At 42.3% G+C, this 120,893-nt stretch overlaps 7 protein-coding genes across 14 annotated transcripts; 2 read left to right on the top strand and 5 right to left on the bottom strand.

Annotated features, from left to right (window-relative positions):
• The first annotated feature begins 2,355 nt into the window (after window positions 1-2,355).
• On the top strand, window positions 2,356-3,258 carry LOC137784068 (claudin-23-like). Its single transcript, XM_068574498.1, has one exon. It carries the CDS (start codon window positions 2,409-2,411, stop codon window positions 3,237-3,239), a length of 831 nt encoding a protein of 276 aa, XP_068430599.1. The 5' UTR covers window positions 2,356-2,408; the 3' UTR covers window positions 3,240-3,258.
• Window positions 3,259-13,298: 10,040 nt separating this feature from the next.
• Window positions 13,299-24,754, bottom strand: LOC137783846 (low-density lipoprotein receptor-like). The gene is made up of 22 exons (XM_068574185.1): window positions 24,741-24,754; window positions 24,427-24,549; window positions 23,797-23,964; window positions 23,458-23,673; window positions 23,149-23,378; window positions 22,830-22,959; window positions 22,126-22,319; window positions 21,713-21,904; window positions 21,069-21,276; window positions 20,763-20,946; window positions 20,464-20,665; window positions 20,198-20,362; window positions 19,123-19,377; window positions 18,728-18,955; window positions 18,138-18,275; window positions 17,642-17,843; window positions 17,395-17,520; window positions 16,882-16,989; window positions 14,506-14,742; window positions 14,015-14,336; window positions 13,628-13,721; window positions 13,299-13,364 (listed from the first exon to the last, which is right to left on the bottom strand). The coding sequence occupies exons 2-22, from the start codon at window positions 24,521-24,523 to the stop codon at window positions 13,299-13,301; spliced, it is 3,762 nt and encodes a 1,253-aa protein (XP_068430286.1). The 5' UTR covers window positions 24,524-24,549; window positions 24,741-24,754.
• A 51-nt stretch (window positions 24,755-24,805) lies between these two features.
• Window positions 24,806-30,553, bottom strand: LOC137783844 (low-density lipoprotein receptor-related protein 1B-like). The gene is made up of 13 exons (XM_068574181.1): window positions 30,544-30,553; window positions 29,756-29,992; window positions 29,000-29,236; window positions 28,513-28,830; window positions 28,143-28,313; window positions 27,759-27,995; window positions 27,391-27,588; window positions 26,703-26,900; window positions 26,358-26,594; window positions 25,978-26,169; window positions 25,623-25,889; window positions 25,180-25,395; window positions 24,806-24,813 (listed from the first exon to the last, which is right to left on the bottom strand). The coding sequence occupies exons 1-13, from the start codon at window positions 30,551-30,553 to the stop codon at window positions 24,806-24,808; spliced, it is 2,526 nt and encodes an 841-aa protein (XP_068430282.1).
• Window positions 30,554-33,871: 3,318 nt separating this feature from the next.
• Window positions 33,872-40,342, bottom strand: LOC137783842 (low-density lipoprotein receptor-like). Its single transcript, XM_068574180.1, has 9 exons — window positions 40,312-40,342; window positions 37,883-38,005; window positions 37,302-37,541; window positions 36,689-36,802; window positions 36,422-36,541; window positions 36,098-36,223; window positions 35,260-35,463; window positions 34,501-34,669; window positions 33,872-33,973 (listed from the first exon to the last, which is right to left on the bottom strand). Exons 1-8 carry the CDS (start codon window positions 40,340-40,342, stop codon window positions 34,665-34,667), a joined length of 963 nt encoding a protein of 320 aa, XP_068430281.1. The 3' UTR covers window positions 33,872-33,973; window positions 34,501-34,664.
• Window positions 40,343-40,512: 170 nt separating this feature from the next.
• Window positions 40,513-42,110, top strand: LOC137784185 (nodal homolog). The gene is made up of 3 exons (XM_068574675.1): window positions 40,513-40,834; window positions 41,106-41,836; window positions 41,958-42,110. The coding sequence occupies exons 1-3, from the start codon at window positions 40,513-40,515 to the stop codon at window positions 42,108-42,110; spliced, it is 1,206 nt and encodes a 401-aa protein (XP_068430776.1).
• Window positions 42,111-42,779: 669 nt separating this feature from the next.
• On the bottom strand, window positions 42,780-45,763 carry LOC137783963 (eukaryotic translation initiation factor 4E-binding protein 1-like). The gene is made up of 3 exons (XM_068574326.1): window positions 45,504-45,763; window positions 43,717-43,908; window positions 42,780-43,593 (listed from the first exon to the last, which is right to left on the bottom strand). The coding sequence occupies exons 1-3, from the start codon at window positions 45,637-45,639 to the stop codon at window positions 43,568-43,570; spliced, it is 354 nt and encodes a 117-aa protein (XP_068430427.1). The 5' UTR covers window positions 45,640-45,763; the 3' UTR covers window positions 42,780-43,567.
• A 578-nt stretch (window positions 45,764-46,341) lies between these two features.
• ank1b (ankyrin 1, erythrocytic b) lies at window positions 46,342-112,185 on the bottom strand. 8 transcript variants are annotated; one of them, XM_068573778.1, is made up of 44 exons: window positions 111,364-112,185; window positions 81,395-81,496; window positions 78,365-78,463; window positions 77,781-77,879; window positions 77,370-77,468; window positions 76,994-77,179; window positions 76,313-76,411; window positions 76,098-76,196; window positions 75,825-75,923; window positions 75,200-75,397; window positions 74,707-74,805; window positions 74,470-74,568; window positions 74,172-74,270; window positions 73,820-74,017; window positions 73,416-73,514; window positions 73,105-73,203; window positions 72,614-72,811; window positions 72,401-72,499; window positions 71,735-71,833; window positions 71,340-71,438; window positions 70,508-70,600; window positions 70,194-70,266; window positions 69,997-70,017; window positions 68,466-68,589; window positions 68,147-68,210; window positions 67,590-67,702; window positions 66,263-66,487; window positions 65,538-65,692; window positions 65,060-65,271; window positions 63,361-63,565; window positions 63,168-63,264; window positions 62,836-63,064; window positions 61,942-62,070; window positions 60,245-60,364; window positions 59,709-59,793; window positions 58,552-58,626; window positions 58,329-58,460; window positions 57,934-58,092; window positions 57,083-57,154; window positions 52,166-52,838; window positions 51,887-52,022; window positions 51,340-51,411; window positions 50,789-50,883; window positions 46,342-50,544 (listed from the first exon to the last, which is right to left on the bottom strand). In XM_068573778.1, exons 1-43 carry the CDS (start codon window positions 111,487-111,489, stop codon window positions 50,815-50,817), a joined length of 5,727 nt encoding a protein of 1,908 aa, XP_068429879.1. In that variant the 5' UTR covers window positions 111,490-112,185; the 3' UTR covers window positions 46,342-50,544; window positions 50,789-50,814. The 8 variants fall into 8 exon arrangements, with proteins under 8 accessions (XP_068429879.1, XP_068429886.1, XP_068429880.1 ...); XM_068573785.1 differs by having other exon boundaries at window positions 52,166-52,238; XM_068573779.1 differs by lacking the exon at window positions 50,789-50,883.
• Window positions 112,186-120,893: the final 8,708 nt, after the last annotated feature.

Here is a 120,893-nt window from a genome sequence, read left to right as displayed (position 1 = left end):
AGCCTTGTGAAGTTAAGTTTAAAAATGTATCATAAACTTGATTAAACCCTTAAAGATAGAAGCGTAAATGTCTCTGAACAAAACAAAGTAAACTGTTCTGTCCTACTTTTTGATTGGAAAAAAGTCATTTGACCTATCGTTTCCTTGTGAAGTATTAATTGTGACGTAATATGCAGTACATGTAGCATCTTTAGTTTCATTGTGCAATCACACAATAAAACTAAACATGCTGCATCATGGTGACATAACTCAGCCGTGATTTCTAATGTATAACTCCTGTTCTTTATATACACACACAAAAACAATGTCCTTTATTTATCCAGAGAAAACATGTTCCAAAAGAGTAGTTTTCCAAAACGGTCGAAAGTGAAAGGAAAACAATTAATATAAAACAAAATGCTATCTTAAAAGAAGGTTTATGAGAAGAATAAAAACATTTTTCTTCCAAGCTTCTTAGCAAAACCTGAAAAACTGGTCACAAGAAAGCGTTTCAAGCATTGGAGGGTGTGTGAAAAGCCACCGGAAGTCATCGTCTGTCATTTTCTGCACCTTAAATACATCTAAGCCATATACTGACGGTAGTGGAGGCGATATCGGCACCAAACAGCCAGTTAGATATGGAAATATACAATGTTTCACACCAGATCCTCTGTAGTTTTATGTTAATGTGGTCTGCTGCAAGTATGAGTGATGTGACAGCATAGTCACATGCCGTGAGAACTGCTCCAACTATGTTTCCACTCGTACAAGTCCTAGAACACTGTTACGTCAGAGGAGGAGTATGCGAGGTTCTGTCTGGTCGGTTGGATGACATACCTCTCATACTTCATTCTGCTGCTCTCTGTGTGTCAAAGTGCCAACCTTGTACCTGAAAGACAATTCTTTGAACCAAAACAAAACAACCCCAACGCCCTCAAGAGCATGTGACTTGAGAGTTTGAATTTGTGCACGCAGTGTATGCACGTAGACATGGACATTTAGAGGTAAAGATAAACTCAGCTTGTACTGAGGTCAGTGTTCTCAACTTCCAACTGGAAAAAAAAGTTCTTCATATGGTCAATCTTTTGAAATAAACGTTATAAGAGGGCCTGCTTTGGTGACTCCAAGTTGCGAAGTGGTCCATTTGTAGTTTCTGGGCGTATCATCAGCTGTTCTCAGGTGGTTCCCTTCATTAGCAACTCAATAACTTGCATGATTATGCTTGATAACAGGGACGGTTGTGTGAGAGTCACACTCTCGCCGCAAGCTTTGCACAATGACGTTGTCATGTTCGGGCTCTGGAGCATCATTTACATGGACTCATTGTACCCTGAAGAGACTGAAACAGTGTTTGTGAATAATCCACTTTCATGGTGATAACAGAATGACTTTAGAGGAAACCTCTAAAAGAGCATGGGTCGTCAGAAAGAGAGGAAAAAATGATATAAAGAAAGAGATGCATAGGAACAGACAGATAGAAAGATGGGAGGAGAGAGGACATACGCAAAGAGGCGGGAGTGGTATTTATGCCATTGTCAGATTTCCTGCAGAACTACATTCCAGTTTATCGTGGAGTCTGACGTGTTCTTCCAAAGCAGATTACCTCCTGGGAAAGCCAGTAAATTGTATGAAGAGATCCATAAGAATAATAATAGTTCAATTTGCAAAAAATAGCAGCCTCAAGTCTCAAGTGTGTGTCTTTGATTCAAAATGTTAAGTATCATCCTTGTTGCATTGTATTAATTGCATCGCATTGTGTTAAATGGGCTGTTATGACACCAGTTGGAGAAAACTCGGACAAAAAAAACCCATGTTTATCTTTAAGTCGACAAAGATGAAAAGTCCAAATATGTTGTGGTTCATCAATAGAAATGTGTGGCAAAGGTCCTATTGTTAAGTGTGTGATTGTTCATATGGTGGCCTATATAGTATACACATAAGTGTGGGACACTACTATGACAAAAAAAATCCCCTTGGGGATTAATAAAGTACATATCTATCTATTTATACACACTTTGTACAAAAAAACTAGTTCATAGACCTGATACAATTTCTCTGAAACTTTGACCAGGCTGCTGATACAGGCACGACACAAAAAAAAAATCTACATTGCATTATTCGTCAGCACTTATCACATATTTGCATGACAACATCCTCGCCGAAACTCCCGCCTTCTCCGTTGCAGGTGAGGATGAAGCTGCTCGCGCCACACCTGTCCTATTAGCGGACGGCTGGAGCCCCGCCCACTGGCAGGTTTCAGTCGGACTTGTCATTTAAGAGCAGCTGTCGGGGCTGTCAAAACTCAGTCGCTCTTGTCTAAAAGTACCACGCGGAGTTTGTGATAAAGGACCGCGCGCGCGCACACACACACACACACACACATACACACACACACACATCAGCAACCGAATCAAAAAGCAACAGCAACCATGCCGAGGCGATCAACGCAGGAATGGATCCGGTTGTCTTTGCGCACCCCGGGCATCCTCATCTTCGGGATGGTGTTTGCGCCGTGCGGCTGGATCCTGAACCTGACGTCCACCGTGGCCCCGAACTGGAGGGTCCTCAACGAAATCCCCAACATCCCGGCAAACGAGTTCATCCAGCAAGGCATCTGGGAGATCTGCAGGGGCAGCACAACCAACACGAGAATAGATTGCAACCTGCAGGACACCACGTATTTCGGCAACCAGATCATCGAGGTCGCCCAGGGTTTGATGGTGGCCTCCCTCATCGTGACCCTGATCGGGCTGGCCGTGGCCATCCCGGGGGTCCGCTGCTGGAGAGACAGGCCGAACTGGGTCGTGGCCGGCCTGGGCGGACTGCTGATCTTCCTCTCGGGAGTCATGACCATCATCCCCATCGCCTGGTACACCCACTTCCTCAACGACATCGCAACAGTATCCCCTACCGTTAACGTGGATGTCGGCTATTGCATCATCCTGGGCTACATCGGCGGGATATTTGAAATCGTGGGTGGCTTCGTCATGTTCATCGGGATCTGCCGTTGCTGCGGTGGGAAGAACCGAGGGGAGATACGCATCGAGGAAGTCACGGGGGCCCGCTTCGGCAATCGGAAGCAGCCGCCGAGACGCGTTGAAGTGCCAAGCCTGGACCGGCCCAGGAGCCTCGCCAGCAGCAGCGTCCCGTACTCGAAGGACTCCATGGATGAAGATGTGTCCTTCCCCCGGGCCAAGAGCCCAGCAGTCCGGACAGACAAAAGCTCCTACAGCGGCAGACCCTATGATGCAGACCTATGAGAAGCACGTGTCATACACACACACACACACACACACACACATCTGAGTGACACGACAATTTGCAAAATGGACTGAGTGGGAAAGAATCAATGGTTGTAGTTATCCAATGACTTTCTACCATTACACATCTAACCAACTTAAGTAAAGCCGTGTATAATATTCTGGAGTATTGTAGTAATAACATAACATAAGGTTTGTGACCGTATGAATTATTGTAGGAAAAGGCTATTTATGTGGTACCAAGAGATCAAACACTGTAAATATATTGAATTTGCTGTCAGCTCACTACTAAGTGAAGCAGAATCTCTTTAAACTTCTCTCGGAGTGTTAAATCCGTGCTAAATGATGCTCGGGCTGCAGTTCAATGCGGCTACAGATGAGGTTCATTATGGGCTAAAAGGAAGCCTAATTCTACCATAATTGTGATACATGATAGGTGGATGATTCGAGCCGAGCAGCAATGGTAACGATGGGATGCATATTATATTGAAATATGCCATCCCTTCATTGTCTTTTACAGTCTGCAAAGAAAGCTGAATTCCATTTGTAAATAGCCCTCATCTGTAAGGAAACTTATGCATTTTAATCCTTTTTTTTATTTCGATGTAAATTCTGTATTTTTTTTTGCACTTTACAATTATGCCAAACTTTGTAGGACAACAGGCCACCTGTTGAAAAATAAGAAATCCTAAAGTGATCAATCTTCTGTAATTGTTGTTTAATAAATATGCACCGTTTCCTACTTACAAATGACTCAGTCCAATTCATCGACTCAATGCAAATATTCAAAAACCTATACTTCATAGGTGCATGAATACATTTTTAAGGTATCTGATGTGGTCACGACGACAATGCAGTAAAGTTACATGTTTGGGTTAGGATTATGTATTAATATAAAAGTGCCTGTGGAGCAAGAATCCAAAAAAGTTCACATTTTGGAGAAGCATTGTATGATATCATCTGTGACCAGAAGTTATTCTGGACGCTATAAACATAAATACAGGCAGGCTGCACCTCTCTTTCTTTGCTTCCCTGTCTGCTAAGTACACAGACAACGTTGCCCGACCGGTCTGAGAGGATAGTTTCTTTCGTCATCTTGTCCAACAACATTACCTCCTCTGTTGAAACTGGTCTAACATCTCAAACAAGGCAACACTGTAGTGAACAACTGTCCCTCTATAGCTCCCCGAGAGTCTTTTGTTGTTGCTTCGGCCCCCAAGAAATCATGTTATTCAACAGGTGCTGCCATGTGGAGTAAGGCAAAGTAAAGAAAGGCAGTTTTTACACCGACACTAACTGCCATAATTAATTAGAAGAAGAAATATAGTTACTTGTGTTGAAACAACTTAAAAAATAGCACATTCAACAACCACTCTGACCTGAGTATTTATGTTGGCTTGAAACACCAATAAAAGATGGAGAAATAATGTCAGTAAGCCAGTTATAGGATAGACATTAGCCTTACTTATTTCTCAACTTTATTGGTATAAAAGATACCAACAAATAAATAATTGGATTCACCCACATTTGTATCATTTTAGCAGACATCTAGAAAAAGGATCAAAGTTGAGTTGAGCTTCTGTCCAAGAAACTGCCGCATAGAACGCTGTGACTCACAACATGACAGTCCAAGATAGATGTTGACAAAAGACGTCAGTTATTTATAGCCTCGCCCTCCTTCGCTGCTAAGAAACATTCTTCTGTCCACTCACAAAAAGTTAGTGTTTAAAAAAAGTTTTATTCCACTTCCATAAAGCTGGTAGACTCTTAAGAGACAACATAAAGCAAAGCAATACATCAGATCCAGATTAAAGTTTAAGACGGAGTCTGCATTTCCCATAATGCCCCTCTACATCACAAATAAATATTTTAAATATTTTAAAAGCCCACATTTGTATCAGTTTTAAAGACTTAATGCCAACAATAACATCACCAGAGATGCTCCCGCACACAGACGACATGGTCCAACTCTTTCTACGGTCAGGTAGCACTCCCCATGGCAATAACATTACGTACGTGCATTTCCCCTTTAATAATCCAGCAAACGCCATCACATGGAGTCGTAAAGTGCTGCAGTTTATTTTGAAAAACAAACATGTAAAGCGTGCTCATTAGTGGGAAAGCAGGAGTAAGTTACTAATGAGCAGGCTTTATGGGTAGTACTAACAGTTAGCATGACCCTTTTGGCAGATCCTTCCCGTTCCTTGTTCTAACAGATGCATATTCATAGCCAGCCAGTTTGCTTAATTGTGGATCAGTCATGCCAAGTCTGTGTTCCGGTGGAGTTGAGTAAACACTGAATCTGATGCTATTGTGTAACAGGATCCCAGAAAGATGCTACACAGGCAGCGGCGCATGTTTTGGTGCATCCACAACACACACACACACACACACACACACACACACACACACACACACACACACACACACACACACACACACACACACACACACACACACACACACACACACACACACACACACACACACACACACACACACACACACACACACACACACACACACGACCCGTAGCAGGAGACGAGGTCAACCACTTTTATTTATTTAAAAAGTGACATGTCTTTGTAATATATACAATATTTGGCGAATATAAAACTAATATATAATAGTATCAGCCTATTAAAAAAGCTGCAAACTATTGAATGTGTGATTGAGACTTACAATTGAACAAGGTAACTGACTCTGTGAGACAAAAGTGTAGAAATGAGGAGCGACATGTGTTCTTACCTGATCTTCCACGTAAAGTCCTGCGCACCTGCAAACCATTCATGTCAATAAGAAAAGACGCATCTTTACTTTTCTAAGAATAATGTGCAAAACATTACCCGCAGTATCGACCAAAAGAGGACACACATTTATACCTAGCAGTGGCATTTATACAGGGGCTATGTATAAACCGTTTTGTGGATGTGCAGTATATTAACTTTCATCTGAACTGTAACACAGTCGCTTGTGTCAAACAGTGCACTGACTGACTGATTCAGGTGACCTTTGTAGTGACATGGACACACAGATCCACCTTTGGAAAGTTACGTCTGCGGAGAGCCAACATGACAACATCCAAATCTAAATAAAAGGAAACGGATGCTCGTAAATATCCAGCACCTACTGGCAGTTGTCGTCATGATCAAGACAGACATGGGTGGATACTTTTCATCAGTGACCCACATGTTATGCAAGGAATACAAAAGCCAAAGAAAGCAGGCCACCAGCAGTCATTTACTATATCTAATTAATTGAAGACAGAACAATTAAACATAGCTGGCTATAAATGTTGTGTCAAACTTCATGACAAGATAGGAATTTTAAAATGAAGCAAAACAGGATCCGGAAAGGTGTGCACACACATTTTAGTTTCGGGTTATTGACCTACTTTAAGTTCCTTTTTTTTTTTTCTCTTTCTCTTTGTACGCACACCTTTTCTGTTGGTCATCTGTATCTTCACGTGACAGAGAAGCCTCAAGCTGGAATGTGCTGTGGGAGAAAAACAACCGTAAAGTCATAGTTTTGGTAGTGTACCGAGGGCTCAGTGAGCAAAAATGGATCTCTTTTGTCGTTGTTTTTAATAAAATGAGGCGTAGTGTGTAATTTTTTTGTCAACCTGACAAATCATATCACGCAAAGAATGACAAACAAACGTTTTGTTCACTTGCAATCCGTTTATGTACAAACATGAACATGCTACGTACGACCAACTCGTCCTCATCATGCTTTCACATGAGTAAACGAAACAGGCAGATTTTATTAATATCTCCCACAGTCTCTTCATCAAAAAGTTGCACGCCGCTCATCTCGTCAATTATTGCGTAAACTCCAGCAAAACAGAAACAGTGAAAAACAAGAAAAACAAGATCACATACAAGCTGGGTGTCTTGGCGATGCTTGCGTTTACCAATGGAGTTAGAAAAAGGCGTATCAAACAGTCATTCAGTCAGAAGTGTACATTAAACTCAGATAATGCAGCACCAAAAAACACTTAACACTGGAAACAAGCTTCAGCCGACATCAAGGAAGTCGATTCTGATTAGACAGATTCTGACATTTCTCATTGAGCATTGATCATTTAGGCCATGAACATCTCTTCATTTCGTGCAATGACAAGTGTTTAATTGCCGTTTGTTAGCACTAGATAGCCACAACGACTCCTAATAATAATTCATATAAAAATGATTAACATGAACAAAGATTTTTTTTTTTTTAAAAAGAAGCTTTTTAAAGTTGAACGTTATATTTTTCCGTCTTCAGATTACAAATGAAAAATTAAATCCCCGCAGTGAAGTCGTGCCACTTTTTAAAGCTCAGTTCAGGGTGTTGAGTTGGATGCTGCAGCTTAAGTTGAAGAGGAAAAGCACTTAGCAAGAATGCTATTTCTTTTCTTTTTTTTCAAAATTCAACAAACTTTGCAGTAAACGTGCCGAGAGGGATGCTGGAGGAAGTTTAATTATGCCACTATGTCATGGTTGACCTGGATTAGAACGTTATCGTCATCATTATTTCATTTTTTTTTTTCTACATTCAAACAGACTTGAGGTGTCAGCAATAGTCAGCAAGAGTAAAAAGGCACCCTGTGGAGTTTTGAACCAGCAGCACTATAGAGCAAGCTTTTTTTGTTTCAAATTGTTAAATAATGAAAATATTGAAATCAAAGGATGATCATTTTACGTTCTATACTTCATTCAGATATCTACACTGAAATGTAATTTCCAGGTGGTAACACTAGTAAAGCATTTTGGAGATTCATATTTCCAGCTGTATTTCAACCATATATATATATCAAATGATGATCCTTTTACATTTTGTACTTCAGTCAGATATCTACAATCAAATGTAATTCCCAGGATGTAACACACATTGTGAATCATTTTGGATAGTCGTATTCCAGCTGTACGTCGACCTCAGGTGTGATGGAGATGTATCAACATTACACAACAATGTTGTAGCCCTGTTTCGCTGCCAGATGTTTCCTGTTGACAAACAAAAACACTCAATTTGTGAATACTTTATATCATGTTAATGTATTTAGTGTTTTGCAAATGGCTACTTCCAGAATGCATTTTTTTTTTAAATTACTCTTCAAAAGACGTTCCAAGAATTCACTTCAGGCAGTTTTGAACAGCGACTTTCATTTTCAGTTACCCGATAAAACCCTTATAGTTCAATAAAAACCAAATCCTGCTTTCTGTTGCGTCTACACAGCGGGACAAAAGCTGCCAATCAAACACTGGGTCAGATTCTTTGGATTCTGTGTTGGTTCAGCCAATGTGACCATCAGTGCTCATGCTTACTATCTACTTCTTCTCCTCTACATCACCGGCAAACCAGGTTCCTGTTTGAAGGAGAACATGAGTATTAGGGATTGTTCAACATTCTGGGAGCAGTTCATCTTTCTCTCTTCTTTTCAAGCGTGAAATGAGGATCAGAATCAATTTCATAAATACGGTACTGGAGTCAGGATCGACCGAGCTTGGCTTAGTGCCAACACGACTAGATGGGATTTGTGGGGATGTGTACCACTGCCATGCCGGTGACGTCCATCTCTGCGATTTAATTCATGAGCACTGCTACAGACTCCACCCTGACCAACTATCTCACTGAAAGGAAATCATGGATGTAAGCCAACATACACAAAATTTACTGCGATGACTCAGCGAGGATCGTCATCGGCTCCAAACCCCTCAGCGAAAAACACTCACAACCTTTTACCTCAACATGTAGAACTCCTCTGCGTCTCCCCCAACAACAAATCAAAGTCAGTCCCTCCCCTCACTCACTAAGCCCTCGATAACCGGGTCCCCTTCTACCTCACCGATCGGCTCCACTATCACCGTCTCCAACACTGAGGGGCCGGCACCGGACCTGAGGCGCTTTCTCCAAAGCTGCCTCTGGAATCCACGACCCAAACACATCCGGGAAAGCACCAACTCACTCATTCAACCCAAACTCATCTTTTTACAACCGTTTTAAAGTGTTATATGTATATATATATATATTTATACTTATCTCTGTCCAATATTGTTAGATATACATATTTCTTACCAAAATTAATTTGAGCTTCAGTTCAACTTTGAAGGAACAGGACATAACTTGTGAGAGAGCTTTAAAGGTTGAGGCCTTGTTAGTAACCACACCCTGGCTCCAGGTGTGATTTTAAAGCACGGACAAGATCAACGTCATCCCTGATTGCAAATGTTCAAACTATTCTCTTAACACTTCGTACAGAAGCTTTCAAAAGAATGCTGCACTCATTTCCATTACCTGTTCCTCTTCTTTTGCTTCTGCCTGATCTTGGCCAGGATGAACGCCACGATCAGCAGCCCGATGATGACAGCGAGCACACTCAGGGTCAGCGGCAGACTCAAGGCCCCGTTGACCGTGTCTTCGCAGGATTCGCCCTGGTAGCCCAGATCACAGTTGCACACGAAACTGGCGCCGCCGCCCAGAGGCGCCACGCAGGTGCCATGGTCGCTGCACTTTGTCTCTCCACAGGTCGGCAGGCTGTAGTCGATGCCTCTCGCTTGGACAGCGGGGAAAGGGGTGGACATCTTTGAGGAGGAAGTGGAAGGGAAGGGATGAAACACTGGACTGTTAAGGGAGGGAGTGACAAGTGGAAGGAGAATTGGAGAAGAGAGAGATGAGTGGGTGGAAGCCACACTCGAAAACACAATGGGGTCACAAAACCAAGAGAAGAGACTGTAGAGCTCAACTGTCCCGAGATCAAACGTGTCTGCAAGTTGAACTGTCCCCTCCCTAAAAGGAATTTAACTCTGGCTTAGTGGGCAATAACGTAAGTTATATTTAAAACCAGCATTCTGATTGTGATTATTCATGTGATTAGTTCTGCACTATGACATGCAGTGTCCCTTTTCTTTTGTAAAGAACATTTGATAGAAATAAAAGGCGAGCAGATGTTTTACCGCCAGCCAGCGAGTCTTCCTGCAGCCCTCTTCTCCCCTTGTAAACTGGAACTTGTTTGGTGGCTTCAGAGTCTTTGTTAGCGCCAAGTGAACATTTTAAGACTGTGCTGCCTTCAGGTGCCAGGTAGAAATGGACGCTTTGAATGCAATGGAGAGCACAGTGTACGTATGACAGGGACAGTCCGATCCCCTGTTGAGAGGATGTTCTAGTCACTGATCTAGTGATTTTAAATTATAACGGATCCCAGGCACATCATGTGTGAAATCCAGGCATTACGAGTAATTCCCATCCTCCATTCTTACTTCCACAGAAAGGTATTAGTCATGAATCACCCTTTGTTTGTATACTCCATGTATATCAGTACCACTTTAGAGGGCACAAGCCTGTTTTCTTTCACTTAAACTGGCTAAAGTACCAGCACATTCACTTAGCATGTACTTTCCTTACTTATACTGTATCTACAGTTGTGTTGGTGGATATGTACACCTACAATTAATACCATAAACTGTTGTTTATAAAGTTCTATGCATGTAAAACAGCAAAAGTGATAACGATAGAGTACTTAAAAAAGTCCAATGTGCACACACTGCACCCTGCTTGTTGTGTGGTATCTCACGCTCAGGAGAATGTGATCATTTGAATGAGGTCATTTAAAAGTAAAATGCCTCCTAGAGTCTAGCTGCAGGTAGAGCAGTGAATATGAAAGATTGTATATCTTGCCTGATAACAGACTTCGATTACATTTTTTAGCAATTATTCTTTCCACGTGAGAAACAAGTTGTTTTCTGTATCATCCGCAGCATTCTAGCAGAGACTGCACCCAAAAGGAAGGCTGACGCAGCCTGAGCTGTTTGCCATCAGGTCATAACTCCTATTAAACAAACATCAACCTTGTTCTCATGATAAAATAAATGTATGATAAAGGACACTGGACGTTTCAGCTGCCGTACACTTTCACCAACCTACTGGATTCATAGAAAATAGGTTTACTGAAGTTTACAGGTTACAGCATCTGTCTTTTTTTAGATTCTCAACACAAGAGCACAACGTAGCTCAATCTGGAGTCACAGTTAACTGCGAAACAAAGTGTTACAAATACTTGAGTCGGGTTATTTTGACTTCTCAAGCATCTCGTCATTCAGGTTTCCCACCAGCACAGAACGTCTGTACTCAAACAGCTTAGGGTCTGCATGACTTTCACTGTCGTGAAATAGCAACGCAGCATCTCAAAATACGACTAAATGGAACGAAGCGAGGAAACATACTCACGGAGGCAAAAACAATGCAGACGTGGCGGCTTTAATTAGAGAGATGGGGAGAGTTGTGCGTTGTTGTCCAGGTGTTTGTGTGCGCTCAGGTCCTGGGTTTTGAAAAAGATCATTAAGTTCCTCTTTCAGTGACGGAATCTGTAACAAAAGGGAAGGAGGGAAGAGGAAAGCCGAGACCTGTAAATACCTGCCTCTTTTTTGCCCACACACACACACACACACACACACACACACACACACACACACTCTCTGCCTTATCTTTAAACGGCTTGAGTGATTTACACACACTGGCTCCCACCATACCAGACATGTATGTTGCAACTTTAGAAGAGTGCAAACTAATGTTATGTTTTCATTCACTCACAACATCACTCACAACATCCAAAGCTCTGGCACCTTTCAGAGACAAGTGGGACACCAAATAGCAAAGACATAGAAGTTGACGGAGAGAAATATAGATTTAAAAAAAATGTAAATGTGTTATGGATTTTACCGTATTTAACACATCAGAAGTGAATGCTCAACATTATAAAACACACGTTCCCACACACACACACACACCCTACCTTGAGGACTATTACAGCGTATTACAGTAGGTGTGTTTGCCAGACGAGCGGGGGATGGAAAGAGGAAGAGACAAGCGAGAACAAAACAAGCTGGCAAGACTTGACACGCCTGTAACATTCAGCGCTTCGCTAGAAAACTTCTGTGGTGGATTTCTGAGGCCTCCGGGGGGAGAACCAAACCAGCTGTGAAGTTGCAGTTTTGATCTAGGAAGGAAAGATGATAAAGACAAGATACTGTATGAGACTGAGGATACAAGCAAGAAGTACCCACACCTCCATTCATATTACAGTTCACATCATTGTCCATCTTTCACTTGAGCATTTGAGTCATCAGGGGAGTTCCCTGCAGGTGGAGATTGTGCAATATGTAGTTATTTAACAATACTCTATAGCAAGAAGTGTAGCATTGCTTTCCCTACACTCTGGCATGAGGCAGAGTCAAGAAGACTTTTCATGGCTTTTGTTAAACTACCTGCCACAAACACAAATTGTAGATACAGAAGAAAAGGAAAGTAATCGCTAAGGGAATAGTACTGCTACTTTCAAAACGGGAAGCAAAACGTTACACGGATTAAAACTGGTATCAGATTACAAAATGGCTAAACGAATATGGAAATCAGCCACAACATTTTGGCAGCACACATTCAGTGCCCTTAGGATCATCTGTGACAGCAAGCCCATAGGCATTAGCAGACAAGCAGCGTAGAAAGATATGAAAATATAATAGACACAAATGAAGGTGTTGAAGAAGCTGTAGGAACAAGGACTCACTAAGAGATCAAACATGGTGGCAAATCAGTTTGAGTCTTACTCAAGGCACATGAAATATAGTAAGTGAAAATAGAATTGTACACATTGATTAAGGGGTTGAAAGTTAAAACCCACCCTCATATGCCCTGTCAAAAATGTACCTGCAACTAAAAAATGTCAGCTTTCAGTCACTTTTCTGAAAGTGTGCGTTCTGCTATGAGCAACACTGAAGCATTGTTAAACAAGTTTGACCCAGTCTGTCTTGCACCCAATTAAAACCCTTCAGGTCATGTATAACAATTACCCCACCCGTCCTTCCTGTGAGTGTGTTATGAGGCCAAACTAACACAGGACAAACCCTTTAGGAAACTAAGACTGATCGGAATTGCTGACGAGAACCTTTAGAAGTTGATTTCCTTGTAGGAAGGAATTAAACAAAGCAGTCAGATGTTTTAGTTCATTTCATATAACTTTTAATGCACTAAAAGACCAGAGAATTTCATCCTCAGACAATATTATGAAGTCATAATGCACAACTTCTATTTGATATGCAATGACATCAATGCCAGCGGGGGATTCTTCACGTCGACTGGAGAGTCAAGCTCCTGGGGAGAAGAAAAGATTGGATTAATAAACTTAGAAAAGAATTTCAGTCTATGAAAAGTACAGCACTTCAAAAATTAGAAAGACACAAGCTCATCAGAATTTGTAGTTGATATTAAAAAAAAGAAAATAATGACATAAATCCAGCTGCCTTTCGATCTAAATAAATAAATGGATTTGCACAATTTCTAAATGAAATTGGTATTCTGTACATTTGTTTGGCCTTGAAGTTACTTTACACATTAGGAGGAGGTCAAGACTTTACCTCGCAGTCCGAGTCGTAGTGTTCACATGGCAGGTCCATGTTCTCCATCAGAGTTTCTTTCTCTGTGGATCTGCTTCTGGACAGCCAGACTCTCCTGTTCAAATGAGGTTTAAAGAGTGTTTGTGTCCGACATAGTTCACGAGTTATATCACTCACAACATTGCTCAAGGGTTTTAAAAAAAGTCCAAAAGTCTCTTAATAATAATATTAATAATAAACAAACACTACAGCAACTGGTTTCAATGTATAATTTGTAGTCTGTATAAAGTATCAATCTTCCAAATTATTCACTCCAGGAATATGCAACAATCCGGCAGGATGCATTCCTCATAAAAGTGAATCCTTCTGGCCTCTGAGCAAAAAGAAAAACACTTTTCCTTGTGGTACCTTTTGGCTAAAATCACAGCAGCGGTCACCAATGCAGCAACGAGGAATAAGACACCGATGATCACAGCCGCGTGGCTCCGTCTGGTTTCCTCCTGGCAGGACTCCCCCTTGTAGCCGGCCACACACTGGCAACGAGTCACTTGGTCTTTTGTGACGCAATTGCCATGACCGTTGCAGTGTTGGAGATCACAGGACAGCGTGTCTTTTTGAACCGAGGGTACAGAGTTCTTTCGGGCGTTGTTGGGGGGAGGAGAGGAGGAAGACGGGGCAGGGCGGCCATCACTGGATTTGGTCCAGAAAGACGCAGAGTTTGTGTTTGGACCTAAAAGAGAAAGTCGCCGTTAGTTATTTTGGTAAATATAATTCACGTTAACGTAACTTTCAGGTATTTAGTGATTGAAAACCAACATGGTATTATTATATTATCTCATCTGCCCTGGCTAGGGTTTCTTCCCCTTGCTGGGCACTTAAATATTTGGACGACCACTCACAGTCCTGTTCATCCGACCCGTCTGGACAGTCCACCTTTCCGTCGCAGAACTTGCTGCTGCCTACACATTTGGTAGCGTCGAAGCAAGATTCTTCTCCAGCGGGGCAGTCGGGGAGTGGTGTGCAGGAGGCGGCCTCGGCGGCGTAAAAACCCCGGCCACATTTACATGTGTGACCTCGGGGGAAAGGCAGGCAGAGGTGGACGCATCCGCCGTTGTTATTGGAGCAGCTATTAGTTCCTGGAGGAAACGTGTGAGAGGCAATGAGAAAATTAAGTAAGATTGTTTTACAGCCTCTGGAAGGAAATCAAAGAGAAACTCAAGTGGAAGAGACTATGATCCATCATGATTGCTGTCAATTAAATAAGAAATTCAATTTCTTATTATTTTTCCAAAATGTACATACACACACTTATTTTGAACTCTTTTCAGATCCTCACAAGACTCAAGTGTTAACAGTATTAAACTTTACGCCATCTTACTGGAGTTTGTGTAAAACTATGTTAAGACACATTTCTGTTACTCTTAAATGTCCTATTGTAAATAAGAAACTGCCAGTGTCATGCAGTAGCAAGGAAATAACTGGCTAACACACGATCGATCATTCAATCGACTACATCCCATGTCAAATGACTCGTGTTGGCGCTGTACACAGATCAGGGTGTCATGCTTTGTGTACTTTCATTAACGCTTTGGCACTGTAAGGCCTTCAGTGCCAGACGTGGAACATATGAAACGCGAGTGTGTCGGCATTTGCAACTGGATAATTGTTAGAAGACGTTGGGCCTCTGGATATGTGCCAATTAATTTGATTATTGACTGCATTTCTAGCACCGACAGCATTCAAGAGTGAGTCTTGTAATGTGATTTGGCTGTGTATCTTTGATTCAGATGCTGCTTTACTGTTTATGAAGTATATTCATGTTAGTTACATTTGAGTGTTAACATACACAGCTTTAATTAAAACCTTATTTTTGCGTACATATGCTAAGACTGCAAGAGTATGTGGTGTCCAAGTGTTTGTTGAGCACAATTCACTGCCACTCTTTCCAACTGCAACACACAGACACACAACACCAAAACTGACTGGACTCTCACATGGCTGGCCAAGTCCCTCTGCAGATATCACATTGCTCTGCCATCTATTCAACTCAAACTGAGCCTGAGAGGTTTTTTTTTATTCTGCCCCGAGTGTCCAATGACACACTTTGTCTTCTTCCTACATTCAGAACCAGAAAGGAGAAAAGGTGACGTGGAAATAAAAGCATGCAGATGCCCCACTTGTGACTCAAACTTGTTTGGCAGGCTCTTGTTTTTTTTCAATTTAAGCCAACAGTGCGCTGCAAGCCTTTTGCTTTACAAAACAAACACGGGTAGTAATTATTGCATTATAAATAAAGAAGATTTCAGCAGAGAACAGTTTGTTTTTAAGCCATAAGAATCTCCACATGACATAATTGCATCTTGAAATAGTTGTGAAATTGGCGGCAACCACCCGGTGGTAAACCAGCACGATGGTTGAAAGCGTAGCTTAGTGCTGCGATTCACGGCATTCCTTCCTTCCTTCTGTCTGGTGCAAGATACGAGATCAGGAGCAGTTAGATGGCCTCGTGACGGCTCTCAAGATGGTGAAGGAGAGACGACAGTTCACAGCTAAAAGTGCAGACGACAACTAAAGTGCTGATAGAGATTAACAGTGTAATCAAATGCAGTTTGCCGACAATGAGCTAGCCCGCGGGGCACACATGCACTAAAAGCAGGTGCAACAAAGGGCGTTGCTCATGAGGGTGAGTGGTTTTCATCGAACCAGTTCGATTCCCATAGGTCGCATGTCGAAGTGTCCCTGAGTAAGACACTGAACTCCCCAGTTGCTCCTCAGGCACTTTACGAGGGGCTGCCTGCTGCTCCCTAAAATACTAAGGATGGGACAATTGGAGAGAATACATTATCCCACTGAGCGACTAATAAAGGATTAATCAATTAAAACTCAGAAGCACCGGTTTCAACACAGGGGGAGAGCAACTTCATTCTCAGCAGAGGAAGCTATACCTCCACTAAATATTTACATCAGTCATTTGCGGCAACATTAATGACTAGAATATAAAACAAATACTGAGGCAGCATCTCTGGAGAAGCTTTAAAAAGTCTGATATTTTAAAGTCCTGTTGTGCCTCACCTGCCATCTAGTGGCCATGAGAGAGCTCTTCTCATTGGTGTCAAACTCTGTTAAGCTCACCCGTCTGGACAACTACTCCGATTCAAAAATGAACCACAGTATGAAGAGCCCGGCTTTCACAACCAGTTTACCAGATTGATTAGTTGTGAACCTGATGGCGCTGCTGACAACCTGTCGTGTTGAAGCTGGATATAGACACCTACCAGACTGACTGTCGTTGTTGTAGGCTTGGACTTGCACCACGTTGGTCTTAGTCTCAAACCACAGTTGGTTAGGCTGGAGGCCGTCACTGAACCACAGTTTGGTTAAATCTACAGTTTGGAAACAAAGACAAGCAGCAAAAACGTCACACGGACCACAAAACAGTGCAGAAATCAAAGTGAGTCCATTAGTCAGGTCTGATGGAGGGGAAAAGGTGCTGGAGGTAACAAGTAGATGTTTCAAGACGTATAACAGTACAGATGGCCGAGAAGAGGTTGTCTAAATAATTAATTGTTACATTAGACTGCCGCCTGGAGGGGATGAAGATGGATGAAACAAAAAGGTGAACGCCAAGATGAATGAGAAATGCAATTCCATAGCAGACTGAAAAATTATTTAAAAAGTGGAATTGAAAGAATACACCAAAGAAACTGTGGGCGTTCGAGTCTTCAAAAAAAATAAATGCATAAAAAGTACAAGGTGCCATTAAGAGCTGTGTTGCAGCCAGTTCTTACCTTTGTCCACAGTGACCCAGAGGAGGATTTCCTCAATACGTGTGAAGGTGGTGAGAAGGCCCGGCCCTGTTTTGTACTGTTTATATCCTGTTCCATCTACGCCAATAGAGCTGATTAAACGCTCACCTGGGGGAGGAAGAGAGAGAGCGAGAGCGAGAGAGAGAGAGAAACAGCAAAACACAGGTCAGCAAAACCAAATAAAATATGTTTACATCAAGTCATCAAATGTGTGTAATTGACTCCTCACCCGTGTCAGCCCAGTAGATGCTGGTTCCGTGATCGGAAAAGACCAGCGAGGTTGGGACACTGGATTTGTTCCACAGCACTACTTTGTTACGGCCATCCATCCAGGCGCAGCCCACCTCGGTCTGGCTCTGACCCTCTGCTTCGACTATAGCTGTGTAACAGAGTTGTCCTGATGGTGGATGCAGTGCGATAGATGTTGTGCACTGAGGGGATGAACAAGACCCGGGATAAGTTTACCAGGAAACGCAAATAACTGCAAAGTAATGATCTTGTAAAAATGATTAATTGATCCTTCAAAACTGTTCTGAATACGGAGTCCCTTTGTCAGGACGCAATCAAACTGTCAACAGCAGAAGCACCACGGACAAGTCAAAAGAAGTTGAAGACAGGGTTCAAGAGAAACTTATGTCGGGAGGAAAGAGTTTCTTCAGTGTCGAGAAGTGAAAAGAGGATGAGGAGCCGAGAGGCGCAAATGTGAACAGTGAAGCTGACTTCACCTTCAGTGATCCCTGCAGCAGTAAAGTGGTGTAGCCATCACGGTGGGAGGTCACGTGAAAATCTGGCCTTGCGGTGCTGCTCCAGTAGAGGTTGGAGGTTACCCAGTCAACTGCCAGAGCTGTGACTTGATCCTGCTTCTGAGAGAGAATTTTTGGTTTCCGGAAATTAATTTTGCCATGAGAAAGCCAGGCTTGAAAGTGAAGCTGAATAAGAGTCAATGTTTGCGAACTATCTGAAAATGTAAATTATCCAAGATATTCATTCAACATAATATTTAAAACTCTTCCTCACCTATTATTAAGATCTTTCAAAGATAATAACAGTCAAACCTAAAATCAGTTTAATTGTAGATGTTGTAGATAAACAGACCAACTCAAAACCAAGACTAATTATTAATAGAATCCAGAAAAATAATGAATGAAAAAACATGGAAGGCCATTTTGTCAATTATAGTCCAGGTTTGCACTACAGTCTCATGTCATGGGTCCAGCAAAAATAATTGACAAAAAGCCTGAAACCATGGGAAACAACAACTTTTTGTCAGGACTTAAGACATTTTAATTTCCTTTGAAAAGCCGATTATGCTTACACTCAGCTTGAGGATCTGTCGAGAAGATGTCAGTCCCTGTCTGGACATGGAGTCGCTCAGTTTCAGCACATACACAGATTGTTGTCCTGCATCAGCCACATACAGAGAAAGGTTTTGAACGCATATGTCCAGCCCAGAGGCCTCGGTCACTCCGAGCAGGGCTAACGCTCGGCTGTTTGGCATTTTTTTCAGAGCAAGGCCCTCACGTCGCATGGAGTGCAAGTGAATCTAGTGGGAAGATGACGTACAGGAGGAAATAGAGAAAGCACAGGAGAAGACAAGGGTATGAATTTAAAATGGCTTCCAACTAAAAAGCAAAACATAGTTTTTCAGAAGTGTTTGTCAATAAAGGCCTGCAGGTTAGCCGGTCTTTAAGACACAAGATGACCATTCACCTGATAGAGTGTGGTACGAGACAAAAGCACGAGGAACGTCGACTCCAGTGGAATAGAGCAGGTAAGCTTGTCCTTGGAAAGTAGCAGACCTTTTGGGCACCGGCAAACTGCAGACGGCCCCCTCAGTGCTGGGAATCCCGGCGACTCCAGTGCTCCAGTCTCTCTCATCACCACAGGGGCCAGGAGACAGAGGTGGGAGCATTGCAGCTGGTCACAGGGGTTGGATATGGCTGGCTGGGAAAGGATATGCATCAACTAGGGAGAGAGGAAACATGGGAATCAAGGCACATGGTGGAGACTCATCTGAATAAGTACTTTTTTCAGCACCGAGGATGAAATACTGAAATAAAAAAAGTTGTATTCCTGAAATATGACAACTTCTTAGATATTCATAGTTGCAGCCAACAGGGATACATTTATGAAATCTAAATTATAAAGCTTTCCAGTGGTTGCAAGACAGCATTAGAAGTCGGATGGTTAAAAAAACCCATTAGTGAGCTTTCAGATACTCAGAAAATACAACCTGAAAGAAAAAAAAAAGAAATAAAATTCACATTTACAGTTGCACCAATATTTCTTAAAAGAAAATTGAAAGATGTTACAAATTAGGCAAATCACAAAAATGTTTAATGATCGGCCAATCCTTGCTGCAGATCCCATTAACAGTCATGTCACTATATTTGGGTGATACATCCTGAAAAAGGCAATCACTTCGAAATGGATTAAGGCCGACCCGCCTACAGTCGATAAATGGCTTGAAATCAAAGATATTCATGAGATGGAAAGACTGGTTTTCATACTAAGATGGAGAAATGATTTATACATTCAAAATGGAGTCAAAATATTGTTTAAAATGAGGAACACGTTTGGTAGTTTGCCTCACTCACCTTTACCTTCCTTTCACTGTCTGCTTTGACAGAAAGCGAAATGCAAATTGTGAAGTGTTATATAAAAGATCCCTCGCAGATTCTAAACAATGCCAAATGTTTAATAGCCAATATTGTGAATGTCACATTGGCTGGCAATATTGCTGTTCTGTACCATGTGGGTAGGTGGGGGTGGCTAATTGACTCACTTTCAGTCCAAACGGCTGCCCTGGTCTCTTCAGAAGAACCTTTTGATCTTTGCCAGTGTTCTTTTCAGCCGAACGGATCGTTCTTCTTTTGGTGTCGGACCAGAAAACTCGGTCATTGAAGACTGCCACGGAGAAGGGGCTTGGTGTTTCCACTAACTGGAGGATCTAGTGAGAGAAGGGAAATAGTCATAACCGGTCACCAGTCGAAGTCACAGATGCTCAAACATTGGTCAAATCCATGTTGCATTTGAGGTGGTGGCGTCTACCTTGATGTTTTCTCCATCCAGAGAGGCCGAGCCGATGCAACGCAGCTTCTCATCGGCCCAGTACACCCTGTCGTCCAGGGAGTCATAGGCCAGACTGACCGGCCAGCTTAAGCCTTGGCTCACCACCACCTTCCTCTTTGAACCGTCCATCCCAGACCGCTCGATTTGAGGGGTGCTGCCGATCTCAGACCAAAGCATCATCCTGAAAATGTCCATTATGCAATGCATGCAGCGATGAAAGATATGGACTTAAAATTGGGAACAAAACAGTTTTTTTTACCCTCCATTAAGTGCCATACCCTTTATGTGGCAGCAGGACCAATGCACTTGGTTGCTCCAGATCTTCACCCAGGACCACAGTGTATTCCTGAGATGTCACTGTGGTATCACTGAGCTTCACAGCCAGAATCTGACCCACCAGTCCATCTACCCAGTACAGGTTCTTACCAACCCAGTCCACTGCGATGAAATCAGACTTCACTCCTATAACGAGATTTCACTTTACAGTCTGAACTCCAACTTATTTTTGCTGGGTGGCTTAAATCAAGCACTTCCAGACAACGCCTGATTGCAACACAACTGTAGAGTTCCTGAGAGCACCATACCTTTGATAAGTGTCCCTTTGCTGTTTAAGTTTTTCATGTCAGCCCAGCGGATGCTCTGGTAGTCGGGGCTCAGCCAGTAAACTCTTTGTTGAGCCCAGAGATAATCCAGTGAGAAGACTGGCCGGTTGGCAGTGGACAGAAGACGCAAGGAGCTGCTATGGACTCCCAGAACCAGAAGCTCTGACTGCACCGACGCCAGAAGCAAAGGCTCGTCTAGGGATGAAACAAAACCAGTGAGTAACGTAGGCCAATACAACAGCACCCAGAAATAAAAGCGTAAACATCAATTTGTAAACAAAAAGTGAAGTATATCCTATTTTCTGTCTAGTTCAACTCACGTATGAAGTAAACTTTCATTTGGTTTGACAAGCATGAACTAATCTAATAAAACAAAGTAATAAGTTACAGATTGGCTTGCAGGGAAATGAAACCAATGAAGGAGAATTTTGGAGTACTCTACAATTAGACTGATTTATATAATGGTAGAAAATGATACAAAATGACTATACATTGCGTTTAGTTAAAGTGAATATAGTATCGTCAACGGTTACCTTGAACATGCTGCTAAAAAGCATTGCATTATCGTCACATAAGAATGGAACTAGACATTTCCTCAAACAAGCAGAAACGGCTTCTAGACACACTGCACCTTTGGTCTTGCAGCTTTTGTGGTCAGGCTCCATGTAGAAACCAGGAAGGCAGCGACAGACAAAGGACCCACGGGTGTTTCGGCAGGCGTGTTGGCATACAACATATGGCACTGCATTGCACTCGTCAATGTCCTCGCAGGACACAGCACTGGAGTGTAGTTGGAAACCTGCAGCACAGTAACATCTCTGCAAAAATGAGGGTGGGAGAGGGGGAGACATTTTCATGAGCTTGGCATAGAGTCAAAATGTTATGTTTCTAGATACAGTTTTAAAGTTGTGATAGGCTAATGTGAATTTATGCCGAGAGAAACTTAATGTGCTTAGATGGACAAGGCAGCCAGCTAAAGATTGGGACGGAGCAGTGTCAACAGAAGAACGAGCAGATGCCACATCTGTTCTGCACTGACCGGCCCATTGGGGGTGCTGACACATTTGTAGTCACACCGCGGAGCTGATGGACTGGAGCAGTTGAGTAGAGCACATCCCGCGCCCTCATCCGAGCTGTCCACACAGTTGGTGAAGCCGTCGCACACCAGGCCGGGGTCCACGCACTCACCGCTGCCACACTGGTAAAGTTGAGCAGCACAGTGTCGCTGACTGCCTACGAGAGTAGATGCACAGATGTGTTATTCTTAAGCGTTTCCTCGACAGTGGTAACAATACATTTCACTGTATAGGATGGCATTTTCCTTTGTTTTTAACACTCGAAACAAGACAATAAAAACACGGTAATTATGCTACGTAAACCCCCTGAGAAACTTCATCAGTACCGTAAAATGTAATCTTCTGCAGCCTAATTGCCTAAAAATTACAGTATGAACACATGACATACCTGCAACTGATCCCAGACTCTGAACACCTCATTTTAGTATGATTTTCAATTAAAAATGCAACTACCGTTTGTAAAAATGCTCAGATTATTCTTGTACAACTAATTTAAAAAGGTCTGAATGTACCCAATGCTGTATGATAAACGTGTCTGAAGCAGAAAATAAACCCGACTATACATTTGTATTCAAAATTTGAGTCAAACAAAATAGTAAATGAAAACAGGTGTATCATCAAAGTGGCAATTGTATTTTAAACTTGCCACATTAATAACATTGCTCACATTTGTCCTCGTCCAAGCCGTTGTAGCAATCCTTCTTCCCGTCACATTTCCATGATAGAGGGATGCACTGAGTGCTGTCTCCACACTGCCACTGGTATTCGCGGCACTTTGCTGGCAACAACAAGCAGTTCTGTACACAAATGAGACAGTTTCAACCACTGCTTCTCAACCTCACTCGAAATAAAAGCATTGCCTCCGTCCTCTCCGGTATGCACTACTACATAACAATACATTCTCAACAAGCAGGCGGAAAAGCTTCCTTAATTATTGTCTTTACTCAATAATACGGTTTCCTTCACTCCCAACTGTAGTTTCTCACCTTCTCATCTGACCCGTCTTTGCAGTCGTCTTCGCCGTCACAGAGCCACTCTTTTTGCAGGCACTCATGGCTGTCGGGGCATCGGAGCCGCACCGGGCAATGCGGGGGTCTTGTGCAATGCGCTTCATCGGAGCGGTCACCACAGTCAGCGTATCCATCACATCTCAGGGCCTCAGCCACGCACTGACCGCTAAGACAGCGATACTGGTCAATCGCACAGGCCACCACAACTGGGGAGAAGAAAAGAGAGCTGTGGTCATATGTAGACTGTTGGATTCATCAAAGTTTCTGTATGAGAGCTTCACCTACCGCACTTTTCTTCATCAGACCCGTCAGCGCAGTCTCTCTCGCCGTCACACAGGAAGGTCTCTGGTATACAGCGAGTGTTGTTGTCACAGAGCCGATGGCAGCCTTCAATCAGACTCGAACAGTTTTTTTCGTCGGAGCGATCTGGACAGTCGCTCTGCCCGTCACACACCTGCTCTCGGGGGACGCATCTTTTCCCATGAGCACAATGGAACTCATCTAGGGAAGAAAAAAGAAAACTCAATGACAAATCAAATTTAGAGGATCCATTGTATTGTATACACATGCAGATTGCAACATTGCTTTAAGTTGCTTTTCCCCAGTTCAAGGCATGTAACGAACCCGCTTTGCACTGAGAGGCACACCCCTCTTCGTCTGATCCATCCTGGCAATCTCTCTCTCCGTCACACAGATGGGAGTACATGACGCAATCAAGTCCGTCTTTACAGAGCTTGAAGCCTTTGCGGCACCTCATTGGGGCTGAACTGGCACCGAGTGCATCGTTGTGGGCTTGGCAGAGAGAAACAAATAGCATTGAAAGGGTTATGAAGACTCTCAGTGTAGCTTTTGCGAGCTGGGCAAAGTAACGTGAAGTCAGGGATTGTTTTCTTCTACTTCAGTGTGTTCAAAGTTGTATAACTGTCACTTAAAGTGATTCTGACTTTTTGGGAGGGAACTTTGAAAAGAGACTCTGAAAGACTTTGAAAAGAACACCTTTACTCCAAAAGGTTGAAGTACAGCTTGCAATTTAGTTTGAATATGCCTTTGATAGGCGTTTTAGGCAAATTTTACAGGAACGCCAAGAAACAAATGATGTACGAGTAGTTTTAAGCGAGCTTGCAAGGTGAACGATAGTGTGTTGTCATAGGGATTTTAAAGTTATTGAAGACTTAAAGCTGCTGACTGGGCTCAATTAACATTCTTGCAGTGCATCTACACATTATTGTCACTGTATTTTGTCTGTTGGCTTACTGGAAGCCCTTGGAGCTGCAGATTGACACTGCTTCTCATCCGAGCCGTCGGGACAGTGGGCATGACCGTCACAGACGTCCATCTTGGGGATGCACATCCTCCGGTTGCTGCATAAGAAGTCATCTGATGTGCAGGAAGAAAAATGTCAGTTTAAGGAACAGGGAGTCAATATATCAGTGGAGATTTTGCAGAAAAGCACCAATCTGAATAATTTAGATCAACACCACCTAAAGGGGTATGTTCATGGTCAAACTAGTGCATACACACAAAAACATTTCCATATTTGCAGCATGGTCGTCGCAGGACTCTCTGACCTGGATTTTTGCATTTGACCAGGCAGGCATTTTCATCAAATCCATCAGGGCAGTCTCTTTGCCCATCACACAGCTGAGTATGAGAGATACACAGTGAGGAACCTGGGCAGAGAACTGAGGGAGTGATGCAGTGTGATGCACCAGTGAGAACAGGAGTCTCTGTTGCAGCAGGAACAGTGTCTGAAGGGGAGAAAACCAAAGTGTTGAACTCAAAAGTTGTCGCACTCACTGGCAGGAATGTTGGCTAACTAACCGTAAAGTAGACTTAAAAATATACACGTTTGCATGAAAGTAGAAATGTGAAAGTAAAATATATTCCTCACTTTTTACATTTGTTCCTTTAATCAACTCATGGATTTAAGCTTTAAAGCATTTATTAAACAGAATGCAGTCGCATCACCAGTGGAGGAATATTTGAAAACTGGATCTGAAGACTTACCGCAGCCCACCTCGTCAGAGCCATCCAGGCAGTCTTTCTCGCCATCGCACAGGAATTTATTTGGGATGCAGCGTTTGCCGTCGGCGCAGCGATGCTCACAGCTCTTGGATGGTTTCCAGCAGTCCAATTCATCAGACCGGTCGCTGCACTGCCACTTGCCATCACACACCGCAGCCTGAGGGATACACATCTTCCCGTGGGAGCACTGAAACTCTCCTGGGGTGGAGTACAAATTAAAAGGTTAAAGCTGATTGAATGACGCAGCATTACAGCTAATCTTCAAAGTGCTTGTTTTAGTTATATTGTGCAACACTAACTTAATCTCATAGACGTATGTTATTGACAAGATGGCCTTTTCCTCAGTGTAGTAAAATATTGACTGCATAATGAGTCAAAATTATAAAAAGGTACACACACACACACACACAAGATTAAATTAAAACCTTGCTTGCAGGTTTCTTTGCATTCCTGTTCATCAGATCCATCCAGACAGTCACTTTCTCCGTCACATATGTGGCTGTACAAAACGCACTCTGTTCTATCTTTACATGGCTTAGAGCCCAAGCGGCAGTGCAGGACGTTTGCTCCAGCTGTAGGAGGAGCTGCGCTCAGGCAGTCCACCTCATCTGAGCCATCGTGGCAGTCAGGACGTCCGTCACAAACCAGACTCTTGGAGATGCAGCTCCGACGGTCTTTGCAGCGGAAGTCATCTATTAGAAGGTCAAAGAATAATCAAAGTTTAATCGTTTTGAATTTACTAGAATCTCAAAAAAACAACAAAATAAAAGGTTAAATTACTCTCATATGGGCATCTGTTAATACAGTTCTCATCAGATCCATCAGGGCAGTCTCTCTCTCCATCACAAAGCTGTTTTGGACTGATGCATACAGAAGAACCTGGACACAGAACTGACGGGCTGATGCAGGCTGGCTTGGTGGGTGCAGGAGATTCAGTTGAGGGGAGATTTTCTGCAGTGGGAGTGGGAGTGTCTGCAGCATTTACAATGATTATTAGAAATATTAACAGTTAGTTAGACCGGTGGAAAGTTTCATGTCAAAAAATAAAGACAATGTGAACTGGTTTCATTGTCAGAAGTAGCTGAGAGTGCTTCTCGACAAAATTATTTTACATGCATTTCCTTTATTAAAAAAAAACGACCTCTAAAAAAAATACTTACCACAGCCTTCTTCATCTGATCCGTCCCAGCAGTCTCTCTCTCCATCACAAATGTGGCTAAAGAGGACGCACTCTGTCCCATCTTGACACAGTCTGGATCCCACACGGCACTTCAGGATGTTTGCTCTAGCTGCTCTCTGACAGTCCACCTCATCTGAACCATCGTGGCAGTCAGGACGTCCGTCACAGACCAGACTCTTTGAGATGCAGCTCCGCCGGTCTTTACAGCGGAAGTCATCTATAGAAGGTCAAAGAATATTCAAAGAGTGGAGTTGTTCTTAATTTGCTGGAAAATCCCACCCGATCACCCCCCCCCCCCCACCAAAAAAAGTATTTCATAACTTACTCCTGTACGGGCATCTGTTGATGCAGTTCTCATCAGATCCATCAGGGCAGTCTCTCTCTCCATCACAAAGCTGTTTTGGACTGATGCATACAGAAGAACCTGGACACAGAACTGACGGGCTGATGCAGGCAGGCTCGGTGGGTGCAGGAGATTCAGTTGAGGGGAGATTTTCTGCAACAGTGGGAGTGTCTGCAGCATCTACAATGATTATTAGAAATATTAAGTTAGGTGGAAATTTTCATGTAAAAGGATATTATGAAATGGTTACACTATCAGAAGTAGCTGAGTGATTCTCTACCAATTTTTACATGCATTTCCTTTATTATAAAAAAAACAACAACCTTTGAATAGATACTCACCACATTCTTCTTCATCTGATCCGTCCCAGCAGTCTCTCTCTCCATTACAAATGTGGCTAAAGAGGACGCACTCTGTCCCATCTTGACAAAGTCTGGATCCCACACGGCACTTCAGGATGTTTGCTGTAGCTGCTCTTGGACAGTCCACCTCATCTGAGCCATCGTGGCAGTCAGGACGTCCGTCACAGACCAGACTCTTTGAGATGCAGCTCCACCGGTCTTTACAGCGGAAGTCATCTATAGAAGGTCAAAGAATATTCAAAGAGTGCAATTCTTCTGAATTTGCTGGAAAATATCCCTCCCCCCCAAAAAAGTATTTCATAACTTACTCCTGTACGGGCATCTGTTGATGCAGTTCTCATCAGATCCATCAGGGCAGTCTCTCTCTCCATCACAAAGTTGTTTTGGACTGATGCATAAAGAAGAACCTGGACACAGAACTGACGGGCTGATGCAGGCTGGCTTGGTGGGTGCAGGAGATTCAGTCGAGGGAAGATATTCTGCAACAGTGGGAGTGTCTGCAGCATCTACAATTATTTTTAAATTTATTAAAAGAGAAGTGGAAGGTTTCATGTAAAAAGATATTATGAACTGGTTACATTGTCAGAAGTAGCCGAGAGTGCTTCTCTATAACACTTTTACATGCATTTCCTTTATAAAAAAACAAAACAACAACAACCTTTGAATAAATACTCACCACATCCTTCTTCATCTGATCCGTCCCGGCAGTCTCTCTCTCCATCACAAATGTGGCTAAAGAGGACGCACTCTGTCCCATCTTGACACAGTCTAGATCCCACACGGCACTTCAGGATGTTTGCTCTCGCTGCTCTCTGACAGTCCACCTCATCTGAGCCATCATGGCAGTCAGGACGTCCATCACAAACCAGACTCTTTGAGATGCAGCTCCACCGGTCTTTACAGCGGAAGTCATCTAAAGAAGGTCAAAGAATATTTAAAGAGTGGAATTGTTCTGGATTTGCTCAGTTTACAGCAAACTTACAGAATATGTTTTGCTTACAGGAGCACTTCCACCGCGACACATTTGTTGGGAACTGAATAAACCAATTTTATAACTTACTCCTGTACGGGCATCTGTTGATACAGTCCTCATCAGATCCATCAGGGCAGTCTCTCTCTCCATCACAAAGCTGTTTTGGACTGATGCATAAAGAAGAACCTGGACACAGAACTGACGGGCTGATGCAGGCTGGCTTGGTGGGTGCAGGAGATTCAGTCGAGGGGAGATTTTCTGCAACAGTGGGAGTGGGAGTGTCTGCAGCATCTACAATTATTTTTAAATTTATTAACAGAGAGGTGGAAGGTTTCATGTAAAAAGATATTATGAACTGGTTACATTGTCAGAAGTAGCCGAGAGTGCTTTTCTACAAACACTTTTACATGTATTTCCTTTATAAAAAAAACCCAACAACCTTTGAATAAATACTCACCACATCCTTCTTCATCTGATCCGTCCCAGCAGTCTCTCTCTCCATCACAAATGTGGCTAAAGAGGACGCACTCTGTCCCATCTTGACACAGTCTAGATCCCACACGGCACTTCAGGATGTTTGCTCTCACTGCTCTCTGACAGTCCACCTCATCAGATCCATCAGGGCAGTCTCTCTCTCCATCACAAAGCTGTTTTGGACTAATGCATAAAGAAGAACCTGGACACAGAACTGACGGGCTGATGCAGGCTGGCTTGGTGGGTGCAGGAGATTCAGTTGAGGGGAGATTTTCTGCAACAGTGGGAGTGTCTGCAGCATCTACAATAATTAGAAATATTAAGTTGGACAGGTGGGAAATTAAATGTGTAAAGATATTATGAACTGGTTACATTGTCAGAAGTAGCCGAGAGTGCTTCTCTATAACACTTTTACATGCATTTCCTTTATAAAAAAACAAAACAACAACAACCTTTGAATAAATACTCACCACATCCTTCTTCATCTGATCCGTCCCGGCAGTCTCTCTCTCCATCACAAATGTGGCTAAAGAGGACGCACTCTGTCCCATCTTGACACAGTCTAGATCCCACACGGCACTTCAGGATGTTTGCTCTCGCTGCTCTCTGACAGTCCACCTCATCTGAGCCATCATGGCAGTCAGGACGTCCATCACAAACCAGACTCTTTGAGATGCAGCTCCACCGGTCTTTACAGCGGAAGTCATCTAAAGAAGGTCAAAGAATATTTAAAGAGTGGAATTGTTCTGGATTTGCTCAGTTTACAGCAAACTTACAGAATATGTTTTGCTTACAGGAGCACTTCCACCGCGACACATTTGTTGGGAACTGAATAAACCAATTTTATAACTTACTCCTGTACGGGCATCTGTTGATACAGTCCTCATCAGATCCATCAGGGCAGTCTCTCTCTCCATCACAAAGCTGTTTTGGACTGATGCATAAAGAAGAACCTGGACACAGAACTGACGGGCTGATGCAGGCTGGCTTGGTGGGTGCAGGAGATTCAGTCGAGGGGAGATTTTCTGCAACAGTGGGAGTGGGAGTGTCTGCAGCATCTACAATTATTTTTAAATTTATTAACAGAGAGGTGGAAGGTTTCATGTAAAAAGATATTATGAACTGGTTACATTGTCAGAAGTAGCCGAGAGTGCTTCTCTACAAAATTATTTTACATGCATTTCCTTTATAAAAAAAAAAACAACAACCTCTGAATAAATACTCACCACATCCTTCTTCATCTGATCCGTCCCGGCAGTCTCTCTCTCCATCACAAATGTGGCTAAAGAGGATGCACTCCGTTCCATCTTGACACAGTCTGGAGCCCACACGGCACTTCAGGATGTTTGCTTTAGCTCCTCTCAGACAGTCCACCTCATCTGAGCCATCGTGGCAGTCAGGACGTCCATCACAAACCAGACTCTTTGAGATGCAGCTCCACCGGTCTTTACAGCGGAAGTCATCTAAAGAAGGTCAAAGAATATTCAAAGAGTGGAGTTCTTCTGAATTTGCTGGAAACTAAATGAGAAAACTGATTGGATTTCTTACTCTCGTTTGTACATCTGCTGATACAGTTCTCATCAGATCCATCAGGGCAGTCTCTCACTCCATCACAAAGTTGTTTTGGACTGATGCATACAGAAGAACCTGGACACAGAACTGACGGGCTGATGCAGGCTGGCTTGGTGGGTGCAGGAGATTCAGTTGAGGGGAGATTTTCTGCAACAGTGGGAGTGGGAGTGTCTGCAGCATCTACAATGATTATTAGACATATTAACAGTTAGTTAGACCGGTGGAAAGTTTCATGTCAAAAAATAAAAGACAATATGAACTGGTTACATTGTAGCTGAGAGTGCTACAGAGTAGCTGAGAGTGCTTCTCTACAAAATCATTTTACGTGCATTTCCTTTATAAAAAAAAACGACCTCTGAAAAAATACTTACCACATCCTTCTTCATCTGATCCGTCCCAGCAGTCTCTCTCTCCATCACAAATGTGGCTAAAGAGGACGCACTCTGTCCCATCTTGACACAGTCTGGATCCCACACGGCACTTCAGGATGTTTGCTCTCGCTGCTCTCTGACAGTCCACCTCATCTGAACCATCGTGGCAGTCAGGACGTCCGTCACAGACCAGACTCTTTGAGATGCAGCTCCACCGGTCTTTACAGCGGAAGTCATCTATAGTAATAGTCAAATAATATTCAAAGAGTGAAACTGTTTAGAATTTGTTCAGTTTACAGCAAACTTACAGAATACATGTTGTTCACACCAGCACTTCCACCGCGACAAATTTTTTGAAAACTGAAACGACAGATTCAATAACTTACTCCTGTATGGGCATCTGTTGATGCAGTTCTCATCAGATCCATCAGGGCAGTCTCTCTCTCCATCACAAAGCTGTTTTGGACTGATGCATAAAGAAGAACCTGGACACAGAACTGACGGGCTGATGCAGGCTGGCTTCTTGGGTGCAGGAGATTCAGTTGAGCGGAGATTCTGTGTAGTGTCTGCTGGGTCTAAAAATTTGAGAAAGATTAAGATGTATTCGAAGAACTACATAAAAAAGGTTGATTTCAAAGAAAAATAGCAATTGAGTATTTCACACAACTGCAATTCTTCCAATCAGTGAGATTACATCTTGGGAAACTCACCACACCCCTGTTCATCTGATCCGTCGTGACAGTCCCTTTCCTCATCACACACGTGGCTGTATAAAACACACTCTGTTCCGTCTTTACATGGCTTGGAGCCCACACGACACTTGAGGACGTTTCCCCGGGCTACACGAGAAGGTAGGGTCGTACAGTCAACCTCGTCTGAGCCATCAAGACATTGAGAATGACCGTCACAAACAAGATTTCTGGAGATACAGCTTTGAAGGTCCTTGCACTGGAAATCTAAAATTTGAAATTATGGCAGAGATGAAAAGATTATACATTCAAAAAGCTGGGAAACTAAAGTTAGACGAGTCAGTGGTGAATAAGGTTACTTCTCACATGGTGTTAGAGGCGCTAACAAAAATGTACAAGGTATACAAAGACTTTACCTTCAGAAGAACATGAGAGGACACAAAAATCCTCGTCGTCTCCTTCAGGGCAGTCTTTTTTTCCGTCACACAGTAGGTCTTGCGAGAGGCAGAAAGATGTGTGCCGGCACAGCACAGACGGTTTATTGCAGATTGGAGTTTCAGGCACTATGGAGAGTAAAGGAATCAAGCAAATTTCTTTCATAAAGATGTTCTACCATACATGTTGTCCATGTGCTATAAAAACTGAAAAAAAGCATACACATTTATTCCCTCTGCAACAGATTAACTTTGTCTGACCTGTGCCGATGTCCGCAAGTGCAGCGATTACACTCAACACATGACCGCTCACTGTTATGTCCTGGATGAGGCTGCCATCGCGCCGGTCCCACAGAGTAATGACATTATCCGAGAGGGACAGCAGGAAGGGCTCAAAAGCAGCCACGATTGAGCCCGAAACGTTCCATCTTCTGCCGGCTTGGTGGCTTCTTTCTTTTAGCAAACTCATCGTTGTCAAACCTGTAAAAAGTGCGAGACCTCAAACTCATTAACAGGCATGCATGTGGAAATATACACTCAGAAATTGTGCACACCTGGGGAAATTAAGTGCGATTGACGATCTGACATCCCCAGATTAAAAAAGGTTCTTAATTGTTTGAGCCAAAGTAACGATAAACTGACTAACCCTAGTATTGTTTACTACAGCCCCTTTTATCGTCACAACATAATCAATAACTCCCTCAGCTCCTATTTCTGAATCACAGCATTTAAAAATCACTTGATAATTATAATAATTATGAAATTTGAGGAGAAACCGTACATGATTTAAGAGTGCAACTACAATTTCAAGTTGTTTAACCCTATATTGCTTCAAGCTCCATCTGGTGAGTGCAGCATCAACATTTTATGATCTACAGATGTAACAGACTGACCGGCACTTTTTGAGTTCCAGAGCAGACTACCAGCCCTGAGGTCAAAGGTGATGTTCCCCCAGACTCCTCCTGCTGCTAAGTGCAGCAGCTCTGTGGCTTTGCCATTCATCATGCTCATGGTGAGGACTTTGTCCTTCTCCAGCCAGATGATGCCACCCCTCAGCCAGTCCAGGTAAAGGCCTCGGATCTTGTCTCCCGTGCGGTACAGCTGATGTGGATATTGGCTGTCGGCTGTGCCATTGCCAATAATGTTTTGGTCACATGACACCCAATATATGTTCCCTGTCCTCTGGTCAATTCTTAGCAGACAAACTGAAACGAGTTAAGGGAGAGGGCAAAAAAGGGGAGTAAGTGTGCAGAGAACTAATCATTACAAGCAGTCAGTCGGTTCACGGCCAATGGCAACATGTACAATACCAGTATCCATCCATCAATTCTTTGCATAACTTCTTAATTTATAGATTTGTCTTGGAATGAGGACATGTGGAATTTTGCTTGATAAATTACTGAAATGCTTAATGGTTTTGCCTATTTGTCACTGCATTTTCTGTACTGTCATAATATGGTGAATATTGCTCAGTCACCAATGTCCGTACAAGCCAAGAAAAACTCAAAGCATTAACCTGGCAGAGGTGTTGGGACCACCTCAGTCTGGACTCTGGTTAAACTGGTGCGATGGACATGGCCAGCTTGGTTAGCCCAGTACAGCCAGTCTCTGTCCCAGTCCAGATCAAATGACAAGATGCCGTCGTCAGTGGTAAACAGCTGGATGTGATTTGACTCTCTGCCTCTAAACTCCAGCAAGTTGACACTGGTCATGGTGGCATATATAAACCTTGGATCTGTGAGACAAAAAGGAACAACACATTTTTATGATGCCCTCAAACTTAGAATTATACAAGGATGAGAAAAAAACACAAAAAATAGTTAATCCTATATGGCAAGAAATAATCTTGCACAATATGATACAATTCACGGCAAAGTAAAGTTAAGATAAACCTACATTCACACGTCCCATCCAGCATCAGCACTTTGGAGTTTGGACAAGCGCAGGTGAATCCATCAGGGTTGCCTTTAGTGAGCTGGCAGAGCCGGCAAGGAGTCTTCACACACGCAGAAAAACCTTTTGGATGACATTTTGAAATGTGAGTGCCATTATTAAGCATGAAACAACTATGACAAAGAAATGTATATATACTGTTCTATATTAAAATACATTGTAGTTTATAATTAATACTATTTATTATTACTACTAGTAGTACCTTGAGGCTGCTGTAGCTCATGGTAAACAGCCAATATTGGCAGAATGCCTTTCCAGATGAATTGCTTCTGGCTTGGTTGATCCTGTGGAACCTGCCACAGTCCTTCGTCATCTACCCAGTAGAAGGCACGTTCAAACACAGCCAGGCCGAGAGCAGGCTTCCTGTTGAACAGGCCTGTGAAGGAGTACCGTCCTGTGCCGTCCACCTTCACCGTCTCTATAGACTAAATTAAATAATTCATTGTCACGGTATGTGAGGGACAACAAACGACAAAATTCATCCTTACTCACCACCAACATTTAATATTATAGTTTTCATGAGTAAATGTAATAACATAACGGAATCAATCCTTTCACCATATTTTCTATTCATTCATGACCTTAAAAACTAAACATGGATTATTTTTTTTATACTGGGCGAGGACACCCAACCTTTTTACCAATGTTTGGACAAGATGACAACTGGAAATTCTGTGATGCCGTAATGAGTATCAAATTGCCAGGTGTTTATATTTCTGTCCATCTGAGGACAGAATTGGTCCCGGCCATAGCATAACAACCTGTATAAGATGCAACAACAACTGCATCTTATACGGGTTGAGTTTAATAATGGCTATGTGCAAGCATGGAGGGAAAAAACGGCCCACTTTGCGTCATCATTCTGCACATACAAGACATGATGACATAATGCATTGAATTAATGTACACTATTGGTTGTACGCACACGTCTGAATTTCCATCCTTAACTAACCTTCTTGAAGTCGCTGATCCAGTAGAGCCTCCTGGCAGCCACGTCAGCAGTGAGGCTGTGGGCCGACTGAGCAGTGAGCACAGCCAGAGTACTTCTTTCTGATGCGTCCATCCATGACTTCTCGACCGTCACTCTGTCACCGTGGCCGGCACTGATCCAGAACATTAGGCTGGAAGGCAGTGAAGTTGAATGAGTACGGCCCAGTGTATTATCACCTCTTTAGGGTCATCCATGATAGATTTTAATGCATGTCATGGGCGCAATTTCCATCAGTTTTCCAAGTTCCAAACAGTGTAAATAAAAGCAGACTTACCGTTGCTTACTAGACTAATATGTGGTCACTGTAAATCCTATGTAACATACCTCTCCACAGGTATTAGCACCAACTCTAAAGGGTTGATGTTTTTGCTCAGCAGAGTTGTGTAAGTTGTCCCATCAGCTGCCTGCATGTAGATTGATTTAGTCTTCTGATTGGTCCAGAAAAGGTTTCCAGTCAACCAATCACAAGCGAGACCCCTGATTCCAGGCTCACCTGTAAAAAAAAAACAAAAAAAAAACGAACTACTCTAGTAGACTTTTAAAAATCATAAGATATGTTTACAGTCTTTCCATTTAACCATATCTAATGCCCTCTTGCTTCAGTCACTCAATAAAACATACATACAATTATTTTAATATACGGCATTACTTCAAATCACGACCAGCTGCAATCTAAATAATATCTTTAAAAACACAAGAGCTCATCTTGGGTCAACTAACCAGTATAAGTTGTCCAGCTGCGCTGTCCATCATATTTGTAAATGCTGCCATGGTGGTCAGCCCAGAAGTACCAGCCTCGGGCACCATCAAAGGTCAAGGCCACTGGGTCAAGCACGGGAGTCTTGATGGCTTCAAACTCTTGAGTCTTCACATTTAATAGGCCGAGAGAACTCCTTTGCATAATTAGCAATCTGGTTTCATTACCTGGACGAATGGATAGGTTAAGGGTGGAAGAAATAAATAAAATTGACAGTTAGAGTGAATACTTGAACTGGAGTAAGTTTCCCCTCCTGGCAGGTCAACATAAGGGATTATGTCACAAGATAAATCTAGAAAAGACAGTTGTAGAACGTGACAAAGACAAAACATTTATGAGAAAAATCCTTACATCTATATTTTGACAGAAAGAAAAACTTATGTTTTATCATACTTTTTTAACAAAAATGTAAGTCTAAATGTATTTTGATGAAACCTGCTCGTATCTGAAGTTCCCACCTTGATCTTTAACTTTTCTTTATGGCTTTTGTCATTAACTGAGCACCAGTGAAGTAGCCCATTAGTACATAAATAAACTTTTGTCCATGTTTTTGCACTTCATGATTTTCGCTTTGATCTTTTCAGGACGAAACAAAAGCCAAAGTCGGTTGATGTCAAACAGTTAATTTGATCACTATCTCACGAGCATTAGATTTGCACTTGATGGTTGGTGGTTGATGTTACAGTAGTCGCAGGCTCAAAATAAGAACGAGTTGGTAGCAAACAAGGTCGAGGGATTTAACATGTGTATGCCTATTATGTCCTCAGATCGCGACCAACAGAGAAAACCCAACCTCATTACCTGTAGCTAGACATGTAGAGGTTCCATTCAGTTTAAAGCCCTCTCTGCAGTGGCAGTAGTAGGATCCGACAGTGTTGGAGCATTGATGCATACAAGGGGAAAAGGGAGGGGCACATTCATCCAAATCTGAGGAGAAACAGAGAGGGAGTTTTAGCTTCATACGCATAAACTGTGTACCAAAAACAGATTCCAAATGAGATGCTCATACAGCTGTAAAAGAAAAGTATCTTCTAAAAACTCAGCATGCTTTGTAATATTTTCAGCTTGATAAACGGAGAGGGGGGAAAGGGTCCGATGTGAAACTGCCAGAAGCAGTGAACACACCTTTACAGACGGCTCCATTGGGTGAGAGCGCATGTCCAACAGAACAGGCACACAGAGCTCCCCAGGGCTCATCGACACACACGTGGCTACAGCCTCCGTTGCTTGAGGCGCAAATACGACCTGCAGAACGAGGCTCAGCGTTACAGAGATCCATGATCCAGAAGAATGGCAGAAACATTTTGGCGTCCTTTATAACCAACAGTTGTGGTTTAGAGTCAAATTGCTCATTGCTGCATTGTGATTCAGGTAAATCTGTTCTACACCTACCGCAGGTTATGGGCTCATCGCTACCATCGGAGCACTGAGTCGTCCCATCACACCTTTTTTCAGCACTCAGACACGTCCCGTCAGGACACCGTATGCCGTCCTCACCACACAGACCTGGAAGGGCAGGGATCAGAAAACGTACAGTGAGTCTGTTCCCTGAGCTAGGAGCCACCTGGTTGTGTTTGACCTCTTTTGACACCGACTCAGATTCTTTTAATGTCGCACACATTCATCCTGGCTGCATGATCTACATTTAAAAATGACTAACAATGAATTGATTAAAAGGGTATCTAGTGATATAGAGATGGATATATGGTTTTAGAAATACATTTAAAAAATACCTTAATTTGTTCCAATAGCTTTTTAGCTAGCTTAGTTTTTGTTTTCTTCAAAAATAGTGTTTGGCAAAGAAAATTAGTGAACATATTTTGTTGAAAACCATACAAATACTTTGAAAGATTACTAACAAAACTATCTAAATTGCTACAGCAGATGATTAGAAAAAAACAAGGTGTTTTTGTAATTGGGTGAACTGGCCCTTTAAATGTACTTAGTCTCACACACTGACAGTCTGCTTTGTGTGGCACAGCGTTAAACCCTCTATCTTTCTCACCACAGTCCTCTTCATCAGAGTTGTCCAGGCAGTCATTCAGTCCGTTGCAGCGCAGGTCTGTGGGGATACAGATGTGGTTTCGACAGGTCCAGTCGGAGTCCAGACAGCCCTCTGTAGCGTCACAGTTCTCCTCATCGGAGCCGGTGGGACACTGGTTTTGTCCGTCACAGCGGGCCGACGCATCAACGCAGCCGACTGAGTCAACACAAAGAAACTGGCCTGGCGGACATTCAGAAGAGCCTGGAAGTCCGGAAGAGATGAAAATCACTTTAAGAATTCTCTCATACTGACCTTTGAATCAACACAACCAAACACTGGAAACATGACAATCTGTGACTTTTCCTAACATTGAAAACTAAATATGACTCAACTCAACTGTGGGAAATCCTTTCTGGTTCTGCCGCCTTGCATTTTGGTTGTATTAGTTTTGAAGCAGTTTTTCCACTTAAAATGTGAAATACAAATTAACCTTAGGTAATTGCTGCTGATTCCACCGCTAGTCCAGTTAAATATGGTGCAAACGATTTCAGACTCAAGACAAAACGAGCAAATATGATATTTTGCACAGGGAGGATATCTACCAGTGCAATCCATTTCATCAGATCCATCCAGACAGTCCCCATCGCCGTCACATCTCCAGACATGAGGGATACACTTTCCATCATCACACTGCCACTGGTCGGGATGGCATCCCAAAGTCTGACCTACACACGTACAAAAAAGAAAAGAGACAGAGACCACAAGTCAAAGACGAGCCAGTCACTGGAGTAGTCCTAGTCACACACTGGACAAATTGTAGACGGTGTCTAAAATGTAGTCTAGATAACACTTTAAGGTTTCAGGATTTCATCGTGCACAAAAAATAAAGCTAACAAACTGAATTGTTAAATAAGTCAATGTTTTCTAGCAGGTCCACATTTTAGACAAGACAAATAGCTATACAGCAATTATTAAAGTATAAGAAGAAACAAGAAAATGTAAACTTTTAAAAAAGGTCCCCATCAGCATCAATTGGGCAAACAGAAAGACTGGTATGATACTCACTTGAGCACACGGCCAAATAAATATGAAAGGAAAGTAAAAGAGTACATTTTTATTCAGCCTGGCTATAAGGCCCAAAAGGTTTAGTTGTAAAACAGTCACAGAAACAGGGATACATTTGACTAATTGCAACTTATGCACACATTTGACTGGCTTGTATTAAAATCCTAATAAAAGTTTGTAACCCTGAACCCCTGGGGGTCTAGGAAGGTACGCCATTTTGATTCGTTCACGTTCAGAAAATCTTTACGTTAATTGACTTAAGCGCTCTCTTGCTTGAATTAAGTCGCACACATGCCTTAAACACGTATTTCTGTTGTTATTTACCTCGGAAACTGCTTAGACTTGCCAACAAAATCGAAAAAATGAACTGGTGTAAGTCCATGTCGCCTCGCACGCCTCGTCGTGACAAAAAGCGTCACCTGAGGCGGAATGATATCAGCTGTCACTGATGCAGGTGTGGTTGTGGTCATCAACGGGTCTCTTAACTTCCGCTCCCAAAAATAAAAATAAAATAAAATAAAACCTTTTCTATTGAAAATTTGATACAATTAATGTATAATGTATTTATCAACCTGGTGTTTTTTTAACAATGTTTTTTAAACATATATATGCATTTGCGTGTTTCTTTAATCGTTATATACGTCATTTCCAGGTTTCCTAACCACGCCTGTTTCAAAGTATGACGAACAAAAGACAATTCGTTCATTTTCATTTTGTGCTACTTCATTACGGACCCTCGCCACATACCTCGGATGTCGTTATTGTTCTTGTGGAAAGTTTATGTTTCATGGTCAGTGTTTCATTTTACAGAGCGCAAGCTTCAGCACGACGCTGTTGGGACAGAGAGCTCTTTTATCTTTACTGGTTTACCTCACTTACTGATGTTACATCCACTTTAAGAGTTTTTCATAAGTGCAAAAAGTTGGAAGTCATTTTATCACGTTAGCTTGAATAAGCAAGAATCATATTATGTGTTTTGACGTCATAATGTCCATTTTAATCTGCTGCCATGTGACATTGATTGTTGGTGTTTTCTGAAACATTTAAATTCGAGCTTTTACGCACGGATCGTTGCATTTTCTTTTGAAAGTAAAACTAAACTAACAAAGTCGACTACATGAGACCCTTTAATATGATAAATCAAACTGTGTTTCATGTTGTGACTATATCAGATAAAATGTTAATAGAACAAGCCAAATGTAGTTCTAATGGACCTCTCTGATAACTTTCACACATCATACTCTTCAAAAGGAATCAAAGCTTTGAAGTTGGCCATCAGCTCTTTCTTTTGAGGTCAAGTGTGCAGTGTGATTTATTGATGGGCCACCATTAACTGTCGTGTGACTGAAGTCATAAATGTCTCTTTTATGCTGCACGCAATTTTAATGGCAGATTGTAAACCCTCGTCGTTTGTATTATTTTCAGAGTAGATGTCCAAAATTGTTATTTTATATGTGGGTACAAATAAAGCATTGCTATTTACTGGATAGTATTATTGTCGTTTTAGTTTAAACACATGTATTGTCTGAATAGCGTTGCATATTGTTGTTGCATATTTATGATTATTGTGTTGATTTATATCAAATGATAACTTACAATATAAAACTTTACATGGCGCAATGACCTACGTTACTATTTATGTCGCCATCAAAAAGAAACAAACATACTTCAAATGAACCAATGATTTAAGTGCAGTAAGCTTTTCCCCTGCATTAGAGTTGAGGTCATTATTTCCCTTAATTGTTCCCCGCGGTTTAATTCCCCTGCTCTGTCTCAACAGGCTTAAAACAGCTCAAGCCCCTCGCAACAAAAAGTGATTAACTGCCCCGTGTTACTTCCCCATTAATCACAGCGCAGTTGTGCAGCTCGTAATCTCTTTAACATGTAGTACTGTCACGGCTTTTTGTCAAAGGGATCTCTAATGTACAACACAGCAATAATCAGAGGGGTGCACGTCTTATCACACCTCTGCTGCTAACAGTGGTTTCGATGCCCATCGGGCAGCCCCTTGTCACATAAGTCTTTGAGCGCCGCCGTGGATCACACGCGACAAATCTCTTCAAAGGACGTCAGCAGAGAGGGGTGTGCCTATAAATCCCAGCCTCGGCATCTCACCTGGAGCATTTGGAATCTACCTGCGTAAGGGACAGCACCGCACATTACAATTATGAAGGGACTACCAGTGGATTTATCTTGTGTGCTTCTTCTTCTACTTCTTCTTCTTGTGGTTGATTTGGGTCCGGGTGTCGCCGCGCATCCCTTTCCCGGGATGCACCGTGACGCACTGCTTCGTGGGATGAGCGCCGCGTCCAGACGCACAGTGCGAAGGCAGCAAGCCAGCCGGCTGCCACTCTACATGATGCAGCTCTACCGGACCATGCTGCACGTGGACCGGGAGAGCCCTCCTGCTGCCAGCGTGAGCCACATCAGGACAGAGGACCACCCCGGTTTGCATGCGTCCGACTCTGTGGTCAGCCTGGTCGCTAAAAGTAAGTTTTCACAAAACTATATATGAAAGATGGAGGGTGCATTGTGGCACAGGCTGTGCAGTGTTCCCCTATCATGACAGTTACCAACAATATGTGTGTGGACTTATTGCACTCACTTTAATTGAATCGTGTGTCTAATGATCGATGATTGGGAATACTATCTGTGATCATTTGGTCTTGCTGTTAAATATTCTGCAAGACCAAAGCAAAATGACAAGTGCCTGTTCTTTTGCATGACTATTAACCAATATTCTTTACTCATTTCTTTCAGGCTGCGAGCATACTGGCAAGCGGTGGTCCGTCACCTTTGACATGTCCTCCATGTCTGCAAGTGACAACATCCAACTGGCTGAACTTCGCATCCGCCTGTCAGCCTTCACCAAGACTCCCGTAGCCTCGGTGAACATCTACCATTCACACAGGGGCCTCCAGAACAGGCAGTTCCTGGGCCGCGTGGTGGCTCATCCCGGTCCGATGGTCTCCCCCTCCTCCTGGGAGGTGTACAACATGACGGGAATGCTCCGTCGCTGGCTGCAGCGGAAGCAGAGGCCGGAGGAGGAGGCTGAGGTGAAGGAGCGGACGGGGGTCGTACACCCTACAGCTGACCGAGTCATGATGGTGGTCTTCTCTAGGCAACACACCCACAGCCAGCGAATGCCGACACTCATCCGCACAGCAGAGCACTCCAAGTACGTCAGCCTGGAGCGCGAGAGGGCGGTGGCCGACTCTGGTTCCAGGCCGAGGATCCGCAGGTCGGAGAGGCGGCCTCACACCCAGCAGCAGCGTCAGAGAATGGCTGGAGTCGCTCCTGGCGGCAGGCCCGCAGAGGAGAAGAAGAAGGGCCCCCTCTGCGAGAAGGTGGACATGTGGGTCGACTTTGTGACACTCGGCTGGAGCAAGTGGATGGTCTATCCCAAACAGTACAACGCCTACCGCTGTGAAGGGCGCTGTCCCACACCAGTAGATGAGACCTTTACCCCAACCAACCATGCATACATGCAGGTAAGGTGGAATTTGAGGCAACTTTACTTTATTGCTGCAAGGGGACAAATTAAAATGAATGATACATTAATACCCTTAACAAGTGTTCTGATCAATCATTATTTCTCTTTCTTGATTCCAGAGCCTTCTGAAACTTCACCACCCAGACAAGGTGCCATGCGTTTCCTGCGTGCCAACGCACCTGGCATCGCTTTCCATGTTGTACTTCGAGAAAGGGAAGATGGTCATGAGGCGTCACGAGAAGATGGTGGTGGAGGAGTGCGGCTTCCACTGAGCAAAAGACCTGAAAACCTTTTGATCAAAAGGTCAGATGGATCGGAGCCAATGACAAGTGGACAAATGACCACAGGCACGAGATGTCCGGTTTGACACTGGGACAGAGGCTGCCGCCGAGAGGAAGGACGTTGAAGAAGGGGACCTCTCTTTATCCTGGACACAGAGCTCTAAAGCAAGTGCTCAATGGCTGGTACTTTATTAGATTAGGTGATATTAATTGTGCCGTGGATCGCAACTGGATGAGCTACACTTCACGTTTCTAAAGATTGATGATGGTTATGGACTGATCCAGTCAAGCTGGAGCAAAACAAAGGCAAAATAAGGTCACTGACTGAAGCACTATAGAAGATTCACACAAACGGACAAACAGTTGTACGCAACAGGTCTTGTGTACAAATTGTCGACTGAAGAAAAATGCAAATGTCAGAATGGTGTAAGCGCTTTTAACTTTATTGAAATGTTTGCTATAAATAATAATACAATAAATTATTTTTTATCTTGACAAAGTGTTTATTGATTTGTATACTGTGTGTTAAGATGCTCATTGAAAAATAAAAACAAATTGTTGTGGACATAAACAGAGACGATTTTGTGTACAAATTGTTGACTAAAAAAAATGCAAATATCAGAATAGTGTAAGCACTTTCAACTTTATTGAAATGTTTGCTATGAATAATAATATGATAAATTATTTTTTATCTTGACAAAGTGCTTATTGGTTTGTTACTGTGCGTTAAGTTGCTCATTGAAAAAAAATAATTGTGAACATAAACAGAGACAACGATGTTGCTAAAACATACAATAGACCTTTTTCACAGCAGGTGTTTTTTAGTTGTTTTAGCAGGTAATGCACAGGTGTAATTGCTTATTAGCAAGGAGACATGTATGTTATTAGTAGCCACTTCCTAAAACCCGCTAAAATAATGTGTAATTAATATTTTTCGGTTTTAGAAAAGCACTTGTTTGCTATCAAATGTATCAACTCGAGACAACATGTCAGTGGAGTGTTTATAAGAGCCCAAGTGGTCGCAAAAACAAATCAATTATGGCTGATTCATAAACATCAGACTTTGTTACTTCAAGTTATTTATTTGTATAACATAGAATATTTTAAAGAAGATGTTCTTAAAAGCCCCTAAATGAGTCAAATCACATAAAATATGAATGGTTTAATTTCAATAAGACTTTGACTCGCTTGTCAAATATGTCACAGATCATACAAAGTCAAGTATACTCAAAGTAAACAAATAATTTCATGCATTAGTCACAGTAGTGTTGATTTATCAGAGAACATTTTAACACATTAAGTATTAACAAAACAAAAAATGATGCACCTCAAAAAGACAACGCTTCTTATTTCAATGGAGGATTATTTTTCTAATCTCAGTAAACAAAAAAAAGCAATAAAAAAAATGTTGGGAATCACTTTCATCCTTGCAGTGTGACTGACCCTCCTCACATGTCAATTTCAAACAAGGCATCTTCAAGAAAAACAGAAAAGACAGTGAAGTTCAGTCAAGGGAAGGAGACAAGTCAAAGATACACATGAAGGGTTGTGGCTCGTCGCTCTCGTTGGCATTTTAAATGTGCAGTCAGGTCTTTACCTGCGTTCTCGTTCTGCTGGTCATGGTCGGTGGTATGGCCGGGCGTCTCTTCAGGCAGGCTCGTGTCGTTGGGGGAGTTGGGTTTGACCGGCCTGGTGACTCCGGGGATGTCGGGCAGATTGGGAGGCGTGCGAGCCAGGGGAGACGTCCGACACTGCAAGAGGAACTTCCTGTCGTAGATGATTCTGGTACCTGCGGGCGGCAGCGAAGGAAAGCAAAGTCGCTTATTGTCAATATTTTGTCAGTATAGCTGTTTTCATGTCGCATATTTAGCTTTGTGAAAAAAATTAAATTATATTTTGAATTTGGTATAGTTTACCGAAGCACCCTTGTAACTGGTTTAAATCATGCAAATTAAATTAAAGAAGTGTAACCAGTTAAAAAGGACTAAATAAAACAACTGTATCCAATTACATTCAGTTGCTAATCTAAACATTAAACACTTACATCTCGTGGAAAAAGTATTCTAATTCAATAAAATTCCGCCGCCATCATTGATGTTAAAGACTTGCAATTTGTTAAAACAGGTAGAAATTAAAATAACTTTATTTTCAATTCATTTAATTCAATACAGAAAATAATTTCAACAGCTAACGTCAAAGTAAAACTAGTAAATAGTCAAAAAGAATAAAATGAAAAATAAAATATTGTATCACGTATTGTGGTATTGTGTTTCTCTGTCAGAGTAATATTTTGTCTGAGCTGTGAACACCTCTATACATCATACCTACGACCTCATTTCATGTCACACTGACCCAATTCTGTGTTTATCTGTTGAAATATGTGCACAGAACACAGTATCAGCTCTACAATGGACATGTGCACGCTTAGTCAACTTTCTCACAGTCGCAGAGGGAAAACATTACTTCCCAATTATTCAAGCTTCTAGGTGTTAAAATATAAAATACTGAATATATGGACCAAGCAAATAGTTATATTAGTGTATATCACTTCATACGTTAACGTAGTGGTCACTTTTAATCAGCTTCCATGTATCCTCAGAAAAATACATTGCATTCATAACACATCAGGTAATTATTATCGCTCACGAGAAACTTGCCCTCGTGGAGCCAACACCTTGTAAACATGTTGCTGTGGCTCAACAACAGCCTGCTGTAAAACCAAGACTATAAATAGGCCCAGACCGGGTGCAAGTCTATATTTGACTGTACGGTCAGCTATTCATATTTAACTGGTGCCATGGGAATGTTTATTTGCATTAAAAAATCAGAACCTCTCCAGGGCTGATGAAGAAGAAAGTCCTCAGACACACATTCAATTTGATTGAAATGAAGGAGAGGGCGGGTCATGTGACCAGTGAAAGTACTGTGCAGTTTGCAGACTGCATGCTTCCAGTGCAGAAAACTGCTCTAATAGGATTCATTTAAGTCCATTACCAGGTGGTCTTTAGCCTTACGGAAGAAGCTGTCAAACATTAACAGGCCGACAGATCACAGACCCTTGGTCAGCAACTATAATCTGGACCTTTAACACATTTAATTCACAACGAAACGTTTTTTCACGTCACAACAAATACATACTTGGTTGAACTAACCATTTCACTGCAGTCACAGTCAGTGTCACAAAAGCCAAGGTGGAGTCTTTAAATTGACAAGGTTATTATGTTGCCTCATGCAACAGAGACAAAAAACACATTCCAAAGTAAATGTAAGTGTCCCTTTAAAGCTAATTTCTCATTGTATTCCTGACCCTTGGTCTGAATCACTTTGTGATAACATTCGAGGTGCGTTCAGGGCCTTTGACCTAGTTCCCAGCACATCGTTTACCTCCTGGCGTGGTGCTGAACAGAGTCCCCCCGGGAGTCGTAGAGTAGTCCTGGGGCATGTGGGCAGGGTCGTGGATGGTGACCCGCCTGACGGGCGGGATATCCCGGCTGCCGGTGGTCTGACCTCCCGCTGACATCTTTTACAACACTTTCACAACACTTGCTACAGAGCCACAGACCCGAGGAGCTGCGTTTAAGTGTGAAGGACGCGACGGAGCTGCAGCCAGGAAATAAGGAAGTTACCATGTGCCTCCACGTGGTGTGAGCGCGTCCAAAACAACTCACGGACCTCCTTCAAAACAACACGTGGAGCGGAGAGCTGCGATTGGTTGAACACAGGGGGCGTTACAACACGGGCGGGGAGGTTGTAGTTTTTGTGCCCCACCCGTTTGTTCTGAACTGGGGGGAACTCTATCAACCAGAGATGACGCGATGTTAGGAATAAATATGGGCTGGACAATTATATGAAACTTTTTTTCCCCCCATGTGATTATAAAAAATCTATATAATGATATAAAAAAACTATATATATATATATATATATATATATATATATATATATATATATATATATATATATATATATATATATATATATATATATATATATGTAATTTTGCAATCAGGTGTTGCATGTATGCACTACTAATATTCATTAAAAACAAATCAGCAAAGTCAAAGGGTATCATAGACTTATTATGAAGATGGAGCAATTAAACAAAGCGTCCAGGCCACGTCAAACTTACAATGAATATACAATTGTTCATCAATATTATAGCAAAAATATACAAACCAACCTCGTTAATTATTTATTTTTTAATACAAAACAGGACACAACATTTATGTCACATCTTTGTTTATTAATTCTTGTAAATGGTTTGAGCTGGTGTACAGGGTAAGATGATCTATACATATCGTCATGTCAGAACGACTGATTGAAAGGCTTGTATACATATTCACGTTTGTTTATCCTTTCTCCAGGACAATACAAAAGAAAAGAAAACAAGTGGTCATAGCTACAAAGCCTCTACATTCCCCATGATGTGGGCGTTGGCCTATTCTAGATAATGCCTAAAGAACATCCATAACAACTCTATGAGGGTGCATAGCATTCTAATTAAATATATTTTGTCATATATTTATACATATATTTTCATAAAAACATATTTTTTTGTGCATGTGCGCAGTTGCATTCCTTAGGATAGAGTAATATGATATTGCGTTTACATTGTCATGTATCCATTCTAAAGGAGTATAGGTGATCTCTATTCTTTCGCAACAGTTAAAGTTGTACAATACTCTTTTTTTTTTAAATACATCATCGAAGGTTACACTTCCTCTCAAGTCACACATCTGGTAAAAACGTTCTCTTTTCTTCTCCTGAACCAACCAGGTTTGGAACCGAGCACCATCTCTCTCCCTCACACACACACACACACACACACACACACACACACACACACACACACATACACACACACACACACGGTGGCGTTTTATAAGATTTATTTCTCATTGAGTACTTTAATTCAGATATTAAATGTCAATCAAATAAAAGGATAATGGCTCAGAGTTAGAGCTCAGAATTGTTCTTCCTGTTAATTTGGTGCAATGATGTGTATCAACCACCGGGGGCAGAAAACAAGCCGTGAGAGGCTGCGAGGGCCATCGTTAGACTTTTAGAAATACTGAGGTCATGACTCCTCCAATCATCCCTGACAAAACTCTTCTTTTGATAAAAAAAAAAAGGTTGTTCCCACACTGTTCCTTAATTACTAAGGATGGGTAGAATGCATAGAATAATTTCCATAAGTAGTTTAATAAAGGGTAATTTCTTCTAAACAAGCCGTTTATGCTGATAGGATTTACCCTGAAGACTACAGAAGGCAGTCGACGGTCCAATTTGACTCTGATTGACTCTAATCCTTGCACTTGACGTGAGACACGTCCGTGCACCGTTTTCTTTTTGGTCTTCAGACTCACGTCAAGCTCACGCTTTGTGAATCCTTCTTGCCTGGGTATGCAATTACAATCCCACACGGTAAAGGCGGCCTTTGCCACAAACAAAGAAACGGCCGTATATATATATATATATATATATTGCAGAGAGGTTATTCTAAACGCACACACCTCGATGCCTAAATCCTGCTTCTTCCCTGTACTGATACAGTACAAGATGTAGAGACTAACTATAGTAGCTTTGAAGATCGAGGGAGTCATCGATCGGCTCTGTCATATTCAACATAGCTTCATCTGGCAATACAGGGAACTTAAATTAAACTGTCTGGTTTAACTTGGTTTACAATGCTTGACCAAATCCTTTATGGTTCACTTTGTTCACTGTGGTTACTGAAGCATATGCTCGATATTTTGTCTCCTCTTTGGTCGTTTTTTAATCAACCACCACACACACACACACACACACACACACACACACGCACACACACACACACACACACACAAACACCCAAACCATCCTGCTCCATACCCCTCCCCCTCCCTTCCCCGGCCCCTGTGTATCCTCATCCCGCCCCAAAACGGCCCCAACAACTAACGTCTTATTCAGAAGCACTCGCTTTGCGTCCCACACACGTCTTTGAGAGGAGGACTCGGAACTTAAAAAGGAAAAGACTTTGATTCTGACAGAGCAGAACTGAAAACCTGAGTGGAGTAACAGTGTGGAAAACATGTGATATGTAATAAACATGTGCTATATCGGATGAGGCTATCGCGTGCGCGGACCGGGCATGGAAAAGAATGTGCATTTGTGTGATGCGTAACAAAAGTATTCGTTCATTCCGTGTCTCACTCATTCAGGCTACAGTAACATTTACAGTACTTAAATATTGTGTTGCGATGTCCAGGACAATGTGTGCTACTATGAAGTGAAACCCTTTCATAGTACTGCTGTCTGGTTTCTGGCTTAAAAGAAGTGCTTCGGCGATGAGGAGGCCAGTGAGTGGTGTGCAGTGATGCCGCTATCGAGAACAACGTAAACGACACAGAAAAAGAAAGTGGAGCTGGGTGGTTTCCACCTCACGGCAGCAGCAGACTCCTCGATAGGAATCAGTGTATGAACTTAACATACCCTGGTTTATGTTTTGCTACGTTGGGTGCTGAAAAGCAAACGGCCCCTCCCAGGCCTCCGCAGTCCCGCAATGCTAAAGCTGAATCGCCGGATCTTGTTCGTCTTCTCTGACTCCTCCCCGTCAAGGTCGACGGAACCAGTCCGGTACAGCGCAGCCGCCTCGACGCCAGACTCCAATATTGTTCGTCTCGACGGTCGTCTTCACAGAGGAGCTTTCATTCCCCAGTCCTGCACGAAGACCTACAGCTTCCATCTTCTGCCTTCTTGTTAGGTATTATTGCTGTGGCACAATCCAAAACTCTCACACGCAGACCAGGCAATAGCTCTTTTCATCGTGACGCGATATGTTTCTGATTCTGTGTTTGTGTATGCACGATTGCGTGGGTGTGCTTTTGTTTTGTTTTGTCTTCACAGTTCACGAGTCTGGGGTCAGTGCTGATAAGACAATCACAGTGCTACCTGTCTGTTCTTATCACAATCCCACATCACATTCCTGTAGTAGCACAATTCCATTTCACACTTGCTACTATTGAAGCACACAACTCCAAATCACTACATCCTACAAACAAATCAGATCCTCCATGTTGTTTCCACTGCATTCACTTGGTTTCATATCGATAGATCGAAATCTGACGGTGAGGCGCTACAGCCGTTGGAAAAAAGGTAAAGATGGAGCACACAAGGAAGTTTTTTTTAGCATTAAATGGAGGAGCTATGTATGCTGATGAAGAGGAATGTGAGTTCACTGCATATTGACCGAGGCTACTGATAAATACTGTGAATCGAGGTGACGCGCGTCATACTGCGAGAAATGACGGAAGAAGGTAGAAAAGGTCACGGGGGAGAAAAGCGTCAATCTTTGTGTTGTAGAGCTGCCGCACGATACAATCAAGCAAACGGCCCCTTTCGAAAGAGAACACGAGGGGTGAAAGAAATTCAGCTCCCTACTGTGCTTGGACAATACCAAATACTTGTAATTAAAAACAAACAAACAAAAAACAACAAGGTGGACAGGCTCCGGGAAAATAAAGTTCATCCACAAAGGAAAAGACGACAGCGCACGCAGACAGGAACACTCACGAGCGGAGCAGCACAGCGGCTTTCTCATTCCAGCACTGAGCCATGACATCACAGGGCCAAAGAGCCAATCATTAGGCAGAGCTCAGTGCCAAGCCAGCGGCAAGAAACACATGCGGTAGATAAGAATACGCACACACATACGCATACATACGCACACATACGCAAACATACGCACACATACACACACTGACACATGTCCACGTAGCATAGAGTGCATATATCACATTGAGAATAATAGGGGGGAGGATCCAGTGAAAGAAGCATCGGCGGAAGCTTAGCTGTGTACAGAACCATCCATTCAGGGACTTTTTTTTTCTTTTTTTTTGGCTGTAGTGTTATTGGACTCCACTTGCTGACACAAACCACTCCATTTGGGGGGGGAATAGGTCCTTGAAATGGCCTGTGGCCAAAGCATGGGCCAGTCCCGTACCTTGTACCCATTCAGTTCGTAGATAATGACAGTTCAAAAGGTCAAAGGGCATGCACCAGCAGTCATCATGCGATTACAGTTCACAGGAAGCACTTTTTGTTGCTTTTTTTTTCTTGGTTGTTTTACTGACATTTATGTTTTTTGTTTTTTTTTTGTAAAAAAACAAACAAAAAAAGAAGAAGAAGAATCATGCCTTACTCTAATTGATGTTTTTCTTTACAAATGTTATAAAACTACAAGTTGAACTCCTCTTTTTTTTCTCTATCTCTTTTTCTTTTGTGGTGTCCGTCGGTCACACGTTGAGGATGAGGATTCTGTGTTTGTCATTTTGTAGTTTGCGCTTCTCAAGTCTTTGTCTTCCTCTTCCTCTCCTCCCTTTGCTCATTTTCCTCTGCGGCCTGGTTGTGTTTTTGTGTGGGATGATTTGGCAGTGGCTTTCCGGTCCTAGAGAACAGAGACAGATAGCATTTACACACAAATCACAGGCTCTAATTCACTTGGCCCTTCAAAAAGAAAAGAACAAGATTTCAAAGTGTACTTAATGCCAAATCTATGCTTCTAATTTTGAACATAAATAGAAAAGAACAGCATGTGAGAGATAATTAAGCTCTAACAGAGTCCAATATGTTGCCATGCAGGCTTCTATCCAAGCACTGGGATGCACAAGTGCTTGTTTTGTGTCCCGTACCTGGAGGACTGGGTAGTATGTGTATTTCAGTGTTTAACTCTCCGCAGACTGGTGCGCTGCGCTGACTGAGCGCCCTTTCTCACATCCACCCCCACCTGGAGCAAGGAGGGAGGGAGGAGGGAAGGAAACAACACTCGGACCAGTTAACTGCTTGAAGCCTCTACACGTAACCAGAGCAGATGACTAACTTGTCTGTTCGCCAGGCAGCCACCGTGGCTCGCTGCTGTACCCAGAAATAACACAGAACAAATGTGCAAGCATTTTGCCAATGAAGACAATGATGATGGTAATGTAGCACTCATTTTGCACAACTATGTGTTGTAGTTTTTAATATACGGACGTCTATTTGTGAATTTTTAGATTACGAACTATCATTAACTCAGATGTTGTCAAATCTGGGGACAAAATGCCTTTGACCAACATTTGGCTGGTGGCGACTGTTAATTACCCACCCTTTGTGGCAGGCTATGTTACTGATTCACAGTAATCTGCTTGGGTCAACAGTGTTGATGTGTGAATGGGTGTAAATGATGAACACACAACTGACTCACTCTTCTGGCAAGCACGCGTCCATGCTCATCCACAAACTGCGCCTCAACGGCATAGTCCTCTTTCTCCTCTCTCTGTACAAGAATAACACATTTTACATATGAAATATATATAAAATATTTATAGCAATTCAGTGTACTCAAGTTTGTGCGACAATAACTTTTTTGTAATAGGAAATGTAAAACAAAACCGAAGGTGTTGGACACGGCCGAGAAGTGTTACACCACACAACACATCATTCCAGTCGAGTTATTGAATTTGAACCTTATTGAATTTGTTGATGGTTGTGTGCAAAACATAACATGAATTGAATTGAACGATTGTGTTTCGATCTTAGAATTACAAAAAGAAAAGAGACGGACAAAGATGTTCCCCCTCCAGGCGCAGGAAGCGGCAGGTTGTTGGCAACCTGACCTGGCCCCGCCTCTGCCTGTGCTCTGAAGCACTATGTCGGGCCTCCTGGTGAGAGAAGCCCAGCTCCCTGTCAAAGGGCTGCGTGCCCTGCAGGAGGCGCCCACGCAGCACATGAGAGCAACCCATGTCACACACCGGAGTCAGCAGAGCCTCCTGGGCCACGCGCAGGCCTGGTACGCCGCCTTCGCGTCCCGATGACACCGAGCCCACCCAGCCCTGCAGGGAGTCCTTGTCTGGTAAGTAAGGTTGAAATGCTCCGCCTCCTACCACGCTAGACAGCAAAAAAAGGGTAAAGGGGGGGGGGGGGGGTGAGGGGTGGAGGAGAAGAGACAGAGATAGATATGTAGCCAATGTGAGAACAGATAGAAGAAAACAACATAGAATGTATTCAGTTTGACGGCATTGCCGACGTACCGGTTATCTCCATTGTGCTCCGAAGACCGACTCAGTCCTGACATCTCATACCGCTGGGCATACACCTGCTGGCCTGCAACAACAGAAATCCCTTCCACTGAACCCAACTCTACACCTACACTTCCTCCTCCTCCTCCTCCTCCTCCTGCTGCTGCTGCGAGGACCTCTCCTCTCCTTCCATCCAACCTCTGACCTCCCAGCTGGCCATTTAGGTTGACCTTGGGTACAGCACCACTGGCCCTCACCCTGTCCCATTCTGCCAGTAAAGTTACTGGCTCCTGTGGCGCCTCCTCCTCCTCCTCAACCTCCCCTTCCTCCTCATCCTCCTCCTCCTCCTCCTCCTCCAGCTCCATGATGGAGCCACTGGCCCCGCTGGCTCCACTGCTCGGGCGACCCAAGCTGTAGGGAAGGGAGAGTGTGGCGCCCTCCGAGTCGTCTGCCCGACTGCTGCCGTCTAGCGACGAGTCCTCCACCGTGACCAGCGAGGGACTGACCCCTGCTGGCCACACCTGAACGTCCGACATCTCCATTAATGTGTCTTCCTCGGTGGTGGCGATCGGGGCACACTCGAGGCTGGACACTTCCTGCCAGTAGGGCTCTGAGCCCAGCGGGGAGGGCAAGCTGTACTGCATGGAGGCCGGGGACAGCAGCTCCTCCTGCACCAGCCCATAACCTGAGGGAAGACAGGGGCGAGACAAGAGAAAGACTAACACCACGAAGGCATAGCCAAGGGGAGGATGGGGAGGTGGTGGATCGACCTGTTTCTCCAACCTATGAGGAAACAGTGGGGCTCAGCTCTGTCCCAATATACCAACAAAGAGTCTTTAAAGTCTTAATAAAGCCACAAATTTAGGATTAAGATATCCTTCAGTCCATTTCACTTGGTGTGAAAACAGAATGGTTTGTTTTACTTTCAGTTTGAGAAGGGAGAGAACAAGAACGACACTTGAAATCAGCTACTTTTGTTTTTCTAGTGGCAATTGGTCTAATCAATGTTTGTGGATTTGATTCAAGCACTTTAGGTTCATTTCATTGGGACACAGCAATAAGAGCGAGGTGAGGGTCAAAGGGGTTTCGGTGTATCGCCCACTCTCTGTGAGGTGATGGGTGCAGGACTCTAGTACGCTGCCGTGTGCGACAGTGACTCTGCAGAACATGAACTGTGTTCCTTGAGAAGTGGAAAAAAGGACGTTCCGCATATTGATTGTGGGGTTGGCACGATACAAATGTATCATTAGTCACATTTGAGAAAAGAGTTCCAATTGAATTTTCGTATCCTGATTACAGCTGGAGTTCATTAAGAAGCTGATGAGCAAACATGCTCGTAAAAGCTGTTTCATTTACACACAGACACAGATTGAGTTACAACTGTTAAAGGGAAGTACTTTTGAAATATCTGATGGTCACACATATGGGTTCAGATGATAAAGGCAAAACATTTGAAATGTTCTTCTCTAGATAACTGTTAATGTTGACCGACAGGAAATGCAGGAAAATGTTTTTTCCTTCTAAAAAGGTCCCAAATTGCAAATACTTTTAGCTTTTATCGTTCCAACCCTGGACAACATGTTCCTTATTGGGAGTCAGCAGCAACATGCTAGTTCTGCAGATGGAAATGCAAGTTACTGTTGCTCTGGAAATTATCACAGTCATGCATCTGCTGTATGTGTCTGCATCCCAAGCATCCAAATAAAGGCCATTGCACACACGCACACCCACACTCACACATATGCACGCATACGTACGCGCACATTAGACAAACCTATGATTTTTGATTTTAAATAAGGAATTATGCCTGTCAATGAAGGCAAATTACAGTATTACGACTTGGTCGATATTGCACCGTGTGTTATTGTGTGTTATTCTGTGGAGCCGCCTCGGAGTCAGGTTAAAAATGACTAAATTACATTGTTGGGCGAAAAAACATTATTCAACCCTTTCTCGTCATTAAATCCAGACTGATACTTGAATATAATAAGCAATATATAAACAAAATGCTATAGATTAGAATATTAGATTTTTATTCTGCTTTTGAGTTTATTACCAAGATGCCATTCATTGAAACAACACGAGCAAAATACTTACGGACATACACATACACACATTATATTTAGTGTTTTGTTTTTTTACATTATTGTTTATGATATTATTTTCAGGGCAAAATAAAATCTTCTTTTTTCTCTCGCACAAACAAACAGTGAAATAAATACCCAGTAAGTCATTTAGGTTTAGCTATGGAAAGAAAATGATTGAGTGAAACAATATCTTAACGTCTATCTTGCCTGATCTGCAAGCACATTTTCTGTGCTCAGATTCTCAATGCTTGATGCAGACGAAGTTTTACCAGCGCTTGTTCTACCATAATTACAATCTCACAGCAAATAATAATAATAATTGTTGCAAATGGAACCGTGTCACTAAAACTTCATCCGTAACTAATCTCCGATGAGTAAAACAGAGTCTGTATTATTAATGGGTGAAATATCACTTTACTGTGCAAGTAATCGTCTCTCAGAGTTTCTGTGCTAATGGACTAAAATGTGAATAAGCATGTGTGTGCGTGCGTTTCTGGGATGGTACAGAGCCAGGAGGATGAGATGTGGTGTCAGAATGAGATGAACAGGGGGGATGGGTCAGATTTAGAATGAGTTAGAATGAGTTAGATGACTCCGGGTTAGCCTTTCCCTTCACTCCTGCCATTTCAACACAAACACACACACAGGTGTAGAAGGAACAGGATGTAGTGAAGCACAAATTAACTCCACGGAGACTGTCATGACACAAGGAAACGAACCAAAAACAGAGACACCACACTGCACACCACGCTACTTAACTCACCACTGTACACGCACACACAAACACACAATGCTGCACTCATATTAACATAGAGATGAGGGTCACGCACTTCTGGTTCATGTGAGCCTCAAAATGTACAATATTTATAATCAGACGCACACAAACCAATGCACAAACACACCTCACAGCGATACCCCTGCTGGCAGATAACGTTCAGACAATGTTGACAGTGAGTCTGTTATCAGACATGGGCAGAACTTCGTTTTGGAAAATGTAATTTAAATATCAGGATGTAGATCGATTTTAAAGTTTATTTCTCATGTCATTGGGCAAAAAGTTCCATACGTTCCATAGGGGTACCACTTTAATTACAATTTGCTGAAAGTTTGTCATGGTTTTTTTTCTTTCTTTTTTTTTACCAATAACACCAAAAATACACTTCCTATTTCAACTTTAATGTTGAAATTTCTGTAAAAAATATTAATCAAATAGGAGTAAATACGATACACAGTCTCATTTATCAAACACCGGGGATAATGTATAGGTCGTAAGATTGCCCATGAATGAAAGACATCATGTCCCAGCAGCATTGTACATTGAGCATTATCTTACGCAGCTGGCAATGTGCTACAGTGGAGCATTAAACAACACACCAACTATTTTACAGGTAAAGAACAAATAAACACATTTGTTTGTTATAATATTGCATTAAAAACAAGACAGAAATACTCCCATAGAACAGAGAAAACAAAGTTATGCTGCGAAGGAAACTTTATACATTGAAAGCATGCCATGCACATAAAGACGTCAGAATCAAAAACAGCAAACAGCAAACTTTATTTTGTTCAGGAAAACACCAAACGCACAAGTCCCAATCACGGTACAGACACAAATCAGTGTAGACCTGGGTAAAAATGTTACAATATTTAAGCTAAAGTATTAATCTGAGACTACTCAAACACTTCTTGTGTAAAAACAAGAGATGCTATCCATACATATATGCTGAACTAAACTAAAAGTGACTTTCTTGACTTTCTTTGAGTGCTAACAAATTCAGCTTCTAATAACTAAAGCCCAGGTCTGAAAGACACTCACACAAACATATACTGTAACAGCAAAGCATGCGGCATGCACATGCACAAACTGTAGTACACACACAGAGCTGGATTGAGAGAGGAGGAGAGGGTCCTCGCTCGACTGAACGAGGGAGGAGCGCGGGAAAATAAGATGACAAGAGAAGGAGGAGGCCCAGAGGTCAACATGAGGTCATATGTGAGGTCAGAGGTCGGACAGGAAGAGCTGTGAGGAAGAAGAGCAGGAGGGGAGGAGAGGAGGAGCAGGGCGGCTGGGCAGCAGATATGACATGTCATAGGTAGAGAGACAGACTGGAAGAAAGACAGAGAGATAGTCCTGAGCGAAAACACAATTTTGAGACCGCTCAAACATTGCAGTGACATTAGAGGGTCTGCTGTCAATCGAGCTTCGTCAGAAGTTAAATTCTGTTTCGTTCTCAGGGAAAGAGAGAGAAAGACAGACAGAAATAGAGAGTGAGGGATATAAACAAGGTATGAAGGCCCAGAGCACACTATCATCTGTGTACTAGCACCACCTTTGAGTAGTGCATCCATCCCAGACACACGTGTGTGCACACACACACACACACACGCACACGCATGGGTGTATGTGTGCACACACTCACACAAACACACATGTAATCAAAAACAATCTTAAACATATCTAATTGATAATCCGAACTTAGCCTTGTGTTGGGTGTTGGCTCGTTAAGCCTTAAATTAATGTCTCTTTTAAAATCCTGCCAGTTGTAGCAAAAGGGAGTTATCCTTCTTTCTCTCATTAAGTAGGAGAAATAAGTATCGTCATGTTCGGGGCTTAAGTATGAGGTGTGAAAAACGGAAAATAAAAGACTTGTGCCCCAGTGAGGAAATGCACAGAGGCGGTGTTAGTGCATGCTGCAAAAGGCCAAGTTCATGGTGGGAGAATGACACCACTGCTCAGACTTCAAAAACATCATCTGAGGTTAATTATCAATCATAATCATCATCATCATCATGTCATGAGCAAACCCAAACCACCATGCAGCCCGACTTCCCTTCAACTTACCCCTTCTGAAAAACGGGGGTCTAATAACTCGTGGCTTGTGCATGAGGCGCGGTGGCCTTTTGTCCGTGACCTCTTGTGGAACAACAGAAACAAGATCAAATGGCTGTTACCCAGACTCAAGGGAATCATTTGGGAGAGGGGAGGTTCAGAGGTGGAAAGTAAATGAGAACAGCAGCCCACCTCACTGAGCTGAAGAATTTGGTTTCAGATTTGTAGTAGTGCTGACTATGGCCAACACAATTTGTTTACAGAAAAAAAAGCAAACAAAGTAAACCCTGGAGGCATAATTGTGAATTCAGGGTAGAATCACAGGGATTTTCAGTTAAGCTATTTGTTTTTTTCAGTGAATATTTTTGTAATATTCAGTATTTTTTTGTATTTAATTCATATTATTATTATAAATACAAGCAAATATTACCAAATACTCCAAATACTGTACTTGAAAATTAAAATAACTGAACCTCTGATTAACTTTCCTTCATAAATTCTGCTTAAGCAGGAAACTCTTTTAAACTTTCCATTTCTGATCATTATCGATCATCATTGGACAATAAAATATTACTCTCTTTCATATTTATTTCATCGTATAATCACCCTTCATACCTGTATGAACAGTAAACATGTTTGGATCCATAATGTGCTACAGTCATCAAGTGTAATTATCTAACATTGGAGATAGATTAGCTTGAAGGTAACATTGTGTTGTTTACAATACAATATATGATTTAACCACTTGATTAAGAGCTTAGCAGTCTAAATGTGGTGAGGGGGTAATTCAATGTCCGTTAATAAGTACACTAGTTTGAATATTCCATGTCTAGTGTGATGTTTGACGTGTTTGTGCGTCTTACCATTGAGGACACTAGGGGACAGCAGGGTGGAGTCGCGGTCGCCGAGTCGACAGGCACCCTCATCTAGAGAACCGGGCGCTGGCTGTGGCGCCTGAGCCTCCAGCGACGTGACAATGTCTGCACGATCAATGTTTCTCAGAGCAGTGTACAGACTCTCCACTGAGAGGGGGAAACACACGAGAGACCAACACAAGAGCATGTGCATGAGGACAGGGAAGTCAAAAAAGACCGTAAGTCAGAGAGCATTATTAGACATTATCTAAATGTTGTTAATCTGAACATTTATTATGAATTAATGTGCTTCATTATAAATAATCCAGCACCAATCACCATTTGTGATTTCCACCAGTTGGTATGTACCGATTGATGAACGCTAGAGTACTGAACGGACTTACTCTTGGCCCTTTTGCCCTCTCTGCTGGCCCACAGGTTGAGCAGGGCAGAGCTTTGGTCCAGCAGGGAGTTTGGATTCTCGACACGAATCCTATTGATGTCGTCCACACCAAACTGAAGCTCGCGTGCCAACTCTGACGAATGGACAGTTCAAGTAGAGACAGAGGTAAACAGACGGATACGGTAGATACATAAGAAGCTCGATTGATCCTCTCTACGACTGACCTGCCCAGCTCAAACCGAGCTGTTCGGATATGATGTTGATCTTGATCTCAGTCCTCTCCATGGCGTTCACTGTGGCTAAAAGGAAGAAGAAGAAAAAAACGGCCACATTAGAAACACGCTGCCATGCCAGAGTCAACAAGACCAATACATGTACATTCACTGAATTTAGGAAATTGTATCTCTGATTACACTAATTTAAATAAATAAATAGTCTAAGTCCCAATTTACTAGGAAAGTCCAGCTGATATGTAAATGATAATACACGTATGCATATGGAATTAATAGACAGATCATATCAACTTCAGACTGCTGCTATTCTACTTCTTTTTCTTCTTGTGTCCCTAAAAAGACTTGACAGTGCAATACTCACCTTGACAAAGCATTGCTCTGTTGAAGGAAATAAGCAATACCCCAAAAACCTTCAGGGTTAACACACCATATGGGCTGGGGAGGTTAGAATTTAGGGTTCATTCAGGTACTAGTCCCACCAATCAAAGGTAGCATTCAGAAACTATTACAGAGGAACTGAGGTGCAATGTAGCAGCGCTGTGTGATAGACAGAAAAGGCCTTTCCTCTTCAACCCACCGCCTGCCATCAGCAACGTTTGAACCAACTAGACTGTACATTTACCACAGGCCAATCAATATCAGGGCTCCTCTGTCTAGCTCCACTGCGAGGTCCTTGCCCATTCCCAGTGCTAAGCTACTGTGCTAATGCTAACAGTATCTGCTGCCATGCCATTGGAAATCGCAGTGGAGACACTAGCGCCATGCAAACCAACCACAGAAGTCATTCAACTCTTGACATATGTACCAGGACACGGGACACCCAGATAAAGGCTATGCGTCACGTGCCGTGGGGCCATTTTGGGTCGTGTTGGGGATGGCTGCTCCTCATTTGGTCGCGCATTCAATATGAATTCTTCTAACTTGCACTGCAAAGAACTCTGGGGCATACTGTAGAGCAATGCATTGCATCCAAGGCTCGGTCTTTGTGCCATGCGTGCACGCGAGACAGATAGAGGGAAAATAGAGAGGGCAGAATGGGATGGGTTGTGGGTAAAGGTGGAGGAGGGGGGGGCGGTGCAACATTCAGTGCCCGTCTCCACCGTTTATAAATCGGGAGCGGGCTGAAGGTCAGGCAGTGGAGGACTCACCCACGCCAGGCTCGTTCAGTGCACTGTAGCGTTCCCTCAGGGCGAGGGGGGTTAGGGTCCGCCTGCGCTCCTCACTTCCGACAACCTGAAAGATAAATAAAAATACAAATTTGGATTAAATTATTACAGGTTATTCACCCTATACATACAAGGCTTTGGCGGACTGCTGGTAAAGCACAGCAGTACACAAGTTGAAAGACTGAAATTGACACCCCACGTTAAAGTGGAAAAGTACTGTATATGCAGCAGGGACATTCATTTTACCAAAAAGAAAAACATCCTTACAGTTTATTTGATATTATAGATGTATGTATGAGTTTCTCCACAGTTTGGGATTAATGTCCTCAAGCCAATCGGGTGTTAAGTCCCACCTCAGACATCAGACTTGGCAAGTAAGACATTAAAAATTACTTCTTAATTTGGGACTGTCATGAAGTGACATCTGTTTCATCAAGCAGATGAACCTCTAGGGAAATTCGAAAACAAAAGTTCCTGTATGTGTGCTTCTGGGGAGGTGTTTGCGAGAAAGTCCTTACCTTGACACAGGGTGGCATGGTTATGTTTAGGTTACACAGTACGTGCTGTGTGTCCTCGTACTTGGTGCACTTCCGCAGAAAGGACAGAAACCCGGTGGAATCCTTGTTACTATCTCTGACCTGACAGAGCGAGAGGTGGCAGACAGAGAGGCAAAGAGAAACAAAGAGAGAAGGAGAGAGAGAGAGAATGTGGAGAGAGGAAACAGAGGAAAAAGGCAAACCCGGACAGCGAAGAGAGAAGTGTGAACAGAAGGAGGAGGCAAAGAGAGATAGAGCAAGAAAGAGAGTGACAAAGAGTAAAGGCACGGAGGCAGAGCAAATAGGAAAAGAAGAGAACGATAGAGAGTAAGAGAGAGGAGGAGGAGGAGGAAAAACAGACCAGAACGGGTATTAGATCCCTCCACAATGTCTGGAGCATGTGGCGCAGTAACATGGGGCGAGAAGCAGGGGGAAACAGGGATGGAAGCAGTCCACAGGCAGGCGAGAGGGAGAGATTTACCTGCACACTTTACCTGGACGTCTGTCAGACCAGACAGTTACAGAGTGACCGCGAGAGAGAGAAAGAGAGACAGTGAGACAGACACGTACAGACAGGCAAGGCCGCAAGAAAGGAAGGCAGGCAAAGAAAGTGAGGGAGTCACAGGACATGCAAACAGTTACCCAAGAGAGTCGACAGGTAGATAGGTAAGTTGTTTGTCTGCTTGGCTACTCCATATTTAAAAGATTTTTTTTTTTTTTTTTTACAGTAGTCATAGAGCTGATACTGAGCAAGTATACTGTGTCAGACACACAGACATAAAGACACTGATAGACAAATAGATGGATAGTCAAAACAAGTGAACAAACACAGTAAAAAATTACATGAATATAATAATACATATAAAAAGACAGACATGGAAAAGCACACATGGTATGAAAACAGATGTTATCTGTGTGAGAGAGGGTTTAAACAACATCAATAAAATGCTGACGGCAAACGAAAAGACAAACAAAATGTCAAAATGAAGGACTAGTTTTACTGCGATGCATCTGTAGCCACAGGGACACACTTAAAAAACAGTGCACCAACACATATTAGGAAGGTGTTTATTAGTACACATTCAATTAAAATGAAAAAATGTACTCCAAATGTAGTATTACTTCATCGGTTTAGAAAGAATGCTTGACAAGTCGACATCCACGAAGAAGAATGGACTGACTGACAGACATACACAGATCCAGAAATGTTTCAAATTAATATATACACATTATATACACATTAATAATAAGAATATTGATATCTTCATACTGTCTGTATAGCCTGCAGAGTGAATTTGATATGTTACCTTAATCTTAAGAGTAGACTTAAAGGTTTTATAAAAGTATTTTAATTCCACAGGTGTTCTTAGTGGAATTTTATTGAATGTGTGCAGAGAGCGCACAACGCTGTGTCGTTACCTAAACCCTTACATGCTAACATTGAGGCGAACCGAGAGACCGCCTGATAGTAATGACAGAGAAGAAAAGCACACGAAAAAACAGGTTGTTTGGGCGGGTGACCAGCGGGGTGGGTGATCAGGACGGAAACTGACTAACTGGCTGAGAGGATCCTCGACACACTGAATCCAACAGGTGAACACACAAAACCACAGTACTGTATGATTATGTAGCGAGTGAGGAAGAAAAGCAGGCATGTGAACAGTCAGCTAGAGACAGACCTTGACAGAGACAGGCAGCCTGTTATCTTTGAAGGCCTGGAAGCTGAAGCTGCGAGGCTGCTGCGTGGCCTTCCGGATGGGCACGAGGTTCCCAGAACACTCAAGGTGCAGCGGCATGCCCTCCATCAGCTGCGGGGAGTGGAATGATCAGTCAAGTCATCAATAAGTCGACCGACGGAAACATCATTGGCAACTATTTTGTATAGTTGTTTAGTTTTGTATATTTTGTCTAAAAAAATCCTGAAAATAATTGGTAGTTGCACCCCGAGACAAGATAAATCATATCAGCAATGGAGTCTGAGAAAGATTTGACCCTTGTGAAGCAGCCAGAATGTGGACTGATATCACAAGACACAAACTCCTACTCCTCTGTACTTGCAGGAAACTATGTACTTGCAGGATAAGTCCTCCCAGGATGGGGAGGTTTTGGGTGCAATGCCGGCGTTGGTGTTTGCGGCCTTTCTTTCTTTTTCATCATGCAAAGAAAAATAACTGCTTTGTTTCGTGCATCTTCTAATGCGGTGGCTCTCAACCTTTTTGCGTTGCCAGAATTATCAGGTGGTCTTCGCGACCTCCCAGAACACTTCATGCAAAGGCATTGTTCGCTCATAAACTGCCTGCGCCTCCTTTTTTAGCCCCACATATATATCGACAGATATATGATGCTTTTTGGTGTCTAAATAGTTTTGGCAGATTATAACCGTAAGTCCCGCATCTAAGCAAGTGGCCGTCTGTGCTGTGTAATATTGAAATATGTATGACTAAATTAAGGGTCATGTATTGTATAAATTATTCGCACACAATGGTCACATTACAGGTACTACGATGGAGGTTGCCATAACAGCTACTTCCTTTTTGCAGCTCGGCAACATTTTTCATTGCCACTGTGCTGACCTCAATGTCTCGACTGCGGGCCACTTCGGTGAAGTTTTCATGCAGCTCCAGTGTTTTGTCCATCTTGTCATCAGTCATGCAGTAACAACGCAAGCGGCCCTCCCGTGCTTCATTCATCTTAGCAAAAATAACAAACTTGGCCATATATGGAACAGACATCAGCTCCCGGTACAGCAAATTGGCAAAGGTCACTGCCTCTGCTGTGCGTGGACAGTCTGCCAGCCAGAATCTGGATGAGGTAGGAGAGGAGAAATAAGAGACTGTGCAGGGAGAGCAGGGGGAGACACAAGCTGACTGAATGCGTTTGCCTTGATTACCGGGTCGGGGCTCACCTTGCGGAAACATTGGTGGTGAAGTTGGCACAGCTGCGGGCGTACATTAGCTTGGTGGTTCCAGTGATGTCCTCCCACTGAGCTGGCGCTGTGCCACCTGAGTCAAAACAACCCCACTGTGTCATTCATGCCCTGATTGCCAAGGTAGCAGATGCCCGCACACACCCTTTTGCCGAATTGAAGTGAATCCTACCAATGACACTGCAGAGGAGGCGCAAGCTGGTGGTGTCACCCTCCCCAGCATCCCGAGCACTCTCCCGCCAGGATGGTGGCAAAGGGATGCGCAACCCGATTGGACGGTGAAATTTGCGTCGGCGTGGTTCGATGGTGACCACTGGGCTGAAGGTCGCCTGGTTACCCAGCTGCCGAGTCAGCATCTCGTCGGGGATTGGCTGCGCCTGAGGTGGACAGGGTGGGGGTAAAACGCTTATTAAAAAGCAGGGTGCCAAAAGAATAAAGGATATGGAGGTGAAGAAGGATGGGTGCATGTGGAAAGATGAACTCAAGCACAAACACAATAGAGAAGTTGCGGTAAGTATAGGTGATCCAAACAGAGAGGAAATAGACAGGAAATAGAAACAAAGGTAGGATAGAAATAAACATGCAGAGCAACACACGTGCAATAGATTGAAACATCAAACTCACAGCCATACTCACACATGCAACCAATTCATATTTCACACCTGACCCAACTCAGATCAGTGCATCAGCTCGATCAGTGTGGCTCACAACTTAAATCAGGCAACTGAGGAGTGATGAATGGCTGGATAAAAGGAAAACATAAACAGAGCAGCATAAGGCAAAGCAAAAACTCAGACCCATGCAGTTTCCTTCAATACCATCAGCGCTGTGACAGACAATGTAAACAATGTGCGCCAAAGTGACCAAAAGAACTGAAATGTGTGAACCCGTAGACCCTCATAATCTCTCTGGCATGAAGAACAAAACCGGAGGGGTATAGGTGTTGATTCGAAAGAGACAGTCAGCATGAGTTTTTGCCAAGATCCCATATGTGTGTCTGTGGAGGTCTGGATGACAGTCAGCCACACATTTGCCAAAAGCTCCTGTTCGACAGGATGGATATAACATGTTGCAGATGCTCATTTATAAACGATGCAGGATGATAATTCAGACAATCCTTTAGGTCTAGTTCTGGAAAAATGTATCATGTAGTACTTCAAAAGCCCTGGACACGTATTTTCTCAATACCTGTTTAAAATAAATAAAAAATATATATATTTTGGAATATTTTAGCCATTTACTACAACCGTGCATATTTTCTAGGACTGCTGACCAGTTGCTAAGGCCTATCATAGTGCTTCTCCTCATATCTTTGAGACTCTCTCTCGGCAAAACCAAATGTGGTGTTCTCCATGATGGATCTACTGAAGCCAACACATACCGTCATTAAATCAATGTAAACTAGTGACATTACCAAATGGAAGGAAAATTCCATTAAAAAAAGAAATAACAATCAAAAAAGGATTTGCTGCTTGTCATAGACGCAATACGGTAATTCATGGCCTCCCTTCAAACGTCAATATTCTGCAATCTCAATAACTATTATAACTCATATTTTTGCTTGACATTTGTTTAACACAGAACGCCAACTTCAGAATATAAAATGTATCAAATCTCAACTCCAAGCGGCTGATTGCAACAAACTAAAATGTCGCAGTTGGCAGAGACGACTGAGTCACAGACTGAGAGTCAGCTGTTTCGTAATTCAAACATCTGTCCTCTGTAATTTCTGAAAAGCACCAGATTTTCTCGGTTGTACAAGCAAAATAACAAACACACCAGCAATAATGAAGGATGTAAAGGATCTGTCACGTCACGTCTGCGATTCCCTCTCCTCTTCATCATTCCAGCTCTCGGTTTCCCCTTCTCACCTGCAGCCCCAGTCGCACTTTCTTGGTGACGGCCGTCTCGGGGAAGATGGCCTCGACATGGGGCACCAGCTTACTGGTCAACCGGCCGCCCTCCGGACCAATCAGATCGCTCTCCTGCTGGATACGGGAGACCACCGCGAAGTAGAGGGGGAAGTCGGTGGAGATAATCCGACGGATTCTCTTCTTGTCCAGCTCGTCGTCACTCTCCAAGTCTACACGCAGGGTGGAGCGACGAGGAGGAAGAGTTCAGTAAAAGGTCAGGAGTAGCATACGTAGATAGCATTAGAGAGGAGGGTAAATATTAGAATGCAATTTAAACATGTCGAGTGCACGACTTCTGTATTGTTGCTTTGACATCATTCAAATAATGTCCCCTCCCTCTATCCTTATTCTTCAATTTCATACGTCAAGATTAAGACTGACTTATCTTCAACTGTGCAAGGCCTCACGGACAGCTATTAATTCCCATCACACTGACCTTCATCCATGCCATTCAGAATAGTTTCCAGCACTTCGTCTCCATAGCGATTGCGATGTTCCTTCCAGACTGAGCCATTTTCGCTGCGGAGGACCACGAGCTCTCGGTCCCCTCGTCCCAGTGAGGCGAAGTGGGGAATTTCTACTATTACTGGCCTGTGAAAGAAAACGAAAAACATGCATAATGTCTGGTTTTGATTCAGGTTTCCGGTTTCTTATTTTTAACACAGAGAATCAATCATTGGATTGAAGAAAAAAATGTCATTACATCATTGGGTTTGTGATAAAAAAAATTAAATATATTTTGTGACCTTATTAGAAAAATCCATAATATCCAAACGTGTTCTATTCCAAACTGGTTTCAGGGATTATACAATCATTTACACCATTGTCCTATTAAAGCCCAGTAGATGGCGCCCTTATTCATTGGCTTGTAATTTATTTTCAAAGACATAAAATATAGCACATTTTCTTAAAGCACTCCAGTGCAAGTCGTTCTTACTTCTAGTTTACGTTTGAGTTGACAACTGCTTGTTCACCTTGATTGAAATGAATGAATGAAAATAAAAATCTCAGCAATAAACTGAAGAAGTAATACAACTCATTTAAGTATTACCCACAAAACAATCATAGGAGCTGGGTACAACACAACTGAGCTTGTTTGTTTGATGAAGGCCGTAAATCTGGCCAACATTTAGTAAATATGTAAATACCAAGATGACTCACCCAAGGAACTGCATACTCGATGGCCCGAGGGAGATGATTCGGCTAGCGAGCCCCTCCCCCTCCACCAGCGGAGGAGGTGTGGTTAGTTTCTGAGGTTTGACCAGACGGCAGGTGATGCGTGTCGGTGCAGTGCAGGTTCGGGGAGGGATGATAACTCGCAGGCCGTGGTGTCTGCTGCCTCGCATGGAGCCTCCTCGAGCATCCACCATGAAGCTCACCAGGAAGCTGAGAGCCAAACAATAATTACGTGAAAAGGGTCAGATGATCAACTAATCACATTTAAACTACATATTATTATGACCAAGAAGTATTTGGCATCAAATAATATAAAATGTAGTAATCAATACTGGTCTTGCCTCAGGGAAAGTCTTCCACTGAATGAGACAGAAGGATTATTAATTTGGAGTTTATTCAGTAGTGTTTGGAATTGATCTGGCCTCTGTTGGTTTCAGAGTCTTTCTTAAAGCAGACACGATGTGGGTGCCTTTTTCATTTGATTGGGTTAATATGGCAGAGGAGGCCACTAAGTGCAGCAAGAATAACATAAAGAGACTTAAAATATCCCCATGGTGTTTGATCTTGCATTAGACGGGCAGCTTTATACAGAAGTGTGTGTGCGTGTGTGTGTGTGTGTGTGTGTGTGTGTGTGTGAGAGTGTGTGTTCTGTGCAATAAATATGTATACAACGTTCAAACACAGTTTGTAATGATGTATTATCCAGTTTACAGTATAAATTCTAGCTTCAATTTTGATAGAAAACCGCATTATCCTCTTTCATTATCTGAAAAATTATCTGTAATTATGGAGGCATTTGCTAGCACTGTAGGAAGTGAGGTGGTGGGTGGAGAATCCGTGGATCAGACTTGGCATTCAATGATGTTTTGATATCATTGATGTCAAGACATGAGCAATGATCAGTGTTCATAAAAGACGAAGGTTGAGTCTGCAAAGGGCAGTATTCTCAGTTGAAAGTTTGTGAATATGGTTAATCCCTTCAGAAATCTGTGATTTGTCACTTCTAACAAAGCAATTATTATTTAATATAAACATTTTAAGATTGCCTAATGCCCAAATGAGACCCCATGTCTCTCACATACTATACATGAGTCTAAATCCAAAATTGAGAGTAGTCTTTGACACATGTTCACGTATTTTCCCAATTATTTAATTTTCCTTGCTCTTGCATGCGTTCTTTACTTAAAAGAAATGCAATACTGGCAATTGAGTCTGCCAAAAACCTTCTTTATGGTGAGCTTGACAAGCAGCACCAATCAATGACATAATGTATTATTATGTAATATGAGGATTAAGTGTCTTGTGAGCTGACCCAGTGTGAATAGGGCTGGCCACGGGGCTGACGTTGTCCGAAGTCTCTGTAGCCGGGCTGCTCGGGATAAGAGAGTCGTCATCATACTCCTTTGGCAGGGGGATGGGGGTGTGCTGAGGTCAGAGAGAGTGGGGGAAGACAAGTGGTAAAAAAAATTGAGAGGCAGTTAAATAACCATGACTGAAAAGATTAAGGCAGTGAAAAGCTGGAGGAAATGACAGAGAAATGATAGGCAGTGGAGAGAGAGAGGGAGAGAGAGAGAGAGAGAGAGAGAGAGAGAGAGAGAGAGAGAGAGGGAGAGAGAGAAGAAGGTGATAAAAAAATCTCAGCCCAATGAGCTGAGTGAGAGAAAAAAAGGAGCCAATGATGGACAGAAATAGGCAGAGAGGAAACCAGAACACGAGGAGACAATCTAATAAAAGAGCAAGAAACTAAAAGAAGGGATAAAAATAAACGTCAGAATACCTTTTACAAATTAATATCTGTCTTCAGTGGGATGAAGAAACAAATGCTGACAAAATGCAATGCACCCTCCAAACGTAACGAGCAAAGCCTACCTGATCCAGCAGTACAGTCTCTGGGGACACGCAAGGGATCCTGGGAATAGCAGGAGAATACGGCCTGTCGGAGAGGAAGTGAGAATAATGTAAGGCAAGAAACAGCTGACTATTATTCTGCAATAAAGATTAATTGATCTCATTCTTCTCACAATTTGGAGCGGAGATACTGTAGATACTAAATGAACTACGCCAGCTTTTTAAAGACTTACTCAATCCCATTAGGCAATTTATGTTAATGTAGGTATTCTTGAACATAAGTCGAAATGATTCATGAGGCAACACACAAATGCAGAACTGTGACAACACAGTGACTTACGTGGTGCCCAGGCCACCCTCAAATTCTCTCATGGATTTCTTTGGAGAGAGGAAGTCATCGTCCTGGTCCTTGAAGTCATCAAGCTTCAAATAGCGCGCTCCATCCATCCCGAGCATCTCGTCTCCTGCGGGCCAAATAAAGAGGTAAGAAAGGCGGAAGAGGGGCAAAGAGGAAACAACGAACTGGCAACGAACAGGTTGCACATACAAAATTAAAAGAGAAAAGGACGAGACCGGGGCAATACTGAGCACAATGATGCTGATGTCAGCTCTCAAGTTCTTAAATCAAGTAAAAAATCTGCCAATGGAGTTCCCCATGTCGACTTTTTCTTAAACATTTTAATGATTGACAGTATCTTGAACTGTGGTTGGCCTCTCTGAATAAAATGAATGTCACTTGATTCAATTCTCCATAGATGTCAGTAGTCGTCCACCATCCTTCCCATCCCTTGACCTTCATAAGAACCAATCTCAACTATTTTTTGTCTGAGTTAAACCAACAACAACCATAGCAAATGGAAACTAAAGAAGTGAAAGAAGAGGATTGGAAAGACAGTGAGTTTCAACACAGTTTAAGACACTGCACGGACAGCCAACCGCAAGGCACCTGGTGACAGCTTGTTTTAGTGAGCATGCCCATTACAGATGAAATCACAAGTGGTGATGCTTCTGTGTAGGAGAAAGTAACTTAATTATTAAGGAGGAATGACAATGAAATCATCACAACAATATTAAACGATAAAACACCTTACGCAACAGAGTTGGTCACAGACATCGAAACATTCATTAGTACAAGCTGTACAGGTTCACAAAAAAATGTTAAAGAAGAAAAAGCAATACAATTAAACAACATCAAGAGCGAAATAGATTTAAAATGAAGTTTGTGAGAAAAAAAATGCTTCAACATGTTTTTTTTTTAAATACACTGATTTGATTTGATTCTGAATTTCTTCAAAACAGAAAGAAGTCTGCATAAGCAGTGTGTGTGTCTGTATGTGTGTGTGTGTGTGTGTGTGTGTGTGTGTGTGTGTGTGTGTGTGTGTGTGTGTGTGTGTGTGTGTGTGTGTGTGTGTGTGTGTGTGTGTGTGGAGTGTCACAGCTTGGGGACAGCATGTGTGTAATTTAGCTCGTAGATCAATTAGCCTGTAAAAAGTAGGAGCACTCATTTTCCTAATGGCTCGATTGGATGGGAGCCGCCGCTTGTCTTTTAAATGCAGAGAATGAACTGGAGTTCTGTAATGACTCCACGAACAGATATGCACTGGACGCTGGTAAAAAGGAAAATGTCGTGACTACATGCTGATGGAAAAAAACTGACTAAACTGATTTAATAAATCTCGGAGCGACAGGGAGAGGATAAAGATAGAGAAGATAAAGATAGAGAAGAGCAAACAGGGCTGGAGTTGAGAACAGAGTCAGAAGAAACTGATTAAAAAGACAATTAGTGACACACAGAGAAAATGAGAATTGCGATGAAGGCACAAGTTCACGAGCCACTGGACCGGACAAGCCAGATACAGACACAATCCTACCTAAAGTTAGCTGGGCAACCCCTACAAAGCAAATGGAACAGGGTGTTACAAACAGTCATAAACATATTGCATGGTGGTACTTTGATGTGTCAGGGTACCTCCCATATAGTCTTCTTCCATCAGCAAAAGCAAATTAGGGGTGAAAATGAAATATCCAAGCTGTGCAGTTGATGACATAATTACATCGGATAGCCTACCTTCATCCTCCGAAACATCCAAAATCTCATCTACGGTCTCGGGAAAACTCATCCGATGCTTCTCAGTAGTGATCTGTGGAGCGCAGAAGAAGGTTGCAAGAGACAGATATGACGGAGACAGAGGAGGGAGAGAAATGCAAAGGAGAGGGATTAGAACAGGTGGAAAATGAAGAACTCTTTTGCAAGCAGGTGAGAGAGCTGAACCTGATCAAGACGAGACAATTGTTTCACTGAACATCTGAGTCATGGTGTGTCAAGGCTACTTCTTTGCGCTCTAGTGTAACCATGCGAACCGTGCGTGATGTGTTGCTCACCGCGGAGACAGATTCCTCGGTAACCAGTTTGAGCACATCGATGACAGAGATGTAACCCAGACGCTTAGCAATACCCAGGGGGGACGTCCCGTTCTGTCCAGAGCAAGAGGAGAAACATAAAAACGGGGACCCTTTTATATATCAGGTTGCAAGGTACAAATCAAGAAAGAACATGGTATAAATCCCCCAAAATAGAGAAAAAAATAATTCAAAAATTAAAATCAGGGCTACAACAATATATAATCCTTATGTACCACATCTAAACACAACTCAAACAATAAATAGGATTAGGGTTTAGGGTTAGGGTGAGGGGCTACTTGTTGAACATTAAATAAAGGTGGAGGTAAAGAGTTTACTTAGAGTGTACTAACATTTATTTTGAACTGAACTGATGTCTAAACAAAACGTGATTGCCAAACTACAGATTGGAAAACAGTGCACATCTAGCACCTTTCCTTATTACGTGGGTCATGTAAGATCCAAAATCCAAACATAAAACACATGTTGTGTTATTACATACAGTATATGGTGGGTGGCTTTCTTTCAATGTAGAATAAGCTATGTGTCACTGAAGTCCAAAAAATTGTCTAATATCAACAGTAGAAAATAACACAAATTGTAGAAATACAAGTCAGCATCATCTGCATAGAGGAGATGAGGGGATAAGGCATTAATAGAATAGGCAACAATAGAATTTCCCTGAGCAATTCATTCCGTGCCACGTTATCTATCGAACACGTGTTTGCCCAGAGGAAGCAATGCAGGCCAGAGGAAATGACCAGTGTTGAGAGGAAGATTATAACAGGAGGAGGTATTCCTAAAGATGTCTCACAGAAGTAATCTCATTGGGCTGGGCTTGGTTTTTCAACAACAGGGTGACAATATCAGTATGGCCCTGCTGAGCTGCCTGGTGCAGAGGGGTGTAGCCCATCTGGAGAGAAAAGAGAGGAAGGATGGTCAGACAAAATAATAAACACAAAGTCAAAGTCTGCTTTATTGGTCAATTTCTTACACATACAGAAGATCTCCCGTCCAACATAAAGTGAATACAGATACTAATTCTAAAGTGCAAAATAGATTTGAAAAAAAAGAACATTTAGACAACAATTAAAAAAACTATTATTCTGTAAGGAAAATAAAGTATTTCCATCTTTGATTGGCACCTGATTCTCATACTGTACCAATGTCTAGGCACACATGCAGTACAAGTATATGCATATCATTTACCCGTGTCTTGCTATTCACATGAGCCTGCTGCTGCACAAGGAACTTCACCATCTTGATGTTGCCATAGTGACAGGCCACATGAAGGGGTGTGTAGCCCATCTGAGACGGGGAGAGAGAGAAAGAGGCCATAAGCTGCTGTTCAGTAGCTTCATCAATGTCTGTTTTATGTCTATAACGGGGCCTTATGCAAACGCTTGAACACACAAATGTGCTTATGCAGAATGGAAGGCTCATCACCTCCTGAATCCATTGTTCTTTTGTCTTCAAGATAACTGATATATTTTATATTCATTTTGTATGTCTTGGACACCCTCCTCCTCTCTTCCACACACACACATTCCTAGTTAAATATTCATATATGATAATTTGTTTCATAAAAACAGGTTATACAAACTGCTATCCACTTCTTCATTCCCAGATAGACGATAGAGGATTGTCAATTTTGCCAAGTTAGCCATATGGCAAACCATCTAACTCTAAAATGAATAATACCTTTAAAATGGTAAATCACAGAAAAGCCAGATGACTGTGACAGCATATTGTAGGTGCGGCCCATTTTTTAATAGCCTGACGTCAGAGCTGAATTCAATAAGCTGAATCAGTGTCATCTATTCACTCATCTTACATAACTATATGCTGCGCACCAGGGGAGGTTGTGTAACGTACCCGTGAGGCAGCGTAGACGGAAGCTCCTTGTTTGACCAACGTGTCAGCGATTCCCACATGACCTTCCTGAGCCACAAGATGCAGAGGGGTCAACCCACTCTAGAAGACAGAAGGGATGGCAAAAAGGGAAAGAATCAGTTTCGATGTCGAAACGCTACATAAATTAACGCTCCCTCTGGGATTGATACGTTTTGATCCATTCTAATATTATACCTTGTTCCCCAGATTTACGTTGGCCTGTTTGGAGATGAGCAGAGCCACCATGTCCGCCCGCCCCTCCTGTGAAGCCAGGTGTAAAGGCGTGATGCCTTGGAGGGACTCTACATTGGGTGTTGCCCCATTCTGCAGCAGACAACTGGCCACCTCCATCTGGTTCTGCTTGGCTGCTATGTGCAGGGAAGTGTAGCCGTTCTGCGAGGAGAAACAAACAAGGACACACAGACACCCACACACACACAGGAGTGAGCATGATGGCTTTTTTTTTTTTTAGCACTGTTCATGTCTAATTTTAGATTTAGAAACTCGAACGCTGTCATGATGAGCGAGGGCTTCGGGAGTACAACTGTTGTCATGTCAGATACTGTATGTTTCCGTATCACACACTCATTTGACCTGTTTTTCTGATATGTGTGTCAGCGATGAATTGGCATGCTGTGTTGGTCTGCCTGTGTGACTTTGTGCGCACACATATGTGAGCATCTTACTCGGGCAGTGCTGTGTGCAGATCCTCCCTTGCTGACCAGAAGTCTAACAACATCCAGGTTGTTGTGATGGACGGCCACATGAAGGGGTGTCAGACCGTTCTGTTAAACACACACACACACACACATATACATGTACACATATATAAACAACCACACACACACACACACACACACATACAAAAACATGTATATATGAAACAGCTGATATGCCTAAATCATCTCTATGGCGTCAACCTTTCAGGCTGAATCGCTCTTCACAGGTACCGAGTACTTCTTGGTTTTTGTGTACTCTTGTGTACAGCTTGCCTCACCTTCCCAGCTGCGTTAGGGTTGGCCCCTCTCTCCAGAAGGAGCTCGGCCACGTCCACCTTCCCATATTTAGAAGCCACGTGGAGGGGAGTGAAGCCTTTCTGCTCAAAAGAAAATGCTTGTCTTTATTGTCTCTCACACTCACTGTCATTGGACAGAAAACGCTGCAGTTTAGAAAACATGCAGTTCTATCAATATCCAAATGTATTAAAATGCTGTCTATTTTGGAAAGTTCCAAAACACAAATGTTTTAGAATTTTTTTTATATGTAATTGAGATCTCCGAGCTCAATATAAAACATGTTTGCCTGTTCTTGAACAGTGCCTCGTGTAGACTTCTTTAGTTGAGGCTGAAATCGTCGTACAGTAGTAGAGCCTTAACGCATACGCAACCATTTTGTCTTTACCTTTGTCATCTTGGTCTGCTGTGCCCCAGCATCCAACAAGATCCGAATGGTGTGGATATGTCCTTCACGTGCAGAGATGTGTAAGGGCGTGTGGCCTGAGCTCGTAGCCGAGTCGGGGCTGGCCTTGTGCTCAAGAAGCATCTTGATAAGCTCCTTGTGGCCCATGCGGGCCGCACAGTGTAGAGGTGTCTGGTCGTCCTGGGAACAAAGAGAAAGAGATTGATTCATGTTTTAAACAAGGAAATAGATATCGTAAAGTAGTGGGTAATGATTCGCGATACCAGTCGGCTTTATTCAACTTTTGATGCCGCTTATTGTTTAACGTTGGGACGACCAAATCAAGGCCACGTACCTTCGCCTTAGCGTCTGCTTGTGCTGCGTTCTGCAGCAGGAACTGAGCAACTTCACAGTGTCCTGCTCTGGAGGCCATGTGGAGGGGAGTCTCCACTTTCTGGTGGAGATGAATACATCTAAATGTATGTATGTGAATGAATGTATCTAAATTTGACTTTAAAGAGTCGTAAAGTGAAGAAATTCAACTCTTTGTCATACATCTGCATGTGAATTGCATAAAAGCTGACAATGTTGAAGTAAAAAAAAAAAGATTGAAATTACGAAGGACTTGTTCAGTGTTGGAAAGGGTTTCTCACCACATTGGAAGCATTAGGTGAAGCCCCTCGCTGGAGAAGGTTCTTTACTATGTTCAGATGGCCCATGAATGCTGCTACATGAAGCGGAGTGAGACCCGACTGCACGCAACAAAAGACACAGACAGAGAAGGTCACCAAGGCTCATGGAAGCCGCTTGGGTGAAAACTTTCCTGTACTACTAAAGAGTGGCTTATTGTTCATTTTCAGAGCTGGTCCCAGGCGGCCACATCGTCTCACCTCTGTGACAGCTTCTAGGGAAGCTGAGTGCTTGAGCAGCAGGTCCATGGACCGCATGTGGTTCTTCTTGCAGGCAATATGGAGAGGTGTGAAGCCATTCTGGAAACACAGAGACAATAGTCCATAGATTATTTATGTTTTCGACAGCATTACTTTACTTCACATCAAAGTTGTCTCTCTGCAGTGTCTGATGTCGTGCACTGCCAAATGAATACAGACTGGGACACTAAAGCCGACATTAAAGATTGGTTTTCCTTTTAATTTTTTGCATGAATTCCATCAGGTAAAAATACTTTTCCATCCCTTTTATGAAGAGACTATTAGCACAAATATCATGAAAGATGTGTAAACTATACTTATAAATGTAAATCAAGAAATGAATCATTGCATTCATTTCCTCTCACCGTGAAGATCACAATAGACACAAGACAATTACTGTGACCCTCTTGATTGATGGATAACAAATATTAGAAAGTCAAAGGAAACAACCTACCAGAGCTCGCGCATTGGCTTTAGCCCCTTTGTCCAGTAGGACTTTGGCCATGCGATGGTGACCGCAGTGGGCTGCTACATGAAGAGGGGTTAAATGGTCCAGCGTGATGTCATCGATCTCAGCATTGTACTGCAGTAGCTGCCTGACACAGTCCATGTGGTCCCCCTGAGCTGCCATGTGGATGGGGGACAGACCGTTCTGCGGGACAGAAAGAAGGGCACACAGACAGCGGCGGGAAAAGTTAGGGAGAGAATAAAGGGGAAGGGCATGTATTATGCTGCATGAAGCACATTTTGTCAATATGTTGTGAAACCAAACCACCAATAGTCAACTCTACCATATGGTCCAAAATATTGGACTTTTTGATTTTCTCCACATTGCCCAGACCTAACACATTGTACTAAAATGACTTGCAAGTGGCAAGGAATCTTGTGGCAATAATATTATAGATGGAGCGAAGATGGATGAAAGCGTGATTTCTGGGACGCTGGGTTGATACGGCGATTTTCTGCTAGCCCTAGCAGCATAATTTGTCATAAAATATGGACTCTCACTCAGTAATGAGATGAAGATTCACATATCTGTATTACACCCTGATGATCACTGCTAATTATACAGCATCTACCTTGGTTTTAGCCTGGATGGGAGCACCGTGTTCCAGCAGGATCTCAATGATGCGAGCATGGCCATTCCTGGCCGCACAGTGGAGCGGAGTCAGCTCATCCTACAAAAGAGAGCGTCCGAGGAGAGAAATTGGAAATGTGTTGAACGGCATAAGAGACAGAATTGAGCATATCAGCAGGGAGGCAGACAGATGGAGGGAATAGATATTAGGACGGCGTTGGGCACGCACAAGTGACAAAATGCCAGAGCAGAGTGGAGCTGAACAGTGAAGTACCTTAGTTACGGCATCAATCTGTGCTCCTCTGTCCAGCAGTAGTCTGACCATCATCACATTGCCCCTCCTGGAGGCTATATGAATGGGTGTGATGCCATTCTAAAGAAGAAGCGAGAAATAAGTTCACTGTGTTAATCAATACCATTTGTAATCAATGGATCAGATTCCTGTATCCTTTATATTACTCTTTGGTCCTCCAGCTGAGACAAACTGACCTTGGGGGTGAAGTTTACATTGGCTCCCCTGTTCAGCAGCAACTGGGCTACGCTCATGTTCTCATAATGGGCTGCAATATGGAGCGGCGTGAAACCCGTCTACAGAGGAGGAGACGTGATGGGAAAGTGTGAGAAAAAAAGAGACATTAGCATCTATTTATATCACGATTAAAAAACAAAGGTTAGAACAACGTGCATGAAACAGATTCAAGTTTGATTAAATTTAGAGAGAACAGTCAAACAATAGCCCAAAAGGATTATATAACTGTGTGTTTTAAAGATAATTTTTCATAATAAATAGTTTTTCTTTGAATAGTGATTTGCATTTTAAAAAAAAACTGTGGCACCTAGCTACCTGTCTCCCTTTAGTATTTGCTTGGAGAGTTTTCATTTAAAGACATTAAATTGTAATTGTGTTGTTTCTGCTCAAACAACGTAAGTTTCTTATCATCTTAGTTGATAATATCTCTAAATATATATATATAAGCTGCTAATCAGACAGTAAACAGTAAACAATGACTGGCACATGGAAGAGGAAGTCTTGGCTCAGGAACCTACAAAATATTGTCCTTTGTCCCCATCAGACAGATGGCTTCAGAGAGTGCTTTTTGGCTGATTGCATTCACACAGTACGCGTAGTAAACCTTTACAGAAGTCCACACAATCTCAGTGAGCGTCTACCTTGCTGAGAACATCAGCGTTTGGATCGTTCTGCAGGAGCACGGCGGCGGTGCGCGTGTCGTCGTTTCGTGCGGCGATGTGCAGTGCGGGGAGGCGGACCTTGCCCTTGGTGCCATAGTTGATGAGAAGCGCCACGACATTTTCATGGCCCTGCTGCAGGGCTACTGCCAGAGGGGTGAAGCCGTCCTACAGGAGGAGACAGTCGGGGAGAGAGAGAGAGGAAAGAAGGGAAGTCAGAAAGGGGCAAGGAAGAGAAAAGAATGGAGAAGAGGGACAACACGGATTTGACACCATGTAAATTATATGATATGATCTTGTAGCCTGAAACACACACACATGTATCTTTTATTTCATGAAAATCTGTGTTTTCACGTACCTCAGTTGGGAGACTCTGATTGGCGCCGTTCTCGAGCAGGAACTTTACCACCTCTAAATGATTCTCCTGTGCTGCCATGTAGAGAGGACTGAACCCTTTCTGTAAGGTCACAAATATAGCATGCATCGTTACATACACACAAACACACAATTACATCGGCCCCATATTAGAAAGATGCAACATCAGAAATGAAAAAACACCCATCATCATGCATATACATGGATGTATGTCTAAATCGACATTGAGCGATACATAATAAATAGCTGTCTATATTTACAAAAACACACAGTCCTTGGCTGAAAATACATGGACAACTCTTGAGCAGGTGTGTCACATGTGCAAGCACAGAAATACAGATTTTTACACACAGACTTGGAGCACTTCTTTTGCTCAGAGCTCGCAGTGACTCACGTGTGACTGGGCGTTCACGTTGGCACCATAGTTGACGAGCTCAGCCACCACTTTCTCCTGACCTGCCAGCGCTGCGATATGGAGAGCCGTGTTCCCTTTCTGGAGTTCACACACACACACACACACACACACATACACACACGCACGCACAAAAACACACCGAAAGAGAGTGAGGGAAGAAAATTGGAGTGAACCAGAAGAGAATGATTGCAACATAATGGCCTAGATCTCTACACTGGAAACTCAACACCGAACTACATCTAGTGGTTTGTAATCATCCTGTATGGAAGGAAAATATGTGATGGTGACAGAGCGTTTTCTGTCCCTTATGACAATGAAAGCCAAACTATTATGAGTTATTAAATACAGATCTTACAGTGCAGGTGGCCCAACATGAACCTAACACCTGGTCATTGCAGATAACGTACACTTAGCTAAAAACGGATGTTTATTTTCCAATGTTGCATTTCTTTTTCAATGAATTTCTTCATTGATGTGAGACTAATCTGGAATTGTGTGCACTTACACTACTGTTCTTCTACACAGCTGCAGTGCAGCGGTGTAAAACAGAGGAGAACAGGTACCTTGGTGGTGGCTTCCAGCTCAATGCCAGAGTGTAGTAGCTCCAGGACCATTTTGACGTGACCTTCTTTAGAGGCCAGGTGTAACCCGTTGAGACCATTCTTAGGAAGAAAATGAGGAGATTTAGTCACGTTAGACTTATGGGAAACATATAGGCTTCAACGTTCTCTTATTAAAAACTATTGAACTTTTGATTAAACACAGCATATCTTAACGTTTAAGTAATACAGTAGCATGATAATCCTGTTCATCGTCAGGATTATATTAATCCCAGTGCACATTAATTGAAAAGCGATGCCACATCTCTCAAAGGGCAAAGTAATGAGTTGCATTAAATTGTGTTCTTACTCAACGCACAAAGTGTGAGGTAACACATTTACCCTCTACAGATATGTACAAAGCGCCCTCAGAAATTTCCACACATCCTTGCCTGCCTTTGGCATTGACCTCTCCTTGACCTTCATGGATCACTGTGGTCTCAACCATAATCACTGACATTAAGTACCTCAATATCTCTTAGAATGGCCAAACGCACCATTAGTGCAGTGGACTGAGACAGCATACTGAAATGTGTTTGATTTGTGACAGTAAACACCTCCAAACTCCCGCGTTCCCAATCAACCTGCGTTAAATAAAAAACCTCCCAAAGTTTAGATCCAAGCGTTAAAAAACAAACACCGTGTTTCTTCCGTCTCGTGCACCTTTAAGCACTGCAACATATGCCTGTTCCCTCCGGCTGCGTGGAACATCGCTCAGAAACTGACTGATTTACTCACGACAGCAGGACTCCTGCGAGTCCTTCTGCCTGTCTGATTGTCTCTCTGGATGGCTGCCTACATATCGTACTGGTAAAAGGCAAAGCTGCGACCGGCCTGCTGTAACCACTCTGGCCACCAGGAGTCTCAGTTATCCACACTGTTTGCAGGCATCCCCTCATACTGCGGTGTCACTTGAATTCAAATGGGTAACTCAGTCTCTCTGCGAGCATGCGCAGAGGGCCGGGAAACACACCGTGTATCAGCGGCAGTTACACACACTGTTAACTGCGATGTGCCTGAGCGTCTGCTGCGCACACACTGGACTGAAAAGAAGACACTATGACATTCAGTTTGGGTTTTAACACAGAGGAATATCACTTTCGAGGCCCATTAAAACCTGCTCCACTGACGTTTATGTCGAAACAGACACAGACACTAGCGCATCGATGGTCGGTAGACTCGTGACTTAAATGAATACAGGTACTGAGAGAGAGAAAGAGAGTCTGCAGGGCTGTAGGTATAGCAAGGATAGGCTATAGCTGCAGAATCACATAATGTCCCTATTAACAATCCCTCAGCCCTCAGTACAGAGCCATCAATCTAACAGATACAAGACAAATAAGTGGGGAAATGGAGAGACATATGTCCTTTATAGAGTCAAATTAAGGGCCTTTAGAAATATAATTAATCACATGGTTGGGGGGCAGAAATGTAATAATTGTAGATCCTAAAACTATTCATTATCTGGTTGATTCCAATTTCAACAGACATATGTTAAGGACTCTTGAATATTGTGCGAAACGTTTCCGTTCACGTCGATAGTGCGTCTCATCTTCTGTCTCTCTCGTGCGGGTGCATGACTGCACAGCACAGATTGCTGCCTCCAGTCTTGATGCCCGGACTTCCATCTCACTGACAGCGTTTTGTCTGAGTATAAAAGCACTTGTCTCTCCATTCCCCAAACATCACTCTCCACTCATCCCTAAAACAACAACTTAATAACAAGCTGAGTCTGAACACACATGTTTGATCTCACATGTTCACATTCATGTCTCAGGATATCCATTCGCCTGAAATTCTTGTTTCATGGTCCTGATGCAACAAGGTGTAAGTGTGCAGACGGTAGGGCTGAAGATTGAGGGGACTTTAATCTAATACACTTAATTATTCATGGCCACCACTTTACACAAAAGACAGAGAATCAGGAGGTCTAAGGAGTCCTGAATTTTTAATTCTCTTTCTGAGTCTCTTATTTTATATCGTTTGCTGATGCTGCAGAATTCCATCGAGATAATAGTGACATCATGTGTTGCATTCCAATCCCAAACTTTCTTTAAAGACTAAAACAAATGTGAAGTTCTTAAGTAACATTTTTTAATCATCATTCATTTCATAATCATGGCTTAGTGCGGTAAAGCCTTTACTTTCCCACACTGGGGTGACAAAGACAGACATAGTCTCAAACACTAGTGCATCGACAGCTCGACATTTGATCAAAGTATAGTTTTAATTTATTTGAATTCTCTAAATAAATTCACGGTACATATTCTAATTATGGTAAATGAATATGTTGAGAACATAGTCTAGAAGGGTTCTTTATTCTTGAAGTGTGTTTTCAGTATTATATCTGTTCTCTTTGCCAAGAATATGAGACTTTTTGTCTCGCCCGAGCAATGTGGTCCCCACATCTACAGTATTATGATCCAATATTTCATGCTCATAACAAAAGCAAGCCAAATGGCACTGAGCAAACCTGTATTTTTTTTCCAATCGGCTGCCTTGGGCATGAATTAATAAACTTGCCGTTGGTTTCAAGGAAAAGAGCGTAGTTGAGTTCTAGACCAGCAACATCGGAAATTTCTCCTGAGGAACATTAACAACTCTGAGCAATAAAGTTCTCGATGATGTGGCTCAGCAGAACTCTTTCATCTAGACTTGGTTGGTGGCAGCAGACTGCAGTATGTTTTGTTTTTTTTAACATCCAGCTTCTGTCTTTTAATGTGCATTAATCCACTAATGCATATACATCATAGTCATGCCTGCACAAAGATCCAAAAGAAGAAGAAAAAACTAACCAAAAGAGGTGTGACCACTTTTATTCACAATGTTTTCTAGGTAAGACATTTTGAATTTAGCGTGATTCCTACAGCAGGTCCTCCTGTGTAGGCTGACATTTGTGTCAAACACCATGAGTACTAAACGCTGTAATTGATTTTAATGCCGGAAACCGCTTCTTGGATGTCTGCGCTGCTGAGTGGAACAACATGATCTTACTTGATTGGCTATGTTGATGTTGAGTCCATTCTTCAAGTGATCATGAGCCTTGTCCAGGTTGCCCGAACGAGCCGCACGCAGGAAGCTGGTGGATGCATCGGCCTGCAATAAAGAGGGAGAGAACCATGGTCAAAAAGGAGAGGAGGGCATCTACGTAAATACAGATCAACACCTTATACACAGCGTTATCCCTCCGACACCAAAAGCACACACATTGCACATATGCCAACATCACAAACACTTGCTCAATCCCTCCGAGATCTGCCACAAGTCCTTGCTATCAGGATGTAGTTTCACTCAAAGCCACAGTCGGGTTATACGTTCCATAACAATAACATAACAGTCACTTAAGGCAAGGCACGAGGCTCCGAGCAGGAGATGCGATACTACGTGCGCGGGCTCTCCTGCCCTCTGTTAAAAGGCTTCGCCCACACTGTGAGTTTGGCAGGCGTTCACAGCCGAGCACACTCCGCCACGAGCGCCGCTGTCTGCCCGTCTGATCTCCGAGGAAGGCTCCTGCGGTTTGTGTCTCGGTGTGTGTGTCAGTGTTTGTACTCCCACCTCTGAATTCATCCATCCACCAGCCGATAGTGTAACACGGCTGACCTGCACGGGAGAGGTTTCCGGTGCCCTGAGCAGGAAATACGTCCCGTTTTCTTGACCCTCCCGTCAACGGCAACGATATGCATCCGATTGGGATGTTTATTCTCAAGTGGTTTGATTCCACTGGATTGTAGAAAAATACGCCTGCCATTTTTGAATGACTTGTTTTGTCCCCTAAGTAAAATATTTGTTTTTGTGCACCTTGCATTAGGTTTAATCTAACAAACACGTGATTATTTGGTCTCCTCCTCATCAACTGTAAGTTGCCCGAACTAGTTGAACATACTCAAAATGTGCGTGGAAACCCGTTTTAAGTTTCATTTACGTTTTTACACATTGAAGAACTAAAAAGGTCAAGTTGGGTTGACTTAAAACCTTATGTGCTGCAGTAAATATGTAAGTCCACATTAGTAATTTTCACTCAAAATCATTAGTTCAGCGACCCGTACAAATGAATTACATTGTATTAGAATTTCTCCAGAGGCATCCTGCCACTAAACCACTTCATATTTTCTTCAGGTATGAGAATTGTTCTGCAGATAAGAAACTAATAATTACCTGCGTAGTAAATAAACATGATTTGGTCCACTAGTATCCTTTGAAGTGTTTCTCTCCCTTCGTGCCTCTTTTTTTTATTCTCTTCCTGCAACCCATACATGTCTGGTAAGTCTATATTCACTATCTCATCTCTGTGCTTTGAACACGAGAGCGAGACATGACTCAGCCCGAGAGCGCTGAGAGACAGGACTTCAAACAGTCAGTGACAGGAGCCTCTCCAACTGAACACCCCCTGGTGCGCTTTAGGTGTCTGTCACATTATGCAGAGATCCTTAGCAATATTCTATAATTAAAGAAACTCATACACGAGATTATAACGTATTCTTTAAGTCTTGTTCGCATCGTACACCTTTACATGACTGTCCATACTCTCACATTGCATGTTCAGCTGCTAATATATCACACACCCTTTGCATGTTTCTCTTCATGTGCGCGATGACCGTGTTCATGATGCTGCATTACCGATCACAGCCTCCACCTGCATCCCCATGACTCCACCCCCATTGCTTCATGAACCAGTTCTCTCTGTTCATTTATCATCGTGAGGTTGTTAATGAGTGCCGGCCACTTTGAGTGTGTGTTTTAGAGAGAGAGAGAGAGAGAGAGAGAGAGAGAGAGAGAGAGAGAGAGAGAGAGAGAGAAGAGAGAGAGAGAGTGAAAGAGAGAGAGAGAGTGAGAGAGAGAGAGAGAGAGAGAGAGAGAGAGAGAGAGAGAGAGAGAGAGAGAGAGAGGCAACAACAGCATGAGCTATGAGCAGGCCGCAGTTTGCAGAAAATTAAAAATATTGCAGCACCTTCCAGTAACTCATTTGTCCTCAGCTCATGTTCACGTTGCTCTATCTATCATCCTCCTTGCTCTACTACCGTCTCTGCAGCTCCATCTTGCTCTTTTTCTTTCATCACTCCCTCCATCCTTCCTTCCATTCATTCTTCCCTCTACCACAGAGAATGAGGCTGTATGTACCATCCTGGACAGCTCACTTGATTTGTAATCATCGTGCCACCAAATAATCAGATTCCTGAAACATCCCGTACCGTACCTCAATCTGATTTGTCTTTTCCGGCCGCCTCGATAGAGTTCCCTCTCGTGTTCCTATTACGTAAACCGGAAATCACTTGGCCAAAGCCTACAATCATGAGCGAGGATTTTCTTAAAGTATATTTTCTCTCAGAACACTTAGAAGTACAATATGCTGAAAAGGTATTATGGAATAAAAATGCTATCGCCTCAATGTGGAAATGTATGGATTTCACGTTATACTGCCTTAGATGATAAATATGTATTATTAAAGATGTGTATACTGTGTGTGAGATATGTGATACACTGATTGTTTGCCAAGCCAATTCACAAACACTGAGTCAATATGATCTGCTGCATTGCAGCGATTTCACACTCTTAATGGACAATGTTTAGTCTTTACACACATTTGAATTTCTTTCCATAGATAATTATGCTAGTGGACCAGATGTTTTAGGTTTGAGAATGTAGGGAAGTGTAAACTTAATTATGATTAAGTTTCCATTTTAAATAATGCTGTCAAGCTCATACATTGAGAATATAATGATTTATAAGTCAGAGGATGTGGACTCCATCGCCCCTTCATAAGCTGCGTTTTGAGTATTAACCAATTAAAAAATAGACTTTTACAAAAAATAACCAAAGTCAGTGTACAGTTTGTTAAAGTAAAGCAGACGTGGTTTTACAGATAGATTAACTTACATGAGTAAAATGAAAAAAACAAATGAGACATAGCTAATCCAGGCAATCATAAATATTAAATGTTAATGGGCTGAATAGTAAATCAGCGCACAGCACATTCTACAAGTCAATACTACCAAACCCGGAGGGGAGGAGACACGAGCACTGAGGAAGCACAAATGAGCGGGACGGGAAACTTCCCGGCAAGGTCACAACAACGCAGCAGCTTTTTCTGAACAACACAACCACAAGGACGAAGAAAGAAGCAACAGCAACACACGACTATCATCAAAAATGTATTGAGTCCCGAGTTTTACATCAGAACGACTACTACTGATTTTCTGATGTTGTCTTGAGGTGAATGTCAATCTTACAATTTCAGTAGAAATATTCATTGGTCATGTAAATACAAGGCATGGCAAAGCTGACCATTTTTCTTGTTGCCAAACCTTAAGAAACCCCAACGCAGCTGATGAGGAAACACAAATAAAGCGTTGAGGGAATAAGCAAAGTGTGCACAAGGATGTACAGAAACATTATATTTACTCTGTTATTAAAGAGCCACATTCCTCAGACTTCCACCAACCTCTCAGAGACCAAAATACTGTCACTGTTAAATACAATGATATCTGATGGGACAATTAGTGAATATGAGATGAATGCTTTACATGATATTCATTCAATATACACACGGATCGACTAATAATTGAAATCTTTTAGACTAATTAGTGAACTAATTTCATGTATTAGCAAATATTCCAAATGTCATGAAAGCAGAACTTCATCGTTCAATCTGCATGTGGTATGGGTATCAAATCTATAAACTCACACCCAGGGAATATGGACATAATACTGTTTTAATCCCCACATTGTCCAATAGAATCACAATGAAATGCAAACAGTCGATACTTCTCTTTGCATTACGATCCTGTTCTCCTCGTGCCTCGAGTGTGGCTAACCCACACAAGTATGATGGAATATCCTCCCAACGAAAAACAGACTCATGAGCTTCATGGCGAGCCAAAAACAATTATGGAGACATGAGAAAAAAGCCAGAAGAGGTAGAGACCTCCGATACTAATACCGAGGCAGGGAATATCGAGGCCAAACTACATCCCCGTACACGTGTGGAAATGGAAGGGGAAAAAGGCTGCAGCCATTGATTTCACGGTTTGCTCTTTCATAAGAGGCATCCATGCCCTGCGATGTTCAGCATCCACATTTTTTGCACACAAACATACCGACACGCGAATATGCTGAAACACATAGAAAGATGACTAACACCTCGTGCCATCTCAAAAACATATGGCACCGAGGCGCACGGCAAACAGGGTGATTATATCAAAATGTAAGCTGTTAAGTAAACTGTTGTTGGTGTCGATTTTGTACATTTCTCGACTGATTTAATGATGTAAGAATGTGGAATACGTGTCCATAAACATTGGGATATTAGGACTCATATTTTCCTATCTGCAGGCTACTGTACACTAAGTCAGGGAGACATTTAATCTCTGAGCATCACAAGCTCTCTGTCACAAAAGCACGTGGCGCTTCTCTGCACTGGGTTTTCTCTGCACGACGTCATTGGCAGAACACTTGATACATCGACGGCTTTTGTCACCTCTGATTGTGAGATGAGTCCTTGTGACACTTCAAGTTGGGACATTTTCCTCCGTTTCAAATGCATCTCATCTCCTTCACACTGTAACGCCTAGTGCTTGTAGAAATACATACTGCTACTACTACCACTACTACTACTACTACCACTACTATTACTACTACTACTACTACTACTACTACTACTACTACTACTACTGTTGGCACAGACAATGTGTATGTTTGTTTACCAAGCAAGACCTTTAATTACTATATGTATGTATTATCACTTTTTTTTACACTGTTTCATGCATTCTGCTGACTTTGTAATATTGGTTTGTAGCATTTTATTTCACTATATATTGTGTGAAACTCTCGTTAATGTATTTATCCTTCTCATTGTTTAGTTATCACACCCAAGAGAATGGTCACGCCTCATATCTACACCACAAAGGATGAGTAATGATTTGTATGCCACAATAAGGCAATATGGGCCAACAAATGCATATATTTACCTCATAATATATGAGTACTTTAATTTAGCTACGGGACCTTTGAATTACTGTGAACAATAAATGTATACCTATCACTACTGAAGCCTATTCCTTAGTGCCTCTATGTCGGCCGCGTGTACCGCTGGAAACAAAACACATTGGTTTGTAAATGTGATTATGTGTAGGAAGTTCAACACTGTTGTTTTCACAGTCGAACAACATTAATTAGAAGGCAGAAAAGAGGAGCAAGATGCAGACGGGAGGGGAGACGGAAAAACACCCGAAGAAACAAAAGTGAGAGTAAAGTAAGTAGAAATGTCTTTATTATGAAAAACATTAAAAAACAACAACTTGCAATCCAATTTCTAGAGAGAGATGTAGCTAGTACAGTAGGTACTCTGCATGTTGGATGAACGGACACGGCATATTTTGGGTGTGTAATGTGACAAATCCTTGTGGACAGTAAAGCATATGTAAAAAAACATGTTTTTTTCATTGTAAGTATAAACACAAAACACATTCACATGATGATAAATATGCATATAAAGACAAATCACCTTACAAAAAACACGCACAGCAAAACCAAAAATAGCTGCGCGGACACCACAGTATGTTAGTGTTGGCACTAACAGGGAGGGAGATGGATCACAATAATGAACTCTCATGGGTTTAGACAAAGACCCACATTGACCACAAAGAGATTCTCAAGCGATCTCACATAAACACACATATAAAGAGGGAGGGGAGGAGGGTAGATTTACGCACAAAGCACAATGATTTGCAGGCTCTGACAGCAGGAAGCAGTGTAGTAGACGCCTTGCAGGCCCCTGCTGTCAAGTCTATCTTACAGTGAGCACAACAAGAGAAGAAACAGAGGGATGTGTGTTCGCACACACCCATCACTGTGTAGAAAAAAAATAGAAAAGCCTTATCTGGCAAGCCATTTTGTGTTTTTTTTAAGTACCCGCAGTGCTCATGTTTTTATCATAGGTTGTGGGACATCAGCCTCGAACCCCAGAAGCGTCAATGACATCCTCCACCACAAAATGGCCTCTAAACCTGCTGAAACCTGCACGGGGGCACACGAAAGAAAGTCGCTGAATCTTATAACTTCTGATATTACTGGTACAGTTTCTTCTTCCCCACTTGGTTTGACATCTCTTCAAGCCGTCTATAGGCCAACTCTAATCTGTAATGATAAAGGGCGTTCAAAGAGCTTTTTCTTCTTCTTTTTTACACACCTTCTATCCGGAGACCTTTAAGAAAGGAAGCGGAAGGATGTCATCCTCTAGAAATAAATCCCCCTACAGTCAGAAATAAATTGTCCCATTGTGACCTGTGAACTTTTAGCAGACACTGATCAGTGGTGGCAGAGAAATGATACGGGAAAAAATAAACCATAAACAGCGGTGAACTTCCGGCGATACGGGTAATATTTTGACAATTTTAGTGTCATTCAAATCGGATAATTGCTATTTTAGATAAATCATGTGACAAACAGACAAAGGAACCGCTTGTTTGTAGCACAACACAGTTTCCAATGATCGATGACTGCTTTGTTGAGTTCTTTTATGTGCCAGACATATTTGACACTGTGGTGGTATCACTTCTGTCAATCTGAGGGATTTTTGTATGTAAACCACTTGTACATAAAAATATTCAAACAGGTTAAAAAGATGCACCGTGATAATTGATTGTAGCCCCAATCCAGGAATGAGGTGGCATGACTTCACATCAGAGGGGAGATCATTTCCCCAGCGAGTCTATGCATGGCAAGATGAAGTCATTGCTCCGAGAATGAAAAATCAATCGAGTCCAGAAAGTTGCACAGAGTGGGAGTTGTTCCAGTATTGATGGATGGGTGGCAGGCGTGTACGAGTGTAAGACGGTACTCCACAAACACATGCGTATAGCCCGCACGAGTGATACCACCAACACATGCGTTGAGAAGTAAAAAAAACTGCATTTAAAAGTCACAACCCTTTTTATTTTCTCCATTAAGAGAGGCGTGTTAAAGCAGCGTGGCTTTTCGAAGCTCTGTAGATTGATCAAAGAAAGACTGTTTGCCTTTGATTAATGTCGAACAAATAGTGAGACGTCGCATGAGCTTCCATGGAAGTTGATCAACTGCACGGCGCTGCCTGACAGGAGAGTTCATTCAGATGTTTGATGTCATCTAGTGTGGTTGGCTTATCCCACTGAGCAGTATACATAGACTGAACAATCAGATACTCGTGTCAACACAAAGCCCTATTCATAATCACAATCCAGAATGAATCCAGATGGCAGTATGTGCACACGAGACACAACAACAGAAGAAAATGTCCGCGTTCGTGTGCTTGCACACAGCAGGTGATAATCGCTCGTAGCTGATGCTCACGTCACATCATTGTGAGAACAAACTAACACATTTTGGGAGTAGAGTTGTCTGAGAGGAGAATCAGATGCATGTCCCCTATGGGTTGCTCATATGACGCTTACACAGTTGCTTTTTATCTTAAAGAAAAAGAAAGTTGGGGAGTGAATACTTGATTACATGATTTGTTAAGATATTTCGCAGCGCATCAAATTGCCTCTTCACTCGTGAAACAATGATAAGACACATCAAAACGAGGAGTCTTCCTGTTGTCTTCTCCATGCCGGTGCTAAAGCAGAGCATCTGAAATATTTATAGCCCTTGTCAGGCCACTGCTTCTGCAACCCATTACAATCAAAGCAAACGTTTCTATATATGGTTGTATGTTCTTTATATATATATATATATATATATATATATATATATATATATATATATATATATATATATATATATATATAAAGGAATAAAGGAATATCTGATATACACACACACTCTGATAAATGTACAAAATGGATGTTGATGTGTTTTCTTGATGTGGCATTCAGGGGTAAAATGTGATACACAACAAATATTTCTGGTCTCAGTAACAATTTTAGGACGATAGGAGAATCATTTTTCTGTCCGAAAATGTACAAAGATGACTCAAATAATCAGGATGCGAACAAAAGCAGGTGTGGAGACTTTCAAAAATCCTCATCTCTTTTAGTGTTAAGCAGCATCAAAGAAACACTGTTACATCTTCCTCCAAGATACATAATTTATTATCCTTCCATTTAACGTTCTCGTCCAAACCCTAAATTCCTAATCCACTATCTCTTGAGAATAAACCCAGAGACTGCAAACGCACCGTACACACATGCTCGGTGAAAGAAATAGGCGTTTTTGTTCGGCATTTTAATTTTTAAACTTGCACTTCTTCCTGGTTCTGCCTCACCGTGATGTCAAGATCCTTTTGTCTTTACTGCTCAATTTCTGTTCCTGCCGACACCACAGAGAAGAAGGGGGACACAACGGAGAGAGAGAGAGAGAGAGAGAGAGAGAGAGAGAGAGAGAGAGAGAGAGAGAGAGAGAGAGAGAGATTGAGAGAGAGGCACAATGACGAAATGTGACACAGGGTGAGGCAGCGCAGAACTTCTCAATTCACAGGAACTTCTTTATTTGCTCAGCTGCACTTCACATCCACTCATTTCTTCTCATTACTCCTTCCATCTCTTGCTCACTACGTCACCCTCTTGCGGCTTGGTGAAATCCCTCCACCCCCCCACCCCCTCCCTTCTCTCTCTCTCTCTCCCTCTCTCTCTCTCTCTCTCTTTCTCTCTCTCTCTCTCTCTCTCTCTCTCTCTCTCTCTCTCTCTCTCTCTCTCTCTCTCTCTCTTTTCATAACCTTTCAATATGGATGAGCGCTGCAGAAATACTACTGGCAAAGCATGCTGGGTAGAGCTGTCCCTCAGAGTCTGTTCCATGACGTCATCACGCTGTGCTGACATTCTGGGCTCCCCTGACCCGTCTCAGTAGCCCATCAAAAGTCAAATTTCCTGCCAACAAATATCTGAAAATGCATTTGAATGACAAAGAGGTTGTCAGTGTCATTCTGGAATTCAGGGATTATAATTAAAAAAAAGGGGTCTGGCTGCATAAAAACAGTTTATCAAGCTAAATGATGTATCTTAGATGAATGTCAGAAGTTGGTTACTGTGTCTTACTAATCAACCACTACTAATAATACTAATAGAATACTCTCACTCTTTAAGTGTTCATCACAGCAACGGAACAAAGCATCTAATCTGGACGTTTATGCAAGGACTATTTTTTCCAGGTGCTTGTCCGGTCCTCCTTATGACCCTTTTCATGTGATAAGAGGCTTAGGGCTGATTAGCCAAAGCTACATTACCTTAACTTGGAGTGGAGCTGTCTGTGATTGCGCAATCAATGTTCAGAGGTAAGCGCTATCAATTCAGCATCACAGATTTCAGCTGTATCGGATCATCCAGGGCCTGATGTGACTGACCTTAAACAAGGGAGGCGTGTGCTTTTGATAGCTTTTAAGGTGCAAGACCCCAGATTAGGAGACTTGCTATTGCCTTTCGAGGGCTCTCAACATGTTGACTGCACGCCAGCGGCTCACGCTAGCTAACAGTGTTTACATGAGGGCGAGCTGGAGGGAGCGTGTGAAGTCAGGACGGCGTTATCACCCATCTATGGTGTTTGTATTGTAATGATATAACAAGCACATACAATGACGAGCGTGTTTTTTCATCCTGACATTGTTGAAAGCTGTAGGCGGCCGTAGGTGCATTGGGAGTGAGTCGGCGGCGACGTGACACATTAAGCCAATTTGCCAAGATGGCGACGGACGAATTGTCGAATGCAAGGCTTCAAAACAGCAATGGACGACGTCACGATGACTACGTTCGCTTCTTATTTACAGTCTACGGTAGGGAGATCAAGAAGTCAGCGGACTGCTGGGTGTTTGAATGCTCTCTCGCTGCGTCACTAAAGTGTGTGTGGAAAGCCCCGCTATCAGTGAAACGCAGAGATCAAGGGAGAGGCGACAGTAAATTACACGGTAAAGACTCTCACACTGAGCTTAAATGAAACGAGAGCATACCAATTTAGTTTCTTCCTTTCCGGAGGGGTCTCCACAAGACAATGGCAGAGGAAAAACTGTAAAACCTCAGTTGGAGTATTTTATTGTATTTCGCCCAGTGAATATGTTCATTTTAAAAATGCTTGTATTTTGCGCCTGCATTGCATATGGCAGGTGTAATATTTGATACATTACATTACCGGAGAGGCCAGTTTGAGACTGCTCTAAAAGAATGCAATTAATATGTTTAGTTCAATTTGAGTGAAGGGACATTTTTAATGGGTTCAAATCATTCCTGAAAGGAGAAGATAGGCGCAAACTGGTAGCTCATAAGTGCATAAAGACGCTTAAATACTGCAAAGAAGGGAGAAGGGGGGTGGACGTGGAAGCAAGGAGCCACTGTGTCTGGAAGTCATGTGTGCATAACTAATGCAAAGCACTCAGCTGCACTTGGTCAACGACTGCTGCGCTACCTCCCATATCGCCGATTTACAATCACGATGACAGGGGGGGAAGCATTAAGGCAAGGGGAGGAGCAAGAGTGATGGATAGAAAGGAGAAGAAAGACAGCAAGGGCAAACGAAAGAGAGAGGCGACTGTTAAACCAAATGAAGGGCACAGAGGTGGAAAGGACATAGAGGGTAATGATATAATAAATGAGTAAGAGGGGAAAAAGACAGCGGTAGGGAGGAGTGTGGAGATGCTAAGAGGAGGAAAAAGAAGGACAGAGGAAGGCCAGGTGAAAAAGACTGATAACACTTTACATTCACATTGAAGCATTTTGAAGTTGCCGTTGACATGACAAAGGAGTTTCTGCCCACACTGGCATGAGGCTGTTTTTGCAAGTCGGCACTTTGAAACAGCCCAACAATGACATGCTTTTCCCTCCACATGGTTGTTGTGTGTCAGTCACACCTGAATAGGATCGTGGACACCTGAGGTCACGTGAGAATACCATGGCGTGGTCGATAATAAGTGTTCAAAAAGGTCACATTGTTGAAAATGCTGGTTTTAGTGAGGTTTGAAAAGCAATAGCAGAAACAAATACCCTGGTGTGGAGATGACTTTTACAGTGAAATAGAGAAGCGGAGGTCAGGTGTAAGTGAGAAAGATACAGAGAGGAGGAGTGAAAGCCAGCTGTGAGAGAAGACATGTGTTAAAGCAACCTATCTGTGTGTGTGTGTGTCTATGTGTGTGTCGATTGGTGTCTGAGAGCAAAATAATCCCCAACTGGGAGATTTTCTTTGACGTGTACTCCCTCCATAGGAGGAGGTCAGCAGCACCTCTGTTGCCTGTGGAGTTGTGTGTCTTGAAGTAAGGTCACTGATTCCGATAAGATGAGATGAAGGGAGGTTTGAGTAGACGTTACATACAATCTACGGCATACAGTCTACGGCCGTGTTTCCCAAACAACATTCCCTTGGGACTCACTTTAAAAATAAACTAGCAATTTCAAAGATATATGTTTGATACCTCACAACTTTGCTTAATGCATGAGTTATAGAAAAAAACTCATGCCGATCATCCCGATCCGGTTTGAATCGGGATTGAGGAACCATCTCATCAATAACAAAATTCCCATCAAACACGCAAATTATTTATTTTTTGGCTAACAAAAACCCTCTTGAATAAACAGACACCCAATTTACATACACAAAAATGATCTCTATCTCACACGCAAATGTACACATGCACACATGCACACACACAAAGTGAAAAACACTCTCTTCCTCCGCAGTGCTGTCTCAGTAAACAACAGTCTTGTAACACTTCTTGTTTCAGCACTGTCAGTTTATCACCTTCCCCCTCCTCCAGCCATGTCATCTGTTCATTTTCAGGTGATCTCAGTCCAAAACCGAGGTCGTTGCCGTTACCTTTGGGCTTTGTTACATCCAGTCTGAGCATTTTTTTTAATGCAAAATCTCACGTTTTCTATTTTGTGGTTTTACACAACATTTTAGTGGCCAACTTGCAGCCTTTCATTGTCGATCTAATAAACAGATTAAAGGCAAACAAAATAATATGACACAATAACAGATATGTATATAGCATACCAGGATCACGTTTAAAATGTAGCTTAGTGAGCAGGAGTTTCATTTCTCATACAATGTTCATTTTGTATGTATATGAACTGCCATTAAATGTAATACATACTATGCCTGTAGTACAATGTAATACATATTATGCATGTACTACAATGATCCACTCAGACTGACTGATCGTATATCTCTTTCTGAACGTCTGGCAAATAAAAGAGATCAAGCCAAGTTTTATAAATAACTACTGTGGTATTCATCCTTTTCAAAATAAAAAGATAATTTGTTAGATGGAACATTTACACTGAATCGTGTGGGGGAAACTAAATAGTGGCAATTTTAATCTCAAATAGAAGAGAAGTTGCTATAAGGTCACAGCAGTATTACTCAGTATTTGAAGGCACAGTTGGACGTTTGATGTCAGAGTATCTGTGATCGAGGCCTGGGAGGAGGAGATAGATGGGTCTCGAGGCGTTGGGGGGGGGACCAGGAGCCGCTGCCCGATCGTGACGTTGACTGACTGACTACCAAATCACCCGTGTCATGAATCAAGACCGCAGAGCGCTCTGGCTCTGACACACACTAACTCACACGAGCACGCTGACAGGCGCAAGACACATCGAAACACACACTCTTGACCTGTACGTGAATACTGGTGTGTACTTAAAAAAAAAAAATATGGACACATTTTTATTACGCCCCGTCCTAAGCCGTGCTGCAAACAGGCGGTCGGTCACAGAAGTCGACATATGCTGCTCACTGTAGGATGTAAAGACTCCAGCAAACAGGAGGATGTACGCGTCAGCTCGCTGATCCCCGTCAGGCCACAGACACGACTCCCAAGTCACAGGCCCTCCGCACGAACGGCGGTCGTGACCTCGCTCATACCCACACAGTTTAGTCAAAGAGTTGTTTGCGAATATATGCTTTTCCTTCACTGTCATTCCTTCACTTTCAAAACAATCTGGTGGGACAGATTGACTCAATGACAGAAGACTGATGAACATCAAACCGTTTGCTTTTTGCTTTTATGACAGTGAGAGAGCATGAATCCAAAAATGCTGTGGAAATATATGTGCATGTCATACACCACAAACCAAGAAGGTGCAGTCATTTGTTCCGATCCTTTACCCATTTGTGTTCTTTTTCCACATCTCGTCACATGCAATTTGACACTTTCATCCAAAACATATGCAAATAATGTACACGTTATTGCTTCAATGATGCTTTTACTGAATTGTGAAATCTTCACTTGGTGACATATTGTATGTTGAGGTTTAATTTGTTTTTCTAGCACAAGTAGGCCAAGCATTAACATAAGCAATATGATAAGCTGAGTTCACTGTATATCCATGTGTTTGTATTTCTGTGCAAACATGCGGCAGCTGCATGTTGCGCGTGCCCCACTGTGCATGTCTGTGTCAGTGACAGCAGGTCACCACTAATCACCCAGTGGGTGCAGAGTCATAGCAGTACGCCTCATGCTGAGAGAGGGAGGGGTGCACAGAGGTGCTGATGGAGGATGAAGGAGGAAGAAGTCACAAAGGACGAATGCAAGATGAACTTGAAGACGAGATCGCAAGAGGCCATGTAAGTTCACGACTTCCTCTAGGACCGTGGCTTCTAAAAATATATCGATGACAGCAATAGCATTAAAGGCAGTGTCAAGCTCTGCCTTGAAAATGCCCCTTTCTCTGTTCTAAAACAAGCTGTCAAATCTGGTACTTGGTATGTGGTATTATACAAGTTATGACATGAAGTGAAGATGACAAATAATTAAAGCACATATGCTGTTAAGAAACATAATCACATCACAACCAGAACTGCAAAAATGGCAAATCATCTCAACCTGCCAGCATAGGAGCAAATGGCATTATCCTTAGCCACAAATTGCTATTGCTGGTCTGATGGATTTCTTAGGATGGTGACCACTCCTTGAGGCCGGTCGATATGATTCAGCACTCTGTGCAGGTACACAAGGGGCATTTTTTGCCAATGAGGAGCCATTCATCAATGGGACAACCTCCTGATACCAGGGTCAGGCCTGAAGGTCCAGCAGGGGTTAACACACAGCCTGTCCATTTAAAGCCACAGTGAGGGGCTTGCACCCCAGAGGCCAGCCAGCCACAAATTTCCATGTAGTCTAGATGAGAGTGGCGAGTCAGAGGGCGATACGGAGAGAGAAGATGAGTGAAGCACGATCCAAACTCATTAAAATAAAAAAAAAGAGCCTGTGGGCCAAAACAGACATTACAACCATGACAGTGACACTGAGACACACACAATGTGAGACTAATGAATTAACAAGAGCGCCTGGAACAATCCATCGCTCAAAACAAGTCCATGAGACAGAAATACCTAAAGAGTAAAATATGTGTACCTCCAAAACCTTAGCTTTTAATCCCCTCCCCACCCCCTACTCGATTGCCTGAATCCTAATAAACACAAAAGAGAACATACTGTTCTCTAAATGTAATGCACAATGCATTCACTGAAATGCATCATCAGGCTTTGTCAGTAACACAAGCTGGTGAACAAGGATGCAAAGTGGGTAGCAGCATGTCTATAGCGCATGATGTCACAAAGAGAAGTCACAGAGCTCTTTCCGAAGCTCATGCTATAATAAACCCGATGCACCAGGGAGAGCTAAAAATATGGGCTAGACAAGCTGACACACTGCATTTGCAGAAAGCTGCACTTCGTTCAGAGCACCCTCAATCATCTTCAACAGCCGTGACAGCGTGAGGCTGGCATTGTTTTCACCTTGCGAGTCTGCGTATGTGTGTGTGTGTGTGTGTCATCAAGGCAAAGCGTGGTGCTGGAGACACCTACTGCAGCGGGAACCACCACGGATACTATACTTTGACAGGTTTATTTGTCTGACTGTGTCTTTGGACCCATTTTGTAAGCACAACAGCGTCACAACTATGCCAATAATCACAAAACTGTACAGATGTGTATTTGAGATCCAAATGAAAGTAGAGTTTGAAGACGGGTGTGGTCCAAAGAAGGGCACTGGAAACTAGGATTCGGGCCCCTGATACATACACAGGCATATATACAGCAAGTACAGACAGATTTGTAAACTGAGATAAAGATAGCAGACTGTGTTTTTACAAAATAGTTGTTTTCTCCCTTTTTCCTGTGGGGGATGAAAATTATAGTGTAATCAATCACTTCAGACATTTTCCATGGTTCAGTGAGCTTGGTGACTTGAATTCTGATGAAGAAGAAAGCTCAACTTGCTAAGCCATAGGATTAAGGGGCTCTTTAAATATGTATGTTATGTGCATAATTGACAGAGGGTGGTTTGTCCTCTCACCTTGGCCTTCCCCATGGGGCCACTGGTGCAGAGCCAGCGACACCTTGTCACCCCGTCAGTCGCTCATCTCGCCTGAAAACAGCCGAGTCAGACTTTGTCATTACAATCTGGCCACGATCCACAAATATTTTCGCTTGTGAGTGTGTTCATATGAGTCATAGATGTGAGACGGAGATCAACAGTGTGCAAACCCAAGTGTGTGTATGAGGGAGTAAGATGTAGGATGTAATTCCAGACACACAAGCAAGAAATCAATCAAGTCAGGCGTTACAGTGATCCACTTGTGTCCTTCTGGCACAGAGAAACACAAAGTGTGATACAAGCCACTGCCTATTTTGGGCCATCGTCATCTTGTTTCTGATGATGACAACCACAACCGAACACGGGAAGGTAGGCAACCTGTCAATCACAAGGTAGCCACGCCCTAAAGCAAACCCTGTTATATTATACTCCAAATGGGACCATAACTTACTAATTGAACATCATGCTGTATTGAAGAAGACTTGAAAGTAGCGAACCATCTGAGAAGCTGTCATGATTGGATGAACCATCTGTCAATCAAACAAAAAAGCCAAAAACATTTTTTGAACATTTTTCATCCAGTCTTAAGTGCCTTTCTTTGCTTTTCCTTCAATGAAGAAATACTTTTGAGTTCTGATATAACCCATATAGGCATTTTCCACTCTGTATGACATCACACCTAAACCACGCCCATAACTACCAGTAGCACCCCACAGGTCATTGACTGGCCCAGTCAGGGGCTGGACAAGACAGATTTTCGTGAGATTTGTCATCCCAAGATTTCTCTTGTGATCTCGTGACGCAGTAGCCGTGCACGGAGAAACCAGAGGTGCTGATGTGAAGTACACAGTGGATCACACAGTAACAGCAGTGCATGATGAGAGGATTTTTTACTCGTCACTGGCACCGCCCCCATACTGACTTTTGAAGCTAACAAGAAGTAAACAGATGAGGCGATAACAAGCCAAAAAGGATTCTCCAGGGAAGACACAAAAGTCTGTATTATTACTTTTACTTGTGTGTCATTAAGTCCCTCATTGGCTCAGCAACCCTTTTAGAAAATAGAGCAACTGAAGTATTGAAATCATGATGAAATCCACATTCTCCAATGCCATAAAACAAAACAGCGTTAACTTGTATTCCTAATACTCACCACAAAAACACTTCAGTCACTTGAATCAATTGAACTGCTGCACTATGAATACATTTTTAAATACATTTTAATCTCTATATATAATATTGCTATTGTGGATTCTTTACTGTTATATTTATTGTTTCACTGATTATTTATATTACTTTAATTTTTATTTCACTATGTGTCTCTTGTGTGTACTTTACCTGCTGCTCTTATCATGCAATTTCTCCACCAGCGGGACTAATAAAGGAATATATTATCTTATTTGATCTAATCTTATCTAAATCTGTGTCTGTTAATGGATGGTTGTATGGGGAATTTGTGCTACCTGATTGTTTGCTGGATTTGCCATAATACATACAACATATTGTAATGCTTGTGCATAACTAACTGCTGATACGTCACTGAAAAACAGGAGAAAACTAAGTTGAGCCCAAGGGCATCCTGCTATGTTCTGCTTCACTGCCTACTATCCCACATTCTTAGTTTGTCAAATAACCAGCATCAGTGTTGGATCAATTAGCTGCGGTCAATAGCATCACGGCATTAGGGAAGAGAGGAAGGAGGGGGGCAAAGAGGTGGAAGGATAGAGGACAGCATGGGAATAGGGCTTTCCAGTGAGGAGAATCTATCTCCATGTCACTTAATGAGGCTCAATCTGCACACCAAGCAGTACATTACCATCTGGTACGGTGGACGAGCAACACGTCCGTAGCAGGCAATAACAGCGCAACGGTGAAGCACTGTAGTAAAAGGAGACTAATTGATTTAGGGTTAGGGTTTTTTTGGGGGGCCAGTTTAGACTTATTCATACACATTTTCTGACACATGCATTATGCGAATGGCTTGACCGCTCGACGATCAATAATATACTTAGAAGCTAGAATGAGGGCACATGCGTATTAATTCCCTGGCTTTTGATTTTACAGCGGACAGGCTGACAAATTACTTCACGGCCGACTCTGACACAGCAACGACAGTGCCTGAATGATGTTGGCAGTGGTACTGGCGTGTAAAGTGAGTCAGTTTTGCTGTCGGGGATTTCAGAGAGAAAGCTTTCAAATCATTTTTGAATCCTGGGTATACAGACGTTTGACAGACTATAACTCTCTTCTACTTAAGGTTCTAGTCCGCTAGCTTAGGGGCCATACATTATAATTCACCCCATCGTTTATATAATACTAATTTGTTTTTATACTTTTCCCCAAATGTAATCTCTGCATTTATTTATTGTGGTGAATCATCACTGGCCTCTCGATTGGATTCACCTGTCACAGGTTTGAATGAGCACCGATTCTCGATGACTTGCTACACATCTCAATGTATCACATGCTCAATTTTCTATATTACTGCACATTGCTGCTTTTTACATCAATTCATTAAAAAAAAATCTGAATTCCCTTTTCATTTTGAAAGTACCTTCAAAACAGAAATCCTTCAGCAGTGTTGTTATCTACAGAAACTATTTTTTTATTTTCACACAGCAGCTCTCAAACAGAGCACTTCATGAACCCCCATGGCATTTTAGGCTGCATAAATTAGCCTCGCAGCTAGCAGACGTTTCCTTATTCATAGCTCACCTACTTTTAGTTAAGTCATGCATCTGCCACCAGAACAACAGTTGTGAATTTCAAGCTGTATGCAAGTTTTTTCTTAGTCCAACATTGCTGAAACAGAGCGGCCGACAGTATCTTGGTAGCGAGAGCAACGAGCTCGTAGCCTGCTGAGCGTCGCCTCTTTGCTCAATGCCCACAGTGTACAGAGCTCCGCCCTTTGGGTGAAACACCGGCTGAGGGAAGAGAAGAGAAACTGGCGTGACAGTAAGTAACAGCAAAGCTCAGTCATGACTCACACTGAGCTGAAACGAAACCAAAATCTAGATTATGTTCTGTCATTGCGTCGATGCAGAATCGGCCATGTCTGCATTGCAATGTGTCTTAGACACGAAAAAGCTGTACACCTTCTAGTCGTACAGGGGTTGTCAGGTTAGCTTGTCATCAAGAACTGCATACAAAGAGAACAACTTGTACAAAAACTACCAAGTACTCTGATTACCTAAACAAAACCATAAGAGTGTGCATTAGAAACTACAGGTGTATTGTTAGAGAAGTTAGTGTCAGAAAACAGATATTTACTATTAATATTACTATTTATTTACCATTAACTATGTTCCATCATTATGTTCCATTTAACAAATGTATAGTATTTGCTGTTTCGTGGTAGTGCTATAAAACCAAATTCACATATGATATTGGAGTTCAAATAAATAATATAACTGTATTCCATCTCTGCTCCAACCATTAAAAATTGGACTAAATGTGAAAAACACAAGAGGCATGAAGAACAAGGAAACAGTTAATGAGATGGGATAAAAGAGTGAGGTGGAGAGAGAGTGAGAGAGAGAGAGAGAGAGAGAGAGAGAGAGAGAGAGAGAGAGAGAGAGAGAGAGAGAGAGAGAGAGAGAGAGAGAGGTGGCGGACAAGGAAAAAAGACAGAGTGCAAAGATGGCGGGATTCAGAGAGAGATATAGTCTGCAAAGAGCAGGAATAAGCAAAGCGACAGTAAGCTAGCTTGCAGAGAAACAGTGCAGAGGGGCGTGGTGAAAGAACAAACGGTTGCTTCACTTTCCCTCCGACTGTCTTGAGTTTAAAATTGAATTAGCAATGAAGTATTTATACGAGTGCAATGTGCATTTTCCAACTGGATGCCTCTGTACAGTAGACATCAGAGGAAGAGAGTGCAGGGAGACACACGGCAGCACTGTTCTTTTTTTTTTTTTTGGTTTCCACATACAAGTCATGGGCATACTAACAAAACCATAACCAGAAGCAGCCAACAACAGATCCCACCCACGGGGTCAGACAAGTAGCAGAGGGATTTAGAGTCGACTGCTCCTCGGGTTTGCTGCCCGCCGTCTCCCCTTGCCGCCGCGTTCCCAGCCATCAGTGAGTGCTGATGCGAGCTCTCTCGGATCGGAGAGGGTGAAGTCATGTCAGTGAATGAATGGCAGCCGCTTTTGACATGGTGGATTTTTAAAATGCTGATGTTAGATTGTTACATTTTTTAGAAGTGACACAACTGGAAAACCGATGCTGATCACAGTCAGTATTCCTCTTAAACCCGAACTCTTTGAATTTGAACAGGGTGAGTGCGTGTGCATGTGTGTGTGTGTGTGTGTGTGTGTGTGTGTGTGTGTGTGTGTGTGTCTGTGTGCTCTGTCCACCAGCATAGCTTGGTTACTGAGTGATGAGCCTGAAGAGAAAGGAGCGGCTACATCTGCCATCAAGCGGCAATCCCAGTGACGCATGACACCCTTCTCATGGTGCAGATAGACACACACACACACACACACACGCACACACACACACGCACACACACGAACACACACGAACGCACACACAAAACCAATTAAACCACCTACACACACGCATGCCTCAACGGGTGGAATAAAGGTGACTCTACTTGTCAAAGAGCACTTACCATTGCATTAATTAATTAGCATCTTTCTATCATGGCTTTTCAATCCCCGAACATCATATAAACTGCTACACGGGGGATGCCACAAATGCGTGAATGTATAGCGGATCCAGAAATGACACGGGTGACTTGTTTTCAGAATCCTGACACAGATTTCTGACTTCATCATTGCTATGGTCTCACTGCCTTTGTAAAACAAGACAAAAAGAAGCTAATAACATGTAACCACCAAAAAAAAAGAATGTGTGCTAAGCGCTAAAAGTCTCTGGAGATGTGCACTTAGAAAACAAATACAGTTGAATTCACACCTCTGGCAGTCTCAATCCCAACTGAACAATACAATCTTCAAATATAGGTGTAATTTCCCACAGGGCTATATTTTATGTTACATTACTTTATGAGTGTGATCATCCACATTTGACAATTAGACTCAATTCCAGATGTAGGATCCTATAAGATCAATCTCAAGTCAGTCTGGAGTGTGTGATATATAGTCACACTACATTTTCAAGCACTTCAACATGTCTACAATCATAATGACAGCCAATGTCAGAATAAATGTGACATTTCATATTTCGATACTGTCACAATACTCGGCTGCCGATTGTAATGTTTAGTGCCTTATAAGTATTGTGATCCAATATTATGATTTATCACGACTTGTGTTTCCTTTTTTAATTTATTGGCTATGGGAAAAAGGGAAAAATTGAATCATACACTTCTAGAGACTTTTACTTTGGAAAATATCTAAATTAATGAGCAAAAATGTTGTTGCATGTGATTTTCAGCTTGTCCATTTTCAGAGATTAAATAGCATATATAAGTTATTGTCAGGGACTATGGTGCAATATGTTTTTATTTTTGGTTATCATAAATTCCAACAATTAAATCAATAGCATCCTTCCACCTCAGCATGGACTAAAATTAAAATCAAGCAATTGAATTTGAATTACATCATTACAAAATCTATTAAAATACATGTTTCTTAAAAATCGTGATACTTCAGTGAATACATTTTTGATCCCTAGTATCCTGTGTATGAAATCCTTTGTGATCATGCATTTTGTCGATTGGCCAGCACAAAGAAATGCAAAATGTGTTTTGGGCAGCAAAGGAAAGTCATGGAGTCAGGGTGTGCCTGAGAGTGGCTGCTTCAGTGCATTAATGGGTTCCTGCAGGCCACATGATCCATGTAGACCTTGAGGAGCACTAATTCCATTACATAAAGCACAGTTCCTGCTCTAAGTGTGTGTGCGTGTGTGCGTGCATGTGCGCGTGTGTGCGTGCATGTGCGCGTGTGCACGTGCGTGTGTGCGTGCATGCTCTTCGTGGGAATATCAGTGTGTGTGTAATATTGTGTCAGTCCTTATCACTTTCACTCTTTCTGTAATGTTTCTTAGAAATTAATGGCCCTCAGATCCTGATTTTGCTAATGACTCGAGATTAGTTAACTTAGTACTACATAATGTATGTAGGTCAATTGTAAGGCTGTAATAGTTAGTGTATTTGCGCTGAACTGTCACGATAAGGGGGGTTCCTGGCCCAGTGCATGCAGAATACACAGTATTGAGAATTATACCAGCTCACAAGCCGCGCAGAAACTTTAAGGCCGAACGCGTCAACATGCACAACTAAACAGGCTGATTGCTGTGGAAGTCAGTCACACTATGGAAGGCGCGAATGAATTGCTCTAGCTGAAAGGCGTGTCCGCAGGTTCTTGGTCAGCTACTACAGCAACGTATCCAGCTGTTTATACGAGAAGGATGGGGGCTTTTCTGATTGTTTGTTCACGGGTTGCATTTTACTGCTTATTACATACATATTTGGATGCTTTGAATGTTGAAATATGGCCATAGTGAAACTAATCGGAACACACTGTAATGCAGAAGTTTCATTTGGGATTTTATTTTGTGTTTCCCATTTCATAACATAAAAGACGCTTTTGAGAATACTCAGTACCCAGCAAGAGGATTTTGTGTTTGAGACTTCCAATATTGCCTCTTCACAGTATAGGAAAATAAATCTTATGCATATGGGTATTTCCCAACTCTGCACTGATCTCACACCAAACAGTGACACATAAACCACCCTAACCGTGACACTATATAATTATGTAAATAACATGTGTTTTTATATCTTTTTGATGTACTTTTTTGATGTGAAATGGAGCAGCTTGGGATGCAAAAATCCCACAACATTGTATTGTGCAATCCTTGTAAGGAGGGGCAGGCGGTTAGATGAGTTGGGAAGTCAAAGGCTGCACATTGATCTAATGAGCCATCGGCACAGTGACTCTCCGACTACGTTGACAAACAAGGAAATATGATTTTAGCCTCACATCTGAATCATGGTTTAAGTTTAAAAGGTGGCAGTTTATGTCCTAAGCTTGGAAAAAAAACTAAAACTTAACAAAGATGCAGTGTCAGATAGGGTTGGTCTCTCTTAATGCCCCAAATAACTGTAAAACACAAATTCTCTGAAGATCGTTAGCTTGTGGAATTGGGTATAAATAACATTATTTGGTACATATTTATTCATATAAATAATTTTTAGTCAGCATTACTAATTAGATTGGATTTTAGGCCAGGTTTATTTTGTCCATACACTATAAGAACACAAATTTACCAGCATTGCAGGTACAGAGCCAGAAAGAGCACCAATGTTTGGCATATACCGCTCAAAATATCAACGGCGTCTGACACGGCATGCTTATCTAAAATCACTTTGATCTGCGGATCAAAATGTGTGTCAGAATCGAGTCCGAGATAAGCCCTCAGTGAGGGATGATAAATATCGGCCATCACGCCGCTATTCTGAAATCTTCCTGTGTTGTTTAAGCAGGTATACGGATCCGGGGCAACATCAGACACACTATCAGAGCAGGTGCTCAGCAAGCACTCAGTAGTGGTGTGTACATGGATGGGCAGCTCCTATGCGCACCGTAATCCTATGCTGGCAGGTACACATAGCCTGTGGCTGCGTCTGGCCGGGCTGACTGCTGCTTTGCTCTGCTTGACCTTGGTTCATCAAGCCCTCCCTTTCCTCAAAGGGGACGGAGACGCACCACTCCAAACTATTACGCTACCTATTGCTGTCGTCCAGCCGGACGGCTATCAAGATGTTTTTGAAAGTGGATCCAGTGCAAAAGCTTTCACTATAACCTGCACTGCCTGAAATTTAGTAAAGCAGATTTTAAAAAGCAGCTGACTATGTTGCATCTGGTGAAGCAACATAGCCAAAGACTAAAATAGTTGGTGGTGACCAAAACATAGCTAAAAGGGCAGAAAGAAAATCAAAATTACATTTGATCATAGGTACACGTTAGCCATAAAACCTATCCAGTATGTATTAGTCAGCTTGTTTTGATGTTTTTCTGATTTCTAAAGGCCAAAATTGCATGAGTGCAGCTTTAAACAAAAGTGCACGAAGTAACATAAGCTGAGTTTAACATTTGAGCTGGGGAGGAGCAAGCATTTTTTTTAGCTAACGTCAGTACACAGTCCAACTATCGTGTGGCATGTTCATAAGAAGAAAATGGCGCCGGGGTTGCAATAAAGCCAAACAGCAAAGCACATCAAATCAATTTCTGACCACTGAGGTCATTTAGTACATCCCAAGTTCGGCGACCGTAAGGTATTTGTCTTTCACACATTAGTACACACAACTACACACAACTAAAGGGCCATTACGTTAAAGTCCGGTAAAAGTTAAATATTTATAAAAATCATAACAATATAGGCCTATGAATGTATTTAAAAACCAAACACAATACAAGTCAGATTCATTTCTGACAATAATGTGACTTAATCAATGATATAGGCCTTTATGTCACTTGTAACCAGGGTAAGTCGACGCAAAAAGGTATGGCCTCTCTGCAAAATCCACCTATACTCAGCATCGACCGCATTATATTAAAAAAAAAGAATGAATGAGTGCATACAAACAGGACCATGCACATCTATGGACACAAATTCACAAGTGAACCAAATAAAATGCACAAAGAAGGACAAATCTGATGCATTAGTCCCTTGGATTCTAGGACACGTCCTTAAGAGCCCCGCTCTCATGGGACCAAATAAACATACTTCATTTCCTCCCACTCACTACTCAAATACACCGTGAATCAATGTATTCTTTTCATACCACGTCTTTCTTCCAATCTGGGACAGCATTCAAGACTGTATTTAAACACAGTAGACTTGCAACCAACTGCAATATATGTGGATGCTTAGTTTACTGAGAAAAGGAACTGAAACTGTCACAGATATCCGCTGAGTAGAAAGTCTTTTATCAGTGCGGCCCTGTGTACGCTAAAACGCTGTCACATAGAAAATATATAAAGATTTGTCGTTTTAAGGAGGACAATACTCTACGCTTCTGTCTTTTTGTAGTTTTAAATTGTTTGACCTGAAGTGAATCAATTCAAATCTAGCTGTGCATGGTTGGTTCTCCTGCAATAAAACAACCCATCGAAATGATCTGTCACTTTGTATCCAAAGCAAATAACAGAAGATTATGTGGAATGATATATTTATGCCTATGATATCACTTTTAATTACGAAACTTAGGCATCAATACAAATCTTGTTGAATGTGTTGTTTTGTGTAAAGTTTTGTGCCAAGAAAGGGAGAAAAGGAAAGGGGACAGAAGAAGGTTTGGGCTAATTCGTGCTGGGTATCCATAAGGTTACATGAAAGTGGAATGAGATACCCTGAAGCCCCGCTATTGCACTCACGCACACACAAACTGTGGACGCATGCACACATGAAAACACGTATCGAGAATGCGAGCAGGCACGTGCACATGTGCACAAAAAGCGCACACTATGCATTAGCAGATCTTTGGATCCATTGTAATAAGTGCAGGCCTGGAGGAAAAGAGAAAATGTGCCAGGCCAAAGGAGCCTCATGCTCAAGCCCTGCAATAAAAGGTTTCATGTCCCAGATTAGTTTGTCCCATTGGTCACAGAGAACAGGAAGGGGACCCAAACAATCATGAGTGCAACTTGAAGATGACCAAGCATTTTCATGTCCTTCTTCATTCACATTATTCCATTCTCATTATATGGTATCACAACTTTTATTGTGTTATTATGTGCCTGTTTAAAGCATTATATTCATGCAATTCAAAGCCAAAAGCCTGTTGCTGCAATTCATGAGACCAAATCTTCAAGAGCATGTGTCATTTTTAAATAAAGTTGGATTCAAAGTAGTTGGCCATTTTATCTTGAGTTGGTCATCGCTTTCACAGTTTAAAGTGTTGCCTGCGGTAGATCCTATCAGCTGTCACTAATTAATGAGTAACTTGATAACATGGAAAATGACATTGGTCTGTGGTCTGGTTGAAGTGCTCTTTGCAAGCTGGTCTCCGTGTTCAGATCGTTTGTGCCGAGAGACGCTTCACTCCGGGAATACTTCAGTTCCAACAACGATACGTTTTCTCACTGGCCGACTGCGTCACGGCAATTTTCAGAAGTTGCATTCTGCAGTTGTACTTGATTTCATAACCCATCAATCATTTAAGCTAATCCATTTAATGGTTTTAAACCAGGACTTTCAAGTGCATGAGTAAGTTTCTGAAAAATAAGGTGTGCATTAGCAGTCTGGTATTATAATGTGTCAGATACATATTTTAAACAACAGTTACCAACATACACACACCAGTAATCAATAATGTATCGTCAGTAAGTGACCATAGCGATCGGCTACAGCCAGTGAGGCAAAAATATTACCGTCAAGGGAACCAAGCATTATGCTCTCAGCTTTACACTTCCAGATACGACACAATGCATTACACAAAGCATTGATTCTGTGACGAACAACAAATATTACTCTTTTTTTGTCCTGAGAAGAAAATATGTATGTGTTTCCACCTTCATCTTGTTATTTACAACCAGGTCTGATTACAGTGCCTCCCTTCCCAGCATGGCACGACTCTTATTTAACGACCTCTTTCGGATGCGAGTGAAGGGAAAAAGCAGGAACGTTAGGGCGGAACAGAAGTAGATGATAAAAGTTGTTGATCTACTTCAAACCCACGACTCTGCAGCTGCACGGCACGCACCTCAACCGGCATGAGCTAGCAGATTGCTGCAGCACTTTCTTTTTCAGATTCCCTAACCACATTACTGCCCTGTCTATCCAGAGTTATGATGGGATCACTGTTGGCACTTTAGTGGATGACCTTTGTGCAAAGGGAGGAGTAGGGAAGAGAGATACCATGCTGCCGAGTTTGATTTACATCGAATGGAGCCAATTAATATCCCTCAGAACATCAAGACCTGTCTGTACCTCATCTGTCCCTTTCGGGCTCCTTGACTCGCTTCCTTACACTTTCTGGGAGCATAGCAGCAAGCAGCTTTGGGAAGAAAGACAGAGTCAGAGAGGGATACACACAGAACAGAGGCACACAATGGCGTGGTTGATGATTGAGGTGAGCGTGAGGGAGGAAGGTCACTCAAAGCGAAGCAGTGAAACAGAGAAGGATCTATTTTCCCAACAAACTTTGATTGCTGTATCAAATGTGCATCAAGCTGTCAAATCCATCGATGGCAAGATGGACACTGAATGCTGAACGCGATATAATAACAATGATTCAAATGGATGAGAGTTTTCGCTTATTTGTACTTGAAAATCCAATGAGAATGGTACAGTGATGGACATAGCAGGAGCTAATGTGTTTTGGACACTTTCATAAGCCCTACGGTCCCCCAATTAGGCTGATATGAATACCAGACCCTATTGTCCATGACCACTAAATAATCTGCAACTCCTTGTCATTAAAAAAAAAAGTCAAGAGCCTGAGCAAAAAAATGATTCCTCGATCCCTTCCGAGTGTTTTAAATTGTATTGTCGGTGCCTTCCCGTCCTGCCACAGAGTAATACTGCACCTCTTTAGAAAGATTAAGACCTAAAGCATCCAAATCTGCAATAATAATCACAATAAACACAAGCAATGGCCCCTCTTCAAGCAATTTCAGTCCAGAAATCTTGTTTTTTTTTGGTTCAGAAATAGATAAATGACCTCCTTTGAGCTTTTGGTCTCACCATGACAAACAACCTAACTGATCGTCTCCTTCCACGTGTGTCATCTGACGCGCTTTCAGACGAGTCTGAGCGCCAATGACATCGTAGGACCTCGAAACGCGCCAGGGAAAAGAAAAAAGGATGGAAACTCTGGTTACTCCATCGTAGCTTGAGAATCTAATATTGATCACACGGTGCTCTCACCACTACTGTTAGATTCACACGGTCTCCACACCGCGGTTAGGGGTACGAAATTAGTGATTCAGTGAAACGTTATAATCGCTAAGTCATCTTGAGGCAGTTACGGAATAATTCAAATATAACGATCTTTTAAAAACATGTACTCAGTCACATATCTTCTGACAAGGGTTACAGTACTTTAGCACTTTAAATGTATTAGATCGCACATGTGGATGATGAACTAGAAGAGTTTTAGTTTTTTTTTAAAAACACACTTCCTCATCTCTGTGAAATCAGAAAAAAAAGAGGCTCGAGCTTATCAGGGCACAAGTGTTGAATACTTTGAATTCATTATATTATTTTATGAAGTAATTTTGCTCGGGTTTGCATATTTTACACTAAAAGGAAGTTTTTATGAATACATGACTATTAATGATATCTTTAACATACGATTGATTTTTGCACAGTAGAATAAACCGAGGTAGGGAACATTATCAATGAAAAAAGATCAGTGGATGGCTGGCTAAGTGCAGTAATGAATCAGACTTTCACAAATCAAATGCTATCAACTGACGGGTAAAATAGCATTATGAATATTCTTGATTCTGTTTGGCTCGGAGTGTCTGTCTGCTCAGTTACCTAATCTTTCAGTGTCGTAAATTACTACATAGTCATATCACGTAGTCATTTTTAGTTATTTACACTGTATTTGTTTATTTTATCAACAGCAGAAAGAGTCTAAACCTAAAAAAATATTATAAAAAATAAAACACTTGTGTCTGGTGACTCGGGTAAATTAAATACACAACACACATCAACACAAAAGAATATATATAATACAAGCAGGGATTACCAAATGGACCCCGTACAGAAACATCGCTCATGCTCGACACACATCCATCACCAGACGGTGTCTTCTACAAAGTTATTACGGCCTAATCATATTTGAGAGGCAATCTCAAGTCAAGCTTAATTAATATAGTTGGCGAAATCAAACTCTTAGTACACAACAATCAGGGCAATGACAATATAAATTCATGCTATGTCCGTCTAAGAAATGTCGATGCCAAAACCGGAACCCTCACAGTGTTACCGATACCAATAGAGTACTTTATATAATTTTTTTCGACTTCATTCAAAAGCAATTACGTGATTGATAGCATTCAGTAGAATAAAGCCACCACCACATTGACTTTTAGCAGACGCCACAGGTGCCACATGGCCATACTTTTTTAAAAATCTGGGTAAAAGAGAGATGGAACGCAGGTATTCGTAGCCGGGAGAAGTTATACTACAAGATATTGGGTTGTTGTGGTCAAATATCATTACCCAGCCATAAATGTAATCCTAATGATGGAGTTATGTAATTCTCATAAAAAATAATATTTGTGCCATTTGAAGCAGTTGTAAATACAAAGAAGAAACAAAAAATCCACTATTACGCAACATCAGATTCTACATGTTGTGCTATAAAAAAATGCTATTCAAATTGTATGATTTCACCTGGGGTATTTGATTTTTAAGGAACATATAAAGGATATCTGAATAGTGCATGAAGGACATTACATCGGGCCTACGTTAATGACAATATACAAGTAACACAAGTGATTATGTGTTATTATAAATATTTTCTCTTTTTTAATTGTAACTACCAAAATCCTTCTGCATGGCTTCCCAAACCATGGCCAGGGCTTCACTGTGGTGACGACAAACAATCTGTTTTATGTTGAAAGAATATCAACCACAGATGAGAGATTACACTCTATGAGCGCCCAAGCAGAGTCCATTTTGCCCTCCCGTCCTTTGTGTTGTTTGTGTTTCAGTCTTTCCGACAAATATTCACATTCTCCTCATTTCCCACACCCAACCACACAGGTTTTTAAATCCATTCAACAAGTACCTGACACAATAGAATATGCATTATTTTAGTGCCGCCAAGCATGAGAGCAAGGCGGCACAACCCCAATAAAACCTACACCTGAAGGCACAACCAGAGTGTGAGTGCAGGGGAGAAGTGTGACAGAAGCGTGGATGAGAGAGATCTCATGCCTACAGGAGGATTTTCTGCGTGTCTAGTTTGTAACAACACATTGAAATGTAAATCTCCCACGCAACAAGCAATACGCGCAACACATATCATTAGCGTGGAATTCCTGATGGAACAATACATGAAACATGCCCCCCCCTCCCAAAAAAAAGATGGGTTGAAATTGTATCTATTATTAGAGTGTACCTCCATCTTCCCCCTCCATTTTACATCTTCCCCAATGAAAAAGAAACCCCCGTAATATGGGGGAAGACTCCAAATTTAAGACCAGCACAGCTTCGTGGAAAAGAACGGAGCACGCAGAGTATGTTAATGGTGAAGGGCTTACATGCATACAAATGCATGCAAGTGCAGTGCACTGAACTTGCATTGCGTTAATATGAATGAGCTGCAACCAAGACAGAATGCCCCTAAATGTGTGTGGAAGAAAACTGACGTTGACATCACCTGTTATTTAACCAACAGCATGTACTGGTCCCCATCATCATCATCACCACCATCATCATCATCATCATCATCCTCCTCAGCCTCCCCCTGGACCTACATATCTGACCAAGCAAACACAACCTGTACCAGAGCACAAGTGCTTGACTTATCCCCCGCACACACAAACACACGCACAAACACATTCACCAGCTGAGGCCACGACACCAACTGTGTAATTACACATGTGTAATTGCATCCTCGCCAATCTTGCACAATAGATGCAGAGAGAGAGAGAGAGAGAGAGAGAGAGAGGGGCGAGAGAGACACAGACAGGCAGGTAGAGGGGGAAAGATGGATGTAAGAAACACCGTCACCTCCCCTGTCTCTTGAGACAGCCGGCCGTACCTTGCGCCTGCGATCCCTGGACCGATTCCTCTTTTTGATCTTTTCCTCCTCTTTCTCCCGCTGCTCCTGGGCGGCGGCCTCTGCGAGGTCCTTGGTCTTACGGAGCTGCTTGGCGGCTTGCGCCATGGTGCCGCTGCTACTGTTGCTGCTGCTGCTGCTGCTCTAGTCGGTGTCGCTCCAGCCCTCCTCCGGTTTACACAGCCACCAGTGGTTCCTCTTCCCGTGTCCCTCTGTCCCTCGAGCCCCGTCACTTACTACCGCGTCTCTGGTGGCCACCACGACATGTGTGCGCATAAGGCAGGCAGTGGAGACGTCCGTGCCCAGATATTTTCTGTGCGTATGTGGGTGATGCTGATGCTACGGCAGCCACAAGACAGCCTCCAGCAGCCACAAAGAAGGATGCTACAGCTAGTGGTGCTGATGCTGCTGCCTGTGCCGCGGCTGCTACTCAACCAGTCAGCTTGCACTGCGCCGAATTGCCTCCCCTCCCCCTTCTTTCATACCTTTCTCCCTTCTCGGCTCTCTCTCTCTCCTCGCTCAGCCTTCACAGACCAGTCACGCAGTCCTGTGTTCAGCACGGCGGGGATCCTGCTGCAGAGCTCCCCCTTTTTATCTGTCAAATGTCCTCCTCTTGCTGCTGCTCTGCCTCCTTGTCTGGATTCATTCTCTGCTTAAGGCATTACTTGCACAATAGCCGGTGTTGCCTCCTGCACAAGTGGGGCGCAAAAGACGAGGCAGACAAAGCGGAGGAATGCGTTGGAATTATTATTTTTCGCGCATCGTCCCTCTCTCAGACCAAGGTTTTTCCATGGCACCTCCCACCTGAAAACAGATGGAGAGAAAGAACAGCAGTGAGAGATGGAAGCTCGTAAAATATGCTCTTGTATCTAATATACGTTGCCTAGGTGCTGGATGGCTCTCTGTACAGCTTGATTACTTTTTGACTATCGGAGGCTGATGTTAACGTGGCAAGGCAAAGCCACATGATGCCATACATTAGCCTACTTCCCTCTTATTGTAGTGTCAGGAGCAGACAGAGGGAAAAACATCAACAACATGAATGCTTCATGAAAACTGCATGTCCTCTCCCTCCCCTTTCATACCACCACTCTCCCTCTTTCCATTTCTTTGGGAGGTCATGCATGGCCGTTTGATGTCGCAATTCAGTAGCAGATGAGTAAACAACGGTATGAACCGACAACATTCATTTAAGGTGATAATTCAGAGGCAGAAAGATTGTGATTGGTCCACGTTTTGATATCCATGAGACCAATTTCTGTCAAACTTAAAACTTTTATTAAGAACTCCAATTAATGTGCGTCACTGGTTTTGCGTCACTGGTTTTGTCCACAGCTAATCTCACTCTCTGCTGCAGCAAACTGCATGCATATCATTCGAGGTGGCCAGTTACGGCCGCATGCTAGAGGACCCCACCTTTTCAGTGCCTGTTTTGTGCTGCCAGAGCGGCCTTCTTACTCCTCGCTCACCACTCTCAATCGGCACCGCGACCGATAGGGCCCACTAGTGATAACACAACTGAGGGCCTCCACGACCCCCAGTTGCTTCTCTGTGACCAGATACACAGTGGGGCGGGAACAATTTGGACACTTGTATTGTTCTTTTGGGACGGTGTCTTTTGGATTATCGTTAAAGCATGCCACACCAGACAGCTCGGCGAGTTTACCTTTTTGATTTGGAAGGATTGTCTGAAATATTATAAGAGGACTTTGAGCCTTAGTGTCACTAACGACCTATTAACTTAAATTGGTATCATGATTCAATGGGAGCAAAACTGTGTCTGAAAATCGAATCACACCCATCAGGAATTCAGTATGATAGTGCATGACTCATCTCTTTGTTGTCATCTTCACAGTTACATTTTTATTCCAGTCATATGATGCATGTACTCTCTCTAGCCCGCTTTTCCACATCAGAGAGAAGATGCACTGACAACCAACTCTCTCTCTCTCTCTCTCTCTCTCTCTCTCTCTCTCTCTCTCTCTCTCTCTCTCTCTTTGTCTCATTTATTCCCCCCCCCACCCCTCCATCGCCCCTGCAACATAATCTTTCTGCAGAATGATGTTGCGATGTACCGTGCAACAAAGCCTTCAACAAGACACCATGCATACATTTTATATTCATAGGTGCATATCTGCCAACAGATTAACACCAGAGCTATTCCTACATTTCAGGCCAAAAGCTGGGATGTAAAAATCAATACTGTGGTGACAATATTCAAAATGTGATATTCCCTCAACAATGAAAGTATTTATGAGGGATTGCCAAATAGTACAACCCTAACTCTCAGTGTGCCTCTGTACAATTGTGGGTTTGTGTGTGGGTTTAACAAAACAAGGTTTATTCATTTGAGTGACAGCTTTGTATTTTCTAGTGCCTGATACTATTATATGTATTAGTATGGAGATATGTGTCACAAAATGATGTCAAAGCCTCGACTACACTCTTGATTTCCTCTTAGCTGAATGGTCTGGTGGAATAGCTGTCAACGTAACCTGGATTGATCTCCAAGTTCCACATAGATATTACCCTCAAAGAGATGCATGTTTTCATTCAAGTTTGGGTGCACATCATGAAGATTGAATGAGCAAAGGGTTTCCATGCACAACATCATCTCATAACGGTTTATTCAGTAATGTGTCAGTTGATCTTTGGCAAGCAGATTTTTATATTTGGCCAGTGACTTAGACACTTGAATGAATCAACCATAATAAAACGATCGGTCCAGTGAGTCATTAACTTAGTCCCTTTCTCAACAATATATTTTATTTGATGGGAAAAGTATTTGGATAATAACTGAATAATGCAAATATGTCCACCCTGCAATGGAAAACTTGCTGACAGAGTTCACATTTTTGTTAGCATTTAATGAGCACATGGTGGACTTTCAGTTAGCAACATGATTCAGTTAGCAAAGTGACTGTGTACTGTTTGACAAATATATTTCGAACATAACACTACACACATAATATGATGAAAACTATGAAATATAAGTGTAAATACTTAGTCTGCAGCATGCCACTGTTTAAACCTCCAGTGAACAAAGACACATCGTGTTAGTAATGTGACTGAAAACATCAGAGAGGGCGGACAACAATTTCAGAGACACATGAAAAATGTTCAATATGATTATTAAAATACAATATACATGATCAAAATGACTAATTTGATCAAATAACTTGGTGTGGACAATACAATCAAATCCTTTTTGGAGAGATTGAATATCATTTGACCGTCTATTACACACACTGTAGTTAGCAGAAAAGTGTGTGGGACATGCCAAAATCACGTACAACCAATTAAACAATTTATTAATGGAAACACATTTCAAGACACTTATCATTTTATTGATATATGCGTAAATGTTCGGCCATTTATAACAACACCTCGGAGTTTATAGTGATATTGGTGGACGTGCATGTAATTGGCATGCAAACAAATAATTTTATGACATAAATCTACACTATAAATCTGCAAACAGCGGTGATTTGAGTGGTGACATCACTTACAATATCTATCTATCTATCTATCTATCTATCTATCTCTCTCTCTCTCTCTCTCTCTCTCTCTCTCTCTCTCTCTCTCTCTCTATATATATATATATATATATATATATATATATATATAAATATATATATATATATATATATATATATATATATATATATAAATGATGACATGGAGCAGATGGTGCTGGGATCTATCATTGATGAAAACATTGATACTGGTTCTGGGTTGGAAATGATTCCACCAGCCAGACTGTGACCTGATTAATATGGAGAATGATGCAGCAAATATGTTCATATTATGTTACCTGAAGCAGAGCCATTTAAATGGGCTGTGTAATGAAATGAGAAATTCAATGTTTTTCTGTTTTTGGTATTTGGAAAAATCAGTTGGCCTTCACAGTTTACAAAGCTTCTTGTCCATCTTGGTCTTGATTAAGACTAAAGCTTGAGTAGACTCATATTAGAATATGTATTATCAATATAACCACATCAGTACTTTACTCCATAATAATCACCAAACATGAATGAAATATAGAATAATACACTGACTGTTGGGAACTGAAAGATTTGTCAAAAGGATTTTATTTTTGTTTAAAAATAAAAGTCTGCTGTGTCAGCCACTCTGATATCTTTGGACAGGGTTTTACATATTTTATAAGCACAATAGATACAGGCACTTCCAATTTCCTCCTGAGTGCTTCTGGGAATATTCCACTTGCTGTAGAAGATGCCTGTAGAAGGATGTTTCATGGCCACGACTAAACAATGTGAACACTTAACAAACTAAACAAAACTTGGCAGTAATGTAGTGTCAGCAAGAATAAATTATGTCTTTATTTTCAGTCCCCATAGTCTTGGTTCATAACTGATACATGGTATAGCTTGAAAGTGTAATATTTATTGCCAGCATATCTCACTCCAAATTCCAAATTTAAGTGTTTCCGGATGGTGATTCAGGATTGTAAAGGGCTGAGATTTACAAGTACACCACTGCTATTTAAAGCCTTAAACTGCACCGCAACGTCTTGGACTGACTCATGTCTGCTGTGTTATAGCGCCATCAGGTGGTAGCTGGTTGTTAGTACTACTGGAGGACTTCTTTTTTCTGTATCTCTAAAAAAAACAATTAAAAAAAAAAAACACTTTGAGTCTAGTGGGTTCTTACAGGCGGTTTTCAGTCCCACTGTTGAGTTATGAAAATTTGACCTTCACAAGATAAATATAACAAAATGAAACTACGTTTGTGCATCTATCATAGGGCTCATGTTGGATTTCATTTTTGGGGGTGAATTATTACAATGATGATGATGATGATGATGTGTCTTACACGTTGACTTTGCATTCAAAATGCTCTACATCAATAAATGTTTTTAGTGTGATTGTATCTGAACATGAAATGTGACACGAGCGTCTGGATGAAGTGTTTTTTTTCATGATGTACTCTGTACTGGACTGTGTTTTTTTTTAAATTAAATAATCTGATCATCATCATAAATTGTTTTTATATACATCTTTCATGTGGTTAGATCTTAGCTCTTTGTATTTGCACAAATATTAATATATAAGTGAAGCATAATTATGTTCTCTGAATGCCCCTGAAATGCCCTCGCGGTTTGCAGCGACCTTTCCAGTTGTGTCTCATGCCATCTGGCCGAACTCCAGAGCAGACGCAGTATGAACTGGTCTTTGCCCTTGGTGGTGACTTGCACTTCTCTCGGCCAAAAAATAAATACATTCTGGGACTCCGCCAGTATACTGCTGTGTCCTGCCTAACGCCTATAGCCATAGCTGAAATAAAAAGAGAGGTTGTGAGTGATGGAACAAATGACAGGTCTTCCTCTTCACCTTGATGTGATGTTTACCCTACGTCGTTGTCCTTGAATATGCTCCATGTTCCAGCTCATTTTTTATTCATTCATTAGGTGTTCTTGTAGAGTGGTGGATATATTTCATACGCTTTTGGAGCCTAGATAAGAACAAATGTAAAGTATACACTACATTTAACATATAGTCTGTACTATACATAGTCAACTCTAACATATATAGTCAATTTAATAACCTTGATTGTACATATATGTCCATATGTCCATTTTTTGCTGTTTCTTCACTACTTTACCACCAAAGCAATTATGCCTCTACTATCTTTATCACTGCTGAAGTAGCAGAACTGGCCCACAACTCAAAACACTTACACACTTGAATCTGTAGGTGTCAGCAAAGTTTTAACGTAAGAATCTAGCATACTGGCCATTGTGGAGAAAGCATTAAGTTGATATAGGAGCACGCAGTGGGAAATATCTCCTACAAAATTGCTGTCAAGTAAGGAAGAACACCTCTGCTTTGGTTTTCCACATTTTCTTCTGATTTCTTTTCCTTGTTTCATGTGCCGCAGGGGGAGTTTTTTTTATTGCGTCACTCTATTAAAACTTTAATGTAGCTCTGCAGAAATACTTTGACGTTTGTGTAGCATAACATAATTAAGAAACTTCAGCATAACAATAAGCCTTTGTATAAACATTTTTAGGAACTTTACTGCCGGCTCTGCAGGGTAGAAATAATATATTGTTACGTAAGGACACCACTGCAGATAACCAGTGAAACCAAAAAGGCAATGAGTTTACTCAGCACTTCAGCTGCTGCACCAGTGGACAATAGAAAGGCGGAGGGCTTTCATATCACTGCTAGGACAATGGAAAGAACTGGCACGAATGATGCTGAAATGGAGTTGTGATGTAAACCAATTCAGTTAATGCTACCAGCAGTTTTCTTGACTCATCTGTTGTGTGTCAAATACTTGTAGTAATTAGCTTTTTTTTTTTCTTTGCATGAATGGGAAGTACTTTTAAAGATGTGTTTGGTGTGCTTACATGCCCTTATGCTCTTTATGCTAAGCTGAACATTGATATAAAGCTTCATGTTAAACATGTGAATGGCATTTACATAAGCACGAATCCAAAATATACAAAGATTCTTTTCGAGAAAAAAGCACTTGCTGAATTAAAAAAAACAACACATTTCAACGTATTCCTCAGCCTCCTGCATGTTTGTATGGATTATAACAATTAGATTGGAGCAATTGATTTATGCTTCCACAGAGCGAAAGGCTCAGAATCTCGGCGTGCTTTTTGAATCTCATTCTGTGCATGACCGCTCGTCCATTAGCAACCATTGATCCTTGGAGCTGGGCATGCTAGACCCACTCTGTGAGAATCAAAGTGCTTAGGGGTGAAAAGCCCTTGGCAGATGTCCAGAAATTATCTCAGAGTCACCCCTGTGGAAGCCAAGACGCCACAATACTGCAGACCAGCTTCCTGTCAAGGAGAAGAGTAACGCAAACTTTCTCGGTTTCCATCTGAAATGCTGATGAGGAGCCGAGCGTGCACGGCAAATCTACATTGCATATAATACAGGTTCCTTTTTCATTGTCAAAGCCCTTTCTGAAAGCAGATGATGATGGTGCAGCTTGCATATTTTCCCTGTTACTGAATGGATTTTTCTTGACATCTACCAGCAGCATCCGCGTTTCTGTTACTTTGTGGTGGGGAAAAATATGAAGCCCATTAAAAGTTGTTGATTAACTATCAAAAATCCAGCGCCAGGTTACCTCGTCTCTTTCTACCCTCGAGCTATAGCCTAGCCTCCCTCATCCTGTCGGGAAATTCTGCGACCTCTGGGGATTGGATTACCTGGCAGGGCCGGAGAGAGCAGCTCAAGAGCACTTGAGGACAAGACCTGCGCTGCTCCAGATCAATGCTCATCGACTGGGCCGCTTTTTCTACAAGAGTTACATTACAGGAAATGTGTTTGCTTTGCAGTGGTTCTGCAAACTGCAACGGCAAACACCTTGTTCCATAGATTAGGATGTGCAGCTGAGACGTTAGAGGTCTGATCCGCCTCAAATGGCTGCCCGGACTATGACAAAGCAAGTGCCTTTCTTTATTGCAGCTGCGGTTCATGTCCAGCTGCATCGTGACGCAACGGGACATAATGCGGGAGGACGGGACAGGGCGTGATGGAATGTGACGGGAAATAATACATGACGGATATGATAGGACACGTGGTATGTCATGATCTAACAGGAGGTTAGACACGACCCCATCACCATATCCACTAAACTACAGGCACGAAACGGGGCCCCTAACTCTAGCTTAGCCAGTGAATGCATTTGCGGTGTGATTTAATTGATAGAAAAGCAAAACCAGCATGGAACAGTTATACTATGTGCGACATGACTACTGACTTTGGATTGTTTCTATCACCTTATGTATTCAACACTGATGTGCTTTTTTTTTTTTTTGCACATTCATGCAAATCCTTTATGATGCAACTCCGCAAGAGAACGCTGAAAAATCAAAGTAAAGTAAAGTGTTGCCGACTATTTTTCAAGGAAAGCAGCTAGCAGCACTTTAGGCATGGTAGCACCATTACGTAGTGACGTGTGAGTCATGAGTCATTAGCGTTCTTATTGACTTGGAAGTCACAGATCCTCGTCCCTGATAACTCGATCACTGTCGCGCCCCATTTGACTGCGACTCATGCTCCTGATGTGAGAAAAGCAATCACTTTGGAGCTTGTGTCAACCGAGTAGCCGACTCGCTCTCCCAGCTCGGGCAGCAGGAAGCCATCACTCACCTACAGGTTCCATGCCACCAGTCATTAGAAGTCCATGAATGTTGATCGGATCCTTTTCAGTTGTTTTTCTCAATTTTGGATTGATCGACCAATTTAATTCATTTGTATTTACTTCATCTCAAAGCTGGTCTGAGTTACTTATTGCTGCAGTGTGTGTCTTGCGTGTTGCTGCTGAGCTCTGCTGACGTCAGTCCGTGGGCGACTGACTTGGTGACTCAATTGACTTGAAAACCCGACTCTCTTTAGTAAGTGCCTCATACAAAAGTAAGGAAGTATAAAAGAACCAAGCCTCCCATCTCTAGTAGTCAAATGAAATGTTTGACCAATGGCTTATCAAAGTCCTGAGACAGCCACAGATATTAACAAATTACACAGATCATTGTTTCTACATATACACTAACCACCCAAGCAACACAACTTAAATAGTGCTAAAGCTCACTGTTGACCGAAGAACAGTATTTTCTACTTTCAATTGAATCAGATGACCTTCAATCAGTCGATAAAGACTTATTGTCCTCTTCTTTCTACCATCAATTGTGTCATGGAATCTGGGCTATCTTCTATGAGTCAGACCTCCTGTATTCTAAAGCAATATCTCTAACTTATCCATCATTAAATCCAGTGACATCTTTTCTTCAAGAGTTTCCTCAGTCCTTGAGACGGCCTAATCCATCTCAGAAGATGCAATCTAAGCTTTGTGTCTCCTCACTATTCAATTACTCCCAAAGGCCCAGCACTGACTTACACAACAGTGTTTTTGGGACTGCACTCAATGCAGGCACTTTAAGTGTGCGTCATTAAAGTTATTAAAGTCATTAAAGTCTCAGAGAAAAACAAATCAAACACATTTAGATCATCTGCATGAGTCTGTTTGGGTCATTAGGTTTTCCTGACAGCAGAGGGGAGGGATGCCGAGGTAATATCGATGTGTGTCTGCTGCAGTGTTTAAAAGATGAAATACGCTGCTTAACATTTTTCCATCTTGCGTTTCATGAATATGGATTTCATAAACTAATAAATACCAGTTTACAGCAGAGGGTGAGTCAGGAGGAGTCACACAACAGATTAATGACCGAACATTTGATACAAAAACTCATTTTTTTCTATTTATAGGGCACTTCTGAGCTGGTTGAGTGGCACTTGAAAACTCACTTCACCGTCCCTTTGCCCCTCTCACTGCAGAGAGAAAGAGGTAAACGGGGAGAGAGACACAGAGAGGCAAGGGTGTTCAGAACGGGAGAGGGAGGGGCCAGAGTTTTTGGGAAACGGGGAAGTGAGCTGCACTGCAGTAACTGGGCGTTGGCTGAGCCCAGGACAGGAGGCAGAAAAAAGGCAGAGGAGAGAGGGAAATAGAATAAGAAGTCCAGGGGA

Source organism: Clinocottus analis, unplaced genomic scaffold (assembly GCF_023055335.1).
Source record: "Clinocottus analis isolate CAN_PGR_092001 unplaced genomic scaffold, fCliAna1.0.p SCAF_13, whole genome shotgun sequence".
Classification (NCBI taxonomy): domain Eukaryota; kingdom Metazoa; phylum Chordata; class Actinopteri; order Perciformes; family Cottidae; genus Clinocottus; species Clinocottus analis.
Note: the sequence above shows the minus strand (reverse complement) of the source record. Positions and strands in the feature narration are given on the sequence as shown.

What these genes read in the sequence shown, in the direction of transcription:
- ank1b (XM_068573778.1), bottom strand. Translation starts at nt 111,489, where the DNA reads ATGGCGCAAGCCGCCAAGCAGCTCCGTAAGACCAAGGACCTCGCAGAG. An exon ending in ATGTGAATAGCAAGACACGG is followed by an intron (nt 71,439 to 71,734) that starts GTAAATGATATG and finishes TTTTCTCTCCAG; the next exon opens with ATGGGCTACACCCCTCTGCA. An exon ending in CCCGCAGTCGAGACATTGAG is followed by an intron (nt 62,071 to 62,835) that starts GTCAGCACAGTG and finishes CACTCCCCGCAG; the next exon opens with CTGATGGAGGGCATGCCGCT.
- LOC137783963 (XM_068574326.1), bottom strand. Translation starts at nt 45,639, where the DNA reads ATGTCAGCGGGAGGTCAGACCACCGGCAGCCGGGATATCCCGCCCGTC. An exon ending in GTTCAGCACCACGCCAGGAG is followed by an intron (nt 43,909 to 45,503) that starts GTAAACGATGTG and finishes TGCCGCCCGCAG; the next exon opens with GTACCAGAATCATCTACGAC. An exon ending in CCAGCAGAACGAGAACGCAG is followed by an intron (nt 43,594 to 43,716) that starts GTAAAGACCTGA and finishes TTTTTCTTGAAG; the next exon opens with ATGCCTTGTTTGAAATTGAC.
- LOC137784185 (XM_068574675.1), top strand. Translation starts at nt 40,513, where the DNA reads ATGAAGGGACTACCAGTGGATTTATCTTGTGTGCTTCTTCTTCTACTT. An exon ending in GGTCAGCCTGGTCGCTAAAA is followed by an intron (nt 40,835 to 41,105) that starts GTAAGTTTTCAC and finishes CATTTCTTTCAG; the next exon opens with GCTGCGAGCATACTGGCAAG. An exon ending in CCAACCATGCATACATGCAG is followed by an intron (nt 41,837 to 41,957) that starts GTAAGGTGGAAT and finishes TCTTGATTCCAG; the next exon opens with AGCCTTCTGAAACTTCACCA.
- LOC137783846 (XM_068574185.1), bottom strand. Translation starts at nt 24,523, where the DNA reads ATGTGCATCCCCAAGATGGACGTCTGTGACGGTCATGCCCACTGTCCC. An exon ending in CGGCTTGGACGAGGACAAAT is followed by an intron (nt 22,320 to 22,829) that starts GTGAGCAATGTT and finishes CTACTCTCGTAG; the next exon opens with GCAGTCAGCGACACTGTGCT. An exon ending in GCTGCAAGACCAAAGGTGCA is followed by an intron (nt 21,277 to 21,712) that starts GTGTGTCTAGAA and finishes TCCCTAGACGAG; the next exon opens with CCTTTGCTTCTGGCGTCGGT.
- LOC137783842 (XM_068574180.1), bottom strand. Translation starts at nt 40,342, where the DNA reads ATGGGCATCGAAACCACTGTTAGCAGCAGAG. An exon ending in CTCTGATGAAGAGGACTGTG is followed by an intron (nt 36,803 to 37,301) that starts GTGAGAAAGATA and finishes CTGCCCTTCCAG; the next exon opens with GTCTGTGTGGTGAGGACGGC. An exon ending in CGATGAGCCCATAACCTGCG is followed by an intron (nt 36,542 to 36,688) that starts GTAGGTGTAGAA and finishes CTCGTTCTGCAG; the next exon opens with GTCGTATTTGCGCCTCAAGC.
- LOC137783844 (XM_068574181.1), bottom strand. An exon ending in ATCAGATGAAGAAGGATGTG is followed by an intron (nt 29,237 to 29,755) that starts GTGAGTATTTAT and finishes GACCTTCTTTAG; the next exon opens with ATGACTTCCGCTGTAAAGAC. An exon ending in CAAAGAAACCTGCAAGCAAG is followed by an intron (nt 25,396 to 25,622) that starts GTTTTAATTTAA and finishes ACTCCACCCCAG; the next exon opens with GAGAGTTTCAGTGCTCCCAC.
- LOC137784068 (XM_068574498.1), top strand. Translation starts at nt 2,409, where the DNA reads ATGCCGAGGCGATCAACGCAGGAATGGATCCGGTTGTCTTTGCGCACC.